Here is a 144,179-nt window from a genome sequence, read left to right as displayed (position 1 = left end):
AACATACAGAGCTGTTCTGGCATTGTCAAACTTGGCATCGCAAAGAAACAGTGTGCTTTGCTAGAACAAACAGTTCCCTATTAAGACACAGTGCAAACACAGGGATGTGCTCCTTGACATTCTTTTAATTCCATAGAGCTTTTACCATGGTGCTGAATTTAAATTGGAAATATAGTTCCCATTTATTTATTAGGAAAGGAGCAGTTATGTTTTTCTACCTAATTTTTCCTTGCTAATGACCCTCTCTGTCTGCTGGACTACTCGGTATTTTCTCTCTGAGTCATAACACTTGTCTGGCAGATGAATAAGATGTACTGTGTATGTTAAAAACTTAAAAAAGAGTATATCTAGAGTGAAATAAAGGTGCTGTGTGGGGAGTAGGAGTTAGTTATTTCCCCTCAAGATTCTCCTAAGCTTCAGTAAGCATGTCGGGAATAATGGGTTCACTTTGGCAAACAGTGTTTTCTGACAAGAAAAGCAAGGACTGTTAACCTGGTTTTATAAACTGTGCTGAGCTTTAACTGTAACAATTGTGAGCTTCAAATTCTTGCGTGGTGCTTAGAAACAGTTAAACATCATGATGTTTTTACACTGAAGAATAAAAATTTCAAAAGAAAAAAAGTGTAGGGCAAAAGGGTCTAGATCCAAGATGTATTTGTAGGACTTTAAAAGTGAATCAAACTTTCAAAACTTCAGCGGTTGTTTGGTAACTTGGGTTAAAAATGCTACTTTAGACCCAGGAATAGCAATCTGCCCCTCCAAATTCTAACGTTCCTTCTTAAGGGAGTTTCAAAAATCTAGTGGCCAAAGAGATGACAGCATATTATAAAACAAAGTTTAAGTAAAACATTGTAAAAAGAAATAAAAATGGAATCCTGCCATCTCAAATGCAAAACTACTTGAAATTTCCAGTAGGCTGATAATGGGTCCATGAATAGTAAATCAAAGATGATCAACAATAATGGTTTACTTACAGAAGTAAATACGCAGTCAGTTGTTATTAGTAAATTAGTTGATTAAGTGAATACTAATTAAATTTTGGACATTGGGAAAAAGAAAATGTAATGATTAAACTGCTTTGATGAGGATTATGATTATTTTTAAACTGAGAAACAGATTGCTAGTGGTGACTTGAGAAGACGATATTGTATTCTTTTGAATATATGGTAATTCAGAAAAGGGCCATAAACTTGAACGACACTACATTTTGTTTTTCTGCTGCTGGTGGTTTTAAGCTTCAAATGGATGAACTGTTACAGAGGTGTGTATATGGAGAACCCTGAAATGACAGTAAATGGCAGGAATTTGTCAAGACAGGAAGGCATACAAGTAAACATGTAATAATGAATAGCTGAAGAAATCAGGATAAAAAAACACAAATTGAAATTCAGGATGGATACTGCAAGAATTTTCAACCAAAAGAAAATAATCTGAAAAGGATAGGGAGTAAAAGAGAGAAATAGGGGAAGAATTATGCCATTGAAATTCTGGTATAACAATTCCCAGCAAGTTTGTCACAAATCCTCAAAACAACCCAGTATGATTTTGAGGATGGTCCCATCACATACCAGAGTGGGACATAGCAATTTTTAGTGCATTTAGACCTAGATCATGGCATTCCCTTCTGAGCAGAAGACAGCTGGAAGAAGTTCAGAGCAGACCCAGCGATAAAAAAGGTAATTGGCTGGAAGGTTTTGGTTATGAGAGGGTATTAAAGTAGGTAAATATACCACATAACTTGGCTAAATGACAACTCACTGGAGAGCTAACTATCTATGGACATTGGAAGGGTATATACAGGAGGATGAAAGAAGAGTTACAGGTGTCTTTAAAAATAGCAGACAAAGTAATGGAGGAAACATTCATCCGGATAAAAGGGAGGGGATCCTTTAACAATGATGTCTTGCAGGCCATCACATTCTCTCTCTGGGAAGTGGTGGAAACATGAAGGTGCTGAACAGCACATGAGGAATGGGGAGGAGGTGGCCTGGTAGTGAGAGTCAAAGTAGGCACAAACAAGAGGCAGGAAAGGGGGAAGAAATGTCCTATTCTCTCCTCTTCCCAGCCATGCTTGGCTGGTCCTCCCATTATTGCGCTGAAACTGACTTCTGGAGGACAACCGTTCTGCTGAGCAGTGGTGGTTTCATCTACTTGAGCCTTTCCAGGTCCAGCTTATTTCAACATTTTATCTCAGCTCCTGAGAATTCATTCAGTCCTGCTTAGAATATACATTCCATAGGAATGACAGAGTTTTTTTAGTTAGCAGCACACACATTAATTGCCTTTTTTTCAAGTGATTGGTAGCAAGGAGCTCTGATGTTAAGAGAGCCTGAATTCAAGGTTGGCCTGGGAGCAGAGGGGATGCATGCCCATCCAGAGTAGTGAGAGCAAGAAATGCCTACAGTGACACCAACTAGTTGGCTAATCATTTCAGAAATGATAATATTCTGTGTCTATTCTTTAGTGATGTGTTATATTCCTAATGGGCCAACAGAAAAGCAATCAGAAGGCTTGAGAACTTAATTGGAAATATGGAATATGAGTGGAAAAGCCTTATGGCAGAAGGATTTGTTTGGTGACCTTTACCCATTAGTAGTGTTATAATAAATTCTAAGGAAATACACCTAGGAAATTAGTTGTTTGAAACAAATAATGGCCTGAAAGAGCAGTCTGCAGCCTTAGGCAAAGCTTAAAACTAAAGACGTAGCAAATTAATCATTAACCACAGTAATGATTTGTTTTCAACAGTTTATTATAGGAAAAGCAGTGTTTTAATGTCATGTCTGAGAATTATTACTCAAGCTTTAGAAATTTCTCCTGGTTAGGCTTAGGATGGCTTACACATACAGAACGGAGAAATGGTTTTGTCTTGAAAAAATGAATGTGCGAACACAAGAATTAATACCCCCTGAGGGAAATGCAAGATCCCATAGGATTTTGAATGAATGTAGAAGGTGGCCATCTATGACCCATTTCAGACCAGCCTTTAAGCATACAATTAAAAAAAGCATATGCTTAATTTTCTTTGACGTCAATGGAACTTCAACAGGGCTTAAGTGATGTCGTGATTAGAGAAGCTTCCATCACCTCATACTTCTGCTGATTTAAAACTGGACTGAAACAGAAGTCCTTAAAGCCTATGTGCCCTTTTATGTGGTATTAAAGTTCCACTGGTAAATATGTGCACAATAGAATAAAAATGCAGTGACAAGTCATATTCGGAACTAGAGCTAGCTGGATTACTTATTGCAAAATTTTTGTATGGCTTTTGCACAATTTTCTACACAGAAAGCTTCATTTGGGGGCATACAAAAAGATGTTTCATTAGGGGAGAGGAAACAGGAGAGATTTTTACATTCGTTGAATTAGATGCTGTCCTGCCACATGAGAAGGAAGGGAAAAGGTAGCCAGCAAGGAAACAAGAGTTTTATTCTGATAAGCATAATGCTGGAACAATCTTTGTGTTCTTGGCATCAAATTAGAGGGAATACTAATGTAAACGGTGCTGAACTTGCTGTCAAGTCCGGTTTGCTGTTTATCAAGAAAAGTTCTGCTTGCTGAGATTTGGGTATTGACAGTGCTTGCTTAAGGCTGGTAATGATTTATGTTACTCCTGTAGTTTTTTTTAAAAAAGACAAGCAGACTAAAAGAAGAAAGCTCAGGGTCTGTAAACCCAGAAGTGAAGAATGCAACTGCAGTTGAGGTGCCTGGTCTATATTCAATGCTGTTTTCACAAGTGCAGCTATATAGAACTCAACCAAATAAAAGGTGGAAGAAACAAAATTCTGGAAACACCTCAAACATAAGAACTACTTTGTTCTCTTTTATTTTCTGCATGTTTACTATTTCTAATAACTTGTATGCTTGAGTTCCTTGTTACCATAATAATTCTTCGCTGGGGTCTTTATGAAAGTACCAGTATAGTCTTTCTGCTGTTTTTCTTATGTGTTTCATTCACTTGACTGCTCCTCCAAGTATCCTGACACAAGACTATGTCCTTCTGCCAGTAATGGGCAGGTTTGCCTTGCTGAAACATTCCACTGTCACATATTAAAAAAAAAATAGTTTATACTTCAATCTGTAATTTTTTTTTCAGCTGTTTTATTTGGCAGCTTCACAGGAGTAAGCCCTGTTGTACTGATGGTAAATATGGAGTTGTGTCCCCTAAAAGAATTTAATTGGGGCATAGCCAGGAATGTAAAGAAGCATAATCATTGAGAACTAAGCTGTTGCACCCATTTAGTCATTAATAAAAGGGTTATGCTCTATCAAATAATAATAACATCTTCTACTAATTCATGTATAAGGTTTGTTTTATTTGGCAAATTACTGTACATTCTTTTCCAGGAGATAGTGATACTTGTAAGGGGCAAGTAGATAAGCATGAAGCTAAAGGGTGTTTCTAAAATTGCAACACTATCCTCTGATACATTTATGCTGTATTTACTGAAATGGGGGTTTGCAGCCTGTTCTTTTCCAGGCAAGAAAGCTGTTCTTCTGGTCTTCTGCAATCTGATTTTTGGTTCTCCCCTGAGGCAGTGGGTGAGACTTGCAGTTTAAAGGAAGGATTATGGAGGGAGGCCTTCCCAGAAGAGTGAGAGACACTGCCTGGTGGGGAGGAAGCCGCCAAATCCAATGAGATGGTTGCACCTTTGTTCACTGCTGCCTTATTGGTGTTGGTCAGTAGTGTACATGGGAGAAAAGAAAATAAGAAAAGGTCAAATATCCTGTCCAACATTCAGCAAGCAAGGCTTTAAGAACTTACTGAGGCTCAGGTAATGTCCATAACATTGCATTTAACGACTGCACGTGGACATATCCTTCATGTATTTCTCTAATCTCTGAGTTCACTTAGTATTTGAATCTTTACAGTATCTTGTGGTAGGGATCTCCACAATTTTCTTTTGTGACGAAAACATACCTGATTCTAGGAGGGTACAGTTCATTACTGTCAGATGTAATGAGTGAAAAGCCTACGGCACAACCCATGTTTATTTAAGAATCATCCATCACAGATATTTTCATTCTTTATTGATTTAGCTACAATAGATCCCCCCAGATCCCTGTGTCCCAGTGCAGAGCATGCATCTTTGGGACTGCAGGACAGGGTTCATAGGGCTGAAAACCTTTTCTTGCCTCGTACAGACTTGTGCAGCAGCACCAAGGATGCAAGAATGGGGCGAGGTGACCTGCTTTGTGCTGTTACTGATGTACTGTCACAGTCTTAGACTAGTCAGTGTGGCACTCCACACTGCTCAACACTCCTCCCACTTCTTGTCTCTATAGACTAAATTATTTGGGGAAACACATTTGCTAGCTATGCTTTTGGAGGTCAGTTACATTGGAGCCTTAGGCTTGGTGGAAGTCTAACAACTCAACTAACAAGAGGAGAGCTAATAATAGAAATGACAACCATTTGGAGGAAAAAAAAAACCAAATTGATCTGACCCCAGAAATTTTCAGTCTGCTCTAGTATTGATTTGAAGGAACACAGCACATTGTGTGTCAGTCTGCCTGCAGGTAGAAATAGCCTCTGCTGTGTAGGTTCCTGATTTAGAGATTTTCTCTAGGATCAAAAAAATAAACGAAAGTTTAAGAGAATGAGGGAAGGTATAGGAAAATTACCCAGAGTATATTTGTAACTCAAAGTTGTGCAAAAAGGCAAATCAAGATATTTCCAAGCCCCAGGTTCTGAAACATGAAATGCATGGTTTTTTCTGCTATATTGAGCTGCCCAGGTTTGACTGTGGCATTGTAAAAAAATATTTCTGAATGAACCACTTGTTTATCAGCTCTTCCATGTTGTTCTCTGCATTTGTTACTTTGCATATTTCCAGGTTTTGTTTATATTTCTTAACTTCTACTTGCAAACTTGACTGTGAGTTTGTTACTTTGAGGAGAGTGACAGATTGCTGCCGAGTGGGGTGATGTTGGTGATGTTTGTTGGTCTTAATGTTTTCCAGCCATTTCTTGGAGCAGTTGTCTTTAATCATTAGAATACTTTACTTCAGAAATAAATAACAGAAGTGTCCTACAAGGTTCAATTTGATAAGTAACAGCAACTCAAAAATTCAGCTTTCAAATAGTGAGAAGTCTTCAGGTTTGCTCTTATTCTGGAGTGCCTTTGGCCATTTATAAGATAAAGAAAGAATTTCATAGTTTCTCAGTGAGAGATGCGTAAGTCTGTATAATCTCTGAGAAACAGCTGGCTCCTGATTTTCTTGTTTTTATTTGTATATTAAGGCAAACATTTGAGATGTTTAACTTCCAGATGATGTATTCCTTAGAGTGGAAAGCAAAAACAAAGGCAGAAAAGATACAATTTTCTCATTCTGCACATGTAAGAATTGTTCACTTCTGTGTGTATTCTGCAAATTTGGACTCAAATCTCCCAAGATTTAAAAATTGCAGATTAAGAGATTGTTCTATACAAGACTTAGTTTTGATTATTAGATGCTTGGTACCAGATAACATTTGTACGCTGAAGTTCAGCTGTTCTAGAAGTATTTTGAAAATTCAAATTCAGCCTCAGTACACCAAAATGCCTTAGTTTCCTTGTAATGGAAAAGGACTGTGGGTCCATAACTCTTATTGGTAGAACAATTTCCTATTTGAGTTTAACTTGCTTTACAGAGTGTTTCTTTGTGTTGGTTAGGGAATACTTTTATGTGCTTTGCTTTCTGTCATAATAATATAGTAGGTTTAGGGCGTTAGGGAAAAAGGTTTCCTGATAGTTGAAGACTCTTGGGGGAAAAAAAAAATCCCTTTAGTGTTCAGGATAAATTGGAAATCTGGGCTTAAGGAAAAAAGACAGAAGAGAAGACTGGACTTGAAATGTTCATTGAAGGGCATGCAGCTGAAAAAATACCCAACCTTCTTATTGTGACACATTTTCACTTTCTTAACTGCCTGAGCAAATAGTTCCGCTCCAAACAGAATTGTACTAATCTGAATAAGCAACACATTTCTGGAGTATTTTAAACGTTTAATTGAAACAGACTTTTTTACTGGAAAAGAAGAAAGACTTAAAAAAAAACCTTCAAAACAAAAATTAATGCCAAAATGAGACATTGGAGATTTCCTTACAGTGGTGTGTTACAGTAGCGGACATTTTGTCATAAACAATACAATTAGAATCTTTACCATCACACACACACACACAAAAAGGACATTATAACAGAAATGCACTCATTTAAGAGAGGAAATTTGCAAGTTACCCTTTACCTGGAGTGTTACCTTTGAAGAACCTAAATAAAGTATGCAGAAAACCAGTGACCCATGATGTTAATAATAGTGTGTCAAGAGAATATTTATTATGCAAAGGGCAAACAAGGTTGTCCAAACACTACCTTCAGCTTTATAACAGAAATATTTTATCTGCTTAAAAGTGTCTCTCCAATACGATTTCCTTTCAGTTTTCTTGTGTTATTTGTGTGAGTTCTTTGCAGAAAATATCATTTGCTTGATTGAAGCATTAGCCATCTCCAGGACTATACACTCAGGCACAGCAAGTGTTCGAGCTGATCCATAACGTCAATGTTAGGAACTTATTTCTAAAAATTCCATATTTTTTTTGAATCATGCAGTTTTCTGTAACTCTCTTTGCTCATAAAACATCTGTGAAAAATAGAATAAGCAGCGAGTCCTGCAAATATTTATTCCTAAGAGTAGTAGCATTTTCTTTATTTGGACAAATTCCATGAAAAAAAGGTTTGTCACAAGGTACGTGACTGTAAAGGATGGGACATGATGAAGTCCATGAATGCCCTATATTCATATTCTCGTTATTGCTGTGGTGAACAGAGTATAGTCCCGATGTGTACTTCCCTGCTTTTCACTGACATGGCCTTCCAAGCTCCTGAATATTTTGCTTTGTATATTTTGAACTACTCTAGTGCTTAGTAGTGGGGTCAACTTAACTTCTTTTGATTTCTGTGTTGATGCAGTTTTTTCAGATCGTGAGATCTTCATTAGTTATTGATTTTTAGTTTGAATTTCAATAGTTTTCCGTTTACACTGTCCTTTTCTATTCCTTTAGATGCATGCAAGGTGTAACAGGAGCTCTCAAGGATGATAGCAAATTGTAGGAAATCTAAATAAATTTAATGCATCCATCCCCCGTAGAGCAGAAGTCAATGAGATTCCTACAGTGGAGCCATTCTTCACGGGATGGAGTTAGAGGGAAGGTCTTAGTAAAAGAATTTTGGGACAGATTGATAACACAAATGTAAACATAACTCATGTAGCAAAATTTTGAACTGCTAATCACGATGTGTGCAGCCTATCACTTGATTCAGTTTCACTGTGTATCTGGTGTACCACTGATTTTTTTAAAGATGGTTTTTAATGATGGGGTCTGGAAAACAAGTCTTACAAGGAGTGGCTGAAGGAACTGAGGTTGTTTAACCTGGAGAAGAGGAGACTCAGGGGACACCTTATTGTTCTCTACAGTTACCTGAAAGGAGATTGTAGAGAGGTGGGAGTCAATCTCTTCTCGCTAGTAACAAGTAGTAGGACAAGAGGAAATGGCCTCAAGTTACGCCAGGGTAGGTTTAGGATGGATATTAGGAAACAGTTCTTCACAGAAAGGGTTGTTAAGCATTGGAACAAGCTGCCCGGGGAAGTGGTGGAGTCACCATCCCTGCAGGTATTTGAAAGACAGGTAGATGTGGTGCTTAGGGACATGGTTTAGTGGCGGGTTTAGCAGTGTTAGGTTGATGGTTGGACTTGATGATCTTCAAGGTCCCTTCCAACCTAGACAATTATATGATTCTATTCTATGAAGGGCAGAGCTGAGACTTCTACATCAGTGAGTTTTTACTCCTTCCCAGACAATATTAAATTCTATTTATAAATACATGATAACAACATAATTTTTTCAAGGGGAAATCATGCCTCACAAATCCACTTTGAAGATGTCAACCACCCTTTAGATGAAGGTGATCCAATCTGATAAACTGGGATTTTTGAAAAAGAAGGTAAAATATCTAAAGTCCTGTCATGGATTAATAACTCGTTAAGAGAGGGGGAAAGGATAGGAAGGAGTGTTCAGTTTTCGTAACTGAGAGTGATAACCAGTGGAATCTCTTGCTGGAGCCCATGCTATTTAATATGTTCATTCAAGGGATAAAAAAAAAAGGTTTAATAGTGAAGGAACCAGCTTTGCAGCTAGCAGAATTATTCTGTGTAGCTAGAACTGTAGTATATATACATTGATGTAGATCCAAATTCCGTATCACTGTTTAGGAAGGAGAGCTGGGCATCGCTGTGGCTAGCTTAGCAGTCAGCAGAAGGCAAGTAGGAAGTTAAAAAAAGTTAGGAAGGAAATAGAAAACAAGCAAAACCATTGTTACCACATGAACTCATAGTTAGCCTGTGTTTTGAATGATGCATATCATTTTACTCAGCTGTCTTATGAAGAATATAGAAGACAGAAAATGTAAATGAAAGACCAGTGACTCATGCACCTCAAGAAAAAACTAAATAAACATTAATTCTTCAGCTTGGAAAAGAGGTGACAGACAAAAGTCTAAGCGATTGGTGATTTGGAAAATGTATGCAGGAAATTATTTGCTGTTACTTTCAACACAAAAACTCAGCTTCAGACAATAAATCGGCAACTTGTAGACAAACAAACAAAGGAAAGTAAGTTTTCTATAGACTCAAATTGTGGAATTTCTAGACATAGAAAGGTACAGAGACTGAAGGTATTCCATCAAAAAGATTATATACATATCATAAAAGTGATGTCCACAGACAGCTTTTTAAAAATCATGGTTCTGGTGCAACCCCAGGGGGAGGAAATCCCTAGTCTGCACATTACTGGTGGGGAAAGGGGCATGTTACACCCTTTCTGGTTCCTACATTTTTTCCTTCAGTCACGCTACTGGTCATAGTTGAAGACAAGATACTGGGCAAGAAGGAAGGTGGGAAATTACACTGAGGACAGCAGATCTTCAGAGTAATGAACTCCATACCATTCATGTTGTTAAAATGATTTTTTTTTTGACTATTGCTTCTTTTTGTGACTGATTTTTTTTTTAGACTAAGACAACTTTATTTACTTCTATAATGTAAATGGTACTCCAGAGTATAATTTAATAAAATATTTGGTCCCGTACTCATCTTTAAAATAAATGATTTTAAGTGGTCCTAGTATAAATAAGATCAGCCTTAGTGTATAATTATTCTAATTTGTTGAAAAGTCACGATTTTCCTGTCAAGCATGTGGCAAACAAGCTGGCAGTACCATGTATGAGTTTTAAATAACGTATAACTACCTTGAAACATTAACTGCTGCGAGATTACTTAAACTGACGGGGTAGTTCACAAACGGGCTATGCAGAGCTTTCAGCTGGCCCTTTGGGTTGCGCTGATTCGAGGGGAATCCAAGTGATGTATCGCTTTGTGATAGACATGGCTGTTCACATCTCTGCCTTCAGGGAGCAAGCCAGGTCCTTCACAGTGGTGCATGACAGGAAGACCTTAGAAGGTGGGCATGAGTTGAAAGAAGAGGGATACAGAATGGATCTAAAGAGAAACCTTTCCTCTATAATGACAGTCCAGCCATGGCACAGGCTGCCCAGAGAGGTTGTGCCATCTCTGTCCTCTGAGGTTTTCAAGTTTCCTCTGGATCAAGCCCTGGGCAACCTGGTCTAACCCCAGAGCTGCCCCTGCTTTGAGCAGGAGGTTGGACCATAAACCTCTTGAGGTCCCTTCCAGCCTGAGTTATCCTCATTTTATGAGGTCAGACGTAATAGATATAATAGCAGACAATTACAGAGACTAACTTCTTCCTTAATATGAAGGTTTCACCCAACGTGCTGTACTTCAGGCTCTCAGAAGATATTTCAGGATCGCAGGATGGTGTCTGAAACCTACTGTTATTTTAGCCCTTCATGTCTGTTTCCATAACTGCCATGGGTGACTTGGCCACAACCCCAGAAAACCACCATGTAGGTGGAAGGATGGACAGAAAGAAGGGGTCTGCCAAGGAATCAGACACCTGAGCAGAATTCCCTTCGAGTGCAAATTTTCCTCATTCGCAGTGGAAAGTCCTCCAGAATGATTTGTTATTTTTTAAGTGATAAGGGAAATGTTTTCATGTGGATGTGGGGGAGTAAGTGCAGAGGCAAACTGGCTTAGAGGAAATTTCAGGTTTTTGCTGTGTTGAGATGTCTGATAAATTGTCTTAGAGGAGCAAACTGGAAGTTAAGAGTGCATTTATTCTGCCAAATGTCAATGATAGGAGGAACTTGGATAGCTGCTGCTAACTGAGAATCCAGCTTTAGGCAGGGACCCAGATAGACTACTTCAGGTTATGCAATTGATAAGCAAATGGCTATTTTTCACTAGAAGCAATCTTCAAAGCAAGATTTACAATTCCCCCCCCCCCCCCCCCCCCCCATGGTGTTATATACAGTGGATTAAATTTTCACCACAGAAAGAGAGATATTTTATCTTGACAAGAGCAAATGCCTCAGGCCTCATGGAGGCCTCAGGAACGTGGAGCAGGAGGTGGTCCTCTATGAAATAGCTGGGGCTTGTAAGCCTGACCAAAGAATGATTTTTTTCTGATACATACTGAAGTGTCTGTGCTTAAAGATGACTGGAAGAAAATACTGGGGTTGTGTTAAGTATCTGACAAAATATCCCTTTTGTTTACTTAGTTGCTTGTTTTTCCTGATATACCCAGTCTCACTTTTCCGTGGTTTGCCTAAAGTTGTGTCTGAGCTTTGACGCTCTCAAGCTGCACACTAAAACGGCCTCTGTAATTTGTCATAGCTTCCCTTACAAGTCTGTTTCAGAAAAGACCTTTGTCTGCTTTGTACTTCACAATGCCATTTTCCACACCCTCTAATTGCCTCACCACAGTTCATGGCTTGTTTCCATTATGGACCAGTCACTGTCAGAGAGAAAAGCTAAGGAGGCAGCCCATGATCTGGGGGCTTTGGCAGACCAAAACATATTTACAGCATGTGTTGATCAGTGGAGGTCAGAAGTGGCATCTCACACTGTGGGGTATTGCAGAATGAACAACAGCAGCAGGTTGTTGTTAGTGGGTTGAAATTGTCTGAAATAAAAAACAAACCTTCACATAAAAGAGAATGGAAGAAGGTTTCTTAACCCATATCATTCAGAGATTAGTTGTTGAGGCACTCCACAAAATCCTACATGGGTGAGGTCAGTAAGGAGCTGCAGTGCGTGTGGAAGAATGAGAGATGGGAGAAGGCATCTGCTAAACTTGTTTTGTCACAGGAAAAAAATATCATGAAACCCTACCCATTATTTTCTTGAAGAAATAGGATTAAGGCCAAAAATAACTTTCATAGTATTATATGAAATAACAGGAACAGTCATAATGTAAAAGAAAGCTTTTAATTTCTTCTTGCGTCAAAAGAAAGGAAGAGGAATTTTTGCTTCGCTAGTTAGTCAGCTCCTTATCAAGAGTCTGCGTTGTTTCCTTGGACAGGGAGAAATTGGAGTTTTGCTACTCAAAACTAAGCCAGGGAGTTTTGATGGAAATACTGGAGTTCCCCCATTTGTTGGGTTTTGTGTTTATTTCTGCATTTTCTATCTGTAAAACCACAAAGAATATAACCAGAGCCATACCCTGGGCATCGTGTTTTGCATAAATTTAAAATACCAAGGAAGAGAGTTGGAGATAAAGCCTTGGTTTGCAGATAACCCTTCCTTGGCACAGTTCAGGGACAGATAATCAAGCCTGTCAGCAACATGCGGCTCCACAGAAGTTTGTATGTGGCTGGAGCAGGACTGTGCCAGGGTGGAGATTCCCTAGGAACACAGCTCATGCCAGCGCTGGAGTGGTGGGTGCTTACGATCACTTCTGAGACACATGCAGCTTCTGAAGACTCTGCCTCTTCAGTGCTCAGCAGTGTGTGGTACATGACTTGGGCACTTCAAAATAAGAAAATTTGGGGGATTTAGAGCACAGGAAAGATGGTCATACTCTCAGCCTTGCCAATCAATCATCATTCAAAGGGAAGAAAAGTAACTAATTTGCTAAGAGCAATCATGCCTTTTGTCATTTCTACATGTCTCAAGACCATTACTGAGCTCTTCTGACACATTTTAGAAAGTCCTTTCCTGCCAAAAGACAAGTTGATGGTGATCCTCAGACAGTAGTTGACGTGGAAGTCAAAAGGACCTGAATAATTACACCATCATGGTTTTGCTGCATTTTTCTGGTTAGTGTTCCCTCGAATAGGCACGATGAGGAAGCGGGTGAAGAGGTTGTCCACATCAAATAAGTGCTTTCTGAGCTGGCAGTTTGCTTTCTAAACATAAACTTGCCCTTCTTTGTCACAGCATTTACAGGACAGCACTTTCCTACCATGCCTTTTTTCCTTACAAGATGAGACAGAAAACTAGGTTAAAAGTAATGGCCAGAGTTGCTCAGCTCTTGCAGTGCATCATAGCAGAAGACCAGTAAGACGATGGAGCAAATGAGGTTTCTGGCTTGCATTGCTTTGCACCGAGGAGTGGCTTGCTGTCCTCTAATTGTGGCTACCAGTTTACTACACATTAAGGAACCTTGTTAACAGAATGTGAATGCCACTTATTTACCTCTCGCTTGTGGAAGCATACCCTTTGGTTTTCTTGTGCTTTGAGGAGGTCTTATTTGAGTCACTTAAGCCATTTTTTTCTTTTATCTTTGCTTTTTTATGGCCACATTTTTCAAAGAAGTGAGTTCCTATTTAGACACTAAGTATGTGCAAAGCCCCAGCAAATTCCAACATAAAACTTAAAACTGGGTATTAGGAAAGAGTTTGACGTCAACATCAAAGTGAAACTCAGTCTCGTCTTTTGGTGTGTCTAGAGAAGAACTGGCTTCTTTGAGATCTGTTATGTTGAGAGCACTAGTTATGGGTAAGCAGCAGCTGAGGTTCAAGCCTGTCAGGTTTTCCCACTGACTCACTGTGAAGTCCACAAACCCAAGTGGGAAATATTTTTTTGGGTGTTAATGATGCAGCAAATAATACAATACTTCAGTTTATAACTATACTTAAGTATATTTCAAAATACTTCAATTTTAAATCCTTTAAAGCAAAACAGAATAAAATGTGGAAGGGAAATTTAAGGTCATCTTAAATCTTCACAAAGGGCAAAAGTGAATTATTAAATTAGAATTAATACAGAATTAATAAAAATGAACATATTGCCATAAAAAATGACCAAAACCAGCCAGCTGCTTCCCTTCATCCCCTCCTTCCCACTTCTCCTTCCTCCAGGAAAGACCATTGCACACAGCCAAAACATGCAACTTTTGACTTTGTATGTGCCAGATGAGGAACCAGTGGCATCATTTGAATAAGGTGTGATGGGAGTGTGGTTCAGACTAAAATTTTTAATAATGCCGAAGTGTGAGGGGAAGCAGTAGTCTGACAGTGAAGATTTACAGTGACAAGGAATGACTTCCGTGTGTGTATAAGCTCAGCAGCTTTGCAATTGTAAGCCTTAGGGTGGTAAAATACTAACTTGAAAGTCAGATTCTGCACTGCGGAGGCTTTCTTCTCACTGAGCTGAAGGATTTCTGTGTGGACCAAGACACAGAGACCTTGCAGGCAGGCAGCAAGCCCATGTGTGTGGCTCAGCGTAGAGCCTTGCACATACGTTAGGCTGAGCCCAGGCTCATGAGTATGGGGCACTGACCCCAAACTAACACCCTGTGTCCCTGGTTGTTAGCATACACTGTTGGTATGGAGCTTCGACACCCAAACTTTCTGATTTACTGTGCTACCAATTTAGGTATCTCTGCATCAAAGTGGGCATAATTTCATTCTATTGGTCTCCTACTTTCATGCCCTTTCTGGTAATTCAGACCCACAGAAGGGAGGGGAAACATCACCCGACAGTTTTAAAAGGAGATTGTGGTAAATGTTGTATTTAATGGACATAATTGCCATTCCCGTCCACAGCTCTGAAGATTTTGGATGCTTTTTGAGTCCTGATAGACCCCCGGTGCGAGGCCCTAAGCGTGCTGCTGGGTCACGAGCCAGAGGGTTGGCGCTCTCCCACCTGCATTGGGAAGCGGTCACAGCCCACGGCAGCTCTGTCAGCTCAGGAGGTTCACACCCGTGACAAGCAGGACTCGGGCACTTCAGCCTGCCAGGAACTGCTGAGGGCCGTACCGGTGCCCTAACACACCGGGGACCGGCTGCTGAACAGGGGCTCGGCCACCATGAGTGAGTGGCCTCTCCCCTGTTCCCACAGCACCCAACACACTGCTGCTGCAGGTACTCGGGGAGCAAATAGACACAGTATTGAATAACATACATTTATTCCCGCATGAATATCCACAGATTGCCACTGCAGCAATGAAACATACAGATATTTTTTTTTTAAAGTTATTTTAATGTAAACTTCGATTTACCCGCCCCTGTTATATAATTCAATTTTTTTTTTTTTTTTTTTTTTTTTGGGTGTGTGTGTGTGTGTGTGTCACAGTCTAGCTGGCTTCTACGGCTTCAACTTAACGCTGCTCTTGAAAGGCCCCGCGGAGAGCCGGTAACCGCCCGAGGAAGGCCAGCACCGCCCGCGCTGCCCTCCCGGCTGCCACCGCCGCCCCTCTCCTTAGGGGAGCGCGGGCCGCGACCCGCGGGCGGGCAGGGCGCCCTTAAGGCTTCCCGCCACTCCTCGACGCTGCCTGCCCTCCGCGAAGCCTCAGCGCCGCAGCCCCGCTGTCACCGTGCGTGGCCCCGTGAGCGGCCCAAGGCAGAAAACCGCCCCAAGCCCCGGCGCTTTTCCCCCCACGGCCGGCCGGTCGGCTGGTGCCTTACGCCTCCTTAAGAGGAGCGGTCAGCTGACGGCTGGCACCTCCCCCGCCGCGCGGGTGTAAAGTGCCGTATGCCTGCAATGGGGAACGGGACCGTGCCCCAGCCGAGAGGGATGGCCGAGCCCGCGAGACCCCAGGCAACCGTAAGCGCGGTGCCGCTTTCTTACGCGCTCCACAGCGGCTCCTCCGCGGGGTGGGAGGGGAGGGCTGGCAGGGCGAGGGGTGCGCGGCTGCCGCGCCCGGGCCCGCGGGCAGGCAGGGCGCCGGGGGCCGGGGCCGAGGCGCTTGAAGCACCCGTAGGGGCGGGCTAGAGCGCGGTGGTGAGAAGGGTGGCCGGCTGCCCTCCACTGCGGCAGGACAGGCGGCTGCCCTTTCTGTGAGGGGCGCCAGGGAGGGTGGCCAGGGCCGGGGTAGAGCGAAGCGGCGTCTTCTCGGGGGCGCCACTTCAGGCACCTGTTGCCGCCCTACCCGCGGGGGCAGCGCGGCCGCGGCTGCCGAGGAAGGCCCGCTGTTGGCTCGCCTCTCTGTCAGAAACACAGTCGCCGTCCGGTGTCCACCCTCCCCAAGCACACCCGCGCCTAAACCCAGGTTTTCGTGAGGTAAATGAAAGGCAGCGAGGGGTAAAAAAAGCGTTTGCGACGCTCGCTATGCGTGCTGGAGCAGGACGATGTATGAAGCGAGAGGTACGAGGGCATGCCCCTGGCGATGGTGCAGCAAACGGAAAGAGGGACTGCAAAAGTTACCTGAACTGTGTTACTCGTTATCAGTCCCTCAGTCTTGGGGTGGTAGGTTTGTGCTTGCCTTCATCCAGTGTCACTGGAAGTGGTTTTTGGCAACAATTACTGTAAAGTCTGCCATCTCATTTACTTATCCCCACATAGTATGTGTGATGAGGCAATCCATTTTGAGATTTATAGGGAAGTAAAACAATATATCTGTTGAGGAAAAATTTCACAAAATGTCTGCGATGGCAGCTTTTCTTTTGGGTCTGATATGAAAAAAATGCCTGTAAGTGTTCCTGTTTGTGACTTATTGCAGGCATCTGTTAGCATATGTTAGAAGTATGATCGCAGACCATAATCACTTCTTTTCATGGGGTTACCTGTTCCTCTTTGGGAACAAACTTGCACACTTTGATTGATAGAGGTTAATTTGTCGTCCTGGTTGACCTCTGGTCAGTACTGCTGCATCATTTGGAGAAGCTGCCGCCTCAGTGGTATGACCAGTTCCTGTGTCCGTGGTTGTGCTTCCCCCCCCACGTCTCCCTACCTCCAGTAGCTCAGTGACTTGCATTGGTACAAAGTCAGTCATCTTCTCTCGAGCAGCCACTGAAAGTGGCACTGAAATACTGTGCTGGGCTGTGAACTGGAGCTGCTGAGGCTCCAGCATCTATTGGCTCTGTGATCCCTGCAGAGCTGGTCAGAGCTTGTCTGTCAGACCCCTTCTGTCATACCTTTGGGGAAAATCTCTTCAGCCACCTGGAGTGTGCAACTTTCAGTTTGGACGCTCCTTGGAGATGAAAGCACACAGACTCTGATACCAGATAAAGATCTAATCCCAAGTGAGGAGCAGTGGTGTCGGCAGGACTCCTAATGCAGTGGATGTTGCTAGCTGGAAGATGGTCTTCCACATCTCAGTAGGCTCAGATACTTACTGTATGAAACAGTTGATCCATAGGATCACCTTCTTTGTGGTTACCAAGAGTTGTTCAGTATACTAAGACTTTCAGAGACAAAACGTGAACTTAAAACTGATGTGCTTATTTTATTTTCTTTGTGTTAGGGGGAAGGTTTTAAATGTACAGCGTAGCGTTAAGTGCTCCTGTGTCATTGCTGTTTCTCAAAATCTCCACCTTGTCCCTTTATGACTACCTTTCTACACTTTCTTTTTCTGCTGTTGCAGGGATACATAACAAAAGAGAAATGGAAATTCTTATTTATGCTTGAATCACGTAATTTAATATCCTCCTGCATGGCCAGTTAATTTGCACTGGAAAAATACCAGTTTGACTCTTGGCACCAAGTGCTGTTTATGAGTTGTTTTTCTTAGAAGAATTAGACAAAAACAAACAAACAAAAATAATTCAGTGAGGTTCCTTCACTAAGATTGCATACTTGATTTCATCTTAACTTGAATGTATTTCATTGAACATAGTTATCATAAGGTGCCCTTCCTGAATTTTCATGATACTTTGAATAGATTACTTTTGTCAGCTGGCCTAAAATAGCTGGAATAGGAAATGTTTCAGCCAATCTGTTTTTGCCTTCGTGTACTTCAGTGCATAGCTTTTAGTCATACATGGGGGGAAAAATAATTAATATGGAGTAAGCCCTGACTATTTCCTTCAGAGATATTCCTACAAAGCCATTGAGCAAGCTTCACTGACATTTTGGGTAACCTCTGCTCTCTTCCCTGGCATGTTTTCATGATGATACCAAGGGACTGAATCCAGTGCAATGTAGCAATGGCTTTCCAGGTGCACATTGATTCAGGAGTAATAGAAAATGGCTCTGTTTGAGTCTATTTTAATTTACATGCGATATTCAGGTATGTGGCAACTTCTGTGACTTGCATATAGATTGGAAGAGGACAGCATTGGCAGTAGAACTGAAGCTGTTCTAGATACTTGGGAACTGTGAATTCAAATTGAATTAAGTTAATTGACCAGCTTGGGCTGGAAGATATTGGGAGTAGACTTGCGTAGCAGCTAGAGAAGGAGATGTCTCCTGTGTGTACCCAGAAGTTCAAGCATATGAAAACTAACTATAAAATATGAGAAAATACTTAGTTTCCCTTTTCCCTTGGAAACTTTCTAGCACAACATGTAGAAGCTCAAAGTGCGGTATGGCTTGTGGTTAGTGTGTGGAGTTGAGAGGTGGGAGATTACGTTCAAATTTATTCTTTACCTGATACAAAATACTGATGTGGAGCAAAGTCTCCTTATCCTTCAGGGCAGTATCCTGAGAAGGGGAGTGACTTTGAGGGAGCAAAATAGAATTTTTGACTAATTGTTTACTTGACATTGATGGGGAAGGCCACGTTTCAGTGGTTGCTCTAAAGGCAAGTACATGTCAAAAATATCTGTGACTTGTAGTCTGGAGGTGGTTTAACCAGTAAAATCAAGTACTTTCCTACAGCTCTGGTTTAGCTGGTGTTTCAGCTCCCAGCTAAAGCCTGGGGGACCAGTCATGATACCCATTTTTAAATTGAGTTTACAACTGGTCTGGTTTTGTTTCATTTGCCTCTTTCTAAACAGAAGCTCCATGTGTTCTGTGGAAGGATTTATCTTTGACTTCACAGGCAGTGGCAGCAGAATTGGCTATCATCTTCCTGAGAGGTGATGAACTCTCTTGTGTGTGTTTGCCATGCCTCGGTGATACAACTGTGTCTTTCTCACTAGTCTGAAAAACAAATCCCAGAACTTGTCTTAGTAATGGAAATGATCTCATCACTGCCCTAGGTTATAATAACGTGATGTAGTAACGGAATACTTTCAAAAGAACTCTCGCTCTTTTTTTTTTTTTAATTAAAAAAACCCAACTCTGGTATTCAGACTTTCCTGAGGGCTTTCATTTACTGTTTACCTCAGAGAAATGATACAAATTTCCTGACTGTACCAACTTCCAGCAGCCTGTGTGTCAATGTCTGGAGCAGCATTACTCAGCCCATGGTACAGCGACAGGAGGTGGTCTCTAGGACATGTGAAAGTGGTCCACAAAGCAGTAGCAAACAAAGCTCCAAAGAATTTTTTTTTAAAACAAATTGTGTGGAAGTTAAAAGTGACTAATGAACATTTAAACTTTAGACTAATTTTTTTAAAATGGAAAATGTTGGGGCAATATTGCAAGAGGGAATTGGTGGACTTTCCTTAGAAAGGTCAATTAGTCCTTCAGCTTAAAAGTATTGTATAGAATGAGAAGATTTCTGTAAAAAATGAGATCACAGTGTTGGTGAGGGGAAAAATATCAGACATATGTTGATAGATGATGGGACGATCATTGTACAGATTTTATTCATTTTCTCTAACATTCATAACAGAATCTACCCGTCGCCAGTGGTAACTCTGAAACCTGTGTTGGTCCTGTATCAGTTGGCAGGGGCATGGACCCTCCAGTTCTTATAATACGTTTTCCTTTCCCAGAAAGATAGTTTCTGAGATGTCATTTTCCATCTCAGCTCATGCTTTTGCTGCATGCTGGGGCTTCCAAGACTGTCAGCATCTGTAGTGACGGAAGCTTTTGGAATCTGGACTGCAAATACAGATATTGTAGGAGTTGATGTGTGAGTGAGTTGCCCAGGCTCTACAAGCAATCCCTGGGGGAAAAACAGGTGTTTCCAGGATAAAATTAATGTGATCCTGAAGCAGATATCCAATAGACCACATAAATTATATGCTAGGAGTGCCTCTTTCCTCTAGCTAAGCACAGATAAAGATTTTTATATGGTAGACGTTTAAAGTTAAGTGAGGTGACTCCTACCTCTGGGTCCTGTGTCTCTGCACAGTTCTGTTTGCAAGCACTCTTTTTAAGTTTTGAGATGCAATCTTCTTTCACGTGAGTGGTAGCATTGGCAATAGTGCATCCTAGGGCTGAGTGCAAAGAATATAGTGCTTCTTTTTGTCTGCTGATATCAAAATTACTTTGGCAGGCACTTATAGGCTTAATTACTAAATTAAACGTTGCTCATTGTTATACTTTCAACATCCTAAGTTGGTGAAAATTATTTTTTGAAATACGGAGTAGGCTGTTTGCAAACAAGAATCCTTGTCTCTCCATTGTTCCATCCCTAAATATGCATATTTAGGAAGGAAACAGAAAATACAGGGTAAAAAGCTTCCCCATACACAAGTTCAGAACTATATGTGACTTGAATCAGTCACTTCTGTGGTTTTCTGATAGTAAAGGCATTGAACTGACTCGTCTTTGATATTTATCTGATATTGTCCTTAAAATGATCTCAGCATAAATCAGTAAAACTTTTAATTCTTTTCCTATTGGCATTATCAGTCAGTTATAACAGTACTTATATCCTTAGCCAAGATCTGTAGGAATGTGCACTTTTAAAATAAATTATCCTTTTATATTTACAGTCACTATAAAGATAGATATTTATTTGCACATGCACATACACAGATTATAATAAGATCTGTACAAATGTGTATTTATTGTAATAAGTGGTAGTCACAACCCCCAAGGGACTGCATTTTAGAAGATACAAATGATGAAGAAGACTGATAAGTGGAATTTGGGGTAGATGGAGATGAGTGACTAAGAAGTGCAGTGAATGCATTTGTATGGGCTGTCTCATCCTGTCTCGTCCAGTGCATAGGCCAGACTATTATATAGAAAGATTTGGCTTTTGGAAAACCTTCTAGGTTAAATGTGGAGGGGTTTTTTATTATTATTTGTTTGTTTTGTTTTTCCCTTCCTATTACGATGTCTGTGTCTCCAGGATATAGTTTGTAAATGGGGCTTAACTACTCAAACTGTATCTCTCATGCATTTAACTTACTGTGTTGTCAATTGGATGCTAAAAATAAATACCCCCAAGTAGAATATTCATTTTGTCCTGTTCCAAAGCCCATTAATGTCAGTGGGAAAACAAACAACACTCTTGGGCAATTGTTGTACCAAACATGGAGAAGCTCTCGCTGTGGCCTGAACCATTACTTTGCATGCTCTGTCAGAAAAATTGTACCTTTGTATTCAACATGCAAAAGTGTAACTCTATGCAAAATTAGCAGCTGCTGCCTAACACTTCAGTCCTGTTAGAGGAAAAAACCCACAGAACTACAAATCATTTTGGGAAGAAGATGACGGTGTAGACCCTTGGAAGGTAACTAATTAAAATTTTTCTGGTTGTTACTCTTGTGTACTATCTTTTAAAAATAACTGATAATGAAGAACTGTAAAAGATAACACATTCTTGAGGCACTTCTATTCTTAAAAGTTTTGTAAATATAGATGCCTGCTTAAATGAACATCTGGAATAATGATGGTATCTTAACCTAGGCAATTTCTATAAAGTATGATCCTAAACGTTCTTATGTTGCTGTTTTGTTTGAATCCTTTTTCCTCCTCATCCAAAGAGAATTGATACATGAGTTTCTAACCATAGCACTAAGTGTAACACCCCATTATCTTTTAATAAAGGCATGAATCTTCTAAGTTTTCACAACCATGGTGGTTTTGGACTGTAGTCTTATGTGGAAAAATACTTTTCATTCATGTAACAAGAACCTTGCAACTATGAATCAAGGACAACGCTAGTGAAAAACCTCAAGACAGATGAGAATAGTAGCTTGTACAACATCTAACAGAAAAATGCTAGGAAGCAAGTCCTAGCTTTTCTTATATTCATTTTGTTTGTATGGGTTTGGGTGTGTTCAGCAATGATACTTGCAGACTTTTTTTTTTTTTTTAACCAAGCAGTTTAAGGTTCCTGTAGGAAGTTTGTGTGATGTCTGTGCTGACAGTTATGAAAACCAGCTTTTTTTCTAGTTGCAAAATCTGCCAACATCTTGCATTTTTCTGGCATTTTCCACTTTGAATAGCACATGCTCACACAAATCTTCCTGGTAAGTCACTGATTATGTTTAACTATGACATAGTTCCAAGGATTATTTTGCTTTTTACACTTAAATTCCTTTTTCCAAGAATCCCAAATTTATTAATTTAATGAGCTCTTCAACTCTGCTGTGGCCTAGTGAATAGAGGTTTAATTTTTATATGGGTGGTTTTGGTAAAGAGAAATTAAATAGTTTCTTCCTAGTCATTAAGTCAAATCAGAATCAAAATTAGGTATAAAAACCTGAAACCATGTCTCATAGTCTCGCCTTAGACATTCTCCCCTCCCAAATCCACAGTGTTTTAAAAAAATAACCACTATAATTATAGTGAATTTTATTAGGCGTTGTCACCTTAAAAAAAAATCCTAAGGTGAGAGGTTTTGTTTTTTGGTGTTTTTTTTTTTTTTTTTTTTTTTTGGCTTATCTTCTGTGTGCTTCTGATGATTATCTCTTGTAATTAGGAACTGAAATAATGCAAGCGTGAAAAAGATGTTTGATATCGCTAAAGCAGAAGGTCTGTCTATGATCAGCTGTAATTCCTTATAAATGTTTCTGAAAGAAGCTCAAAAAAATGACAGTTCTGAGCAGAGCAGAACAGTGCTGGCTAATACACTGCTGTGCACAGGAGGAGAGCCATGTTTTCTACATAGTTCAGATGAAGAATTTGATCCTGAATTTTTTGGATCCTAGAGCAGAATATATGTTGTGGGGCAGTCCTGCTTCTTGGTATGCATAAATGAAGGGCCAGAGAAAGAACAAGCATTGGGGATGAGGGAGACCAAAATTCGTATGCCTGCACTGAAATGAATAATGTGGAAAGGTGAGCATTAGTCTCCCCCAGCTGAAAGTGACCTGGCCACATACAGACTAGCTATTTTCAGTTAACTTCAGTTTTGAGTGTAGATGTGATAAACTCTGCCAAAAAGAGTTAAATTAAAACTGATGTAGTTCTATTTTCTCTGATGACAGCTTTTGCTTTGGCAAATTGACATTTTCTGAATAAAAACTCTTGTTGAAAAGTGCTTGAACATCTCCACTGGGCATTTATCCGTACTGTAATATGTGTCAGTCATTTCCCTTTCAGCGGGTGTGTTAACTGGTGTTTTAATACACTGAGAGAGAATTTGAGTTGGCAAGGGAGGTAGTAAGCCCTCAGTGTCTTAAGAAATAGTTAAATTAAAAGCTTAGGCAGTTTGGTAAGAGAGTAGTCATAGCTCATCTAAGCTTTGCTGAACTTTCTCTGGCTGACCAATCCTCTATGCCTCAGAGAAGAGCATGAAAGTCCCCCTTATGTCCCTAATTTTGCAAAGCTGTTTTAACAAGGAAATATGCAAATTTGGGGTTTCTTCCTGACTTTGACTGCTGTCCATTTATTTCTTGAGTCATCATTTGTGGCTCTTTAGGGAATTAGATTGTTTGTATCGTGTTCCTGAAGGCCACATTTAAGGTCTGTGTAGCTAGCAGTTACTCCTTTTTTGTTAGTTTTGTGGTTGTTTGCTTTATGTAACCATTGGTGTAGTTAACCTTTTGGTACTGGTGGAATCGGATTACAGTAAGGTTTGACATATGTTCTTGCTTATGATAAAGAGAAAAATTTCCAATAATTGTATTAAATAAAAATGTTATTTCAGTTTTAACTCATCTCCAGAATCTTAGTTGGTAATGTTGTTCATTCATTACTAGTGGCTTAGATCCTTCCCCTCCTCCTCTTGGGACGTGGCTATGTTGTTAACAGTAGCACTTGAGACAGTTGTCTGAAAATGAAGCAAGCATCACCCAATTCAAAACTTTCTTCCCAAATCAGCAGAGAGATTGCACTAGAGCTCTTGCAGCAGCTTGGTGTTTGTACTGTTGTTACTCTGAACTCAGTGGAAATGGTGGAGCAGAAAATTCAAGTCCTTTTGACTGTAGCCCCAGGAAAAGACCAGATGAAGGCACGTGTTGGCTGGACTGTGGATGGTAGAGATGATTGGGGAACAGAGAGCTTCAGAAAAGTCCCGAGAGGCATGGTAAAAAAAGAGGAAGCCCAGGAAGGGGCAGAATAACGTGCCACTCCCTTGTGCAGTTGCTGAGCAGGAAGACAGCTTTCTGCTTACCCTTTCCAGCTGGGAGAGGAGGGCTGTGGAGAAGCCCCAACAAAGTCTTAAATTTGTAGAGAAAATCAAACCCCCCGAGTAAACGCTTTGGTGATATAAAATTGACTTCAAGCACAAGCTGTTAACTCAGGAGCTTTTTTTGTAACTGCTCAAACCCTGCACTGAAGGTCTCTTTGGTTAGAGGCTTGGCTGTGTGGGTCAGGCAGGCTCTGTGCAGGCTGTTTGGCTTTGTGTAAAAGCTGTCTGTTAGATACAAGATTAAGACCACTGGTATTGATGCACTTTCTATTGCAAAAGTGTCCAACTACAGACTTCTCAAGAAAATGGATAAGGCAGTTGGGCTATCCTCCTAGGTCTAGTATTTATTTATTAAATCGGTTGATTCTAAAATGATTTATATATGAAAAATGCAAAGAAATCTTTCATAGTGTAGGTTTACCACTTAGTCTCTCCCCTCAGGAATATAATATATGCGGTAGGGATGTCTATATTTGCCTTTGTGTCTCTGTGTTTATATGTAAAACATATGTTTACATTACTTAAGCTCCAGCTTGGCAGTAGCCATAAAATATTTCCGTATACATTTTGCTCACATCATTTAAAAGAGGCTGAAAAATCTCAGCGTCAGAAGTTTGTTCATGACTACTTTTACTAGAAAGTTTCCTTGAGTCACTCTAAGTACTTTGTCATACTTTTAGTGTTATGACCATATAGACCAAAGGAAGTGCAGCATAATTGTCCCCTTTATTGCAGGCAGTGACCAGACCTCATATTTTGAGTAAATAGTCCAAAACCAGAACATGAAAGCTGTAGTGTCTGTATAATATGAGTTAACATTATGAGTGTAAGATGACAAAACACAGCTTTGTGTGTGCAGTCCTTTCTCCATCCCTGCAGTGCCAGCATGACAGTAGCCTGTGTGTGCTGGCTGGTGTTATGGTTTGCACTGAAATGCCAGGAAATTCAGAAAAAAAAGAGCAGTTTGGATAACTTGCTCTGGATACTAATTGAATTGAAAAAGAATTAAAAAAGATATTTAAAGGAAATGTTTGCTTAACTTTCAGCTAAATTTGTTTTATTGCTGACATGTGTTACCTAAATCGAAGCCAGCTGTTAATTTTACCAGCTCCTTGCATTTTAGCTATTATTATGGTGGTTCTTTTTTGTGTAACCACTGCATTGCTAATACAAAAGGATTGTCATCTGCAATTGAATCCTGAGAGCATTGGATAGCTTTGCATATGTTGCAGCAGCTTGTCTCTTTCCCTGAAAGTCAAACATAAATACTTAGGGAAAATATCAGGATAAATTTTTGTTTACAGTTTTTTATTTTAAACCATCCTTATTTTACAGCAGGGGGGTCAAAAGAAGGAATGAAGGTGTAGATAAGTTAAAGATATGTAAGAACCCAACTCCCATTATTTTAGTAAAATTTTTAAAAGGCATTGGCCCATAATTATTTAGGACTTGGATGACATCCCTGTTGTCACTAAGGGAGAGTGAGGGATTTGGATTGAGGTCTTTGAAGTCTAAATCTAGTGCCCTTAAACATTCAGCAACCATTCTTTCCACGATACCAATGATGTTTCTTAAAGAAGGTTTTGACAGGCAACAGCTCTCAACCAGCACAATGCAGCACAGTAGAGGAAATGGAAAGTTTTGCCAAAGATCCTGGTAAGAATGATACATGGGAGGTTTTTTTATTTTCTTCCCTTCACCTAAGTTTTAAAGGGATTTATTCAACAAACAACTCTGTCCAGTCAGGTGTTGGACTCCAGGTGTATATAATTAAATTTTAGAAGTTATTATTTAAATGTTTTCATTTTTGATGATGTTTTTAAAGCTGCCACTGGTATTGAGTTTTTACATTTCAGGCAGCCTGGCTTGACATCTCAAACATTTTAGCTACTGGCGGTACCCGTTATCTTGAAGTTGAAGTGTGAGTTTTTGTTCTCTGCTGCCTTAAGTTGGGCTTCCAAAAGTAAGAATACCCTTAAATAATTGTCATCCATAGAAAGTTTATTTGTGGAATAACTAAATTCCAAAATACTAATGTACGGAAATGCTGGGCATTTTTAATCTTGCTTTTTCTTAATTGCAGCATGCATGTAGCCTACATAGACCATCTTCTTGAAATGGTTTAAATAATAGGGTGACTTGACTAGTGTACTGTAATTGTTTTTACAGGGAATATATCCTAGTATTTCTTCTTTTTCATGTAATTTCCATCAGATTTTTCACATTCTTCTTTGTTTTTTGGCCTTCTTGATGAAAAAACAAGTTAGCTGTTTCCCACAGAAACTACAGGGAGTTTGACCTGTACACAGTGGGGTTACTGATCTTCTGCTTGAGGTTTTTCGACAAACTTTGGGACTCTACCATCTAAACTATCTGTCTTGTGGCTTGGATTTCTGTAGAAAAAGACAAGTGATCTTTGTGATTTTTAAAGAATATTCTTGGAGTCCCTCAGTTGAAATTTTCTTGTTACTTTCAAGGCTGTTTTTTATTTCTAGTGCATTTTCAATTGATGTAAAATATAAGACATTAAAGAAAACTAACACAGAAATATTAATGCAAGGAACTCTTTCATTCTCAGAATAAATTAACTCCTTAGTTTGAATTTACTCAGCTCCACTTTCTAATGTTTCTGTGAGTTTACCATACAGTAAAATCATGTATGATGACATGGCTTTTTCTCATAACCTCTTGCAAACTGTTGCAGTGAGTGTTTCTTGTTAACTCTCCTTACTGCGTAAGCAGTATAACTGTAAGATAAACCATTGTGCTGTGAATCAGTTGCCTTTTTCTTCAGGCCTGTAGTTATTGTTCATGGAGAAAATACAATACTTGGCTGGATGGGAACTGTACTAGGAGCTTCCATGACTGATGTGAAATAGATGCAGGTGGAAGTACTTCCAGCCTCTTGAATATTTCTGTTGGTAAGGTCATTCCTTGCAGAATGGGATTATTTTTATTCTACTTGAAATAAGTCCAGCTTAATTAAGTTTATTACGAGAGAATGTCTGGTTTCCCCTAACTCACCAAGTCTTTCCTCCTGTTCCAGGAGGTTACTATAACATGGAGTTAGTTCTCCAGGAGGTACTGGGCAGCTGTATATAGAGAACTGGCCTGATTATACTGCCACTTCTGTCTTCCTTGCTTTTGGCCTCTAAAGTAGCCTTGAGCACTAGATAAGGTGTAAATTTACCTTGCTCAAGATTTCTGTGACATTTTCAGAGTTTTAGCCCTGTTAGTATATTTTATACCTCTCTCCTTCCATTGAAAGGAAATCTTAGTTACTCTGTGCCACCTGTAGTTTCAGTAATTGCTTGCAGGCTGACAGGTAATTGTTCAGAAAGAGATTCATGATCTTTTCATCTGTTACATTGTCTTTAGTAGGAAGTAAAATGTGATTTCCCAATCATAAAATTCTCCTATATCTAGCTATTTATGCTGTGTCAGCTTCCTTGACAAACTTCACCCCAGAACATCCTCCAAAAATGTGGCACAAAGGTTGAGGTCTTCGCTTTTCTGCTCAGAATCCTTCCTTCTATTCATGCTCTTTTAGCAAGGCATGGGAAGACCAGCCATTGCACGTCAGCTAAGCATATACTTTTTCTTTTGTGACGAAAATTGCGTGATGGGTGCTCTACACAGAGTAATAGGTAAACCTTGTTTATTGTGTGGGAAGACCTAAATTAAGAAATAACATTACAGCGATTTTCCAGGATGCTAGGCAAAATCATGTAGAAACAGATTATTTGTTTTTTTCTGTTATACAATCACAGGATCAATCTGTAACCAAATAAAATTCTGTAATCTGATTTGATAAAACTTGATGGTGACATTCATACCAAAAGCCTGAGTCAGTATTTAGCTTATTCTGTACCCCTTACTCTTATCATTTTAGATAGAGCATTAATGACTGTACCAGTGAGCCGTGCTTATTCACTTATTTTGTCATTGTGTATGTCTTTAATTTTTAAGAAGAACCAGCTAGCTTTATGTAAACAATCCCCCTTCTATGATTTTTATTACGATCTTGAGGATGTATTCTAGTGGTGATATTTACACTATGATGTGGTTTACTCATTTTCAGAGCTTTTCTGCTCGGGGAGACTAACTGTGGAATAAGCTCATACTCAGCATGAAATGGGAAAATCTCATTATTATTTTTGTCCTTTGTCCTCAGCATATCTTGTGAAACTGAATTATCTGTAGGAGTTTACTGGACGAACACTGAGAATGAAAGTGTTCCAGTATTAATGTCTGTCCATGTGTGTGTATAACTTTTTGTGTAATTGCTCTGTTATTGTTGGTCTGTAGAGGCAATAATACCTTATCTGTTTCAGTCTGTCACCTCAAGTGAAAATGAGCTAAGATCACAGAACAGCCTTGATTTAAACAGTGATCCACCTATCCACTAACAGCTTGTTACTTTTGATATCTGAAACTGTGCCTAACAATTAAATGTTCTTGGGCTGACAAAAGTAGAGTTTACTTTTGGGTGGACGTGAGATTTAGGAACTTAGCAGAAAGCTGTCTCTGTATTACATGACCAAGCTAATTTGTGGCCTGTTCAAGCGGCTATGTTTGCTATGGTATTCTGTAAACTTGGACTATTTGTAAAATTGGATATTTGTCTGTAAAGCATTAAGAAATAGATTGTTAATCAGTCTGGCCAGCTTAGTTAATTTTAGTGATACTGTATGAATTGACAGAATTTATGCTTGTGTTGTTGTAGAGACACTGTCTGTGAGGTGCTTTGCTTGTCCTTTATGGAGGAATGCTATCAGCCCTGGAAACAGCACAGTTCACAGATAATGTGATACCACCAGATATCGGGGAAACAAAACAATACATGTTAATAGTATTAGTGTCCTTGAAGATGTGCTTAGAGGCACTACTTCCCCTGCAGTCTGTCAAGGGTTGGCTTGCCACCAGCTTCATTTTGAGTTCAGTTCTTTGTATGCCCTTGTGATACAGTCCTTAATTAGTTGATGATATTTCTATGAGGCTTTGTGGGATGGATAGTGTATAGTGGCAGTATTAAGTGAGTTAATTTGGGGATCACAGCTTTATTTACTGCAGAAGTTTGAAGTAAACATTCTTTAAGACTTTCTTTGTGGCTCTAGATGAGTGTAATAAGCAGCTTCTGTTAGTGCTGTATTTTGGCTCCTCTGTCACACTAGAATTTTAGATATAGAAATATATTATTGTGCTTAACCCAAATTCTATTGATGATGTAGTGCAAGCCTGCAAAGGGTGTGGTGTAATTATATTAGGGTCGAGTAACTCTGAACTGTAAAGGACATAAGTATTCAAGTCACTTAAACATAGATGTCTGTTACCATTTCAGATGGCCTGCTGGCTTCTGGCAGGACACGGATACCTGTCCATCTGCTAGCCCCAGGGTGCCTCAGGTACACTCACATGTCTGAAATGCACTGAATTGCCTGTCTTTGGGTACCCGCCTCTGTTTATTACATCCTGAACTGGCTGTCATTAAGGCAGCAAACCAAGAGGTCCAATTTTGAGTAATACCAACATGACTAGGGCTGGGATCTATCGTGCTGTTGATTGGAACTGTATGGAAAACCTGGATATTAGGCTTTGCATATCACATCAGAGTCTGCTTGCTCCCTGGCCCTTTTCTCCTTATTCAGAGACTCTGCCTGGTGTATCTTTAGCTTGCAGTTTGTGCATGTGTATTTGTGATACAGTTATTAATTATGTGATTGTGTATTTGTCTGTATGATCCTTGCCTCATTCAACATGGAGGACAGATGGTGCTCGGGGATTCATTACGGCTTTTTAGTCAAAGATCCTGTTTGTAGGATCACAAATGTGTTTCCTGCAGATGTTGAAATAAATGAGGCAGGGGGTTACAAGAGGGGATGATCTCATGTCTGAGCGAGTTTACCAGTTGAGTGATGATCGGGAGAACTGGAACACAGCCTCTAGCATGCTGGACAAATAACTTGAACCAGGTTTCTTGTCCTAGGCCTAACCCATTTTCTTATTTGCACAGATAGAGCAGTATCCTCAGCTTGGTTTCGTGTATCCTCTCAAAACGAGCGTGGTAACTTGCTGGTAGTCGACTGTGCGGTTAAGGGAAATGATGTATTTTCTGTTTTATGACTTAACAAATTTCCTCTTTATTAGAGTGATTGAATAGATCTCACTGTTCCCTTTTCTTGATTGCCTTTGAAGTTTGCAACAGCTCCTTAAAAACTGATAACGGCAGGGCTTATTTACCAAGGTTCTTCAATGTCCTCCTATAAGTAGGACTCAAGGTAAAATAAACTTGAATATGACAAACCAGCTATACAATATGCATATTAACACAGTGCTGCTTCCCTCCCATCTGCCTGTTTATGCCACTACTGAATTTAGCTGATAGAATTTATAAAAAAAAAAAAAAAAAGTCTTTGCAATTATTACAGGAGGAAATTAATGGTGGATTTGTGTGTTTTCCTTGAAGTCTGAAAAGCTACTTGCTTTCTGTGATAAAGCTCTGGGATTGAGCTGCCTTGAATGAAAACTATGAACTGAATGTATGTTAAAGTATTTCTTACTAAGACTTCCTTAGATTAAAAAAAAATAAATAAACCCAGGGTAATTTCTAGCCTCAAGCTATTGAGGCTGGCAGGATCAAAGAAGGGATATATGTTGTAGCGATCATAGTGAAACAAAGTGTTTATGGTACTGCCTGCATATGATTGCTGAAGAGCAAGGGTTTGGGAGTGACATAAATCATCATTCTTTAAGGCTTATTTTGCGCTTTCAAAATTGAGTATTAGGAATCATTTCCTTGAGACCAAGCCCCACGTGGTGCTTTTTTTTTTTTTTTTTTTTTTTTTTTTTTTTTTTTTTTTTTTCTCAAATCTGCAGTGTCTGCTGATGGTTCGGGTCTGACCATGGTCTGGCTGAATCTGAGAACTGATCCTGTCCAGCAGTTTCCATGTCTTTTTAGAGATGCAGAAAGGAATAACCTCTCCTAATATATTTTACTTTGACTGAAAGCAGTTCTGAAGTTTAAGGCTTCTAGTGGCCCCTGATTTCAGTAGAAATCTTCACAAAGTGTTCAGAAAATGTTGGCCTATGAAGAACCTGTATAAATCCTGACAGCTGGTTTGCAGTTTGTCCATTAAAGCCTCTTGCAGATCTCTGTAGACAACCGTGGTGGCCAGGGAGGTCATACACAGCTTCAATTGGAATTCCCTTCCCAAGTTTACAGAGGGCACTGTTGCTGCTTGTTTATAGTTAAATAAGCAGCTGCCAAATGAACTCTCCTGTACTGTTGCTGCAAATTAGATGCTGGAATTTGTTTTCCGTTATTTTCTTACGTGCAGTTAGGTGCAACTTGGGGAATTTACTGTTTGTGGAAAAAGCTTTCAAAGTGAAGTTGGTATAAAAAGATGTGTTAAAATGACTAAACAGACCGTTACTACAAATTGTTGCAGTTGTCTGGTACAAGTTGCTGACTGTCGTGCTTGTGTACTTCAGCTGTCTTTTTAGTTCTAAAATTCACGTCCCTTGGTGTGACTGCAAGACATTTCCTTGTACCTCACCTTGTACATGGAGGAAGATACAAAGACAAACTTCATCTCTATCCTGTCCTGATGATGTGAGCATCTTAATATTGAAGGAAAGCATGGGAACCAAGAATTTGTCACTACAGTAAAAAGGCTATTAACTAAACACAGATTTTTTAATTTTGTTTTTTTAGACTAGGATTGTAGTGCCTGGAAGCATATACATTTTAACATATGTAATGGATTAATACAATTGCTCTATTCTTTTGTTTATCTGTAGAGCTGCTAGAAACACTTGGATGACTGGAATTCAAGACATTTGGCTCATGCTCTGAGGTACAGGAAATAAGCACAAGAAATTTCTCTAGATCAGGCAAGTAAATGTCTATACCTTCATAGCTTATATGAAATTAGGTTCTTGGTAAACAAAGGAATTGTGGGAACCTTCCTAAAGTGGAGGAACTAATTTGCTCTTTTACACAATATAGTTTAAAAAGAACATAAAAATCTTAATATTTTTTTTTTCTTTATCTAATAGTTAAAAGATCTGTCATACTGAACTCTGCTTTGAAAAACTGGGAAGCGTCTTCTGAGAAGAACTGAAATATACATTTGACAGTTGTCTTGAATGAAAATTAATGCAAAAATGTCTGTCATAGATCCTTATCAACATATTGTGGTAAGTAGCTTTGAATCTTCTATGTATACTGAATAATATATACTATATAATATATACTGTCTTGTATAATAGATCCTATTAGAAGTTACTCTAAATAAGCTCAGAGCATTAGAGTTATAATTAATTCCTTACAGAAATGGCAAGAGTGTTTAGAGAAAATTTCTTCAGAAATTTTTTTTGAATGAAATTTGAAAGATTCAAGTTAGCTTTTCAAAATCATATAATGGCTTTGAGTGTAGTTGCTCATGTGTAAGTCAAAATGGAATGTGGGCCCTGAACAGCCTCATGGGTATGATGTCATAGGGTATCGTTCTAAAGGACTTGCCTGTTCAAAGTGTTTCACCAAAGTGCCTGTAGTTGACTATTTAATACAAGTTTTTCTACACACTGATGGTCAAACTGAACTGTAGTCTACAAAATTAGCATCATGTGTCTAACTTTCTCCCTTACAATACAATTTTTTTTTTTTTTTTTACAATTCTAGTTACCAAATAAATTTTTCCCTCTTCATCAGTATGGATAGAGGGATAAGTTGGCAATTTTGGGTATTTAGATCTTAAACTAGTGTATATCTGTGATGTTGATTCGAAGAGAATCTTCAAAATATAGCCTACAAACTCTAGCTAAAGGTCAGTGAAACGATCTGTGCCATTCAACAACACACTGCTGCCAAAAGCTCTTACTCCCTCCTTTCTGCTTTATTCCAATGCTTATACTGCATCCCTTGTACCAGCTCTCTAACGTTTCTGATTGAGTGAGCCAATTGACCTTGCCAAATTGGCAGAAGAACAGGTCAAAGCAAAAGATTATTTCTCTGCTGTCAGAGCTGGCCCAATGGAAGGGTACAACCATGTGACCACAACTTGTATCGGTAGAGAAGTAGGGACAAGGGAAGGAGGAGAAGAGAAATATGAGCAGAACTGCCCCTTGTATGGCAAGACAGTGGAGTGGGTCAGCAACTTGTTGAATGCTGACTTTTGGCTGTAATGTTCACTTCCGTATCTGTGCTTGAGTGACTTTCCAAAGTAATCACTGAAATTGCAATTCTTACTCAAACTGAAGTCTTGAAACAAGCTGGGTGTGTTCTTATCAAGCACTTTTCGTAACAGTCCCAGAATCTCATGCAGGAAAAGTGATACGTACTCAAAGATAGTTACTATAAGCTTGTCATAATGTTGAACTTTTACATTGCTAAAAATATAGCGTATGCTTCCTTGAAATGATTTCTTATCAATTATGTGGTTTCTACCCCACGCAGTCACATCCTTTACATGAGTATCCAGCCAGTAGATGTCAAACTTGTGTTTTACTAACTCCCTAGTTCTGTGAACGCTGCTGTAAAGACAAGTTTCAGGCTGATGTCTGTGTTTAACAGTGTTAAAACAATACACTACCTTCCTCCTTTCCACGTCAGTGCCCTCTCCTGGATGGAATGCTTGATCTGATCTGTGTACGTTTATGGAAGAGGTCTCTGAGGCACTCAGTTATGTTTCATTGAATCATTCATACAAAAGATCTTTTTTGATACCTATATGTATACCATAAAGAGAAAAATGCAGCCTTAGAATTATATGTAGTTGCAGTCCTCTGGCAATGCTGAACTGCTGGTGTAGGAATATTGCTAACTCAGGAAGGATCACTGTTAATGCAAGAGCTGCTCCTATAATTGCTTGAAAAGTCAGTGGGAATCTTTGAGATTTCTTAATTTGAAAATTGAAATTGCATGGAAAGTTTTACTAAAACATACAACAGTCAAGGGCAGCAGGTTCATATCAATGCAAAAATCTTGAAATTTAGTGATATTTGGCATTAAAAGACTCAAAACAAATCTGCATTTTCCAAAAGTCCTGTTGTTAACTATTATGTGTTTTCTGGTCTCTTTTTCTTTTCTTTTTTTTTTTTTTTTTTTTTTTTTTTTCTTCCTCATTTTATGAAAGACTTGGAGGAATAATATAAGGAACTTACAAAGTTACTGCCGGTACAGACAGAACCGACTGTACCAAAAAATGCTTTTAGATTCAGAGAATAAAGAATTAAAATGTGTAATACATCTTCAGTTATATTGATATGGGGGATAAAGATTATGACAACGGGGAAGATCACTTCAAGATAAAATTTGTGTGTATGTATGCACAAATGTTTGTCTTAATTGTAATATCCTGTGAAAGAAAAGCACGGGCTTTATGAAAATCTGTTACTTAAGAAAAGAGGCAAACATTTTCATGCTCAAGTGTCCTTAATCTTGAGGAAGTAAAAGTATTAAATACTTATTACACAGTCTATCTATACCAGAGCTTCCTGATTGCTATTTTGTGTGCAAGTATGTCTCCTGATTGAGTTATGTTCTCTGACTCAGCATTCTGGAATATGAAAAATACTATATTCAATGCATGCAAATCCCTTGCTTTCTCAGTAAATGCGGAAAGTTAGTAGGTAAAACCCGATGTTGTTACAGGAGTTCTTAGCATATTCTTCTATTTCCCAGTCCCACAGTGGGAAGGTAATGGTGTTTATGTACGTACAAATACAGTGATATGTAAAATAGAGGAAACCAGATAACTAGGGAAACTTTACTGGGAGGAAAAAAAGCAGTCAAAGGTGGGAGAAGAACAAATGAGTCAGGAGGAGGAGTTAGAAGAGGTGGAGAGCTGTGGTGTGAGAAAAGAAGATATTGAACCATGACTGTGCAGGATACCTGGAAAACCTTGTGGATTGAACCAGTAGAGAGTGGATACTGTCCACAGGAGTTTTGATGATTCAGAAAACCCATGTTCAAAGAGGGCAGATTGAAAACTTTTTTTTTCTCCTTTGTTCTCTAAATTTATGGAGAAAGAGGAAATGAAATGCAACGTATATATAAAGCTGGGTCACTTTGGATGACAGGATTTGGATTTTTGAGTTAATTGTGAGCTTCTGAAATTTTTAACCTGGCTTAGGTTTTTAAAGGTATGCAGATGTTGCTCCACTCAGTGTTGCAACGTTTAAGTGATTTATATAGCATCGTCTACTTTTCAGAAGTAATTGAGGAGTTGGCAATGTACAGATTTTTATCAAGACTTAAGAAGAACGTAAGTTACTTTAGACAATACAGCTTAGTTGTCTAAACTAGCAAGGGCTGGATTTACAAAGGTAGTCAGAGTCAATACATCCCTTGTGGTATTTTCAGGGGGCATCTCACTACTTTGTAGCTCAGTATTTCCAAAAACTAACAAAAAATGCTTCTGAAAGTTGTGCTAGCTGTTAATAGGGACATTTAAGCCTTTTTAATGCCCTTAGAAACTGGATCCTAAGTAGAAAATTGCCTTAATTTCCGGTTGCACTTAAGTTGCATGAAAAAAGTTTATTTTGGGTTATGAAAAGATGTAGACTTTTGAGCTTCCTGTCTATCTCTGTGTATTTTTTTTTTTTTAACTAAGGGGGAGATCGTTTATTTTAGTAGTTGCAATTTCTTCCAAGCATGTGATTATGGGCAAATATTAATAACTCTGTAATTATAAGCTTCAGTTTGTTATTTTGGATGAGGCGTGGGGAAAGAAGACAATGTTTTTCTGGTTTGCCATACCTCTGTACACTTGGATTCATTTCAGAGGATACCAGATCTTAAACCAGACAACTTTCTTGGCAGAACAACAGTTGGAATGATGGAGTTTGTCACTTAAGTCAATAAAAAGCGGTTCTCATGATAGTATTAGCAAAATAGTTATCGACTTGTAATAGTAGTGATGATCTCTGTACTGCTGTAATGAGAATACACTAGTAAGTGGTGGTTTGGCCTTGTTTTGATGGTAGGCATTTTATTTATGCATATAAGTTTCATGAGTGGGACTAGGAGATGCAAGAAAACTACTTTACGGAAGTGCTTTTTGTCAGTGAGCATCTTGTAGTATCCTCATTTTACAGCCAGGACTCTGGTGCACCAGAATTGCACATGAGTTCCACATAGCAGCTGAGAATTAAATCCAGCACACCCATGTCCCATACTTGTAACTTAATTATAACTCCATCGTCCTCTTTGTTGCTAAATGTTCGGTGATTTCCAATTTGTGGTCTGTAGTGAGGACAGGCTCTTTCTTAACAGTTAAGAATAAGGAGAAGGGTGGTGTGTTTGTACTTTGGGCTGTTTCTCTTAATTATAAGGTTGTATGTGACAAAGGAACTACATCAGTCTGTGTGAACAAACTCTGAGGCCAGTGCCACATTGTGAAACCAACACTTCAGCAATCTGACATGCATGTGAAGGTGGCACACACTGATAAAACAGCTTCAAGCACTTTCAAGTAGCAAACTGAAAACAAGGGACCGTGAAAGTTGTTTTCTGGAGATTCACAGCTTGTAAAAATTCTTGAAGCTGGGTAAATGGCAGAGCTGGGGTAACCTTGTGTAGCTGTGTTCACAGTAGTACCAGCTCTTCCCAGATGCCCACTAAAATACTCATTTACCCTGCTGTGATGGAAAACGCTGGCGGGTTTTTTTTGCCATGTGGTAGAAGCAGAAGTTTCTTCAGGGAGAAGTCCCAACCTCCTTCCCATTCATCCATCCACTCTTAGAAGCTGCGATGTAAAAGGTGATCAGTGTCACGAAATCATTGGTATATCTTCATGTCAGCACAAAGCAGGCTGTTAAATAGGTGTTGCTCTTAACAACTTTGAATTCCCATGTCTAAACCCTTTCTGTTGGGTTTGATACTTTTGAGGCGAGTTAACATTCCTGGTTGGGAGAATCGGTTAGACTATGGATTCCTTTTTTGCTGTGGTTGATGAACTACTTGCTGTGTAATGATGATTTCAGTATACCACTTTTAAGGTAATAGTTTATATTGCCTTAGTTTTCCCCTGCCTGCTTACTTTTGCTTTGAACCAGACAACTCCTACAGCTTACAGGGGAAAAATTAGAGAGTTGAAATTTACTGCTGGGCAGACTATCATGAAATGAGCCTCCAGCAGTCATCACAACATGTGGGTGATTACAGCCTTAATAAAGATGCAACAATTCAGTGTCTGGGTCAGTCAGTCTTTGCAGTGAAGTCATACCCCCAGTATCGCAGTAGGCATTTTCTCCTGGATATTTTGCCATGGTGATATGGCTCTGCCTTTGCAGACCTCTAGATACAGACTTGTGAAGGAGTTTGTGTTGGTATCATTTGCATTGTTTTTTAATGTGTTCTGACTCAACTGTTACTTCATCATTCACAAGCAACTTTTGCTGTCTTTAGAAGATTGGTTTTGGCTTTTTTCTTTTTTTCAGAAAGTGATGTATAGCCTATCTTTTTTTTCTTTATTTGTATTACAGATGCAATTTGGTTCTCGTCTCTGGGTGTAAGTGTGTTGTAGGTGTGAAAGTGAGGCTTGGTTGAAACAACCAGTTCTGAAATAGTAATGAGAACCACCTGAAGGCACTTAAAGTCTAGTAGTTGAAGCAGCAGTAGCTTAAATGGAGGCATGTGCCACTGTTGAAGACTAAGCCACATATTGTTTGCTTATCTGTTTGTTCCTTTTAAAAAAAAAAAAAAAAAAAAAAAAAAAAAAAAAGGAAGTATCCAGATGGAAATGGAAAACACAGCAAGAAAGCACAAGGCACAGCCTGAATAAGCATGTCCCATGTCCCCTATCAGTGGTATTGTTTATCATTTTAAATAAACCTCAATGAATTTCCCGATTCTGGTACTTCCCCTTTTTCCTTCTGATTAGAATACGTTGTAGCACGTTTAATATTTGGTTAGGGTTTTTTTGGTCCTAATGACTCATATACAATGTTTATTTTAATGTATTTCACAAAGTTAATGGATGTTTAGGTGAAGATAGAAGATACCACTGTTTCACTTATAGAAATGGAAACCTGAAGTAAGGGTGTATCAATGTATATATTAGGTGACTACTTGAGGTAGGAGGTATGCCTGATACAGTGGCTTGAGCTGTAGGAGGCAGACAGCTTAGACTTGATGCTCTCTGTAGAGGTAGAGCTCAGGTCTGAGATGGTTCCCTTCCAGTGCCCAAGTTTCTCTTTCAGGAGAGCGAGCTCGCTCCTTCCAGGTTGTACCAGCATGTGAGTCAATGTCTAGGCACTGTGAACTTTCAGACAGCTTGGGTGTCTTAAGGCTGGCTTTAAGATAGCAGTGTAGGTGTAAGCCTTCCTGAGAGGAAGTTGTGTGACACCCGATCCTGGCCCTAATACATAAAACTTTAAACTTGCCCACAAGCTCTGTGCTGTATCCCTGTAATGGCCAATGTTGTCTGCCTTGCAATATGCAGTGATGTTCAATAGGTTGGTCAAACTTACAGCTGTGTAGGTAGAATAAAAAGAGATGTTATTGACCTCTTTTCATTAAGGTTTTTACTTCTGTTTCTTAATTTCACACCTTTTTCTACTTTCCTGTTTCATTCAGGATATATCTGCTCTTAGAGAGGCAGCTCCTGCTGTGTGCTTGGGCTTTGCAGGAAACAGGAAGCTCCTGAACCTGCATGAAATTTGCTTGTGAATGTTTTAACAGCTTGCTTTTCACCTTCCCTCCATTGTCTTAAGGATACTTGCACATTGAATATTGATGCATACTAAAAGAGTATATTCCATGCATTACTAACTACATCCCTTGCATGTGCAGTATTCATATATCTGTTCCAGAACGTATACTTTGAAATAATTGCACCCATTCTTTTTACTGGTGGAAGGTAATTACAAAGACAAGAACACTGTAAAATAGCCCCCTTCCCCCCTGCCCCCCCCTTACCTTACCAAGTTGTCCCTGACTGACTAAATGCCTTAAAGCAGGTTCTGTAGAGAAGGAGGAGTGTTATTCATTGAGATTAGTAGGTGTGGCTGCCGGAAAATCAAGCAACCCTAGTATAAGGTCTGACCTTTCAGTAAAGCTACAGGGTGCAGTTCAGCTTTAAGATGCTCTATCCAGTATGAGTTTCACTTACATTTTGACTGGGTGATTTCTCTCTCTCAGTTTTTAGACAAAAAGAAACCTATTTTGATAGGTGGGTTTTGGTTCTGGAGCTTAATTGCCTCTAACTCTCTGACTTTCAGGTGGAACACCAGTATTCACACATTTTCACTGTGACAGTAAGGAAAGCCACAAATGTCACAAAAGGAGCAATTGGTGACATGCGTGAGTATTTCTCTTTTGTCTCTTTCTTTTAGGAGACTATTGCTGTAGGCAGGGGGAGATGACGCATAAAGCGTGTCATGCATTAAATGTTTGCTAGTGGGTTGGTGTTTTTTGGTGTCTTGCTTGTTAAAGCTAACGCATTTCATTGCTCACTCTAACTCAGAAAGCAGATTTGCCGCTCCTTCTTTCCATTGATACAAGAAAGCTGAGTGAGTTGTAAACAATTTGCCTACAAGCAAGAAACACCTACACTTAGTTTTTTGGCTCAGTCGGAAGTGCTGTTCTGAGTATAGTGAAACTGGCAATTGCTCTATCTTCAAAAGCCTGTGGTTTGGTGGTGGGAACACTTAAAAAGAAAGAAGCACAGAGCTCTGCTGAGTCAATGCAGCAAGAAGAAAAAAAGAAAAAGTAATGCAAAACAGATAAGCAGATCTCATGGAGGAGAGCTATATAAGACACCAGCACTTCTTCCCCTTTCTGTTAGAGTTCTGAGCCTCTGGACTTAGTAGCTGAACAGGAAACCACTAGGGAGAATGACCCATGAAAACTCTTGTCTGCTCTTAAGGGGGAGGAAGAGGGAGAGAATACTAGGTTGGCTGAATCTGTAAAAGGAATATTCCTGCTTCCTTGATTATGACTGTGTTGCTGTCAGATCGCCTCTCCCTTTCTCTGGTGCTTTGTGCAGTGTTGCATAGCCCAAGACTTGCAGACTGGGGCTGGGAGGATGTGTGGTGCCTCGCTCTTGGTCTTTCATCTGGCTTGTTTGACATGCAATTGTTTCTCTTCCAGCATGTTCCTGGAAACTGCTTTCGTGTCAAACTACAGCAGCTGCTCTGTCACATAGCTTTGCTTCAGTGGGTTAACAGTTTGTTTTTTTTTCATAATTAATGTCTACTGTTGATATTAAACTTGGGAGGTGAGTGGGAGGGACAGTTGGAAGGGGAATGTTCAAGAGCCCCAAGTATGAGGGGAGAGAGGGGAGCCCCAAAAGAAGGAATTGGGAATCTAGCATCTACTGTGGGGTGAAGGAAAGGAGCACACAGAGAATATGCAGTGGGATATTATCCTGGTGGCCTCTGAGAGGGTCTATATAGAGTAGAACAAGGGGCCCACAGGTTTGCATGTGTAAGAACATGGGTTAAATGGAAAGGCACAGGTTCTCAGGCACAGTGATCTCTGGCATAAGAAGGTGTAGGGAACGTAGGAAGGGAAGAAAGGGGGTTGAAATGGGGTCACCATGACTTGATATTAAAGGGAGTATGGAAAGGGTGAAGAAAGCCAGAGGAACATGATGTTATTTCCCCCTTACCTCAGGACATGTATGGTCATGTAGTATAAATTCCAAATGTTATCCATCAATATAATTGGATTTTTTTTTTCCAGACAAAACTCTTATATTACCAAATCATCAAAACCAAAAAGTTACTTGCGAAGAACTTTTATTTTGGTAAAACCTGACAGATCTATGCTCAAGGGCCACTAAACCTGCTTGGTTTCCTGTGAGGCAGCTCTGTGCTCTGTAGCCTGAGGCCCCTGCAGTCTGGGGCATCTCTGAATGAGCTTCCAAGTTCCTGGGGCTTGTTTTTGGAGTCCTGGCAAATCCCCTGAAGTGAAAAAGAAACCCAGATCATTGCTTCTGTTTTTATTTTCAGAAAATGAAAGATTATTTTATTTCCCATGTATGTACAAAGCTTGATGTGTTGGAGCCTGGAAGATATTTGATCAAATCGGGAATCGTGTTAATTACTTAAGAAAGATGCATGAAACTGTGAGCAGTGGAGGTTCTTTACAGTTGACTGTGCCAGCTGATACATATATATATATAAAATATATATAAAATTTGATTTGCCAAAACTGTAACTTGTTGAAGGAATTTTTGAACTTTTGTGTTGGGTTTATGATTGCAAGGATAGGATTTGCTATCAGGGAGGGTGGCTGTGATACATAATATGAGATACCCTGGTTGGGATGTGTACCATGCTCTCCCATGACGGACACTACCAAGCTGTTGACTCTTCTGCTGGCCTTCTCCTAATTTATTCTGTTGATTTTACTCCAGTATGTGTAGAAAGTGACTGCTCTGTGGGCAAGAGAGATAATTTACATTGTGGTTGTGATGGAGGTTCTGGGCAACATGAGAGGTTTTGTATCATGTTTTGCTTTTAATTTTACCAAGTCTTTCTAAGACTTTCTGGAATAGCTGTGAAAGATCTGAGTAAATCTAAGTTTATTAAATATGTGGAAGTGCTTATAATTTTGCTATTTGTGTGATATTTTTCATCTTAAGGATTTGAAGTCTACCTCTGCTCAAGGAGTTTTAGCTGAGAGGTCTGGTGTGCATGGTGCCCCAGCTCTGTGTGTGGGCATGGAGGGCCTGACTTCTCTGGCACAGTTATCCACACCTCTGTCTCCTCAGGCCTAGGCTGGAGAGATATGCAGTAATTTAAGCAAGTTTTTTAAGATTTCCTGAGCTCTTCATTCATGGAGAGCTTAAATGGTTGTGTCATCCTTAAAACTAGGTAATAGATGCCCACTAAACCGTAACTTCCACAGGCAGTGTGTTTCCTTGAGTGAACAGCTCATACGCACTGCTGATTCAAGACGTATTTTTAGTATCCTGGCTGATCCAGGTGGCTGGAACAGCAGAGAAAGCTGGAGCTAGGATAGCTTCCAGTCGTCTATTTTTATTTTACTTGGCTGAGATTTCCCATTGTCTCTCTAAGCTTTAAAATTTTTGTAGAGTGATCTGACAAAGACAAGTAATCAAATCTGAATCTGGATCATACCAGGATCTGAGTAGCTAAGCTACAGTAGCTGCTTTTGTTTCTCACTGATAAAGCACATCAAAATAAATGAAAATGGCAGTAATTGCATCATAGAAATTTTCCATGCAAACGAGTTTCATATATGAAGGAAGCCGGTCTGCTTATACCAGTTTGTCATTCTGTGAATGTGTGTGTGGGGATGACAAGTGAAAATTACTGTAAGAACGCGTGAGCCAGGATGTTTGGGAAGGAGAAAAAAAAAAAGGTTTTGAGAACAGATTCCCTCTTTCCCAGGAATTCATTCAAGTCCCTTCTTATTTCAGGTATCTGCCCATTTACTGTTGCTTTCATATAGGAGTACTTCCTTTACTGATTTCAGTTCTTTTAATCTTGTAGTATCCTTTTCAAGATGACTCTCACACTCTAGATACTGTCCTATCAATATCCAATCAATGCAGCGCTATCTTTAACAAATATTTAAATTCTATTTCAGTGACTGCTGCTATAATAGCTGTGCTCAACTCTTCTGGCTAAGTATTTTTACAAGGTGGAAGATTTATGAGATGTGCAACTGCAGCAGATATGTGGTGGATTGACTTTGGCTGGCCACCAGGTGCCCATCAAGTCACTCCTGCTCCCCCTCCATCAACAGGATGGAGGGAGGAAATACAATGAAAAGCTCTCATGGATCAAGATTAGGACAGGAAGACCACTTACCTATTACTGTCACAGGCAAACCAGACTCAATTTGAGAAAATAATTTATTGCCAATTAATTGTAAGAGTAGACTAGTTAGAAATAAAATTAAAAACACCTTCCCCCCTGCAGTTCCCTTCTTCCCAAGCTCAACTTTACTCCTGACTTTTCTGCATCATCACCCCAAGCAATGCAGGGGGATGGGGAATGGGTGTTGTGGTCAGTTTGTAACATATTGTCTCTGCAGCTCCTTCTTCCTCATGTTTTTCCCCTGCTCCAGCACGGGGTCCTTCCCACAGTATAAAGTCCTTCAGGACTTATCCAATATGGGTTCTTCCCATGGGCTACAGTCCTTCAAGAACTGCTCCAGCGTGGGTCTTTTTCATGGGGTACAGTCCTTCAGGAACATACTGCTTCAGTGTGGGTCCCCCATGGGCCACAGTTCCTGCCAGAAAATCTGTTCCTCTGTGGGCTCCTCTCCTTGGGCTGCAAGTCCTGTCAGGAGTATGCTCCTGTAATGGGCTTTACACGGGTTGCCTGTAGGGCACATCTGCCTGCTCCAGTGTAGAATCCACCATGGGCTTCACTGTGAATCTCTACTCCACTGTGGTCCTCCATGGGCTGCAGGGGGACAACCTGCATCACTATGGGGGAATCTCTGCTCTGGCACCTGGAGCATCTCCTCCCCCTCCTTCTTCACTGACTTGATATCTGCTTAGTTGCTTCTCTCGCACTTTCTCCTTCCTCTCTCACAGCTGCTGCACCATGTTTTTTACCCTTTCTTAAATATGTTATCACAGAAGTACCACCAGTGCTCCTGATGAGCTCAGCTTTGGCTAGCAGCTAGTCCATTTTGGAGACAGCTAAAACTGGCTGTCTGGCATGGGGCAGATTCTGGTGTCTTCTCACAGAACCCTTCCCCCCCCCCCCCCCCCCTTCATACCACCCTGCTGCCCCAAACCTGCCACAGAAACCCAATACAAGGTGGAATATATCGAAATCTTCATGTTGTCAGCGAGGATTTAATTATCTTAATTTCTTAGCATTATGCTTATCGCAGGGCTCAATAGACCTTGTGAAATCACTTCTTTGACTCAAGCTTTTGGAAAAGACCTTGCTCTAGTCCAGTGGGTTCTTATATAGTGGATATTTAGTTTTGAATCTTCTTCAGATACCACACCATACTGTAGGCTTCCATGACAGTACAAAAAGAAAGTAGAAAAAGAGCAGAAACTGCAGCGTTCTGGAAGATAAATGCTTGTAAACTGTGGTTCTTCTTTCCACACGATTTGTCCCATTCTGGATTTTCAAGGGACTTGGTGGAAACTGGGCCAAAGGAAGCATCATAAAATTTCTCTTACATCTTTAAAGATCTACGTTTCTTTAATTATACTGGCTTTCAAAACAATTGGTAGCATCTATAAAGGAAACCAGTTGTATGACTCTGCTCTTAATGATCGCTAATCTTGCTTAATCTTGTTTTGAATTTGCAGCTTTTATTTGCTTCATGTACTTTTGATGTTACAATAATGAACGGTATAATTCTGGACATTTTAAGGAAGAAGTCTTTTCTTAAAAATGAAAAGTTTGGATACCTTGTGGCACTAGTACTAAGCTTCTATCCCAGTTTCTGTCCGCTCAGTTGGAATTAAGGATGCATTTCCACTGTAGTTTGACTGCTCAGATAAACAAGTTAAAGTATTGGGAGCACTCCTTTCAACAGAGCTAAAGCCTGGTTGCAAAACTTGCTAACATGGAGGTGGAAAGCAGCTTCTCTAAGTGGCTCTTGGCACAGTTAGCCTATGCTGCTGCAACCAGCTATAGACGTCCCCTGCAAGTCAAGGAGACGTTCTGCTGAGGCAGTGTCACTGACCTGCTTCCTGGTTGCCTTCTGCTTCTCCAAAGGAAATGAGGAGCTTTGGCATTGTGTGAGACGAGCGTGCACCTTTCCCTGCCTGCAGCACCAGCTTGGCCCTGGCTGTAGGATCTGCTGCAGCAACGTGGAGGGAAGGAGGAGGTGATGTTTAATACAGTTTCAGTCACTGTTACTCCATGTGCCTTTGCCCTGGGATTTTGTTTACTTTCAGCCATAGCTCTTGGTGTTGGAGCTGGCTCATTTAAAGCCAGAGTCACAGTAGTCTAGTGCAGTTTAGGCATACATATGCAGGGTTTTAAACCTGAGCTAGCTGAAAGCAAAGGAATTGGAGATTTGTCTGCTTGTGTTGGAGCAGGGACAGAACAGTTTGTGTTACAGCAGCTCATTCAGGACTAATCCAGCTGTTCTCTGTATTACAGCTGGTTGGTCTTGCACCCTGACTTAGATACTGTATAATTGATTTAGCTGTTGAAGCATCATCAGATAACGCTCTTCCTGCAAGGGTGTGAGGCAGGACCTGATTTTGCAGGAGAGCTTCAAGAGGAAAACAAGCCAAACTCCTCCCCTTTACCAGCCTAACAACCTGGAAAAAGTAGGTCAGAGTTGGCCAATCTTCCATGTCCTACAGGCTGCACATGCAGATCTTTATGTGTCCAGGAGCCCTAAGATGTACTATATGCCTAACATAGCAAAGCAGAGGAGGAATGCTGGAAATATGTTGCAGGAAGGAGATAAAAATGTTCCCATTTGGACCCATGCTGCTCCAGTCTGTGCTAGGGTGCCCTGGATGGGCAACTGAGACCCAGGATGACCAAGCTCTATGGGCTTCAGCAGCTCTGTTTGATTTGACTCTTCCTGACAGCCTTTGTACCAGCCCTGCTGTTGCTCATGTTCTGTAGTGGTCCATACTCCATCACCAACCACAGCAGCTGACTCTGGTTCTAGAGCCATAGGCTGAGATTGATATGTATCCTTAAATGATGTGTATCTTCACAAATGAACAATACTCGTAAGAACTGCTCATGAAATGTCTACCACAGATCTTAGTCTAACATTGAGGCAACTGTAGACTAGATTTTGCTTTCCTTGGCACATGCAATATTTTTCTTCTATTGTAGGGTTAGCCAGAAGCAGTGCTGGGAGGTGAAAGTCCTGTTGGAAACAGGCTTGTCTGTTCCACAGTGAAACTGATCCAGAAAATGCTGTTCTTTCCAGTGCAAAAATATCTTTTTGATGAGAACTAAATTCTGTCTCTGAACACTTGCCATGTAGTTACTAAGGCTGGAAATGTTTCTGTAAAACGTTAGTGAAAACTTGTTTTCATCCTAGAAGAAGGCTCTCCTGTTACTCCGTTATACTGTAACAATAACATCAAAGCAGTCATGCTGGCTTAAACCTAGGATACATCTTGCCTGATACTCTGGTTGAAGGACCTCCTTGCCGGCCTGCACTTGCCACACTGTGACCAACCGCAGCTCCAGGAGAAGGCAGCTTGATGATGACTGGGAACTCTTTCTGTTTCATGTGTTGTCATGTCTTCAGGCTGAACTTTGGGGTGGGGCTCTCCTTCAGTGAGTTGTGGCACCACTGTTTTTCCAGTTTGAGCCTTTCATTCCCTCCACTTAGGAGGGGTCTTCTCTTTTTATTCCATTTGTTCTCTGTAATAATTTTATTTCTTCCTGCTTTCTTTTATTTTCTCTCATTCCACTTCCCAGGGAGGGCTTTGAAGTTGTGTTAGGGTTGGGCTAATGTCTGATCCTAAGGGAAAGCCAGGAAGAAAATCAGTCATAGTCAGACACAAAGGAAAAATACAAACAGGGTAAGCACATGATACTTTCTTCTGGTCTTCTCCAAGCACTCAGCTGACTTCTGTAAGTGACTCCCTGAGCTGGATGTACTTCTGGTGTAATTATGCAAGAGAAACTCAGTGATGGCTACTAAACTTCACTGGTTTTCTTTGAATCCACATAAATCATCTCATCCACAGCTCCTCTGATAAGGAGTTCTTCAGGTTGCTATCTATTGCATGAAGGTGGCTTTTAATTTGTTTTGAAAACGGGTCTTTAAAAGTGTGATTTGAAGCATCGTCTGGTTACTTGCATTTTGTGGGATGCTAACTGTCTTGCATATGGGTCTGTACCAAAGAAAAGTTCTTACACATAAATAAATACGCTAATTTATATCACAGAATCATAGAAGGTTTAGGTTGGAAGGGACCTTGAAGATCATCTAGTTCCAATCTCCCTGCCTTAGGCAGGGACACTTCCCATTAGACCAGGTTGCTCAAAGCCCCATCCAGCCTGGCCTTAAACAGCTCCAGGGATGGAGCTTCCACAACTTCTCTGGGCAACCTATTCCAGTGCCTCACCACCTTCAAAGTGAAAAATCTCTTCCTAATATCTTTTCTAAATCTACCCTCTTCCAGTTTGAAGCCATTCTCCCTTGTCCTATCACTACATGCCCTTGTAAAAAGTCCTTCCCCAGCTCTCCTGTAGGCCCCCTTTAGGTACTGAAAGGCCATTATAAGGTCTCCCTGGAGCCTTCTCTTTTCCAGGCTGAACAACCCCAGCTCTCTCATCTTGTCTTCATAAGAGAGGTGCTCCAGCCCTCTTGTCATCTTTGTGGCCCTTCTCTGGACCTGGTCCAACAGGTCCATGTTTTTCCTATGTTGGGGGCTCCAGAGCTGGATGCAGTACTCCAGGTGGGGTCTCACCAGAGCAGAATACAGGGGAAGAATCACCTCGCTTGTGCTGCTGGCCATGCTGCTTCTGATGCATTCCAGGATACAGTTGGTTTTCTAGGCTGCGATCGTGCATTGTCAGCTCATGTTGAGCTTCTCATGAATCAGCACACCCAGGTTCTTCTCCTCAGGGCTGCTCTCCAGCCATTCTCCGCCAGTCTGTATTTGTGCTTGGGATTGCCCCGACCCACATGTAGGACCTTGCACATGGCCTTGTTGAACTTCATGAGGTTGGCTTGGGCTCACCTCTCCAGCCTGTCCAGGTCCCTCTGGATGGCATCCCTCTTTCCCTGTGTGTCTACCTTGCCACACAGCTTTGTATCATCGGCAAACTTGCTGAGGGTGCACTTTATCCCACTGTCCATGTCACCAACAAAGATGTTGAACAGCACTGGTCCCAGTACCAACTCCTGAGGAACACCATTTGTCACTGGTCTCCACTTGGACTTTGAGCCGTTGACCACAACTCTTTGTGTGCAACTGTCCAGCCAGTTCCTTATCCACCAAGTGGTCCATCTATCAAGTCTACATCTCTCCAATTTAGAGACCAGGATATCGTGTGGGACAGTGTCAAATGCTTTGCACAAGTCCAAGTAGATGACATCAGTTGGTCTTCCCTTGTCTGCTGCCACTGTAACCCCCTCGTAGAAGGCCACCAAATTTGTCAGGCATGACTTGCCATGTTGGCTGCTACCAATCACCTCCTCTTTTTCCACGTGCCTTAGCAGAATTTCCAGAAGGATCTGCTCCATGATCTTGCTGGGCACAGAGGTGAGACTGACTGGCCTTTAGTTCCCTGGGTCTTTCTTTTTTCCCCTTTTTGAAAACAGGGACTATGTTTCCCTTTTTCCAGTCAGCAGGAACCTCACCAGACTGCCATGACTTCTCAAATACGATGGATAGTGGCTTAGCAACTTCATCTGCTAGTTCCCTCAGGACCCGTGGATGTATCTCATCAGGTCCCATGGACTTGTGCACCAATATTTATGATAAATATGTTCTGAAAGGGAGAAAAAAAAAATATCATTTAACTTTCATCATTGCAGAAGGGAACACTTTTGTAAGGCCTGTCACTAAAACTGTGCTCTGTCAAAGTATCTGGCCAACAGTGTTGTAGGACCGATGAAATACAGGGAATATCTGCCTAAAACTAAGTTTTGCCATGCTTTGTTGGACAGATTAACTCACATATGCAATCATCCCTTTCTCTTTGTGGACCTGTTAATGTCAGTGTGCACATGCTGTTCTAAGTGCTTTGCAATCCATTCATTCAATAAACGAAATGCCTGTAATAACCTGACCGAGCAGCAAGGTTGGGGCATACACAATTCACAGGTGTCACTTTATTTTTGAGTTTGCTACTGCAAACAATTATGGGAATGATGATGGTTTTAGTAAAATGTGGTGTTTATATAGCCAAGCTGAGCCTATACTTAGCTACTGTTCTGCCCAATTAGGACAGCTCCAGGTTTTTAAAACATTCTTGACGGTTCTCTGAAAAAAAAGTGAAAGGAAGAGCCTCTTCTCACTCAAAGGCCTGGAGGCTGCATCTCAGCAACACAGTAAATCAAGCTCTAGAGCTGCTGGTGGAGGACTAAAACCTCTAAAGCCTCATGGTACCAAACACAGATCCAGTGTAAACTTGTTCTGTGGATTCAGCAAATGTTGCTAGTTAAATTTGTATTACCAGACTTTATGCCAGACTAGGAGTAATCTATAGTCCATCAGCTAACATAAATCTGGAATAAAAGTCATACTGTGGCTTTTAAGTAATTTACCGGGAATGTGATAATATGCCTAAACCTACTCTAGACCAAATTATCACTGCCCAGGTCTGGCATTACTGTGGACTCACAGTCATAGCTGAACTAGACAGCCCTGCTGCCTCTTCCTTCTCTCCTGCTTTTCTCTTTGTTGGCAGAGTGGAATGTTTCACAAGTTTAATAATGAAAAAGCTCTTTAGAACTGGGGTTTCAATTAATTAAAAAAACTCCAAACTTCAACCCCTTAGAATCTGGCACACCACTAGAAAATCAGATTTTTCTCTGGGCCATTGCAAGGTAATGTTTTAGTCCCTTTTCACTGCTGTCTGTTTGCAAAGGGAACTGTACAGATAACCTAGAGAAGTAGTCCAAGGGCGATCAAAAAAGACTTCAGGGCCCCTTCAGGGCCTTATCAGGACTGATAAGGGACTCTGGAAAACAGGTTATTTTTTCCTTTCTCCTCCCAGTTGCGGGCAGTGACATTGTAAGAAACAGATGGGCCCAGTCTGTTAATATATGGCTCCGTGGCTGGTGTCACTGGCACAATTTTGAGTTTTTCGATAATGGGATGGCCCACATGGCACAAGGCTTGCTGGATTCAGCTGGGATTCACCTTTCTAAAAGGCGGAAGAGGGTCTTTGCTCACAGGCTAGTGGGGCTTATTGACAGAGTTTTAAACTACACTTGAAGGGGGAGGGGGATAATATCAGGCTTGCCTGTGACAAGCGGTGGCTGACACGGCAAGGATTGAGGGATGAGGTGCTAGTGAGGGCCTGCAGCCTGTTACTCTGAGATGTGCTGGCTACACTGCAGCACACTTGAAGTCTTACAGAGATGAGTCAAGGGCAAACACCAGTGAAATACCCCAAAGGAATTAACGGGTGTTCCTCTAAGAAAGTGACATGGCTGATAGCCCAGCTGAAGTGCCTCTACACCAATGCATGCAGGATAGGCAACAAACAGGAGGAGCTGGAAGCCGCTGTGCTGCTAGAAAGCTGTGACCTAATCGCCATTACTGAAACTTGGTAGGATGAATCCTGTGACTGAAGTGCAGCTACAGGCTGTTTGGAAGGGTCAGGCAAGGAAGGAGGGGCAGAGGTGGCGCCCTCTACATGAAGAAATGGATAGAGTGTGAAGAGCTGTCTCTGAAGAATAGCCACAAGCAGGTTGAAAGCCTATGGGTAAGAATTAGAGAGCAAAGCAACAAAAGGAGCCTTGTGGTTGGTGTTTACTACAGGCCGCCTGATCAATGGGAGCCTAGTGATGAAGCCCTCTTACTCCAACTACAGGAGGTATTGTGCTTGCAGGCTGGGCAGGCAAGACTGGCAAACTGGTAACAACAAATGAGGAGAAGGCTGAGGTACTCAATGACTATTTTGCCTCAGTCGTCACTGGCAATTTCTCTTCCCACACCTCTTGAGTGGATGGACTGCAAAACAAGGAGTGGGGGAGCAAAGTCCCTCCCATTGTAAGAGAAGATCAGGTTTGTGACCACCTGAGGAACCTGAACATACAGAAGTCTATGGGACTTGACGAGTTGCATCTGAGAGTTCTGAGGGAATTGGCTGATGTAGTTGCCAAGCCACTTTCCATAATATTTGAAAAGTCATGGCAGTCGGGTGAAGTCCCCGGTGGTTGGAATAAGGGAAACATTGCCCCCCTTTTTAAAGAGGGTAGAAAAGAGGACCCTGGGAACTACTGACCAGTTAGCCTCCCCTCTGTGCCTGGGAAGACCATGGAACAGATCCTCCTTGAAGCTATGCTAAGACACATGGAGTGCAGGGACGTGATTTGCGACAGCCAGCATGGCTTCACCAAGGACAAGTCTTGCCTGACCAACCTAGTGGTCTTCTGTGATGGAGTGACTATGCCAGTGGACAAGGGAAGAGCTACGGATGTTATCTATCTGGACTTCTGTAAGGCGATTGACATGGTCCCCCACAACATCCTTCTCTCCAAATTGGCGGGATATGGATTTGTTGGGTGGCCTGTTCGGTGGATGAGGTTGGATGATCACATCCAAAGGGTAGTGGTCAACAGCTCAGTGTCTCGATGGAGATGGGTGACAAGCGGTGTCCCTTAGGGTTCTGTATTGGGACCAGTACTGTTTAATATCTTCATCAATGACACAGACAGTGGAATTGAGTCCACCCTCAGCAAGTTTGCGGAGGACACCAAGCTGAGTGGTGCGGTTGACACTCCTGAGGGATGGGATGCCATCCAGAGGGACCTGGACAAGCTTGAGAAGTGGGACCGTGTGAACCTCATGAGGTTCAGCAAGGCCAAATGCAAGGTTCTGATCCTGGGTCAGGACACTACAGGCTGGGGGATGAAGGGATTGAGAGCAGCCCTGCCGAGAAGGACTTGGGGGTGTTGGTGGATGAAAAGCTGGACATGAGCCGACGATATGTGCTTGCAGCCCAGAAGGCCAACCGTATCCTGGGCTGCATCAAAAGCATCGTGGCCAGCAGGTGGAGGGGGGTGATTCTGCCCCTCTGCTCTGGTGAGACCCCACCTGGAATACTGTGTTGAGCTCTGGAGTCCTCAGCAGAGGAAAGACAGGGACCTGTTGGAGCAAGTCCAGAGGAGAGCCACTTCTATGAAGACAGGCTGAGGGAGTTGGGGTTGTTTATCCCGGAGAAGAGAAGACTCTGGGGGAATCTTGTGGCAGCCTTTCGGTACTTAAAGGGGCCTTTTAAGAAAGATGGGGACAAACTTTTTAGCAGGGCTTGTTGCGGTAGGACAAGGAGTAATGTTTTTAAACTAAAAGAGGGTAGATTTAGACTAAATATAAGGAAGACATTTTTTACTGTGAGGGTGGTGAAACACTGGAACAGGTTGCCCAGAGAGGTAGTAGATGCGCCTTACCTGGAAACATTCAAGGTCAGGTTGGACAGGGCTCTGAGCAACCTGGTATAGTTGAAGATGTCCCTGCTCATTGCAGTGGGGTTGAACTAGGTGACCTTTAAATGTCTTTTCCAGTCCAAACTATTTGATAATTCTGTGATTCTAACTGAGTATTTTTTTGGATTTGGCACTTCTACAGATTTTGTTTGAACCTACTGAAGGGTTCAGCTGACTTGTTTGGGTTTTCTTTCAAGGCTGGATTAGTGAAACTGCTAGTGGTGTCCTACCCCAGTAAACTGGGTGGTAGTTCACAGCCTGTGCTCGGAGTTCAGTTCTTTCCTTCACTTAAGTAACACCGGAGATCAAAAGCACTAATACAAGGCACTAATAATCTCTAATAAACATATTACCTAATCACAGGATTTCTCATAGCATAGCTGTTGCTTTGGGAACTGCCTTACTTCACTTGTTGTCACCTTCCGCTCATGAAATCTCACACTGCATCATCCCCTTTGCAAAATCCCACTTGAAGATGAAGGCCAAAAGTCGTAGTATTCCTTATAGTACCTTAAACGCAGGCAGCACCTGTCACCTCCTCCTTGGGACCCCTTACTGGTAATTTCTCTGTGTACTCCTGGATATTTTACGGTCCCTGTGGCTTTCTGGCATGCCTCCACACTCAGTCTAGCATGTGTGTTACTACTAGACGATGAATTTGTTTGAAGACTGTTAAAGGTATTGACTCCAAATGAATGGGAGGCCTGAATTTATAGTGGTCTCAGCTACAGTCCTCTTTGAAAATGGCAATTCAGAACAGACAGATCAAAAGTTTGGCCTTTTTGCTGTTAGTTTGATGCAGTGTTTTATGGTATTGAATGGAGGGCTTGTGATTGTGCAGCTGTGGTAGTCTTTAATGCAAAGATTACCTAAGGGAATGGCGAGATAGATGCGTTTGTATGTGGCAGCCTGACACAGCCAGTTCTCCTTCTGGCATTCCTGGGCTCCACTTCTTCAGGTGAGAGAACAACTTCTTGGTTTCCAAAATCGCACTGCCAGCCTCCTCATCAAAGACTCTACATACTTATTTGTTGCCTGTGAATTTCCAGGGAGGGTACACTAGGCTGATGTCTTACCCTGAGCACCCAGCATCCTAAACAGACTGTTTACCATCCCCTCCATTCTGTCACACAGCCAGGTAGCATTGCTGGTTGCTGTATGGGAAACCTTGTGGCTCTGCCTTTTTTCCATTCCTCTTTGCCCGTCTGATACTGAATTAATTGATCAGTTACTGGTGCCTGTATTCTCCTGAACACAGGAGTCATCTTTTTTTAGGCACACCAACACAGCCATCTTTGTGTTGGTCTGTCCTCTCACTAGTGTGCAGCAGAGAAAGGGTAAGCCAAATTTAATAATTCATGTATTTGTTAATATGTTGTTTGGGAAACATGAATTATTTGGGTATTATTGATATTTGACAATTATTGATAAGTACTGTTTTTAAGAATTCCCTTTTTTAAAACTGGAAAATCACATTAAACTGGGAAAAAATGTGGTTTTAAAATTTATTACCTTTTCACCTAACTGGCAAGAGATCAAATTGTATTTCCATGTCACTGTGAAGCATATTGTCCAGTGAACCCCATCAAATTCACTATTTGAATAAAAATTCAATCATTATTTTAAAACACACATCAAAACTATGTTTCTGGCTTAAGAAGAAATTCATATAGCTCATACTGTGCTGGTTTACTGTGATTGAGACTAGTTAATGTTCAAGCCATTGAAAATGCCTTCATGCCCCCTGCTTTGGGCTTCTCTAGGGACACTGTAGGTTTGCTATCTTCCATAAAATTCAGAGAAGCCCTGCAGGCAGACAGCAGTGAGTATGTGCTGCACAGCCTGCTGAAGCTCCCTTCCCCAGCCAGAACCACTTGTGCATAAGGCACAGCTGGCATTTTTTTAGCCTCTTACCACTCGGAGGAGAGGGAGGTAGTCCAGCAATTCCTGTTACTAGCTTGGCCTCAGTCGAGCCATTCAGCTGCATGGAACTTCATTCTAATCAAGTTGTACTGTAGTGCAGTAAGCCAAAAAAAATGGTGGGAAGTCGACAAAGATGGTCATTCAGGACCTAGGAAGATTTTATGAATGGAGTTGCACTTAATGGTGGAGTATGTTAGTTAACCAGAAGGCAAAAAACTCCAATGAACCAAACTAATGTAGTTCTTTAAGGAAGTTCTGCCATGTACTTGCTGGAGTATTCCTGTAATTTCATAAACATGGTATCTGGAGATCACGAGTCCAAAAAATCTGGATCTAGATTTACCTTCTATAGTGGTGATGCATATAGTAACTGAAATTAAAGTTAAGATAGCTTTATTTAATATCCATTATGATCACAAGTGTTTATGACATGCTTATGTGGGAAAAAAAAAAAAAGACAAATTCCTGTGGTGCAGATTTTTTTTGTAGGAAACCAGATTTTGGAACATTTCAGGAACTTTGAATTTGTTTCAACTTTTGATGGACAAATGAGATAAATTTTAAGGTATGATGGCAGTGGCTTCATCCTTGGTAGTTTATATTTGAACAGGCTTTCTATAGTTTCTTTATGTCTATTATGCTATTAAAATAATTGAAATTGGAATGACTGAAATGTAAATTATGTCTGAAATATTAATTATATTAATATGAGGGCCTGATGACAGTCATCTCACCAAATTAGTAACATAAGATCAAATGGTTTCCAGTCGTAGAAAATTTTACAGGTTTCTTTCAAAGGCAGATTGCTTAAAGCATTACTCATTTTTAATGTGAAAATGATTGATCCTAATTACTGTCCATTGTGTGTTTCACTTCATGATTCATAATGTAATTTAGAGATAGGATTCAATAGCAATTACTTAACCAGGAGATAAATCAAATGAGGAAAAGTTATTGAATCCTTACTTCCTACCTCTCAGCCATTTCTTAAGCCAGTGCGTTTAAAACCAACAGTCTGTCTTCAACTCGTGGAGATTTGGGTGGATGCTGTAAATCTTACAAAAGGTTTATTATAAACATTTTGTTAATTACCTTTATAACTCGTCTAACTACAATTTGCTAATTGCAGGATACTCTTAGTTCTGTTGACATCAGTGCTGAAACTCTTAATTGTATTTTTTAGTTTGATGGTGGGGTTTTAGATACACTTGTCCTTAATTGTCAGTTTGTATTTGTTTTTTTCCTGAGAAATACTAATGGAGTCTGGCCCCTCTATTCCAGAGTGTTTTCTATGCCATTATGCATGAAGCTTTTTGACACTGGGAGAAGTATGAAGTTTTAGTTGCATGCACATGTTGAGGCACTTACTGTAAACAGTCAGAGTGCCAGGAAGAGATGAATATAGAATCGTACCCTACAGTCACTGTCTTATGGTAGTCCATGCATCCATTTGCAAACCTTCCAAGTTTTCCATTTGCAAACCTTCCAAACTTTACCTATGTTAAAAAGTTGAGATGCATTGCAGATAGTTAGCCCACAAATTATGGAGGAGTCATGAAGAAAGCTTGCGCAAAGAATAGCCTGGAGTCTTGCTGAACTGTATAGAAACTTCGTTTTCTTCAGAAGTGTCCTGAGGAAGAAGTACAAATTCTTACACATTGCTTCTTTTGAAAAGTCTGTGGTTGGTATTTCAAGTAGGCTGCTAAAATAAAAGCAATTCCCCAACAGGATTGTCTCTACATAGATAATTCTCTTTATTGATAACACTCACAAAACATTGGCTTTTGACCCATAAACCATTTCATAAAGATGCTTCCTTTTAAAATCAAAATATGAGTAACAGCAGTGATCAAGCTACTTTTCACTTAAATTTTCAGATTTTTTTAAAAAAACATACCTGGCAAATCAACTAGCAAAATCACAAACCGGAATAAATACATCCAAGCAAAAGGGTACACACTGTCAGTTTTATCTGTGTTTGATAACTTTAATGTTTTGAAATACATTAAATGAATGCTTTTGTGTTGCTTGCCAGATTGCTGGTAACTCGTTTTTGCTCCCCAACCAATAGTAAGGAGTAAGATTTTGATTACTATAGTGTAGCTTATAGCAATATCTTAATCAGAGCACACAGTCTTCCAGTATTTTTTCTCGTCTTCTGAAGAAGCAAGTTATAAAAGAATAGATTTTTATTTTCTTAATTGAAAATACCATAAAATAAACTTTCAAACACGAAAGGGCAGTTGATTAACACTCTGCCTCGGGTTAAAAAAGATAATAAAGGCAGGGAGTGAGGGGGTGGCTTGGCAATACTGAGTTATGAAGACTGATTTTTCTAAGTTTAGTTGTTCTGTGCCTTGGGTTTAGTTTCTGTTTCAACACTTATTTGCAGTCTGTCTGATGGGAAGTTAGTAAAAGCATCTGTATGCCAGCTTTGCGGTGGTATTGGGTTACCACATGCTTCGGGATTTTGAATACAGATAGGAAACCATTTGCTGTTTGCGTTAAAAATGAAAAATTAGTTTTGTGACTTGTAGTCAGGGCTGATCACATAATCACATAAAAAATTGAATGGAAAGTGAAGCATTGATGTTTTGCCCAGAACACTGTTTAGCACCAGTATTTTGGTTAAAAAACAAGCTTTTGTAGGCAAGTTCAGTCTCTTGGCAGAGCAAGTCTGTAGTGCTTATTACCAAAGTAGTGCTCAATACCCAGACTTACAAGATGAGATCTTGTCACTTCTGATTTCAGTAGATATTTTGCTGTTTAGTTTCAGGGGGCCTTGATTCCCTTCTTTCTGGCACAATTTTGTGTAGTAATTCAAGGGAGCTAATATATTCAGTAAAGGCTGGCAATTAGTTACCTCTGCCAGTGAGAAAACAGATTTAAAAAGCACTTGAGGGTTGATCCCCCCGTTCCCCTGACTTTAAATAAGAGACGAGATCAGACATAAAGTCTTAGGAACTAATAAAGATTGCTATTTAAAGGCTTCCCACACTGATCCCCAACTTTAAATAGCTGCTTGTTAATTATACAGGTAGCAGCGTGACCTGCCAAAACGTAGCAATTAGCTAAGCCTCACAGATATGGAGCATAGGGTAAAACTCCCTGAGGAGTTCTGGGGAGTGTTGTGAGAATTTCCTTGGACTGCTACAAAGTGAAATCTTTGAATCACAAAGTCTATTTACATACAAAATTTTAATTGAGGGAGCCTGAGTCTAGGAAAAGGTTTGTTTACTGCCCCTAAAGTTTCTCTAGCTAGAGGGGAATACTTAATTCAAAGCATTACACTTGGATGTTATTCTGCATCTCCAGAGAAATTTGAAGTACTTTGAGGGTAAGTTCAGTATCTTTTATGTATGGCAATGACATCAGAAGGTGCGTTAGGTCGGGCTGATGTTCCCAATACAATTGCTGGCAGGCCAAATGTTTTGAGTTTTGATTCTGTTCTGCCCTGGTACACATACAGAACCTCCTGAATGGTTTCAAAAAGACGTTGTTGTTTTTGTTTGGTTTTTATCCAAAAGATGACTGATTCCCATTTGAAAGTATCAAACTTCTTTGTTTTGTGCTTTTCGTCCTTCTCCCAGCTGAAATGACCAGGTGGTTCTGGGCCTCAGCATTCTCACTGGTAATGTTATATTGAAATCCAAGAGTCTCTAAAAAAATTTGGCTCTGTTGAAAAAAAAAAAAAAAAAAATCTTTAGACTTAAAGTGTGTACAGGGAGGAATGTTCAGACCCAGTAATGGGTTTTAATCTCTTTCAAAAAGAAACCTTTAAGGAAATGTTTCTTGTTTGTGGTGGGTATTGTATTTGCTTAAAAATTTTTCACTAAAGCAGAGGACAAACTTTGACAAGAGATGCTGGAAACATGCGCATGTTTTTCCACAGCAGAGCAGGTGGCTTTTCATGATCATCAAAACCACAGAATTAACTTCCCTTGCTCTCCTGTGAAGCACCTGAGCAATGTTTTAGAGAAATCTGTAAAGAAGTACATCAACCTTGGCCCAATTTGATAGAAAAAAACCCCAACTCATTGGACAGAAAAAAACTCATTGGACAGAAAAAAATTATATACTTTAACTGGTTGGAAAGGTAGGATTTTTGGGGCTGCCAGCAATACACTCTTTGCTCTCAGGAATGGCTATTATTAGATACATCAGGTGAGTTTTGTCCATGTGTATTTTTCTCCCACTGATAATTCTGATTAGCTATAGTTGGCATATGTTCCTATATTTTCAGTTAGTGTTCTGCACCGTTGTTATTCAAATACATGGTGTAAGATCTTGATTCTGTGGTAACTTCCACACAGCTCTGGTGACTACAATGGCTTCAGATTTCAACAGCTGTCCTTATGCTGTGTTTAGCAGTACATAAGTGGCCTGACTGATTTCCTTTATGATTGCCAAACCAGCAAAGGTGAAAGAGGATCCAAAACTATATACCAAGCTGCTTGTTTTCATTAACTGAATACTGTTTTTGTGGAAAATTTCTGTGACACAAGCTGAAGTAATTAAAGGCTAGAAAGAGAGAAAGGGGTAAAAGATTTTAACAATAATTACGACTGCCTGGTGGAAGTATACATGTCCCTGTGCCATTCTGTTTGTTCAAGGGTGTTCTCCTCCCCTCTTAAAAGCATAATGTCTTTCTTTTTGGGAGGTTGTTCATATCATTGTATCATTCATGTCATTATATTTATGTCATTTATATAGTTTAATATTTTTCTGTCATAGCCTGTGAGGTGCTGTGTGGTTTCACCTAATTGTATGGATTATTACAACCCAAACTTGAGTTTTATGTAACTTAAACATCTGTTTTGCTCTGTAGTTGACACTCCAGATCCCTATGTGGAGCTGTTCATCCCATCTGCCCCTGATTGCAGGAAGAGAACGAAACATTTCAATAATGATGTGAATCCTGTGTGGAACGAGACCTTTGAGTTCATTTTGGATCCCAATCAAGAGAATGTTCTTGAGGTAAATCACAGAATCATAGAATAGTTAGAGTTGGAAAGGACCTTAAAGATCATCTAGTTCCAAACCCCCTGCCATGGGCAGGGACACCTCCCACTAGACCAGGTTGCTCAAAGTCCCATCCAACTTGGCCTTGAACACTTCCAGGGATGGCGCATCCACAACTTCTCTGGGCAACCTGTTCCAGTGTCTCATCACCCTGACAGTAAAGAATTCCTTCCTAATATCTAATTGAAATCTACCCCCTTTCAGTTTAAAACCATTACCGCTTGTCCTATCACTATACTCCCTGATAAACAATCCCTCCCCATCTTTCCTGTAGGCCCCCCTTTATGTACTAAAAGGTCGCTTTAAGGTCTCCCTGGAATCTTCTCTTCTCCAGAGGATCACATGTCTGAGCTGCATCTGTGAAAATGGAAGTTGTACAATGCCTGGAAGGTTAAAATAACAGTAGCTTGTATGTGTATGACATCCGTTGTCTCAAGATTACCACTTTTTTAAAACTTTAAAGGCTGTTTTTTGCCTTTCGGTGTGCTGCTAAGCAAGAGTTGTATAAATTGTATTACTCAAGGAGTAGCCTTGAGACTCATTACGAGATCTCGGACTGCTCCTGAGGGCTAGGAGCTTACTATTCTTCGCATCAGCCATAAATTATTATCTCCCTCCTTCCTACACTGGTTCAGCTATTATGGGCTGTGAATAGGTGGGGGTAAAGTCAAGTCTGTGCCCATTTATTGCTTCTCCCTGAGGGGACACAAAGCAGAAGCATGGTTCTGTCTCCTCTACGCCTGGACCCAAGGGCTGAGTAGCCAACCCAGTGATGTTTTGGGTACTCTTATTCCATGTGCAGGCTTGTTAACTAAGCCACCATTAAGTCACTATGATAAGCCTTTCTGGGTTGTGTACAAAAGGTGAGTATTAAGTGTAACTATTTTATAAGTGGGTGTCGTGGTTTAGGCCAAAGTGGCTACTGGGGACATGGGGGACCCCAGATGGGACCAACACGTGCTCCCCTCTACCCTTCTTCAAAGAGAGAGGCAGAGAAGGAAAAAGAGACTTATGAGTTCAGAAGGAACTAAACTACTTTAATGAAATATTAATAATAAAATAAAAGGAAATAATGAAATATATACAAAATCGTATCAAGCTCCCAAAATGACAATCACGACACCAGCTGGCACTGGGGAAGTCCCAGGCTGGACTCAGTGACGGACAGCAACTGGATTCCGGATCTGCATTTAGGATCAGGACCACAGGCAGACGAATGGAGTCCTCCTCAGATGTCAGCCATTGAAGGAAGAGAGCAGACCCTTTGATCCCTCAGCTTTTATACTGATCATGAGGCAGATGGGATGGAATACCTGTTGGTCAGTTTTGGGTCACCTGTCCTGTCTGCTCCTCCCCACAGATGGGACCCCACTGAGCTTTTCCACTTCCATCCCTCCAACAGGGCGAGTAACGAAGTTGGTTGGCCTTGGTTCTTACAGCGATAAGTATAAGCAAGAGCCTCTCTGCATACCATGCCTGGGCATCAGCTATGAACTTTGGTCTTATCACTCTGAGAGAGTGAACACTGTCTGCACAATATGCTGTTAATTTCAGTAGTTAGAAGAGGCCCAGCTAAGAAGCGAAGTTACTGAACAAAATTGGTCCTGTTTTACCTCAAACCAGGACAGTGGGCATGGCAAGCATTTAAGGTTATCTATAGTCCTTTGTTAGCTTGGTTCTTCATAGGGGATGGCCCTAGCACGTGAAGTCTTCTGACCCAAGCTTACACAGTTTCAGTCTAAATTTGCCAACAGGGACAGTGGCTAAAGCTCATGAAGCTTTTTATTGAGCTAGTAACCATAATCTCTTGAGGCTAAACTGTTCAAGATCTGAAAATTAAATAGTACTTCCTGCAAGGCTCCCTGTGTTCCTCGGGAGAGGGGTAGGTTCTACAGTTCAGGGAGGAAGAATCCCATGATCAGCTCAATGGAGCATGAAGAACTTACCGTATGCATCCTGCACAAGAGACAGCAGTACTAGGGAATTCACAATGACTTCACTACAGCTTTGCAGAAAGCAGATGACCCAAAATAGCTTCCACCAGCTGGTCAGGTGCAACAGTCACCTGCGTTGATTCTTACTAAATGTTTTGGTTGTAGACATGCAGATTGGCTACATGAAACTTGAGAAAAGTTTGAAATCTCTAACTTAGTTCTTGCTTTCTAATAGCAAGTCAGGCAAATAGGTGTCAGGAATTAGAAAGAGGAATGGAGTTATTGTGGCTTTGTGAGAGGGCATTTGTGGAGAAAGGAAGTAGTAAAGAACTTGGGTTCATCAACCTGCCTTTGTTGCGGTATGGGAAATAATTGTTTCAATTTCGCCTGATGCAATCTTTGTGGATTCTAATGGAAGTCCTGGGGCACAGTTTTACCTGTCTCTTTGCAGATCCTGTGCTTTTTGGAAGATTTTCAGGAGCTATAGCTGGCTAAATAATTGATGTGATCTATAGTAGCTCTCATGATCTTCAAAAGATGAGCGGAATGGTAAACTGAGGAATAGCAAATAATAGTTAAAATATAGTCCCTTGGTTTTACTGGTATTGTATAAAGACTGGGTCAGATTCTGCTTGTAGTTACACTTAGGCATTACCTAGTAATGTATGAATTTGTGGAGTACAAAATTTGGTTCAAGGTTTGTCAAAGGATAAATTATTAAAGTCACAAACAGCAGCAGCGAATGGCTCGAATGGCTTACCTGCTCCCTTTCTGGGAACAGTACCACTTCTTATACTCTGTCTTTATATGCGTTCTGATGTGAAAAAGTTGAGATGCTGGCAAGCCATTGATTTCTTACCGTTACATGATCTCAGATGTTTTTGACCATGTGGAGGCCTGGGTCATTCGCTTCCTTCTGTGGTAACAATGCAACTAGCTCATTTCCCACCAGGGTGAGAACACCCAGTTACTGAAATATATTTTGTAGCTTGGCTAACATTTTGTAAGGTGTTTCTCAGTTTTATGCAGTCATTATAAAGTACAGGATTTTATGAGCTGGCATGCTGGTGATTTGCAGCACAGTATGGCCACAGCATACTGCCGGGTTCTGCCAGTCTCTATCTCCTGTAACAGAACACAAGATTGATTATAAGTAGAATTTGGAAATGTGTCTTTACAATAAGCAAAGGCTGTTGCTGGTTTCTGAGACACATGGTATAAAATTTCATGAAAATTGCCTGCAAAGAACCTGTGATAGCATGTAATAATGGTTAATTGTGGACCTGGTTCACATATATGTGTATTTGCATACACATATAAGTGGTGTTCACAGTAAACATTCTCTTCTCCATGAAAGGTATAGTCTTTAGGTAAAAACTAATGTTTGTATTCTGACATTGTTGTACACACACACACACACAGTGCCCGGCAGAGCCTTTGGATTCTGCATGGAGTGCAGTGTCAGAATTCAAATCTATGAAACTACCTCCCCACCCAAAACCTCTCTGTGGATTCCCAAGATTACACAGACTCCACAGTCCTCTGGACTCCTCAGATTATTTTAATTTAAATCTTTATCTCCAGTGCAGTTTTCCTTCTGAAGTGTAAGAAGCTCTCCAAAATCCCATTAAGAAGTTTTTACTATTGCTGTTGGTTTTAAAAAACAGCCCTCAGAGATTACAGCAATGGGCATAAAGTCCTTCAAGGAAACAGAAGAACATAGATGCCATTAAAATAATGAGTTACGTCCTAAAATACAGTTCATCATTTCAAAGGGTTGCTTGTGGCACAGGATGAAGAAGATTCTTTATAGCTGAGAAGACGCTGAACCCAGATGTAGCAACTATTTATTCAAGTGATTGTATCTTGATGCTGTTTGTTTTATGCAAAAGATATAGTCCTAGCCACAAGCATACGATATTTTAAAAGATATAGTTCCACAAAGTGGAAAAATATCCTAAGCCAAATGAGTTTGGAGAAATCATTTAATAGAAACCATACAAGTGGTAATTTGAAATTCTTTCTTAATATCTTACTTGAGAACTTGGAAGGCTGCCACTGAGAAAAAAAAGACTGCTTGATGTAGATACACATGGATTGTAGCAAAAGCGTTGAACAGTGTTCTGCGGTATCCACATACATCTTTGGATAGTATCACATTTTGAAAAAGTGTATGCTCTGACATGGAGAATATGAGAAGAGACTTGAAGATCTGGCTGGATACAGAGAAAAGCTATGTGTAATTTGGACTGCTGCACGTTTTGCCAAATCATTGCTATAAAAATCTTGGTCTGTAAATACAAGACTAGGATGTATGCATTCTATCTTGATGGAAAAGTTGCTGCATGTTTTTTGGCATATCACATTTAAAACTATGTAAGTGTGGACACCAGGTGCCCACTAAGCTTCTCTGTCACTCCCCCTCCTCAGCTGGACAGGGGGAGAGAATATATAACGAAAGGCTCATGGGTCAAGATAAAGACAGGCAGATCAGTCTGCAATTACCGTCATGGGTAAAACGGACTCGACTCGGGGAAATTAATTTAATGTAATGCCAATTAGAAGTCAGAATAGGGTAATGAGAAATAAAATGCAAATCTTAAACCACCTTTCTGCAACCCCTCCCTTCTTACTGGGCTCAACTTTTCTCCCAATTTCTTTACCTCCACCCTTGCAGTGGTGCAGGGGGATGGGGAATGGGGGTTGCGATAAGTTCATCACACATTGTTTCTGCCACTCCTTCCTCCTCAGGAGGAGGACTCCTCACATTCTTCCCCTGCTCCAGCATGGGGTCCTTCCCACAGGAGACAGTTCTCCACAAACTTCTCCAGCATGCATCCCTTCCATGGGGTGCAGTCCTTCAGGAACAGACTGCTCCAGTGTGGGTCTCCTGTGGGGTCACAAGTCCTGCCAGCAAACTAGCTCCAGTGTGGGCTCCTCTGTCCACAAGGCCACAGGTCCTGCCAGAAGCCTGCTCCAGCATGGGGTTCCCACGGGGTCACAGCCTCCTTCAGGTCATCCACCTGCTCTGGCATGGAGTCCTCTGTGGGCTGCAGGTGGAGATCTGCTCCACCATGGACCTCCATGGGCTGTAGGGGGACAGCCTGCCTCACCATGGTCTCCACCACAGGCTGCAGGGGAATCTCTGCTCTGATGCCGGGAGCTCTTCCTCCCCCTCCTTCTTCACTGACCTTGGTTTCTACATAGTTGTTTCACTCACTCCTCTCTTCTGATTGCTGTTGCGCAGTGGTGTTTTTCCCCTTTCTTGAATATGCTATCACAGAGGTGTCACCACCGTCACCGAAGGGCTCGGCCTTGGCCAGTGGCGAGTCCATCTTGGAGCCAGCTGACATTGGCTGTATCGGACATAGGGGAGGCTTTTAGCAGCTTCTCACAGAAGCCAACCATCTAGTCCCCCCACTACTAAAACCTTGCCACACAAAACCAATACAATAAGTTTCTGCATAGAGAAGTTTTACTAACTGGAAATTGGAAGTAATTGTGTATTTTATATGTATAATTTGAAGTTATTATATCTGCTTAGAAAGATGGTGAGAATTGCTGACAGAAAGGTGCTTGGATAAAAAACCTTTTGTAAATGATACTGTTGTACTCGTGCAATTGAATGCCTTGAAGATGCCACCTACACTATACATGAGCTTATCCTCTTTTAAAAGAACATGTCTATTGGCATTGGGTGTTTACTGGGTTGGGTTAGGCCTATTCCTTTTCCATATACGTATTTTTTTTTAACTTTAGGCATAGGCTGTATGGAATTAAAAAGGGATTTATCAAAGTAGAATTGAATACCTGTGTATCTTTTCTAGGTTACTTTGATGGATGCCAACTACGTTATGGATGAGACTCTTGGCACATCCACATTTCCTATATCTTCTCTGAAATTGGGAGAGAAGAAGGAAGTCCAGTTAACTTTCAATGATGTAAGTTGCAACCTTCATAGCTTTGCCTTTGTTGGTGCAGGTTTGAACATGATGAAAAGTTCTTAAAAGAGTACCTGAACTGAGAGACCTAAACTATTGTGTGGACTAGGGCATACCACGTTTCAGTCCTTTATCAGGTGTCTGAATTTCATCTGTGCCACATTCTGGTTAGATAAAGCTTCTTCACAAATCAATAGAGGATGGTGCTTATAAAGGCTAAGTGATGTGTCCTAAGGACTCTCACTGAGTCTGATGTTACCCAAGTATTCCCTCAGTCATTTGTTGAAGCATAAGAAAAGCATTTGGCCTGCTCTTGATACTCCTCGGAAGTATGTATTGCTAGATGAAATGAAATCCAAGACTATGTCTGATCCCATCACTCTACCGCAGTACTATGTGTTTTTTTAACATAGAACTAAGTTTTGAGTTCAAGAAGGGATTAAAATATATCACGGAGAGGGTAAGGGTGGCAGCCTTTCAGTCAGGAAACAGCTGAATATTTGGGGGCATGGGGAGGGGTATCTCAGGTGAGGATTGTTCTCTGCATACGCTGTTCTGAAGCTCATTTTCTAAGTATTCACTGTTGTCCATGGTTAAACACAGAGCGCTGGCCTAAAGGCACTGTATTTGTCTTCTGACAGTCCTGCTGAGAGGAGAATTAAGAAAAACACTCAGTGCCACTGAATGCCTTACTGTCCCTTCTGAGAGAATCCTCTTTAAAAATCTAGTTTCAAACTTTCGCTTGCTAAACTAGTTTCTGCACCACTTGATTCAATTTAGTTTAATGGTCTTTGTTAGCATGAGAGGATATGTAGGATATGAGAGGATATGCTGGTCAGTGTATTACCTCTACTACTGATGCCTGTGGCAGAAATTCTTTTATTATTATGTTTCACTTTCAGTCAGTGGCTTGTAACACAGCCCTAGTAAATGTGCAATAATGCATTAATTCTTTGTTCTCTTTAAACATGTATTCAAAACAGATGGAGTCAGTTTAAAAGGGATTGTCTGCCTACATGGTAACTCCTGGAAATTGTTGTTAAATCTGTGTGTAACTGAGCTCATTCTGCATATATTAAAATATCATTTATTACAGTAACATATCACAGGCTATTCTGAACATAATTCAGTACTTGTAGTAACTATATTCATCACATGTGGTTATCCTTATATGTATATCTATTGTATGCATATACTTTATGTGTTCCTGTTTTGGGCTATGGTTTATTATATGATGAGAGGTCTTGATTTGTGACTGCTGTGCTATTTTGTATGTGATATAACTTTAAAAGTGTGGTTACAGCAAATAACTGGTTAAGGTCTATTTATTGGAAATCAGAGAGTTTCATATGTAAGATTTAGTGTTTAATTAGGCATAGCCTTAGGGCAGTTGGAATTTTGATACCATCCTTTTTTTTTTTTTTTAAAATTACTGCATTTTTTGGAGTTTCTGCATATTTATTTCACTACGTGCTTCAGTAATTCTTGGACTTCCAGAGTCTGGGCTGACTGCAGATGCCTGATTCTTCCAGGCACGAGGTGAGGTAGTGAGAAGGAGCTGATGAATAATTTTTGAAAACACGGTTTACATAGCTCATGCCGATAATGTAAAGAAAGCCTTGCCATATAACATATATGCTTTATCTTCTCCTCAGCACTCAGCAAAGCTTGGTAGAGAACATAGGGGAAAAAATCAGTGAAAAAAGCCACATACACTCTGAAATCTATAAGCAAATGGTAAGAGAACATTAAGTCAGGTTGAGCCCAATGTAGACAATTTGTATACATAACATGTATTCCTGAGATTTCTGTGGCAGTCTATATAAGGTATAGAAAAAGGCATGCTATTTTCCTATTGGAACATTTCACTTGAAGGGTTTATTTAATACTGTGTGCATACGTTTTTTTTCAACCATTGGATCACTGCGTGGTTTCTGAAGTGCTTTCTAAATTAGTAATATCAGGTGCTGGAATAATGTAATTACTACCTTGTCTTTGAAGTATTTCCGTAAATGACTCTTCACTCTGTTTCTTCATGTTCTCCCCTTGTTATTTCTTTGCCTTTTCTTTCTCCCACCACCCTGTTAATACACTACATAATTTACAATTCCAATTTCAGAGAACAGGAGTGCAGTTCCAGGTACTACCTCGCCCGTCGGCAGGTATGCGTGATGTGGGAGGCCAGAGGCGTCTTTGCACTTCCATATCCTTAACTACTCTGTATAGTGTCAAGAAAACATTCAGTCTGAGGTGTTCTAGCTCCGTTCCTGGTAATCACATACCACAAATGAGGAGGATAATCCATTTATAGCTAGAGGCAGAATAAACAATACACTGTGTGTGTCTGTTATACTTCTATAAGGCTGTACCAACGTGTTGGTGGCCATTACATATAAGAGAGCTTGGGGAGATGAAAACGCCTGTCCATTCTGTCTTAGTTCTAGTAACCTCTTACTCTTGGATTTTGCCCAAAATGCAATTGGTGCTTTAACCATTGCTTTTTAACCTTTTGCCTGCAGGCAACTGATTTAAGGGCTCTATGAAAAGCAGAGGAGACCAACCCATAGCGTATGGGTCAGGTAGTTGTACGTAGTCTGCAAGTGAAATCATTATGTAGTGACATTTATTAGTTTACTTGCATCTTTCAGAAACTTGTAAGCAGTCACTCTTCCTGATTCATAATTTGAGCATATTTAGCTGTGGAAAGACACTTGGTGTGGCTCTTGTGGAACACAGAGCAGTCATTCCCTTACAAGCCTTTGTTTCAGATACGAGTTGAGTATGATGTTTTCCCAGTGAACTGGGAAGCAAGTGGCAGATAGACCGTGGCTGGCAGTAGAAACAAAGGATCATAAGTGTGTGAGGACAATTAGATCTCTTCAGGCCAAAGATGAAGAGCACTGTCAAAAAGTGATTGTCAGTGGAAGCAAGCCAAGACAATGGGATCTGATGAATGAAAGTCAGGACCTAGCAGCCTTTTCTAGTGTATTCAGTGCTGGTGGTGTATTTTGGAATCACATTGTGTGCTTTAAAAGAAAAAGTTTCATAGAAAAGAAACTCATTCGTCTATTTCAGAAATGTCCTCTTTTTTAAAAAAAGTGATTTAAAGAAAAACTCTGACAGTAAGAGTTTATGTCCCAGGTGCGTTTGTGTTTTTTCTCTCTGTAAGTGGTGTAACCATATTTAAATATCTCTTATTTAGGTCACAGAAATGACTTTGGAATTGTCTCTTGAAGTATGGTAAGTATCTCGTATTTAAAAAGAAAAAGTGGAAAATGTATTAGCAATAAAGGTATTTTTTATTTTACTCTGTTTGTTAGAATTTTCTTAAAAACGTGTCAGGTAGAGTGCAAAAAAATCCTTATTTTAACATAGAAATACCAAGTACTGTAAAGTCAGGAGACTTTAAAATTGAGGATTATTTTCACATTGTAATTCTATCATTGACTGAAACACCATTACTTGTACTAATAGGTATGTGCTTTCCAAATGTTTGCAGGAACAAAGCCATCATATATGAATTTCTCATCCTGGTTTATGTTAAGTGTTTTCTCTTTCAAGGGCTTTTTCTCTAATAAATTCATAGACATCAGCTTCAGCTGTTATCCTCATTATTTTACCTTCTCTGGTAACTTTCCATCTCATGTTAACTTTCAGCATATATGGATAGTCATTACAAAGCTGCCCCTGAAATGTATTTGAATGTTAATACCATGCAGTACTGAAGTCAAAGGTGAAGATTGCAGTAGGGCTAGTATTTCACCATGTGTAAAGCTAAGCGTATGCCTACCCTTTTTTTTCCTTTTTTTTTTTCCTTCTCTCTAGATTTCCTCCTTCTTCTTTCTTAGCCTGCCTAGGTGAAAGACCAAAAATCACCTTGAAGCATAATCAGAAAAATATCTTTTAAGTCTAAAAATGAATTACTGAGAACAATGCATTTAAAGAGTCTTTTTTTTTTTGTTTTTTTTGTCTGTAGTGTGCTGAGCAGTGCAAGTGTAAATGCAGTGCTCTTTCATAATGACTCTGGAGACTGAAAAACATCCTCCAGGAATAATTTCTGCTCATTTTGTACCTGGTAGGGATGCATATGTGGGTGGACTTTGAGACCACCCCTAAACATTCTAGGGGTTGGACATTACAAGTATTCCGTATCTCTGGCAGTAAATGAACAGAAGATGCTTGGCTCTGTCTTGCTGCTCTTAGGCAGTAGGCATTGAAATATGTTAGACAAAAGGATCTGATCTGGTTCTGCTCTGTTATTCTTGGGTGGCTGCGCAGATTTTGGTTTCTGCATGGACCTGTTGTTCATGGTATCATATATATCTTCATGGAACATTGCTTCTAGGCAGTCTTTTTACCCCTTTTTCTTAATCCCATTATTTTATTACATAATAGGTTTTTTAAAAATCTGAAGAATTATTATCTATGCCTATGTAGATCCATTTCACAATTGTAAGTTTTTCATAAAGGACTCGTAAAAATGCTGCCTTGTAACCAACACGTCAAAGTATCCACAAACATTTTTAGCTCATCCTTGTAAATACAGGAATTCAATGAGGCAGATACCAGAACAAATGTGTACACTCCTCGCTGCTGTCTGCTAGAGGCAGTGCTACTGGGAGGTATTGTAGTTCAAACACTTGGAATGACATACAGGCTCAGTGAGTTAACTACTACAAATGAGGTGACAGTTCAAATTGTTTATCCTGCCTTGATACCTGAAAGCTGAAGTTGGAGCTTTTATTTAAGTCAGTATTGAGCTCGTTATGCAGACCTATGTACATTTTTTATTTCACACAATATGGGGAAAAAAACTAGAGAAAAAGGCTTTTTCTTGTAGCCAGGCAGTACAGTTTATTATGAGATCCATATAGTTTTTGTTTATGACAGTGAATGGATGCAGAGTCAAAGTTATCCTCCTCCCTTAACATGAACCTCTAAATAAGAGTATACATTAGTAGGAATGCATGAAAATTTTTCATTGCAGGTCTCTGTTTAGTGGATAAGCAGAGAATTCAAATTTCTAGACTGTAAATTTATACCTGTATGTGTGGTGAACTCACTTGCTATATTTTAATTATTTGTTTTTTCAAGACCACATAATACACCACTAGAAGCTGCATATTTTGTGTTTGGTTTTCATTAGTATGTGAACAATGAGGTTTCTGTATCAAATGTGCATCTTAAAAGATGCAACATGCCATTGTTCTCTGTGTCCGTCACCCCATGAAATCAGCTGATGCAATTGTGTCACATGACTTATTTTATTTTATTTTGTTTTATTTCATTTCATTTCTAAATAAAAAAAATATTTTATTCATCCTATGTAAGTTAATGAGAAATTTACTCTTACCTTAATTTCCCTAGGTGATATTTTTAATTCTGTTTTGAATTATGCGTTTTATTAAAGCCTGTCTGTTTTGCAAAATAGCTCTTCAACTGATCTCCGGTTCAGCATGGCTCTGTGTGATGAGGAGAAGAAATTTCGGCAGCAGCGAAAAGATAATATTATGCACAGTATGAAATCATTTCTAGGAGAGGAAAACAGCAAGAACTTGACCACTTCCCGTGATGTAAGTTTGAAGAGTTCACATCAAGATTAGTATCACTTTTGGATTCCTGCATTTATCTCTCAAAGTAATGAATGAGATATGAAGTAGAAGGGTTCCATGTAAAGACAGATGGCAGAAGCAAAAAAAATACTTTTTTCTCTATGCACATACTATATTTAGGCTGGAGAATAATTTTTCTTGTGCTCTAAATTTATAGATTAAAGTTTAAGGAGACAAAATCCTGTGCCAAAATGAGGGTGCGCTTAAGTAAGATATGCCAATTATGTGTAAAAGGACAATACTGTGTAAATGCCATTGTAGGATAGAAATCACAGTGTTTCATTTGCACTGGTACCTTAAACAAACTGCTGTAAATTTTATCTGGTTCTTTATTGTTTTAATCTTTTGCAGGATGTACCTAGGTTAAAACTGGGCAAAGGAGATAAATCCATGCTTTTCATTTTGCTCGGATTCTGAATTCCATCCTTTGTTAAGGTGTTGGTTCTGAGCTGAGATCATCTGAAAAATGCCTAAAGGGCATGTGAAATATCTGCTGCACAAGAAGTGTGCAGTGGCTCTGGGCACGTGCCCAACTGCAGAATCTGCCCTTGCATGCTTGATATCCAGCCTGTGCTCTTAAAATGGCCTTGGCTGTATGGCCTTCATGTCTAAAAGATTAGGCAGGAAATGAGCTGTTTTAACGTTACAGTCAGCTTAGAAATTATTTTCTTTCTTTCCTTTCTTCTTTTCCTTTAGCCCATTTTATAGGATTAGGTTTATGAAGTTTATTTCTTAGAGAATGTGAGAAACTGCAGCTTTCGTTGACTCGCTAATGCTCTGTACCAAGCCAACAGAAAATGAAGCCAACAGATCTAGATGGGTTGATGGTGGTTTGGGTGACATCAAAGTGAGGAAGGTGCCAAACAATATTGTTTTTTTCAATGAATTCATAAAACACTGCATTATTTTGAGTTAATTAAGAATACACTTGGTAGAGATCCACTTGTTTTGTCATAGCTTTTCAATCTTCCTTTCCTCCTTGCTTGTTCCCTCTTCTGTTCTGCTCTCAGAATTGTGACAGGATGTGTGTATGTGGGGTGTGTCAAGCAATGAACAGAGTTGATGGGTTGATTAATTCATTGATATTGATTCCTTTTGTGCATTTTTAGTATAAGCAGAATGTGACAATCTTTTGCAGAAAATGGAACCAACACTGAAGAATTCCTTTTAAATTTCTATGAAGTTTTGAGCAGGTTGTAAATGTGTTATTGTTGTATGCTTTTGAACTCTGTCTTGCATAATAAAATGTGCTTGTGTAGCTTTCTGAGGAAGATAAAAGAATTTGACAATTATCGTACATGTTTTATTTGTAGTGATATAATTGTGCATATTGTGAAGGAACATTTTCAAGGTTTCTTAATTTTCAGTTCAGTTATTTTAATCTTAGCACATGCAAATCTTATCAGAGTAGATATTTGTCCATGTAGCATTGGCCTGATCTTCTACAGCAGAATAATATCTCTCTCGGAAAGGATGCAACTATTCTGCCAGGATCCAGTTAGAACTGGAGTGATAGATACTCAGTGCCTGAAGTATCAGTTCTATGCAGGTGGCGTGTGTGCATGAATTATTGTAAACACTAGGTAAGATTTCATATTCTTTTTGTCATCATCTTCCTTTGGTATGCCTCACTGTCTCAAATACTGAAATTTTATCAGATAAATTGCATCTTCCAAGACCAGACAGTAATCTAGTTGTAGGCTTATCAGCCCTAGTAAGGACTGAGGTAATGTGATCCTCCCATTTTTCATATGCCAGGTGTCTATTTCCAAGCTGACTTGTCAGAAGTTTTAGCTGCTTCTAGCAATTTGGTTCAAATTAAAATATAGTTTTGTCCTTCTAGCCTGTCATTTTTAATTTTATTGGTACAGATGGAAGATAGCAGGAGGATTTATGGGATGTTTGTAATCTTAATGTGGTATCAGAAGTTGGGAGACACAATAAGTATTGTTAGCTGTCTAATTTTAAACAAGTCATTTACTTAAAGGTCACCTAAGTTTCTTCATCTGTGAATAACAACACAGTTTTACTGATTATGTACAAAGAACTTGAGGTTCAGAGTGCCTTAAAGTGGGGAGTGTGTCAGCCCCAGCCTGTGTACATGGAGGAGCATGCATGCCTTGGTATCCTGTCTTTTCTCCATTCTTTCTCAATCGTGAGATGGCTTCTTGGTTCTTTTCCCTTTGTACTCTGCAGCTACTGCCACCCTGCCTCTGCCCTACTCATCCTAGAGGGCAACTTGTAAGATGGATGTATGTAATTTCAAATTTTACCGTTTCTTGCCCTTAAACGTATTGGAAACTGAATTGCAGCTAAAAAGCTGCTTTAACAAACCTACCTGATTGGAAATGTGCTTTACTTTCCTCTGCGAAGCAGGAAAGGACTCTTAATCTTCATCATCTGGCTTATGCCTATAAGTCAACTTGTATTCAGTTGGCTGTAGTAAATTAATGTAAATGTGCAGTATATTCTTCTCTTCAGTTATTTTTTTCATCATTTTCTGTGGGAAGCTTACTTAAGCTGCTGCCCTCTGCTCTAGAGCTCTTAGTTGACTTTCATTTCTGGAAATAAAGTAGTGGTTGCAGCTCATCATACTTTGCTTTGGGATCAAGTGAAAATGAAGATACACTATACATCCACCTACCTCTGGGTATACCCACCCTCCCCCAGTAGAGGATTCTATGATTCCCAGAGTGCCTGTGGATTAAGTATACAGGAAGCGTTTGCAGTCAGGATGCTAGTGATTCTTCTCCACATTCTTTGTTGATCCTCCTCATGGATTTCTCTGCATCCTGAAGAAAACTCAAATTTTCCCTTGTGCTCATTCCACTTCACTGATGAATAGATTTGTTGAATAGTGGTGCTTTGGAAGTGTTCTCACATACTTTTTCCAGGCTTGCACCTGCAAACCACTGTCTTCATCCTGTTGGGATTTGCCTGTGTAGGTTAATTAGGTAGTGTTTGTAAAGAGCTTTCAAAGCCTAACTTACATTATTAAATTTGTGATTAGTAATATGGCTCTTCTCTTCAAAGCAACTGCTCCGTTATTGGGGTGTTGGCTTAACAAAACAGGAATGTGCTAAATCTTTACCTTTGTTTTGTCATTTTTTGATAGATAGCTATCTCTGGAGGTGCATGACGAATGCTGATGCCAGTAAATACCTGTGGTTTCTATTACTAAAGCTTAATGCTCATGAAGAAGACAATCAAATAATCTTACTGCATCAAGAATAAGCAGTTTTTGTGGAATGGAAGCCTTGAGAAATGTCTCAACTTACTTGGTCATTGTGCATGGTCGTTTCTGTGTGACGGTGCGTTATCAGTCCACGGGAGTTTCGAGCACTTGGAGTGTGGAGTCTGCAGAAAGAAACTGAACTCAGTAGTAACATGGTTCCTTTTCTTATAACTAATCCCATCTATTGGCACCTGAAATTGCATTTCAGTGAAATTTTTGACTGATTACCAATTTGATCAGATACAGGCTTTCTGCACAACTGTGTAATTCTTTTTATACTTAGTAACAACCAAGAGGTTGTTACCTTATCACCATGGAACAGTGGAAAATTATTCCAGGTTTCAGAAACTGGAAACCAGATGGGACCTTTTTTTAGTCTAAAACATTTGATGATGGTAACAAGTGATTTTTTATTTTATTTTATTTTATTTTATTTTGTCTTCTTTCTAGATACTTAGGGAACCTATGCAGTGGAAGGAAACAGCTTTGAAGTCAGGGCTGGGAAGGCTGGGAATTAAGAAGCACAGAAGTATAAAATAAATCCCCTGTAGATACATTTTCGATATAGTGTCACTTGTAACTAGGTCTGCTTTTGCTCACTTTGCTATCTCTTGGTAGCTGAGTAGGTGTACAGATACACATAAATTCTCCGTACGTCTCCTGTAGTTTTTGCAAGGTAGTTGTAAATTTGAGACTGTCTTCATGCTATGTAGTAATATTAGATGTTTTTATCATAAAATGTGTAAACTCCCAGCCAAAATATTATTTGTGTCTCTCCTGTTTCTGATTAGTAACTTTGACTGCTTTTGGCTCTGTCACAAAGATATAATTTGGATTAAAGCTGGTGTTTAGATCACTTTAAAAATTCCTGTGGCCTTGTAACTAAATAGTTTATTTAATAACTAAATTTAATATCATCTCTATTTTGGATTATGGATAAGAAGGAAGAATTTCTAAAGAAATTCTGAGTATATTTTCATATAGAAATCTTGCTACAAGTGGTGACTTCTTCAAATAAATTCTAATTCTTCTGATACCAGACAGTTAGAATTCGAAGTATCAGGGCATTGTGGTTGCAACATCTTACTAATGCTGAGACCTGACATGGTTTATTCACCCAATTTGTAGACTTATTGGTTGTATTTTAAGGTCTGAAGCAGTGCCACAAATCTGTGAGAGTGAACTGAACTTGGAATTAATTCATGAGTTTCATTATTTCATCATTTCATTAGACAGGACGCTAAAGAGGATCATAATGATAGGATTTGATTTTCACTATATATATATTTTACTATTTGACATCAAGGATCAGAAAAATCAGGCGTTGCCTTTCTGTGCCTGTAAGGAACCTAAAATGGAGGATTCTGCATAGTGATAATATTGTGTCCTATTAGCACAGTTATAGTGAATAAAAAATATAACAGTCATAGAAATACTGTTTGGAAGGGACCTCTGGAGGTCAGCTTGTTCCAGTTGTCTCTGGAGGGAGTGCTGTTGCCAACACTCAATTTACAGGCAACAGCGAAAATTGGGAGGATTCTGCCTATCAAGTCCCAGAACAATCCAGATTTTAGTGAATTCCAGAGTCCTAACTCTGGTGCTTACTTCCCAACCTTGGTCTGATCCTGAACTCAATCACTTTGTGAGGACTGCAACCCGACCAGATCCTGGTGGCTGCATTTGCCTGTGGTTCTTTAGTATTTGTGAGCAGCAGGTGAGGTACAGCATTAGTCAGCCCCTCCAGCATTTGCATTAGGAAGTCGTCACCAAGGCCATCCACAAACTTCCTGAGTGGCTTGCACAATGCTGACCTTTCAGCAGGGGATTAAAATCCCCTGTAAGGACCACAGCCAGATCAGGAGACTTCTGGTTTTTAGAAAAAGCCTTGTACACTTCATCCCATGGTCAGCAGTCTGAATCTGACTCCCACAACATCCCTAGCATTACTTTCTTTCTGATCATGACCCAGAAATTTCCAAAAGACATGTCCCTGGTTGCATTCTGAAGTTCTGTGCAATCGAGGAGCTGCTTTTTTGTAGAGCACAGCCCCCTTGCACCTTTTTTCCCTGCTTGTCTTCCCAGCCTCCACCCATCCATGGTTGTGTGCTAGGCATGTGTGCTGTCCCACCAAGTCTGTGGTATTCTGATTGAGTCATAGAACTGTGACTGCACTTGAACTTCCAATTTTTCTTGTTTAGTGTCCAATCTCTGTGCATCAATATAGAGACATTTGAGGTGAGCCTCTGAACACCCTTCCTTCTGACCAAGAACATGGAGGTCTCACTACTAGCTTTCTTCCATGCATTCCTCCTGCATTTGCTACATTTGCACTCTTTGCTCAGTTAGGTCCCCATCATTGAAGTTAGTCTGAAGTTTTCCTCATTAAATTAGCAATTCTGTTCATGAAGGTGTACCTCACTCTGTTAGTCAGGTGGTTTATTTTCCTGTGGACCATGTTCATCAGCAAGGCTTCCTGGTCAAGAAGCCAAGAGTCTCACTAGCGACAGCTGCACCTGATAGCATCTGCTTGGGCCATTCCTCTTCCAGATTGGAAAGATCAAGTCCACAGGCCACAGCCCTAGGTGCCTGTGTCCCTCGTTCTTGCTCCAGGGCGGGGCAAAGCACCTCTCATCTGCTCAGAGTCTCCCCTGCTTGTATCACTGTTGGCCACATGGATGAGCAATGAGGAGTAGTATCTGGAGGACCAGGTGAGACTCAACCATTTCTCCATGCCATCATGGATCTGGAGTCTAGGCAAGCAGCAGACCTCCCTAAACAATCAGTCTGGCTGGCAGGGTGGCCTGTGTCCAATAGAAAAGCAGTCATCAACTACTGTCACTTGTCACTTTCTTATCCGGTAACCTATGATGTCTGGTCCAAAGTCCTCCCTGACAGCATTTGTTCCTTCTCTGTCACCAAGGCTCTGAACTGAGGTAAAGAGCTGCAGGTAGAAGGGGAGATTTCTCTCACTGCCAGAAGTAGCAAGCTTGCAGCTGCCCCTCCTGGGAATTCATGCTTTCTTCCTGCCCTTGTGTTGCCTCAGTCATACCTACGTTCTTGCCTGCATGGAAGCTAGGCATGTTTAGCTTCCCTTTCACTTATATCCCTGCATGTCAGGTGCTTTGTTACATGCCATCTGTTTGCACCTCCTGGTTGCTAGTGGTCCCTAGCTACAAGATAAATAGGAAGCTGGAAGGAAGTCTGCTCTGCCCCTCTGTGAAATTTCCGCCTTGGTGGACAGAACCTCTCATGCTGCTGGCTGGTTCCTGGCTTCCCTTGCTCGTGATTGGCAGTGCTGTCCTCCCATGTTGCAGTCCAAAAGTACTTCTGCCATCTAACTCTTTGTGAAGCAGAAGGGACTGAGTAACATATTTTACATCAATCTTGGGCCCAGAGGAACCTAAGATGGTCAGGTAACTTCATGGGTGGGATTTGGTACTGCCCCATTCTACATATAGTGTTTAATAGTCATATCTCAAAGTGCTTTATTAAAGTATTTTGCCATTCTCTTGACACACGTACCACTAAGAGACTGCAGAATACCTTCTTTTTGGTTTGTTAGAACTTTTGTGCAGTTTTAGAAAAGCACTGGTTTCTTCTCTGCTGTGAGGATCTCTGGATGGTAACCTATTAATTGCACAAGACTGGTATGTTTGGCCAGTGATTGATGAATAACGTTTATTTAGTACTTTTCAGACTTTATCAGAATTAATGTGATGATATGCCATTCTTCTCATCTATGCAGGTACCGGTGATAGCGATATTGGGTTCAGGAGGTGGATTTCGTGCCATGGTAGGATTTGCTGGCGTCATGAAAGCACTATATGAATCAGGAATTTTAGACTGTGCAACTTACATTGCTGGTCTCTCAGGATCCACGTGGTAAGGATTTTTTCTTTTGTTTTTCTTCAGTTTTTCTTTAGGAAGTTCAAGAATTTTCTTGAGAGTTGACTTATTTCTAATGCTACAATTCACAGCAAATTTTATGCATATAGTATCAGTACGGGAAAGACATACAGATCCAGCTGTCTTGCAGCATAGCAGGTCAGTGAAGCAAATCTGTGGGTGGAGGTGTTTCAGAATGCTTCAAAGGGTGAGGACAGCTCACTCTCCAGGTGATCTTCCTAGGAGTTTTAATAGCAGGCATGGATGAAAAGAGGTGCTACACATATGCAGCGATGTTTCTGTAATAACAGCCAATACTGTACATACTCGGACCCTGTAACTGATTTATTCATCTTGATAACCAAAAAGTTAAGAATTCAAGCTGTTGGTATAAATCCGAAATATTTTTTGTGTTTTATTTTTCTGATGAAATGGAAAAAAAATTTCTTGCAATTTGAAGATGATGATTCATTCAACCCAAAATGGATTGTATATGTTTGGGGCACTTCTCAGATATTCTCAAAATCACTGAAAGATCTTTTGCTCCATTTTAGACTCAGTAGTCCCCTTCATAGTGGGTTGCTGGGGACGTCTGTTCACTGATTGCTTCTTAGCATAAGCCAATTTGAGTAGAGGTATTTCACCTTGTAGGAAAGAATACCGACTCACTGCCATGCTGCAGGGCACCCTGCTATGGATTGCCACTGTCTAATTTAGAAATTACATTGTTTTTTAAAATAGTTTGTTAGTCAGATGGAAGAAAAGATCTTCCAAGATGTCTCAATTAGGATGTCCTAATCAGGTAGTTACGGTGTCTTCCTGTCTGACTCAATGAATTCTTCAGCCAGGACAACAGGAACAACATCACCAGGAGAAAATCAGTGATGTCACTGTGTGAAAGGGCGTTATAAGCTTTGGTCTTTGTAGGCAGCAGAATGCTTTGAACCCTAGTATTGTGTCTTCCTCAACCACTCTTCTGAATGAGAGGGTTTCTCTTCTTCCTGCCCAGTGCTATGAACCTGCAGACTTTTGTCTTCTTGGCTTTTATAAAAATTGTCCCAAATTACACTTATTACAAATGTTGAAACTATTTGTTTTGATATTTCTGAAATGAAATGATGTAACATATTTAAAAGCTGTGTAATTTTCATCAGCCAAAGACAGCTGACAAATTCAATCCAAATTTCCTAACTGTTTGGACTCCTTAACACTACATTTTTTTCATTAAGTGAAAAATTGCAGACTTTTCTTACTTTAAAACTTGGTTTTAATGTCAATGGATCAGGTTGCAGTAGAGGATGTTACATCTTAAAAAATTTTTTAACTTTTTCAAGGGAGTAAACCAAATGTCACAAAATACAATTTTATCATAACCAGTATTTTTTTATGTATCAGTTTGAATACCAGCACTGCATCTGAATCCAGTTTAGGGCCACCTCGTATGAGAAAGGTGCTGTCAAACTGGATTAATTCCATTGAAGTACCACCTAGGCAATTAGGGGACTGGAGCACATAAAGTGAGGCAGCTGGATTTGTTTAGCTTTGAGGAGCAGGCAAAGGTAGTGGTGGCGAGAAATCTTACTGTTATCTTCAGCTACCTAATGGGTAGCTGTAAAGAAAACAGATTCTTTTTGGAGACACACAGAGAAAGGACAAGGGGTAATGGCCATAAGTTACAGCAAGAGAAATTTGATAAACTATTAGGAAAATTATTTTGCACTGAGAGTGGTCAAGCACTGGAATGCGTTGCTGTGTCTTTACTTGATTGGGCTGGGTAGAATCATAGAATCGTTTTATTTGAAAAAGACCTTTAAGATCATCAAGTCTAACCGTTAATCTGGCACTGCTGCTAAACCAAGTCCCTAAGTACCACATCTACATGTCTTTTAAATACCTGCAGGGATGGTGACTCAACCACTTACCTGGGCAGTCTGTTCCAATTCTTGACAACCCTTTCAGTGAAGAAATTTTTCTTAATATCCAATCTAAACGTCCCCTGGTGCAATTTGAGGCTATTTCCTCTTACCCTATCGCTTGTTACTTAGGAGAGACCTACACCCACCTCACTATAACCTTCTTTCAGGTAGTTGTAGAGAGCGATAAGGTCTCCCTTCAGCCTCCTTTTGTCCAGACTAAAGAACCCCAGTTCTTCAGCTGCTCCTCATAAGACTTGAGCTCTAGACCCTTCACCAGGTTCATTGCCCTTCTTGGGACACACTTCAGCACCTCAATGCCTTTCTTGTAGGGAGGAGCCCAAAACTGAACACAGTATTCAAGGTGTGGCCTCACCAGTGCTGAGTACAGGGGGATGATCACTCCTCTAGTCCTGCTGGCCACACTATTTCTGATACAACCCAAGATGCTGTTGGGTAAGGTGTCATCCTCTCTCTATCTGACTCAGTGAATACTTTGTGTGAAAGTAGAACTTGACTGAACGAAGCCCTGAGCAACCTGATCTGACTTTTGAGTTGGCTCTGCATTGAGCAGGAGGTGGAAATAGAGACCTCAATGTTCCTTCCAGTCTAAATTACAAGTTTATATTAGTGTTTCATTTCTTCAAGAGTAAGGGAAAAAGAATTTTGTTGGAATAGCTAAATATAAATGAGCATGGAATCTGCCCAGGATGAGCTTTATTCCCTGGCTTAACTCTAAGGAAGCACATGAATTTTGATTCCACACATTCTAAGGAAATACTCTAGCCCCAAAGTTGTTAACTCTTATGAAATAGACAATGATCTGTTCTATTCCTTGTGTGGTTTTTTTCCAATTATTTTTCACTAGAGTGAAGCTTGCTTCCCCTCTCTCAGACTAGATAGAAAGCTTTCAGAATGCCAGAAGGTTTTGAAATGCCAGAAGTGTCTATGAACTAGACTAAGTTTCTCATTCCGATTGAACTATAAAAGGTTGGCATCCCTGGAACCTGGTTTTTCTGTCACTATTGGTTTGGGGGTCACTGTCAATTGAGAGACCCAGATGTACTTTTGTTAAATTTGTAAAAAGTGGAAGATATCATTTGACTGGATGATGAGCAATTGAACAGTGCAACGCAGTGTGAAAAATTTTCACTGTGTTTCTAGGGAATGGTATGTAGTCTCCATTCTGAAAAGATGTCAGTCAGCTGGCCATGAGGTCCTTTTGTGGGAAAACCCAGGTGTGAATACATAGTTGATCTAATGTAAACCTATAAAATCTATATTAAAAGCAAGATTATTTGAACTGATTCACTCAGAAACATATGTTGGAAAGAGTTGTATTTAAACAACTTTTCTTTTGCTGTCTTGGTGATGTCACATATTCAGACTTTCCTTGCTTGGATGAATAAATAAGTTGACACTTTGGCATTCCTTTTCTTTTCTTTATTTTCTATGCAGTCTATTACTTGGGAATAGTGCTGTTTTCTTTTTTTCTTTTTTCTTTTTTTTTTTTTTTTTCCTGAAGGGTGGAGAGTTCCTTTCCTGGAGGGAGAGGCAGGTTTTTGCTTGTTCACTCAGATGCATGCCTAACCTTGGAGCAATGCATTTACTTCCCTAATTGTTTCTGTCATCTTGCTTCAACCTTGTACTGAATTCTTCATCCTTCATTTTCCTTTCTCTGCTCACATGGAAGCTTGCTGCTGCACGGGTTCCACCCACAACCTGACGTGCGTGCTAAGTTTTAGAGACTGCGCAAGGACTAATGAATCAAGTTCTTACATCATGCATGTGACAGAGTTCATCATGCTGTCAGGTAAATTGCTGGGCAGTGATCTCAGGGCCAAGCTTGCACAGTGTATATGTGCAGAATTATGCCTGCAGTATGGTATGTATACCTGAGCCAGCTAATTGAATAAATAATAAGGAAATGAGCGTCTTGTAGATTAGGGCAGCCTATCTTGAGTCTTCACCGATAGCATTACTTAAGCCAACCAAGTGCAAACCACACTTGTCTGCATGTGTGTCTAAACTTTGTTTTGAGTAAACAAACCTTCAGTTTCCAGAGTTACTTGGTGACAAAATCAATATTTGCCTGATAAGCCTCTTCTGAATCCTCGGAGTCAATTAAATCTCTGCACAGGTTGCAGTTATTGTGCTTCATCTTACTATGAAAACATCTAGATCCTGGAAAGCAAGTTATATACTAATATAATTTAGGAATTTTTGAATAGTGATAATGAAATGGAGAGTGACAGAGAGAGGTACATCTTAGAATGAAAGAACTGCATATGTGTACTTTTAGGACCTCTAGTCTGACAAATTTATGTATGCTGTGACAATATGAGAAGCTGTATTTTCAGCTTATGATGATTCTGTCCATTTTTCCTTAAACAGATAAATAAGGAATGCTATAATCTTTGACATCATACACATTATGGAAATGTGTGTTGAGTGTTTGATTGTATGCTTACATTTAGAACAAATTGTTTAGCTTTCTGTGCCTTGAGAAAAAAAAAGTTTACTGTATAAATGGTGAGTAAATTAATCTGATTTAATCAGTAATTGTATCAAATTATTTATGAGCTTATTGTATGTTTCGGGCAGCTGACATTGAAACAGGCTTTCATACTTACAGAGCCTGTTTTCTGTTGCAGGTACATGTCAACTTTGTATTCACACCCAGATTTTCCAGAAAAAGGACCAAAGGAGATCAATCAAGAATTGATGAACTCTGTGAGTCACAACCCACTTCTGCTGCTCACTCCTCAGAAAGTCAAACGCTACATTGAATCACTGTGGAATAAGAAAAGCTCAGGGCAGCCTGTCACCTTCACAGATATCTTTGGAATGCTAATAGGTGAAACACTTATCCATAATGTGAGTTCATTTTTTTATGATTATTAGAGTTGTGAAACTATTGCGTAATAACCACTGTTACTGTTTTTTTGAGATGACCTTGGTAAGCACGTTTAGTGATAGGAATATTTAAAATTACAGCTGAACAGATACTGGATAAGAAACTTGTAAAATGCTTTGAATGGTACTTATTTCTCTGAATGGTACTTATTTCTTTAAAAGCTGGAAAAACATCATGCATTGATGTGCAATGGAAATGAGCTCAACCACTGGGTATTTGCAACAAGCTCTTAGCATTGTGTATCATCTATTACTGCTCAAGCAATTTCAACAAAAAATTACAAAATGGTGTAACCTCTTTATCTGCAGTTTGCTATAAGAAAAGCAGCATTTACTTAACGAAATACTAATTTCAAGGTGAAAGATCCACATCTCTATTTATTATGACTAGTTTTTCTGAGAAATGAGACAATAGGAGGGCTTCAGACTGTTGTATTTTATTATTGACGAATCCTGATTGACTGAATCAGGCACACAGGCTTCAAGTCCAAATGAGTCAGGTGAGCAGAATTTAGATTTGATCTTATCATAAGATTGAAATGTGTTAATAGATTCACAGATGTGTTTTATACACTTATATCTTTCATGACTATACATTGCAATTAGATTTTAAACACTCTAAATAAAATACTGAAAAATTCTAAAATACTGAAAAACGGGCAACACAGCTTTTAGTAACTGTGATATATTAGATAAATTTCTCACAATGAAGGGATATTAATGATCCTGTGAGGTTGGTTAGAAGTCCGTGTTTACTAAAGAGTTAAACAAATGCAAATGTTTAGCTTAAATCTGAACATGACAAAATTAGTGAAAAATGTGAATAAGGCTTTTGGTTATTCACAGATAACACATCATAGTACTATTATGTCATAATGACTTTCGTCTTTCTTGATTGTAGACTTCAGAATATTTTATGGGGGACATGCAGATCCATGGTTAGTAAATGTAGGCCTCTTAATAGTCCATTTGGTTTTCTTAGTTATCTTTGCTGATTTTCAGAAACAGAATGGATTGAAAAACATTACATGATCATTAATGGCGGTTGTGCCTTAGAGGTTTTTCCTTGTTTTTGTCTTTTACAGAAGCAGAGAGAAAGTACTTGCTTTGTCCAGCAGCACTGTTTTCTTTTTGGCCACATTATTTTGGATTCTATAACACGTGCTTATTTCATCTTCCTATCATGTCTTCTCTCACTCCTTCCTTCCTGAGTTATGCAGTTAAAAGGCATTCAAGCAGATTACTTACTTTTACAAATTCTTCTGTTCTGTTTTTCTTGGAAGTAACTGAGTCTGTCCATTCTGTGGTTTGGGCCAGACTGGCTGCTGAAACGAATGACAGATGCCCTCTGACCTCTCTCCCTTCAAAGAAGGGGGAGAGCATCTCCCTTCTGGGAGAGGAGGAAGAGAAAGAGACTCAACTTTAGAACAGAAACTAAACTACTTTAATGAAAATATTAATAAAATAATCAAAGGGAAATAATTAAACATATACAATATATACAAAACTGTATCAAGCTCCCAGGATGACAGTCACGTCACCGGCAGGCACTGGGAAAGTCCCAGACTGGACTCAGCAATGGATGGGAACTGGATTCCGGATCTGGATTCTTCCTCAGACACCGGCCGTTGAAGAACGAGTTGACCCTTTGATCCCTCAGCTTTTATAATGAGCATAAAGCAGATGAGATGGAATACCCTGTTGGTCAGTTTTGGGTCACCTGTTCTGTCCACTGCTTCCTGCCAGTGTAACCCCTCTGTGCTTTGCGCTTCCGACCCTCCAACAGGGCAAATAACAAAATTGGCTGACCTTGGTTGTTACAGCAATAAGTATAAGCAAGAGCCTCTCTGCATACCGTTCCTTGGCATAAATTACAAACCATCAGGTCTTATCAGTCTGAGAGTGGACACTGTCAAAAAAAAGACACCGTTAATTTCTAAGAATTCAGTTAGTTAGAAGAGGCCTAGCTGCAACGCAAAATTACTGAACAGAAAATGGGTTCTGTTTTACCTCAAACCAGGACATTCCACACCTTATTCCATACCATTTGCATTGTGCTCAGATCACTTTTTATCTATCAAATACATACACAGTCCATTTTCCTTCTTTGAGGATTTCAGAGAAATGAGTAGTCTCCTGAATAGCAGCAGGCCTTTATAGGATCCGTTTGGACATAATGTCTTTCTTTTCATGCAGAGAATGGACACCACTTTGAGCAACATGAAAGAGAAAATCAATAATGCACAGTGTGCTCTCCCACTCTTTACATGTCTTCATGTCAAACCAGATGTCTCAGAGCTTATGTTTGCAGGTATGTTTTCAATCTGTGTATTGAGTCACTTGTGAAAAGAAGAGAGAAGTGCGTGGCTGACAAAAAAGCCTCTTTCTTTAATACTTCTGAGAATAATTTTATCCTGCTATTTGAAAGTATTAATCTTATGGCAAGGATTGGGAAGGAATTTGCCATGATATGAAACATTCTTTGGGGCTTAATAAAATTTGCATTGTTATGAACTGAGTACAGGGAGATTTTAATTTAAAAAAAGAAAAGGAAGTGGTGATGTTGAAGGGTACAGCAAACAGGCACATCATAAGGACTGTTCTGGTGAGTTTTAAAAGCTGTTTGGGAACTGGACACATTTGTGTTCAGTGGCCTCTGGGAATCTAACAGTAGAGTCTGATAACAAGAAATTACTCAGGGGTAGAGATCATATTATTAGGTAGGTGGGTACTTACTCGATTGGTGCAGTATTTGCACCAAGGTTACAGGAGAACAGGCGTCAAACGGGCATATTCCTCATGGCATATGATGGAACTGAGCCTTTTCTTGGCTTTTAAGATGCATCTTTTCCTGTCCATGGAAAGACAAACACATGGTATTTTAGGTCAATGGCCTTATATTTCTCTATCATTTGGGTTTGGAGACTTATTCTTAGACCATTTTGTAAGCCTTAATTATTTTTTTAACCCGAAAATAAGTCTGACACCATAACAGCCTCTTCAGGTTTCTGTGAAATGTTAAGTGGTTGCCAAGTTTTGTTCTCTATGTATTACAAAAAAATTACTTTGTACCACTGAAAAGAATATTGCTTATCCACAAAGCAGTTAAGTGCATTGCAGGAGTCAAGACAAAAAGAAAGCTGGTGTTTCACAAACAGCAGAAGGCTGCTTAACAGTACTGTATCAAACCGGGAAAGGGAATTATCTTCAGTCATACAGAATTATTTCTTTTTCTAAGAAGAATGAAATTAGAATTCAACAAAAATATACTGCCTCTTTTTACTTCTTTCACGGTGTAAAGTACTGTTGGTAACACAAAAGAGGCTTTTGCTTTTATTTATTTCACAGGTTTTAATCCCATCTAGTGGCCTCAATTGAGAGTGGGTCCAATTGCACTAGGTGCTGTACAAAGGAAAGGATATATGTCTATATAGTTATACATAAGACTGAGGAGGGAAATACCAAGTGACTTGCCCAAGGTTTATACGTCAGACTTTGTATCCACATTTCCTAAAAAGATTATTTGGAAAAGTTACTGTCAAAACTTTGTCCGTAATGGAAAATGAGGGTGCAAATTAGGTTAAATTTTCACGGGAGAACTGTCTACTTTTCTCCTTAGGAAACTGAAACCTTTTTGTTTGAAAATAGAAGTATTTTTTATGTTTTTATTATGTTTTTTTATGAGCTTCTGTTTTCTGAGACATTTTATTTGGGTTACTTATTTACCGTTTTAAAAACAAAATTATCTTTAGTTAATAATGGCCTTCTCTAAGCAAGACCCAAAGCACCGGAAGGCTGGTCTAATTTCTCTAGCCTTACCTGTTGGTCTAAAACAGATCCGCCCATGGATCTTGTTTTTGTTTTTTTGAGGTAATCATCTATATCATTATATAGGATGCTAGATCTTGATTGTTTCTATTGTAAGCTTTTTTTTCTCTTTTTGGAACTGAACAGCTATTCTTGATGTGAAATATATAGTAAGTTTTGAACAGAAATATTTACACTTTCTTATTTACTAGATTATAGATGTAGGTGAGATCTTTCATGTTGTTTCAACTTGAAATGCAGTAATTATATCAGATAAAATTCCTTCCGGGAGCGATGGTGCAAGATTTCATGCAGCTGCTAATAGCTTTCATGCCCCAGGCTCCACATGTTTTCCCTACCACTAGCATTTCTGACCCAGGTGGCGCCAGCCATACCCAAACTGGGTAAATCATTTTAACTAAACATAATTACAGGGATTCAGGTAAAGACAGCTTTTCTTTTTTTTTTTTTAATTTTTTTTTCTTTTTTTTTTTTTAATTAAGATAGATTCTTTAGTGCTAAGAAATTACCTGAAGATCCAGTGTTAAAGAAGGGAGTGGAATTTAACGTTTGGCTTTAGTTTTGCGTGTTGCCTTCCCCTAATAGCCTTGTTCATCAACTTTGCTGCTGCTGCAATGCCAGACCAGTCAAAATTTAGATTTTGGGGTTGTGCTCTTGAATGTCATTACAGTAAACTTATGTCTGTCAGAGAGTTAGTGTGTGTGTTGCTCCACACTAGAAAGTGCTACAGAATTCATTTGGGAAGCAGGGCTGCCTTGAGGTATGGATTCATAGCACTCAAATCCCAGGCTCCAGGTTTCAGAAGGATCTTTCAATCGGTGCTCAGTTAGCCATGTTCATCACACGTACTGGATTGGGTACTTGGTTTTGATCTGCCCGCATGCAGCAAGGCTGGACTGTAAAGTAAATCTGGTCTCAGTGTGTGACCACAGTCCGTGCATTTGTGTGCCCAGTCCTGCCTGCCAAATGCTTAATGTTGGCAGAATATTACCTCTCTGTTTTCCCTCCTGAGAGCAGGAAAAATCTGTTGCATCTTCAGCACATATGAAGCAGTGTAGAGGTTTGATCCAACCTACATCAGGGCCACATCCAAAGTGCAGAGAATACAGTTGAGAGGTTTGACTTTAGTACATTTTGGATTAAGCCAAAGCCAAGGAAGTAACCCAGTTTACTGGGACATAACCACTAAACATTTCTCTTGGTATAGAGTTCTTGTCTCTTGGGGCATTTGAGTCCTACTCATTTAATTGGCCACTGTCTCAAGGATTTTCTGGAATGGCAGAAGCTAATGGTGAAATTCTTTAATTTTAAGGCAGAAATCTTATTTCCCTGGCAGGATATGTAGTTTGAGAAATCATCTTCAGTGCAAATACAAAAATGAAAGTGGATTATCACAGATTAAATTAATTCTAATTCTAAATTTTGTTTTGCTGTCAGCATGGTTCTGAAATACATGGTTCTGCCAATTCCTGTTTAGATATCTAAAGGAAAATGCCAGTAAATTCCTTGATTGGATCTTCAAAGGAATTTCATTCTTCTCCAATAAATGTGAAGATTTGTGGGTGGTTTATTTGGAAAATAGGATGTTGTATTTGACTTAGCATAGATAAGCATTGCCCCATGAAACAAAACTCTCGGCAGTCATGATTAAATCTTTTCTTTTCAGGACAAGTGGTTAATCTTATGCTTAACACTTCAACAGAAACACTGAATATCTTGAGGAGTGTATGGCATCCTGTGACTTGTGGGGATTTTTCAAAGCTGTTCCTTTTGCTTTTCTGTTTCTGAATTATTTCTAATTTGTTTACGGAATTGGTCAAATCAATCACTACTAAAAATAAGGAAGACAAAATAGATGAATGGGTGAAATACTAAAAATGTAGGGTATTTTTTGTTCACCATTGCTCCCTTTCTGAAATGAATTCTCTGCTGTAAACAACTCCACTGATATCAAAGAAAATATTTCAAAATAATCTAAAATCTATTTTCAAAAAAGGCATACATCATAGAATGTAAATCTCTTCTGAAATTTTCTGATAAGATCAGAAAATGCATTTGAACATTTGATTCTATATTTTTATTGAGCTCTCTATGCACTAAAATGGCATGTACTTTTAAAATATGTTCTGCATCGTTTCATATTAGTAAATTTCTCAGCTGCCTCTCAGCCGTGTCTTTTCATATTGGATGTCAGTAGAAACTTTTGTCTTTTGTGAAGTCCAAATGCGTCTCCTAGAATCTTTCAAAACTTCTACTAAATAAATTTTCTGGCACCTTTGTCACTGCCCTCTACATTTTTGGTAGGATCACAGTGAAAGAAAAGAAACTTGGAACTTAGACCCATGTTGCATTTCACATGACAGGGAATCATATTGAAGCATGAGATGAAAACCAGATGTCATTTTGTTTTTCTTGTTCATGATCACTACTTTTATACCTCTGTCTTTGCAACATCATATTTTTTCACCAAAGTTTGTTGTGATAAGAGAGAGAGAAGGAGAATGAATATTCCTTCTCTGCTGTGACATTAGACTGCACTTCATTTGAAATTAAAATTTTGACTTCTGCGCAACCTAAGAGATATCCCTGTTAGTTGTTTAGCTTCCCATTTAACTCAAATTTCTTTACTTGGGCAGAGGTTTCATTCATTTGTGTATACTCATCTTCTGTTTTGCTTCAGGTTGAGATTGGTAGCTAAGCACAATTTTGTTTCTTATTTTGCAGACTGGGTGGAATTCAGTCCGTATGAGATCGGTATGGCAAAGTATGGTACTTTTATGTCTCCTGATTTGTTTGGCAGCAAATTTTTTATGGGGACAGTGGTGAAGAAGTATAGTGAAAATCCCTTGCATTTCTTGATGGGTGAGTATGTGACAGAAAGAGACTTTAAAATAAAACTAATTTCAGTAGTTCATGGACAAGGGCTTTTAAATGCAATCACACAAAGTGTGAGACAAGAAGTAGAGCTCTCAATTTGTTGGGAAACATCCATTTGAAAGATTTTACAGGCATGGATTGGCATTCCCTTTTTTTGTTGTTGTTGTTTCTGATATGTACATCTGAGCTTATTACTGAGCATGTTCAAAATCAGACTTGTGTTCAGAGAGCAAGCAACTGCGTAAATAGTGCAGTATATTTTTCTTCTACCAGCTTCCATTCATTGTTTACTTTTTCCCTTTCAGGTGTCTGGGGCAGTGCATTTTCTATATTGTTTAACAGAGTGCTTGGTGTCTCCAATTCTCAAAATAAAGGTCCCACCATGGAAGAAGAATTAGGTAATAGTAAATAATTCTTCTACTATGCAAAACAATTACTAGGAAGATTCAGTGCACTCTCATTCTGTGGAAGGATGGCACTCTGCTGGTAGTCATTTAAGAATGTGGAATTCAAGTAACTTTAATTGCCTACATTGCTAGAAGCTGATGAGGTCAGGGAAAGAGGGTTAGTAATTTTCTTTTCTTTCATTTTTGTTTCTGATTAGTATCCGAAGTACTGAAAGTCATGTGCATATATCCAACTATTTTCATGAAGTTAAAAGAATCCAACTCCCTTTTTTATGTTGTTATGCTAGTTTTTGGAGATCAGAAGCTGACAAATACTTGATAGTTACTTGTGTAGTCTCTTGACACTGGACTGTACTATTTAAGGGTTTAGGAAAGTGAACCAAATTTTATCATCTCTGGATTCTTAGATTGTTGCATTCTAACCACAACTCACCTGTCGGTATCTGATCCTTTGCTTACTAATTTAATGATTTCAGTTTCATTCCTAATGAAGAAATGGTAAATTAGTTTGGATAGGCTTTATTGCATTTTATTTGAGAATGCAGTTGATAATGAAAGGAGTTTTTACACTTTTTTTCCTATTCAGAAGACAGCATTACAGGGAAATATACAATAAATAAATTGTACTAGACAGCCATATTTTTCTGAAGAGTGTGGAGAAAAAATGCAGATTGAGTTGATTTTAAAAAAATAACAAAAAAAACCCCAAGCCTCTGTCTCCTAATAGCTGTTTGATAGTGTACTTACTTATGGATGAAAATAAGACCTGTGCCTCCAGGTTCATAATTCTGATATACCTCATGAGTGTTAACACCTACTAATGGAGAATCTTTGTCAATAAATTTGATAGTGGAAAAGTCTGTGTTACTGATTTTTAAGATGTTGAGAGACAGAATATTATCTCTCATCTGTGGCTCATTTCACATATAATTAAAGAAATATGCTTTGAAGTGCAATAAGATGTGAAAATACTAATGTGACTTGAATGACAGTCTATTAAATAGGGCTGAAGATGTCCCAATGAAACTTCGGTACGACCAAAATAAATGGCAAAATGCCAGTGGGCATCAGAAAAGCCAGTGTTGCACCTAGCATGTATAAATCACACCTAGAAGCAGTAAATAATAAATTATGCATGGGGGTTGGTTTAAAGAGATGATTTGATGTCCAAAAATTGCATTTCTTGTTTTTGTTAGCTTACTTTTTTGGTGATTGATTTTTATTTTGACCTGTCTCCTATGTCATCTCTCAAGAATTTGTACATGTTTGTCTTTGGTGCATGTTTGTCCATTGACTGTATTTGAGTAGTGATTGAGAACCCACTAAGTATTAAAAAAAATACATATTTGAGGGAAAATACATGGTGACTAAGCTCTTATGTTTTTGTGGGGATTTTTACAGTGTTGTATGTAAGTTTAAGAGGGCATAAACCTCTTCAGAAAAAAAGCAACTGTGGTGGTCATCTGTATCCAGTATCCATTACCAAGGGTAATAAATCTGTAGGTTTTTTGCACTTGATATTATGGTGACTCTCTCTTCAATCTTCTCTTTCAGCCAGGTGTGCTTATAGGAATTAGATTAAGACTTAAGCAAAAAGTGCAAAGTGAAATTGCCATTGTTTTGATACTGCTTTTGGTAGAAATTGCAGCATTTGTTGGAAATTACAGCGCAAAGCAGGTATATGTCACCAGAGACCAACATCTACATTATCCTTCTTTGAGAAAAAGTAGATGTTATTTTATTTTCATTTTCATTTTTTTAATGGAAAAAAAATGATTGTTAATATGTTCAAGTTCATTAGGAAACAACCCTCTTTCAGTTTATTTTAACTGGCTTCAAATTTTGATTAGAGATGATTCCTAGCGTACATTATACTAGGGAATAAAGGGGTTTAGTTTTCAAAAGTCTTCTTTTGGATAAAGTTACATCACTGGACTTCAGCCTCTGTCTCCAGTCTCCGCAGGTTGCAAGCTTCCAAGATGAGGCTGCTGATAAAACATTGCAAACCTATTGTATTTCAAAAAAGGCTTGCCTCCATAGTTAGCGAAAACAATGTTGTCAGCCTATAATCCATTTTCACATGAATTCACCTCCACTACAAACCTTACCTGAGGAGTGTTGCTTTTTCAGTACTCATTTTGACTTCAAAATAATACCATGAGATATAAATGAACAGTTAACCATGACTTTGTGGTTGTTTTGGAAAGAAAGATGTTAACCCTAACAAAAAGCAGATTTTTTCCAGAGAAATTCACTCATTTCTGTTTTTATTTCTCTCACTTAATGTTATGAGACGAAAACCATTGTCTTTTCTACCCGTGTAACTGCATTGGCCTTTATTTTTCATACGTGATCAAGTGACACTTCATAACTATCTTGGCTTTTGTTTTCCCCCCATTTTTAAGGGTACCCATTCATATATGTATGAATGAGGTTAAGCGTTCCTCATTTTTTTGTTTTTAATTAGCTGGTAATTAACAGAAATTGTCTTCCTAGATCATTAGGAGTTGTTGAGAGGACAGAAGCTGTACAACTAAATTTTAATCAAGGTGAATGAAATGTGTCAGGTGGTGCAGAGGTGAGTGGTAAATACTGCTTTAGGATTACATTTTGTTTTCTCAGCCCTGTGGCTAATCTGCTTAGTGCACGAGCTTTTCAAAAATTGCAGGCTAAAGACAATACGTTCTCATCAGATTCGAAACATAGAGATGTCCACAGCATATTGAATCTCTTCAGCTGTATTTTCTATTATGAAGACAAATTGTTTTGAAATTCTTAGCTGTTCTGATAATGAAATCCTAGCAGCTTAAGGTAATTTTATATTTCTTTCAACAGAAAATATTAGACTAAAGCACCTTGTAAGCAATGACAGTTCAGACAGTGAAGATGAATCACAGCATCCAAAAGGTAAGGAAATCTTCACATTATATTTCATAGTTTACGTTTTTCATCACCTTTCATGTAGTATGGTCAAGTTTGTGAATGTTGGTAATTAGCCATAGCTGGTTTTCCTTAGTCTTACCAATAGTCTCATATCGAGATCTCTGCTCACGTTTATACCAATGATAAAACTTAATTGCCTAGCCCAAGGCTCTTAAAGGAACCAGTGGCTCAGCAAAATAGAGAAATGTTGAACAAGAGACGTCAGGAGAGCCTTTGGCTTGAGTTCATGCCTCCTGCTCAAGTGGATTATCAAATGATTCTCTCACATATCTTCGGTCTTGGCATCAGCCCAACAGGACTTCACAGAGGCCTACAATTTCACATACATCGAAAAATTAGGCTTGCTGAGCCAGTAATTTCCAGAAGTCTGTTGCCAGCAAGCTACTGAGCTCAGAGGCATGTTCGAATTGTTATCAGCCCAGTAAACTAACACTACCCATTGTTCTTAAGGGTTCCTTGATCAACTACTAGTTTGTGTTTGCAGCATTCATAGATGTCTTCTAGCACCTTTACAAATGACATCTGATACAGGAAATTCCTACTGCTTGGCACAGTGTTTTAAACAATGCCCAAATCGGGTTTCCCAGAAGAGACACAACCCCAAGGGGAACACTGGACAGTGGGAAGAAAAGATCCTGTTGAAAATTATCCTTACATATCTAAACCACCTGGGGATTTCTGTGATTTTAGTCAGGGTCTCTGTCTCACCCTAATAATGCTTTCTGTATTTGATGATACTTTTGGGGACAATAGTGATTTTCACCTGAAGAAATTGGTTATGTTTTTAACAACTAAAGCAAAGATGGGCATGCAGCTTTTTGTAATTTTATGATCTACAGGAAGAAAATAAAATCTTGTGTGATAAGACAGTGAATTATGTCATTAGCTCAGTTAAATGATTACTTCTTCAGTTCCCCTTATGTGTTAAATAATAGGGAGAGGGTGATACCGCATTTTGTATTTATATGCGGATTTCCTGTTTAAGCAATTTAGCCAGCACAAAACAGTACATTTCACTCATAGTTTGTAGACATAGTGGACAACCTACAAATCTGTGATTTGTAAACACTTGGTAATCCCTCCACTTCTATAGAATATTGTTGTACAGATGTTGGGCCTCTAAACTTTGTGGTGTTTGATACTTGTTTTTCTTTCTACTTATATAAAAATCAGCTCTTTTAAAGCCTGGATTGAAGAGGCATGTTTCAGTGCTGGTTTTGAAGTATCTAACCTAAGCCTGAAATATGTCCTTATACAAAACACCTCAAAAAGTCAAAGTTTTGACAGTATGAATGCAAGGTAATTTTTTTTCTGTGACAGCTAGCTGTAGACATCTAAGTCTGGATGTTTCATTCTGCTCTTTAATTAATTAAAACCAGATATTGATTCTAGTCTGCAGTTTACTGAAAGGATATTTTCAGGTATTTTAGAATTCCTGCGCTATAACATTCTCTTTTATGCAGACTAACTTTGCCTTCATAAGGAAAGCTGGGTTTCTAGCAGTCAGCAAAGGATGGAGAAGGGTAGGCATCCAGATGAATTCAGGTCTACGTAGAGCATGGATCTTGGTGTCTCAAGTCTGACCCCTGAGCCCCAGAGAGTTTGCATATTGGGTGCTTGCACAGATAAAATCATATTGTCATTTCCCTTGCCATCCAAACTAATTAAGTCTGGTTCAGGTCATCTAACACATTCTCAAATCTATTTTCCTGATGGACATATCCACGCTACTATACTGCAGATGAAAAGTTTCTCTGGCCTGTGAACTTAAGAGCATGGTTTCTCTCCATTCCTCTGAAATTCTTGCAGCAAAGCTCCATCATTCAGTCCACATCTCCTTTAAAGAAAGCTGTGACCCAGTTCCTTTTATTTTAGTAGGGACTTTATTTTAGTAAACACAGAAATCTTGATTTTGTACTTTATACATCAACTGTTTCACCATTGGTTATTTTCATTTTCCTCTACAGGCACAGAAAATGTTGAGGCAAATCAAGAATATCAGAACAGCAGCCAAGAAAGCTGGGTGCAGAGAATGCTGATGGCTTTGGTGGGTGATAGTGCCCTTTTCAACACCAGGGAAGGGCGTGCTGGGAAAGTGCACAACTTCATGCTGGGATTGAACCTCAACAGCTGTTACCCGCTCTCTCCTCTGGCAGACCTTCTAACTCAGGAGTCTGTGGAAGAAGATGAACTAGATGCAGCTGTAGCAGGTTAGTTCACAGAAAGCCTGTGTTGCTGCATATTCATTAGTAAAACCAGAAACAGCAAGTTCTCAGTGTGTTAACATCAAACTATGAGGCTTACAACAGCACATACTTGAAGACAGAAGAATGTTTCTGTAGCGGTGGTCATAGGTGTTGGTCAGCAGCAGAGGTTATGAGGTGACTTGGGTGTAACAGAGGGCACTGCACAGTGACTTCTGTCTGCTGTCTACCTCCCATGTCCCCTGGCAGAGTGTGCAGAACAGTCAGTACCTTTTGGAGGGGAAGTGGCTCTTTGTTTTGAGGGAATTGCTGGCAGAGGTGACCAAGCTGCTTTTGTGTATGGTGCCCTTCACTAAGGCCACTTTCTCACTCTCTTGGACTTCTCCAAAGGATATCCTGTGTTGTTCCTTTTCTCTTATTGGTGCTAAGCCTTCTGGTGGAAATAAAAGTTTTCCTTGTCCTCCTACAGGGCTTCCCTGTTCCAAAAATTTTGTAGCTTTTCTGCTGTCTTTGTCTTCCTCTGAAAAACCTGTGGAGGCAACACACTTTACTTGTAGATCCTTGCTTTGCTCTTCTCAGTGTGACTGATCTGTCAGGTACATTTACATTTCTGGTGTGACTGATGTGTAGATGCATCCATGTGTCACGTTGGCATAAGCAGGAAGCAGGAATGTGCATGGAAGATTAGAATTTCAGAAAAATGTTAATTTGCAAAAGAATTTCATTGTGTTCCCCCACTCCATGAAATATATGGTGTCTGGGACAGTAGCTGCAGAGAATTATGAATCACATTTGATTAGTATTTTGAAGATTTGCTATAGATAGTGTTCATTACAATCTTTTCAATTAGAGCCAATGAATTTCTTAGTATTATTCTGGCACTGGTGCTTTTTGTTTTTCTTCCTCAGTAGGCAACAGAGCAATGGGCTGTCTTTCCCTATAGAAAGGTTACGTCACAGTGAAGATGCATACTTGGTGGAGTCTCTACATACAGTTTCTGTGATACAATCTGTAATACTTTTAGATTATTGTGGATTATTACTGACATCCATCAAGACAAGGAACTACAAATCTCTGAAAGTGGTGTTCTTCCATGTTCTTGTGTAGTGGCACAGCACTGCTAACCGTCCCTTGTAATAACAGTAGTCACTTCATCCCTTATTTTCTCCTCAGAGGAAAGAGATAGTCCTAGCTGGTCATTATGCAATAGCAAATACCAGATGTCGTTTAAAAGCTTAAGTTGCAGACGCGCTCTAATGTGTATTTGTTAATGTAACAAATCCCTTTGAGTGGTTGTATAGTAATTTCCATCTGCGCTCCACTTTCTAAATATTTTTATCATCTCAGAGGTGTTTACAACTGGGTAATCTTAATATTTATAGTAGTTGTAAAAGAGGCAGGAAAGCGGGTAGTAAATGTATGGTTGGAAAAAATGACAGTTGATGAGAATTTTGCATAATTAAGATGTGGATAATCTTCAGAATCAACCAGCAACTTCCTCAGTTTTAATTTCAATTGAAATAAAATGCTGGTTTGACAGAACGAGCCTGCACTTCTGAGGCTATTACTCTTAAGTGCTTGAAATTTCTTTGGGTAAAATGTCTGGCAAAAGTTTGACATAACTGTGATTTTTTTTCGTGTTAGCTGCAGCCCACACTCATAAACCTGAATTAACAAATCTAACATCTATGAGTTGTTGCAATATTATGGTCAAGGGTAGTTAAAAAAACCTTGAAATTTCTGTAGTTAATACAAAATGTAGTCATTCAGTAGTGTGGTTAAGTGTATCCAGATTTTAATGCTGTGAATTTTGCTAATATATGTTAGAGCCTAGAAGTCCAGAGGAGTAGACAGAAAGGAAACTTTGATGTAAATTCTAGATATTGTATATTACCAAGGCACTGGATGCAGTTAAGCTTTGCATAGTTATTCCTACCACTAGCATTTTACCTATCAGCTTGAGTACAGAGAGAAGTCTGAATTGCTTTAGGACTTACTTTCTCTTTATTAACAGACACTCCAAAGGAGAAATAAATGTATCAAAAACATAAATATAAATAATACTTCACATCTCCACTGGTCTCAGACCTTCTGTAGAACCACTGAGTTGTACCACAGAAGATGAACTGTGGCAGACCTAAGTCGATGTTACAGTCATTACTGAGGACTGAATTTAGGGTCTGCAGTGTGTACAGCAGAGATCCCAGCTGCTGATCTGAAAGTAAAATGCTTGCCTTCGCTTTGCTACAGACTCTATTTATGCTGAGCATTTTCTTAATTGATCGGAAGTACACTTTAAAACTTTACACCCTGTGAATGATTTCATTGTGAACTCAGAGTTGTTCTGTTTCTGTGCCTTGATATTACAACACACCAAAATCACTTGAGAAAATGCCAAGTGAATAACAATAGGGAAAAAATAACTCATAATCTCCACTTCCTTATTTAAGTATTTATGGAAACTCTGTTATAGTAGACGTACGTCAGTGGCAAATGCCCTTTTCATCTCCCATGCATCCATTGAAGCTGCCATCTGTGACAAAGTTTGATCTCTAGAACATGCTCTCTTTTTATTTCCAAACAATTCTTAATATCCGTTTGTGTATCCGATTACTGCAAATCAGATAGGCATGCTGGGCTGGTTTCACACAAAGCTGTACTCATAAACATCTTGTGCTTCTCCCAGTTTGCTGTTTGATGGACTGAAAGCTTCTCGTAATATGGATGCATCTTTCATAAAAGCAGTCTGCATGGGCTGAAAATTAATGTCCCAGGCTCTCAGAGCATAAATATTCCATTCAGTCTTCATACTGTTTGAATAATGATGGGTTGACTTACCAGGGCTCCTAGAGTGTATAAAATGATTGTCCTGGATTCATGTGTTGTAAAGTATAAAAAGAGCAAAGGTTTCTTATCCGGTGTAGGCTATAGAGTAGGTGATGCTTCTTTTAGCATCAGGGATGCTTATTGTACATTACACCTCTCCCAGGAGCAATTGCAGGCTCACCTGCAGTGCCCTGACCCACAGTTGAGTCTGCCTGCTTGCATTGTCTCATTGGGGCACTGTGTGCTGCTTCTGGCCTCTGGCTCCACACCCTGTGTAAATCAAATCAAATTACAGTCTAAGTCTGCTTTTAAAGTCGTGTTTTAAAAATAACACTGGATTATTTCCATTGCTTTTTTGAATTCTCACCCCATAACATGGATACAAGTTACACTTTGGAACTTTTCTTCTTGGTTCAAATATTAGAAATGTATTTCTAAAATGAATTATAATAAAAAGAAAAACCTTTCATTGAATTTCTCCTGTAATCACAGAAGACCATGACTAATAAAAACAATCTATGTGGTCATTATAAATTTATTGATGCCATTATGTTTTGTCATTTAAAATCTCATAAAATTATGATGATAAATTTGATCGTAGAGTCATGAAGGCTGGAAGCAATAGGAACAATCTTGTTCTTCAATGCCTTTTTGGTAGGAAGTTTGTGTATGCAGTAACACTCCCATCACAAACATTATTATAGGTGGTACAAGTTTTGTTTAAAGGATCACTGTTGACTTTCAAATTAAAATTTTGTAAAATAAGATAATGCAAAACTTGAACAAAAACGTTTTTGCAATTTTCAGAAATTGTATTGTCAACAAGGGTTAAATTATGTTTGAAATGTCTTTAAAAGGAAGGAGAAAACATAGCTGGTTTACTTGTGCTAAAAGGATCTGCAGTAAGTGTATTTTTTTACCAGTGTTTTTTTAGTTATGATGAATTTGATAAACACTAATATATTTTCATTGGTGTATGCTAATTCATTTTTATGAAATATATCTGGTGGTAAAATAGGTTTATAAACACACTTAGCCCTTTAGCAATAGGCAATAATTTGAAAATTTTTTCTCCCTTAGAAATCAAGGTGAATATTAGGAAACTGGTGCCTCATTACTTAGCTAAGTGCCCTCAAATAAATAATAATAATAACAGAAATAAAAAGTCAAAATATCTGTTCTGAGATTTTTTTGCTGCTCATAACAACATTTTTTTCTGATGAATCCTGATAGGATCCTGGTAGGAACTACAGTTTGAACTATTTTGATGGATTATCTCCACATTAAAATATCTTTTTTCAGATTACTTCCATCACCAATATGTAGGTGCTAGGAAATTTAATTATACAAGAAATAATTATATTATTCTATTCAACATTCCTTAGATTACACTGCCCTCTACAGATGTGAGCATTAGTTTTTAGTCTGAAGGCAAACCCAAGGATTTTTAAGACCTAGAGCAAGAAAAGACTGTCAGAACAGTCTTAAGTACTGCAGAGATCATGTAGTAATATCCAGAGACTTGGATAAGTGCAAAGACACTTATGAAAAATTGCTTGGTTTTTCCTGAGCTGCACCCAGGGAATATTGGAGTTAAAGGGGAAACATCATCTTCTTCAGCCCTGAGTTTGGGCATTAAATATAGGAAAATATTTTATATTATACCATGACAGTAATAGCAGTAAGTGGCTTACATGTAATTCTGCCCAATGCTTAAATTTCATGTATACACCATCCAGCTCTGTTTTTTTCCCTGTATTCTCCAGTTGTTAAGGCAAGAGTTCAGGTCACACATGATTTCACAGTACGCTTAGCTGGGATACTGTAAAATTTGAATTCGGTGGAACCTTGAGTAGTTGGGGAAACACTTGAAAGCCCATCACAGTTTCGATTCCTAACTGGTGTGTTCCTGTTTTGTTTTGTTTTGTTTTCATTTCTTCTGCTCAGATCCTGATGAGTTTGAGAGGATATATGAGCCACTAGATGTGAAGAGCAAAAAGATTCACATAGTGGACAGTGGGCTTACATTCAACCTGCCGTACCCACTTATCTTAAGACCTCAAAGAGGCGTTGATCTCATCATCTCTTTTGATTTTTCAGCAAGGCCAAGTGATTCTAGTCCTCCTTTCAAAGTAAGTAAGATAGGCCATTCCTTTCTTTGTGTTAATAAGTTTGACTCGGTTGTATTCTTCCAGTTGGGCTGGTCGCACATTTCATGGCCTTAGTGCTATTGTATCGACAGCATTGGAGCAGTTTGTTTCCACGTCAAGGCAGAATATTGCACTCTGCCTCAGTTCCTGTTTACATGACTCACATGAGACAACTGACACCAAGAAGGCTAATTAATATAATTTGTTTGAAGTAGGAGCTCTGTTGTTTTCATGGAAGTCTTGCCTTCACGCTGAATTGCAGAATTTTATGTCAGTATTAAACAATTAAGTCATTTACCATTGTGCTAGTGCTCTGGCTCTGTACAGCTATTCTCCTTTGTGATGCTGTGATGTAAATCAATAGTTTTCTGTCATTATCTTGCAGAAATGTGTCTCAGTCGCTCTGGTATTGCTAAATATATAACATTTTGGAAGTGGGGCTAACTGTTCATTTATATCTCACTAGGTTAACCCCAGCACTGGTTTAAGTAAGATTCCTAAATACATTCAGGCCAGAGCAAAGCAACAACAGAAAAATAGAAATTAAATTACATGGCTTTTTTCTGTAGCAGGTGTGGAAAGCACATCTTTCAGTCTGTACAACCTGTACGACCTACACAGCGAGACAGCTCCAACTGGTCAGAAAGGCTTAATGTTGGATCATTTTAGTAGCTGACACAGAAAAAGCAGCACTTACGAAACTACTGTGAGGTACTCAAAAAAGAAGCAATAAATATTTGAAACCCAAGTGGAATTTTTAGATTCTTTTTAGGGAAACCAAGAGAACATACCTGTTTGAGAAACAACTGGCATTCTTTTTTGCTTTACAGACAAATTTCAATTAGAGCAAAGAGAGCATTTTTTTTCTTCCTCTTGCTATCGAGGGACAAAACCCCAAAACAACATTAGAAAATAACAGCAGTAGCAAAATGAAGTCTAAATCAGTGTTGTTAAATGCAAAGAAAAACAAGCTTCAGGAGAATAAAAAAGAGTAACTTCTGTAATCTCTAAGTGTCTTGGAGACTACTTGTAAGAATCGAACACTGTGAAGAGTCTTACTACTGCTGAGATTCTTCATTTTTCCTTGACTGAATCCCACAGTCTGTTTCTTCCTTTAATTTTCTATTTGTTTAAGAATTTGTCTCCTTTTTTGTCATGACTATTTTCCCTATCAGCTAAATTTAATGACACAGCACTGTCATCTCCTCTGAATGTCTTCTTTTTCCTCCCTTTGTTAATGTTCTGCATGTGGAGTCTCTGCAAAAGGCTGTGTATAGTCATCTCTGTTACTCTTAGCCTATGCATTGAGCTTTCTGCTTCCATCAGCTGCAATTTTTGGTTCCATTTTGGGGAACATAACATGGAGAGATTGGTTGGAAGTCAAGTAGTGTCCTGAAGGTTTTTCTGTAAAATCTAATTTCAAAAAGGCAAAATCCTTTTACGCAAGAAAAAACAGTGGGAAAATAAAACTGTACCTTAGGTTTTTATGAAGCCACCACTGAAGGGAATGGTTCATTATTTCTGAAGTGCAAATATGTGTATAAGAAGAGTGACGTACCTCCAGCTAATACACAGGTATAATCTACAGGAGAGGCTGTATGCTAATGGCCTAAAGGACAGAAACCAGTTTTGTTTACTGGCTGTTTACTGGTAATGCGTGCATTACAAAGAGTAAATGCCAATTCAATAGTTGGCCTGTATGTATGGTAGTGCTCTAACGTACTTTTATTACTCCAACACGTAGGGAAATGAGCCAGATGAAGTCAATGACTCTACTCTTGTTATATCATTTTACACCCACTATCTTTTAATCCCTTGCGTATCCAAACAGTTGCCCAAAGAAGGGTCCTATTTAATTCAAAACCAAGATTAAAGTTGTTGACCTTCCCTCTCCTCCCTCTCACACACCCTCATTACACACTTTTGAGTCATTATTTACAAATTATTTTGTTTACTGAGTTGTCACAAGGAAAAAAAGCCTGTTTTCCAGACTTACTTCTTCACTTAGCATGCTTTCAAGTTCTATTCTGTGCTATGATGTGACTCTGAACATAACAACGCGTGGATTGGTGTTTATTAACTCTCATTGGTTTCCATAGCACCAATACTCAGTTTGCAATTAGAATTACGGATGGTTTTTTCTAGCTGTCAGCTCTGCAAATTCACCCAAAGATTTATGTGACAGAACAGTTCTTTCATTTGTGTGAATCATCACAGGTGGTGAAGGTAGACAGGCTGAATTAGGTGCTCAGTTTGCCCTACTGGGTGTTCTATACAAGGATTGATTTGATCAGTACTGCCGTAAAGAATCATGAGTTAATAAAACTGCTTCTAGTAACCGGTGTAAATTGCGTCTCTCTACATAAAATCTCACTTTGCAGTGGGTGCTTATATGCACCTGAGTCTTTGTTATCTTTTCAGGAAATTTTACTTGCCGAAAAATGGGCCAAAATGAACAAGCTTCCTTTCCCGAAAATAGACCCAAATGTATTTGATCGAGAGGGCATGAAGGAGTGCTATGTTTTCAAACCAAAGGATACCTCTTCAGATAAAGACTGTCCAACTATAATCCATTTTGTTTTGGCTAACATCAACTTCCGGAAATACAAAGCTCCAGGTGAGCACACAGTTCCTGATGCTAAATCTAGCTATTCCTTTGAAGCTTTATAATGACATGGTGATTATACATTAGAAATGTTTTGTCTCTGATATAACTCTTAAGTCTATCTGTGGTAGTTAAGGATTTCATCAGACCTAACATTTAGATTGTATTTTTGTATTTGTTGTGCATTCAGGCATTCCAAGAGAAACACAGGAGGAGAAGGATTTTGCAGACTTTGACATTTTTGATGATCCAAATACACCATTCTCTACCTTCAACTTCCAGTATCCCAATGAGGCTTTCAAGAGGCTTCATGATCTAATGGAGTTCAACACCCTCAATAACATAGATGTACGTATGTTAGTGTGAACGGGGCTTAAAGGGTCTAGGTTATTAAATGGGAAAGTGGGTGATGGGAGTAAAGCTCTAAATCTGCCATACAGAAGGTACAGGGGTTTACTTCAGTTACACCTGATTGTTGTGACATACAAAGTGCTTCCTGCTTTTCATTGCTCCCCCATTTTATTCTCCGAATGGAGGCTGGATCAAAGCCTATTATAGTCAGTGAAAAAAACCTGCTTTATTTTAATGAGGGCTGGAGTATACCCTAGGTAAGTTCTTCATGAAGAAGCTTCTTGTGTAGAAGCATGCACGTGCTGTGGCATTGTCAACTTAGAATCATAGCATCATCATAGAATCATTTAGTTTGCAAGGGACCTTAAAGATCATCTAGTTCCAACACCCCTGCTATGGGCAAGGACACTTCCCATTAGACCAGGTTGCTCAAAGCCCCATCCAAAATGGCCTTGAACACTTCCAGGGATGGGGCGTCCACAACTTCCCTGGGCAATGTGTTCCAGTGCCTCACCAACCTCATAGTGAAAAATTTCTTCTTAATATCTATTCTAAATCTCCTCTCTTCTGGTTTGAAGCCATTCCTCCTCGTCCTATCACTACATGCCCTTGTAAAAAGTCTCCAGCTTTCTTGTAGGTGACCTTCAGATATTGGAAAGCTGCTATAAGGTCTCCCTGGAGCTTCTCTTCTCCAGGCTGAACAACCCCAACTCTCTCAGCTTGTCTTCATAGGAGAGGTTCTCCAGCCCTCTGGTCATCTTTGTGGCCCTCCTCTGGACCCGATCCAACAGGTCCATGTCTTTCCTATGTTGAGGGCTTCAGAGCTGGACGCAGTACTCCAGGTTGGGGCGGAGACTTCTTTGGCATTGGTGGTATCCTGTCATATCTTTATTAACTACATTGAAATCAGTGTTTTATACAATCAAGAAATAATATTCATAATAATACCCAGCAATCACTTTTTTCAATGATGGAGCAGTGTTAAAAGTAGGAATAACAGTTTTTAACATATGAATGGATCTTTTCTATCAGTGAATAAATCATTAAAATGTTAGTAATTTCCCTGAATGACATGTTCACTGTTTTCCAGGTGATCAAGCAAGCTATGATGGAAAGCATTGAATACAGAAAAGAGAATCCATCTCGCTGCTCCGTGTCTCTTAGCAGTGTTGAAGCAAGGAGATTCTTTAATAAGAACAATCTTAACAACAACCATACGTAGAGGATGTGTTGTAAGTCCCAGTTCTTCAAGAAGCTGGTTCTGTCTTTATAACTGGAGTCAAAAAGACATTATCAGAGCATCACTGCTCCTGCATAGGGCTGTGCAAAACTCCTGAAAACATTGTCTTGTGAAGTTTCAATATAATTTTGTACTTCTTTTTTTAAAACTAAAAACATTGAAAACATTTCAGTATGCTGATATCCTTATTTTTAAAACTATGGAATTAGTTTATTTTGACTATGGTCATTGGGTCCAGTGTCTTTTTTGTTTCCTTACAAAATTGTAAACACTGATTTCTCATAGTGGGGCAATTGTCTGATTTTTTAATTGATGTAAACTGGCCATATCTCAAAACGTAAGATGGAATTAGAAACACAATAGAATGAAACTTTAGTAACAGAGACAACATATATACCTGGTCTTGGGCCCAGATTCCACTCTGCTTTGTATCAATGAGAAGATTTCCTCTGGCTTTGGTTGGAAAAGTCAATAATTGCTAACTACTGCTAAGCAACAGCAGCTCCCTAGTATATTAAGTTGCTTGACTGCTTACTAGCTCTGTTAAGATTTATACTGGAAGGGGTTTTGCTCACTAATAACCATTGACTACATTGGCCTTACCAAAACTCACTCATCAAGCTGTGTTTCAAATTTTGCTTTTCTTGCATGAGTGGGGTCTCTTAAAACAAACAACAAATGGGTATCAAAGAAATGGAGTTTATATGTCTTTGATATAATAAGTAGGATCCTCAACTGGTTATTAATGCTAGTAGAGCTTTTGTAACTGATGCTAAGAAGGATCTGCTCTGGAATCTCTTAATCTCAAATATTTTCACAAAAACTGAAGTCCGCTTTACTACTGTTTAAGAATGTATTTATCCAGTCAGCAAAAAATCCAACCAAAAGAAAAATCTATTTTCTTTTTCTCATTTGTTCCACAAAATTACATTGCTTGAATTCTTGAGCTAGTAGCATCTGTGTTAAATTGTTAGTTCATGTATTTCTGACCAGGATGTTTGTAGATAAATTAAAAGTGATTTTGCATTTGATCATGATTAAAGCCATCACATTTCTGCAAAGGGACAGTGGCAATGTTTACTGGGGATACTTAAAATGTTCCTGGTAAGAATGTGAAGTAGTACATATGTTAAGTGCTATTTTTAAAAATGTATTTTTAGTACATTAAATAATGAAAGACCGTGCATGGACATACCATCTCAACAAGTGTTGAGATAACTCTCCAAATGCATAGAAAAATGCAGGCACACCTCTGAAAACTTCCAGCCTCCTTTGAAATAATGTAATCTGCAAGTGTGTAACATGGGAAAGAGCAAAAGGAACTGACGAGGTCACTGATGGCCTTGCACTGTGCAAGATCTAGAAGTCAAACATTTTTGGGACGCTTGGCTGACGTTTCATTTTTTTAAAGTTCGTGGGATTAACTCTCAGCAAATGCACCTGGCAGTCTCAACAGTTGTTCCTTAGCTGCTTTCTTCTGCGAGTTTGAAGAATGCGGCAGGAGCTGAATAGTTTAGTTCAAGGCAAGCTTGCTGTCTCTGAGAGTTAATGCAAAAGAACATACAAAGGTGTTCGCGGAGGTGAGGGGGGAAAAACACATCCCCAGCTGCCCTGTGGGTTGCTTGTCCGATGTGCCACAGCAGGTGGAGAAGAAAAGCACTCCTTTCACTAGGAATATCATCATAGTGAAAACAAAGCACATTTTAAGTAGGATTATTTGCAGTATCATGGTCAGAAAGCACGCGTGTTTCTCTTCAAGAGCTGTAAGTGGAATTTCGGTCTCAAGATTTCTGTTGTCGTTAATAAGGTTCAGGTTTAACAATCTGTGTTTCTGATAGGGCTGGCAGGATCCTAGTGAATGCAAAGATCAGGGTGGCAGTGAATGCCATCACTTTGTGCACAGATTACTCGAAGCATAGCTAGCTTTCATTTGATAGTTTTCTGACAAACATTTTTTTCAATAACTGCTCGTTTATCAGAGTTTATTGCTAATTCAGTGGCTGTTTCTTTTATTGTGAATTATTAAGCTATTTTTGATCGCTAAAATCTGTAAGCCCATGGGAAGGGAAGTAATTATAATGCATTTCTTTTAACAGCCACTGCATCGTCCCTCCTTAAATCTGCATGCAGTGTTACGTGATTAATAACATTTTCTCTATTGATTAATAGGTTTTATTTCTGTTTGAGTTAGTGCATGTTTAAAATCAAGAGAGAAAATAAAAGTAACTTATCTTAGTGCTGCATAATTTAAACATTTTCAATAAATTTTGGAATACAGGAAGAAACTGGTACAGTTATTTCATTGTAATATTTTCTTTTTAATGTGTTTTTCCTTTTGTTAGCAATATTTTTATTTTTTATTTTATAATATGTACCTACTCTGTTTTATGGAAGTGTTTTATCATGCTTTATACAGTTTATATTATCACAGTGTTATCGGATAATAAAAAATAAAACTTAACTATATTTGGCACCTACTGTTTTCAGCCAGTTTATTTTGATAATTTACATGACATTTTCACTTATATTGTGAAAAGATGTGGGACAGCTCGATGGTGTGTGGAACGTGGTGGGACAGCTCACAAGCAGGAAATTCAAGTTTTTGCTTGTTTGTCTTTTTAGTTTAGATGTTAAAACTGCAACTTGAGCAGTTCAACGTGTGGGGACAGCACATCAATCCATGTTTATTCCTACTGATGTATTTTGGTATTTTGTGCTGTTCTGTTAAGAGCTACTACAGCGACTGACTGTATGGGTGTTGGGCGCTGCCTCTAATCATGGATTTCTTAAAAAGCAGGTCAAGAAGGGAAGTTCCTCCAAACCTATTCAGATCGAATAGCTGCGGGCCTCTTGCTTCTGTTTGATGAAAGTCAGGAGCAGGCTGTCATTTGCAGATGAGACTTCAAAATGCAGGGGCATCATTCTGATGTAAATATTTTTCTGCCACTACGGTATGGTGAATAAGGCTAAAAGTCAGCTATGACCAATAGGTCAAAGATTAAAATATTAGAGGCATGAAAAGCTTGCGGTCTAAAATGTCTCTGGAGGGAGTAACAAGTGTCTCAATACGCACCAAGCTCTCTTGAGCCAACACTGCTGGGACCTTGCAGTGCTGTAGGTACTGGTAAGGGTTTTCTCACTTTGGACCAGGGTGTCTCAGGAGTGCCCCTTCCTTTGCTGAAATCAAATCTGTCATAAAAACCCCTAGCTCTAACTTTTTCAAACATTTGAAGTGTCAGGCTCCCCAGAAGCTCACTGCTAAATTCATACCTGGCATTTCACTGCAGTCTCAAAAAAATCTCTCTTAATTCTGTGTCCATAAGCGTCTAGTGGAAAACCCTTCTTGGTATGATCAGAAACTTAGAAATTGAAACCTTATTTCAGTTCAGCTGCAGAGCAGAAGACTAAGACTATAAAAGTCCTAGTCACACGCTATATTAACAATTATGCCAAAGGCAAATAATAATGCAAAAATCCCCTCTTCCACTTCTGGCAACTGATGGAAAACCAAGAAAATTTGTTGCTTAGCCAAAAAAAGTTATTCCTTTGTTTCTCATTTTCTCTTCCTTCAATCCTCTCTTTTATGCCTGCACTATTTTTTTCAAACTGAACATATGTATACCTAGAAGACATTAAAAGGTAGGTTTAGAGAATTCATTATTTCAGATGTCAGAAATTTTTTTAGGTGATACTTGCAGGATATGGAAATGCCATCATGCTAGCCCGGAATGTCTCCTAAGAGCTCAGGCCTCACAGGGGAGCACGGCTCCTGAAAAGCGGATGTGGACTATGTGTCTGTCCCACTCTGGGGAAGCCTGGCACCAAACCTGGCCCTGAGGTTGTGTTTCTTTTCTGTAGGACCTTCAGGCAGTCTCCAGCTGCCGGGACAGGTATCTGAAATCTCTGCTTCCTTTTGTTCTTTAGCAGCGGAAGTGAATGCTCAGAATAAAACCCTATTGACCTGGAAAGCATGAGAGTGCGAGAGCATTGACCTCAAGAGTGTTTGCATCAGTGAGAAGAAAATTCATTTTGGCAGGGAAACAGGGCTGCAACAAACGCTCTTTCTGGTTTGACCCAGCATATTTTGTCTGTGGGATGAAACCTGAGAAGTCAGTGTAAACGGGCTATGGTGCTGTCTTTAACGCAGCCCACATCACCCACAGATCTCTGCTTTTAGAGCAGCAATTGGCTTGTTTTTGAGGAGAGCTGTTCAGCCACTCCGTATGCACAAATAGATGTGAGATCAGTAACACTGAGGAGTGAGTTGTGCAACCACATGCATTTACATAACACGTTTACTCTGATGCTCACTCAAAGCAGAAGCATGTAGACGTTTCCTGAAGCTGTAAATTCACCCATCACTCTTACTGCTTTTGCACTTCACATACGGGCTAGATTTGTTTACTGATGTGACTCATCCAATTAAGTTGTATACACTGGCCCTTCTCACGCTAGGTAAAAAGTAAAGACCGTCATAGTTCACAGGCAAGGAATTCCCCATGACAGCAAAAACATGAGACTATTTTGCATGCGAAGAACAGGCAGTGAGGCAATGAAGTTGGCAGAGCAACTTGTTAACCTTTAGACAAAGCAAAAAATACAGTTTTGGGTCCAATGGGAACAGGAATTCCTTATGTGGCCATTTAACCAGTGAGTGCCAAGCCACGCAGACTTGGCTAAAGCAGAAATTTGGGATCAAAGCCCAAGCCCAAAGGCTTCTGTTCTCTTTAGGTTTTGTCTGGAGATGTACGAGAATAGAAGACCCAAAGCAGGCAGCCATGAGCTAGGGGAGACTTCAGCATGTGGGAGGGGAGACCTGGACCCCAGGGTGGCCGCAAATACCGCTGGGTCCAAGAGATAAGTGGGGGCAAACAGGGCACTGACAGGGAAACCCCAGCCATAATAGGACCGCCCGGAGCTTGTGCAAGGGTTGGGACAAGAGACATGTCTGATGCCTGCATAAGGGACCATCCTGCCAGCACTTTGGGCTTCCCTGTGGCTCCCTATGTTCCTGGAGTCACCAGCCCCATTCATGAGGTCTTCCCAGGCCCTCCAGAAAAACCTCAGGGAACTGAATGTTGACCCAATGTTATGCTCAAAAAATGTTTTGCCTTTAATTAGAGCAATGCTCTTCCAGTGCTTCCTCCTTGGAGCCTGTGGCCCAGCAGAAACCTGAGTATTTGGGATGGTTTTGGTCTTTGTGTTCCCTTCTAATTCTCAGCCAAGTGTATTTTTTATAGGCAAGTCAAAAGTGAGTGGGGAAAAATAGGTGGCTCCGTTCTTATTCATAAATAAATTCTGCCATTGCAGAGCAAGCTATGTAGGTAAAGTCATACAATTTCTTTGTTACCATTTTCTAATTTATCCTCAGATCTCCTCCTCACCCAACTTTTTGGACAGGGTTGCAGGGATGGAGGGATGGGGCGAGCGCTTGCTCTGCACAGCAGATGGAAACTCGCCTCTCCTGTAAGGCAGGTCATTAAGTGCTTAACATGAGGAGGTTATTGTAGGAGGTACGTTCTGCATCCAACTTGTGCTAAGCACACCATATAGACATTTTTTTGCCAACATGTTGTTTAGGGTGTGTTCTGGAAAACATGAAATGGAATTAACATGATGACATTAAAAGAAATTGAGGCAAGTATTTTGCCAGTGTGTTTGGGAACTAGAAATACTGATACTTTGCAGCTGTGGATTTAATACAATTCCTTCCTTCTGGTCCCGTTTTGCTAAACCCCGGGGATTTGCTACAGGAGGTTTTTGTATTACAGTCAAACACTGTTTATGTCCCTAACTAATCCATGCTAGCTGTCAGCAGAAATAGACACAGCCTGAACGGCTGAGACAGATAGTGTCTGTGCACGGGCAGACATGGATGTGAAAGTCCGTCTGCCTGTCTTTAGTCCCAGGGCTCCTGCTTTCGGCCAGGACACCACAGGCAATGGCTGTGAAGGAGCCACGACCTCATTTGCCCATGGATCCTGGGGAGGGATGAGCGAACGTGGTGGGAGCAAAGGCTGAAATGAGGTCTGAATCAGTGGGCAAAAAACACTGTCGGTGCCAAAGTGGGACGCGTGCTGTGGGCCGTCTCCCAAGTTTGTGTTTGCCGTCCTGTTTCAGCACTCACATCCGACCATCAAGGCTGTGAGGAGCCGATGGCCCAACAGCCTGCGCAGTGTTTATCTTGTTTCCATTTGCCTAATAAAGCTGATGGAAAACACCAATTAAGTATTGCCTCCAGTAACCTTTCCCATTTTGAACTGGGGCTTATTTGACCTTGGGGAGATCCAAAAAGTTACTAACGCTAATTAACTCGTTTACTGTTCCTCTCTGAACTTCAAGTCTCTTTTAATATCTTGTTGAAAGCCATATTTTCCCCACAATTTTTGGCGGAGAAGTTTCTGTCAAGCGGGTTTACAGCACGTTTCAATAACCTACCAGACCAAAGACCTTTTTCTGTTACTGCATGCCTGTGTGTCTTTTCTTTCTCCTTTTTCAGGCAGCATGGGACAATAGCTTGCCAGAAAATAAATGAGATAATAATTCAGCACCTGAAATCCTCACTGTGTCTTTATTGGCCGCTTCCTTTTCTTCTTTTACTTTTCTTTTTGAGCCCAAACTCTTTCGTCCCTAGTCTGAAGTGCTATGCCAAGCAGTTGCTGTTTGCCAGCAAGTAGGTGGTGACCGTAGGAGCGATGATGTGCCGACAGCACGTGGGTCATGGGAGGCTTTGGCAGCGAGATGCAGAAGCTGTTCACCAGTGTTGTATGTTCTTAATTCCCCAAAAGGAACATCTGTGCTCTCTTCTCCTTGTCACTCTTCCGGAGCACTTCTGAAACAAGATACAGAAATGACACCTAGGTTAGCGAGATGCCTGCAATTAGTAGGCTTCATTAAGTCACTAACCGATAACAGTTGCATCCAAGGAGATCATGGAAACTGTAGGTCGCATTATCAAATAGGCTTAACAGAAATAGCAAAAGGTCACAGCTAATTATTTTTTTTTTTTATTCCACAGAAAAACAGCTTTAACTCAGCTGGCTTCCCTGCCCACCCCAGCGTGTTTGTCTTCCCGCTGCAGCCGCCTGCTTGGATGTACTGCCTGAGAGCAGGCAGGCAGTTAGTGTCTGCCAAGATGCTGTACTCCAGACCAGCGCAAGGGCCAGGTGTGTTTCGTCTCTTTCTGATTTAGTTACCTGAAGCATTATAACACAGCTGTGACCTGGGATAGCCAGAAGATCCAAGTCGGGTGGTGTGATGGAGCATCAGGCAGCTGCCTGGTAGCTAAGTGGCTCAGGATGTGGCTGTGGCAAAAAAAAATGAACAACCCCCAAAAAAGTTTCTGGTTCACTGGAAGTTTTGATGTTTTGCAACTCGCTTCTGGTATGGAAAATACCAAAGGAAAGGAAAAGCATCTGGCCGGCACGCTGGCGCTGCGGCCGCCCTGGAAGCAGCCCCTCTCCACAGTTTCATTGCTGTTTCCACCTCCCTTAAAGAGCTGCTGAAGCTGTGGCATCCCCTCCCTTGATCTGGACCCTTTGGATGACGCTTCTGCACTGCAGTCCTGGCCCAGCTGGGGCCTGGATGTGGCACTGGTCCTTTTCTGTGCTAAAACATCAAAACCAAGGTGTTTCAGTGGAATATGTATGGACATCTGTGTCCCAAAAGTCTCCAGGCTGCAAGGAGCTGAAGGCAGGGGCAGTGCATGAAAAGGCTCCCCTCCTTCACTCTACCCATACTAGATAAAAACCTGCCATTTTCAGGGCACTTTGGAATATTTATTTTCACCCATATTCCACAAAAATATAGGAAAACATAATACACCATTACTCACCTTAGACTTTATCTTTTCCAAGTGGACATAAATGGGGGAAGTAAGACAATTGTCTTTTTTGCCAGTCCTGCCTCTTCCCCATGCACTTCTGGTTTTTGAGCCACCTCAGAAAAATAGAAATCTTCCCTTTACATTCAGCTGCCACAAAACAAGAAGACGTTTGGCTATTTGAAACTATTTTAAAGGTCTCCACCAACTGGTTGAAATACAAGAAATACAGTTTTCTAAATTAAGAACACAGATATTTATACAGTTAAATATATATATATTTAAAATTTATGTTCAATTTATTAACTGTCATTGCTCAGAAGCAAACACTTTTCTCCTCATGCCTGTGGGCCAATGCATGTTTCCAGCGAAAGGAAATATTAGAAGTGAAAAGAAGTAAAAAAATCATTGCTCTGATGTTTAGTTCGTGTGTCAGTAAAGCCAGCAGTGACAGGGTCAGAGTTTGTCTTTTTGTTTGTAAATGATTTGGTACCAGTAGTGAGAAGGGCGAGTTGTGCATGCAGCAAAATGTGATGAAAGTGACCTTCTAGGTTTAATAAAATGGCTAAAAACTGGGAGGACATGAAAAATAGGTAAACACTGAGGGTTTGCCTGATATGGGCTTTACACACTAGTGGAGAAAGAAAGTCTCCCTCTGTCTTGAAGGCTGTAGCCTCAGGAGTTTCATATAGCGTACAATTTAACATAGATATTTTTCTTGTAAGCGATGATAACTAGCTGCCCACAATATCAGCCATGTTTCAATCAATTTGAATGAAAATTCAATGGTACAGACTTTAGTCTACAGTTGTGTTTTACACTAAAACCTGTCATTCTTTCTTCTGCTGAGAGTTCCCCTTCTGTCAAACCAAGGCAGTTCTGACCAGACCCTGACATGGCATAACCCAGGTGGTGAATGGTCTTTAATCAGTGTCTTTTTTTTTTTTTCTTTTTCTTAATGCTTTTTTTTTTTTTAAAGCACATTTTGGTGCAGTAACTTCAAAGGATTTACTGGGAGAGATTTGGACTGGACCAATGACATGGCTGATATACAGAGGAGAAAACAGGTCATCTAATGTTGGTGGAGTTGATTGAAAGCAATGTACACTGGTGGCCAAGAAGGCCAATGGCATTCTGGGGTGCATCAAGAAGTGTGTGGCCAGCAGGTCGAGGGAGGTCATCCTCCCCCTCTACTCTGCCCTGGTGAGGCCGCATCTGGAGTATTGTGTCCAGTTCTGGGCTCCCTGGTTCAAGAAGGACAGGGAACTGCTGGAGAGGGCCCAGCAAAGGGCTACTAAGATGATTAGGGGATTGGAGCATTTTTGTTACAAGGAAAGGCTGAGGGACTTAGGCCTTTTTAGTCTAGAGAAAAGACGACTGAGGGGGGATCTTATCAATGCTTATAAATACCTAAAGGGAGGGTGCCAGGGGGATGGGAACAGTCTTTTTTTCAGTGGTGCCCAGATAGGACAAGAGGTAACAGGGCACGAACTTGAACATAGGAAGTTCCATCTCAATATGAGGAGGATCTTCTTTACTTGGAGGGTGCCAGAGCACTGGAACAGGCTGCCCAGAGAGGTTGTGGAGTCTCCTACTCTGGAGACATTCAAAACCTGCCTGGACACTGTCCTGTGCAACCTGTTTTAGGTGACCCTTCTCTGGCAGGGGGGTTGGACTAGACAATCTCCAGAGGTCCCTTCCAACCCTGACCATTCTGTGAAATAAAACAAGCCCAGGAGCAAAGTGCTTTGTATTGCAGCCTGAATTGTAATGTGGATGGGGGTATTGTGAAGGCTGCCAGAGAGCTTGTAACAGGTGGTGTGTTGCCTTCATTGGCTAACCACCGTAATCTGGTCAACAGGGAACACATGTGTCATCTAAACAACACCCACCAGACTTTGTTTTATTTCTTAAACAGAAGTTAACAGGAAGGAGAGAATGCAAAAAATGCAAGCTGGAAACCCAGCAGCTCTTTCTGTGTGTGTGGCTGGAAGGGTGAGGCCAAAGCTCTTCCTGCAAAGATACATAGCGGTGGCTAAGCTGGAAAAATGTGCACAGAGAACTATGCACAGAAAAATTGCTAACTTGGACCTTGCAGATAGATCTGAAGAGAATTTCCTATTTCAAATTTGGTTTCCTTTCAAATCAGAACAAACAGTTGGAGTCCTGTGGCTGAACCACTTCTAAACAGCTCCCTTTGGTAAAGTTTTAACATTTCAATCCACGTACAATTTCAACATTTATGTTCTACAGTATGATGAAAGCCAACTTTTCTGCTATGATGTGTAATGTAATAACTGTCAGATTGAAAAAGTCAACTTCATTGAAATGTCTTTTTATAATTGCTCGTGATGTTGTAAGATGCACTGAGCGAAAACATGTTGACTTAATGGATGCAAGTGAATCACGGTTTTCTGATGGCAAACCACCATGGTGGAAAACATGTGTGGCAGGACACTAAGGAAAGCTCTTTCAAAACACAAAGTTTTGTCTTATGACAGGTAATACCCAAGTGACGGTCTTTTGCCTTCTGAGTAAACACAGGTTGTTTAGGAAAAATAAAAATAATTTAAAAATCAGGCCTTCAGCTGCTGGTAGAAAGAGGAAATAGTGCTCAAGTTCCTCCCTAACTCCAGCTTTGGCTCCTTCAGTGATTGCATCACCACCAACCCCCTTCCTCACTGCTGTGGGCTTATGATTTTTAGCAGAGCAATGTAATCCAGTGTGGTAAGAACAGTTCAGGGAGTGATGGGCTGCTCCCCAGAAAGCCTGGGCTAGTTCAAGCCTTGCTCATCCCACAGAGGTGATAAAGCCCTTCTCCAACATAGAACAAGGTGCTAAATGTTGTGATATATTAGCTCAGTAAATGGGGGGTTAATGATTCATGAGATTTCTCCTCAATGCACAAACACATTTTGCAGGACATCATTAACACTAAGTGCCTCTGAGCAATCTGCTTGCCGGTCAGGTGAAGAGGATGTAACCTGCTGTACCTGAACAAGTCCTTCTCATGACTAGAGAACAGACCACCACAGAAACTGTCCATCAAGCTGCAAAAAAGCTAATTAACCTTGGAGTAGAAATAATTTCAGTGTAAAACTGAAGAGATTTCATTCTTCCTTCATTTGCACTGGAACAGGTTGCCCAGAGAAGGTGTTGAGGTGTTCCCTGGAGGTGTTCAGGGCCAGGCTGGATGTGGCCTTGAGCAACCTGGTCTAGTGGGAGGTGTCCCTGCCTATGGCAGGGGGGTTGGAACTCGATGACCTTCAAGGTCCCTTCCAACCTAAACCATTCTATGATTCTACGATTTCTTTATGGTAGGGCATGTCTGCCAATTTCTCATGAGCTTTTTTTCATCCATCTTCTCGCAAAATGTTTTTTTTTTTTTTTACTTCTCAGTTGTATTGCAATAAAAATAATTGCAAGTCTACTTGTTTTTTTTTTTTCAGTAGAATTATGTATATAGATATGAGACATTCATGAATGAAGTGTTGAACAGCTTTGCTTTTTGTGGAGTATCTAGCTGAGTTTAAGGAAAACTTGGAGAAGACACCGTCAGTGCCTCCATGCACTGAGCCTCTGAGCTTACCCCAGTTCACTCCACCTGTAAATGCTGTCCAAGACTCAGTTTAGTTAGTTAAAATATGGTTATTTGCCAGGTGACTTACTTATCAGTCCACTCACTTCATAGTGGTCTGTGGCTATAAAAACCTCTTGCCATCCTGTAACTCGTGTTACGAACAAGGATAACTGTGCGTAAAAATAAAAAGAAAATAAACTTCTGCTTCTAAAAGTAGGAAAGTTCAGATTTCCAATGGTTTTGTGGTGGTACCAGATCAACAAAGAGCTGCTGGACCTTTCTCTTATCTAGTAGGAATTCCAGTGAGTCAGTGTCCGCACAGGAGAGCAGCCTTGGCTTTGCTGTTGATAATTGCAGTATGTGATCCTCAATGCATCTCCTCTGCTGGGGCCATCGGTGTACTTGTGTCTTAGGTTCCTGCCATATCTGCGTGTCAGTCACTGAAGGACAGTTGTGTCTTCTGCTTGTGTTCTACATCTAATAAACTCCTATGCCACTGTCATGTTACAAATGGGTGGGTAGTAGTTTAGGGTGAATTTCATCCATAAAGAAAAAAAAAAAAAAAACAAAACCAAAAAAAACCCAAACCATAGGACGTCTATGCACCAAGTGAGTCAACTGTCAACTACTGTGATGAATTCCTGCTGAGGATTCAGTCTTAGAAATCAGGACTGGAAGGCAAATCCACAGGGAATAGGGTTTCCTTCACAGGCGCACTAATATTTTACTCTGTGCCTTATTGTTTTTCTTGCCTTTAGGTATTTTCAGCTGTACAGTTAACAGATAGATTGCTACTATATTACTATGTATCACTCTGGTCTGAGTAGGCAGGAAAGAAAACGATCCTCTCTAGTTGGACTTAACTTTTACACATAAAAATTTTATATGTACACACATACATTCATACATATATTTATAGCAGATGTTCTTTAGAAGCAACAGATCCGACAAAACATTCAAAATGTGTTGTATTTAATGCTACATGGTGGAGAAACCCCCATCTTTTTGCGGGCTTTGGATTGTGTCTTGGGCAATGCCTTCTGGGTATGCCCTACTGCAGGTTGTCACAACTTTAGCTGTACACCATCCTTTCATACATAAAATCTGTTGGTTAACTGCTTAAATGAAAAAGAACTTGATTCAGATGTAGCGTAGATTATTTGCATGTGCTGATAACATGATGGGAGGTTTGATCTCAAACTCTTTTTCACTAGTAGCAAAAACTTCTGCCACTGTTTCCTAAACTTGCTTGGTCTTCTCTCCCACCTTTATTTTCACCTGCTTCTGGTCCTATGAAGGCTATGAGTGTTGAATATACTACCTACTGGCCTATGAGACTTTTTTGTATTTTTTAAGCACTAGGGGAAGATCTCTGATTAAACATATACTTTATCAGAATTTCATAGTGAGCAGAGTCACACAGATGCAGCGATGTGGGAAGAGGAAGAGGGATGGAGGTCGATCAGGTGAAAGAGAATAAATTTCAGCATGTCTTCCGCACACATATCTGTAGGTATATCTAACAGCTGGACATCCATCAAAAGACTAATGAAAGTCTTCCTGAACTCTTTTAATAGTAATGCTTTCTAACTCCCTGATTCTTCAGCCAAACAGGAATGATAATTAGCCACCATGTTTTTCCCAGGTGCGTAAAGCATTGTTTTAAGTCTCCAACCCAGAACTAAACAAACTTTTAGTTCCTTCTTAGTTAATAATTACCCATTCAAATAAGGCTGTGATTATTTCACAGGTTGTCTTGTAATAGTTACCTGTTGTATTTTCTCTTCCTGAGAACAAATTACAAAATCCTGAGACCGGAAGAAAACTAAAATATTGTATCAAACTGTAGCACATATTCATCTAGATTTCTGCTTAAGGACAGTTGCACTAGGATCTGTATTTTTATCCAAAACAATCTCTATCCAGTTAATAGCTAAATTTGTTTTGGAATTCACCAAATAAGTCCATAATAAGAGTTTTTTCAGAATTTAAGAAAACTTCCAGAATTGTGTAAAAACTACTAGAAATATCTTCAAAGGTCGTGAATCCTGTAGGGCTGAGAAATTTTGACAATTACTTTAACAGTTCCTTGGTTTAGAATTAATATAGGATAATTTTATTTGATGTACAAAGAAAAGAAGAGTCCAGAGAAAGTTTTGTCAGTGCAAATAGGTTAATTTTAAATTCTATCTATGGAAATCTTAATTCCATGTAATGTTCCTTGGTAAGAGTTTGAACTCATTAGGCAGTTGAGGGTAAGGCTTGGTGCTGAAATCCTGTGTGATTATGGTTTTGCGAACACTTAACCACAGTGAAGATCATGGAAGGAATAACAACACATCAACTTTTTTCTTGAGTTACCTTTACAGACCCTTGACTCAAAAATGAAGCCAGTTCACCCGCATGGACTGCTGTTGTTATTGCAGTGACGGTGTTAAAGTCAGTTTTAGCTCATGGATGTGAATGCAAATTTTCAAGTTAAGTCTGGTCCTGCTCCCATGCTATAGAGGAGAAACCAAGGAGCATTTCTGCAAGTGTTAGTTGCTTGCAGGGCCCTGTCTGGGTATGTGGCTCTCCAGGGAAGACTACTTCCCAACTGAGAACAGGTCCTCTCATCGCTAAGCCAACATTAGTTGTTGGCTGTTTGGCATCTGGCTGTAGAAATGGGGTTGTTTCAGAGGGAGCTGGAAATGATCTTGATTGGCAAAGAAGTCACTGTACTCCTTTGTGTGGTGGTACATTTTTTGCCATTGCTGTTGAGGATGGACCCACATCAGGGTTGGGGCTGTGCCTGGTGTCCCATGAGCTGAGACCTGCTGCTTTAGTGCTGAGCTGAGCCCCAAACCCTTCCCTCTGTTGGGCTGCATGGGGTCACTGATGTTAATGCAAAGGCTACCCATGCCATATATAAAACCCTACTTGGGTTAGTCCATCCATGTGTCTATCTAGTGGCCAAAGTCTATCTGCGGCCCAGAAGTCCAACATTTTTTCACTGTTTCTCCTTTACAAGTTCTGTTAGATCCTGTGTTTCCTACAATGCTCAAATGTTGCTTCTCATCCTCTTAAACAAAATGATTCAGTCATAGTACGTTAGCTGATTGAAGGTCTGTCCAGTTGAGACTTCCAAAAGCGTTCAACTGTCCTCTGTATGTTGTCATCTAAGTCAAAATGATAGGAAAGATAAGGCAGACCCAGTAATACAGGGGGAGTGGTAAATATGTCATTCTAGGCACGGTAAAGACTTTTCATTCTGGTAGGTGAAATGTTTAAATTCAAATGTCATTTTTTTGAGTACTTTGAAGAAATTTGTTTATCTGTTACACTGCTTGGCACTCACGATAAATGGTGTAAATAAATACAGAGCACGCACTATGTTGGATAAGAGGTTAATTTTCCCATGCTTGAAAAATCTCATAGTGAAGATGGAAAGTGCTCTTCTAAAGTAATTTATGCTTAGGAGAAAAACATAGAAGGCATGAAAAGAGCTAGAGTTTTCCACTGATTGCTTGCTAGTAAGAAGATAAAGCAAATTACAAAGGCAGCTGGAGGTGACTTTAGACGTAAGTAAAAAAACCCATGCAATAAGGAATTGAAGAATATAATAGGCTTTTGCCGCATTTATATATGTGTGAAAGACTCCCTTTTTAAGTGAAATAATTCAACCATATTGTTAAGCTTCATGGGGAGAACAAATATATTCTCCACTTTGCAGAATTTTCAGTTAAATCAGCACCTTGCTGGCAAACTAGCTACTTATATCTGTGTTGGTTTTAACTGTCGTTGCATGAAGATTGCCCATTGTGCTAATGGCTTTTGAGTCTGTTGTCATCCTGCTGCTAGGTGGAGAGCAGTTGAAGGGGAAAAAGAAGAAAAAAATTGTATGCCAGGCAGGCAGAGAAAAAGCCTGAGCCACAGGATAAAAAGCAACCCATAGACTTTACAGGAATTATGTGTAAAGGAAAGAAGACTGCGTGGCTGTTTACTGCTCTGTTGTCTTGCTATTATGTCATCAAAATAGTTTAATTAAAACACTTACAACTCCAGATGGAACATGGCTTTAAAGCAGGTGTATACAGCGTGAAGCATACAGCGTGAAACCTCCAGAGCTCCATTTCCCTCTTCAAGAGACAGAAAGGTGTCCACTGGGTTCAGTGCAGAATGAAATCTCAGAGTTTTCTCAAAAGCACGTTTAAATATTGGCAGCCCCCCCTCCGTTTTTTTCTTTTTTTGGCAAGCAACAGCTATAAGGAAGACTGCTACGAATCTAGACAAATAATGTTTAATAAAGTTGTTAAAAGATTGCTTCAGTTTCAGCTCCTTTCCCTTGGTAAAATCATGGGGTGAATTTGCAGGATGTTTTCCTTGCTGCTAATTGGGGTTAAGTTTGGTATGCCCTTCATTCATGTTCAGAAAAGCTTTAATACAAGCAGCTGTAGAAAAATCAGCCCATAATAGTTATAGCCTGCAAATATTTTGTTTATTTGTATAGAAGTCTATTTCTTAATTCTTATAATGCCTTGGCCTTGGTGAATTTCATAGACAAATTTTAACCAGACCCTCACCCCATTCTCTTCTGGGATCTGGGAGTTCTGGTGGACAAGTTGATCGTGAGTTAGCAATGTGCCCTTGTGGCCCAGAGGGCCAATGGTATCCTGGGGTGCATTAAAGAGATTGTGGCCAGCAGGTCGAGGGAGGTCATCCTCCCCCTCTACTCTGCCCTGGTGAGGCCGTATCAGGAGTACTGTGTCCAGTTCTGGGCTCCCCAGTTCAAGGACAGGGAACTGCTGGAGAGGGTCCAGCAAAGGGCTACAAAGATAACCAAGGGAATGAAGCACCTCTCTTATAAGGAAAGGCTGAGACACCTGGGTCTGTTTAGCCTTGAAAAGAGAAGACTGAGAGAGGATCTCATCAATGCTTATAAATACCTAAAGGGTGAGTGTGAAGAGGATGGGGCCAGATTCTTTTTGGCGTAGCCAAGCCACAGAACAAGGGGCAATGGGCACAAACTGGAACACAGGAAGTTCCATGTGAACATGAAGAAAAACTTTATTTTGAGGGTGGCAGAGCACTCAAACAGGCTGCCCAGAGAGGTTGTGGAGTGCCCTTCTCTGGAGATATTCAAAACCTGCCTGGATGCGTTCCTGTCCAACCTAATCTAGGTGAACCTGCTTTGGCAGGAAGGTTGGACTAAGATGATCTCTGAAGGTCCCTTCCAACCCCTACCACTCTGTGATTCTGTGAATCTGCAGTAGTTTGTGCTTAAAATGTGAAAACCTGAGAAATTTCAGCTTACTGAAACTGGAAAAGGGACTGAAAAAGCCTGTAGGACTTTTTACTATGGTATTTTGCATTTACTGTGTTAAAATGTCCTTCTAAAAGGTGTATAAAACTGAAGTTGGGGCCATTAGAAGAAGCCAAGGGCCTGTGGAATAAATCAATCAGCCAAGATGTGGGAAAGGAACAAATTGCTTATTTTGGCTATGTAAGGCTGCAGTAGCCAGAGATGTAGGTGCTTGGAGGCTAAGGAGATGGGAAAGCTGCCGAATTGAAGCTGGAAAGGGCTGTTCCTCTTTTTATACAGATTACCAAAAATCTGCCAGGTTCTGGTATTTGTTTGACACCTGCCTTGATAACACTGATCTAAGCAGCATTCTGCTGGGCAGTTCCCCCACCTCAAACCAGTCCCTCAGGCAACATCTACTGGTTTCTGGGCGCCACCTCTTGGTCACTGGGGGTGGATCATTGCTTTTGCTGGGCTTGTGAAGCGCTTGCTGTTGGCACACTCCATTCATTTCACACTGGTCTTCCAAGAAAATAGTATTGAAATAAACTTAATGCAAATGAGAACCTTACTTTATTCACAATTTGGTTAAAAGCAGAGCAATATTACAACAGTGCTCTACAACGCAGTCTCCAAGTAGCTCATCTCGACTGAAGATTGTCAGCAAAACTTGGTGTTAGTGAAAGATGGATCATGGATGTATGATTTCAGTGCGTTTTCCATACCCTGCTCTTGAGGTCTCTTCCATTTGGTATTGAACATGGGGCTGATGGATGGGCCTTGCCCTGGAGTTCTTGCTTGTTGGTGAGGAAAGCCATGAATGGTTGTCCTAGTTTGAAGTAAAACAGGACCAATTTCGTTCAGTAACTTTGCTTCTTAGCTGGGCCTCTTCTAACTACTGAAATTAACAGCATATTGTGCAGACAGTGTTCACTCTCTCAGAGTGGTAAGACCAATGTTTATAGCTGATGCCCAGGCATGGTATGCAGAGAGGCTTTTGCTTATACTTATTGCTGTAAGAAACAAGGCCAACCAACTTTGTTACTTGCCCTGTTGGAGGGTTGGAAGTGGAAAAGCGTAGTGGGGTCCCACCTGCAGGGAGGACCGGACAGGACAGGTGGCCCAAAACTGATCAACAGGGTATTCCATCCCATCTGCCTCGTGATCAGTATAAAAGCTGAGGGATCAAAGGGTCAGCTCGCTCTCTTTCTTCGATGGCCAATGTCTGAGGAGGACTCTGTTCGTCTGCCTGTGATCCCGATCCCAAATGCAGATCCGGAATCCAGTTCCCGTCTGTCACTGAGTCCAGTCTGGGACTGCCCCAGTGCCAGCTGGTGATGTGATTGTCATCTTGGGAGCTTGATATGGTTCTGTATATATTTCATTATTTCTTTTTATTTTATTATTAATAATTCATTAAAGTAGTTTAGTTCCTTCTAAACTCATAAGTCTTTTTTTCCTCCTCTGCCTTTCTCTTTGAAGAGGGGTAGAGGGGAGCATGTGTTGGTCCCATCTGGGTTCCCCCAGGTCCCCAGTAGCCAATTTGGCCTAAACCATGACAATGGTGAAAGGCAGTAGCTCATTTGAAACATCCCTGCAGCATCAGATGGAGCTTTAGTAACATCATACCAAGGAAGTGAGGAAAATCTGTATCTCTGAAGCCAATTCCAAAACTGCCTCTGTAAACCACACATTTGTAAGCAAAAATGGAATCTAATGTTTTGGATCAGATCAGGTTTGTCTGGTTTGGTTTTTGGTGGTTTTTCTTTTTTTTTGGTTGTTGTTTTTGTGGGAGTCTTTAGTCCATAAGACTACCGCATGCCAGATCTTTCAAAGAAACCCACTATACCCTATACGGAGAAAGTAGTCTGATGTGAAAACATCAAAGGATGAGACTCAGCATTCTTTTTATTAACTCACAGAAGCACAGGTGCAGTTCTCTGTTGCCTTTCTTTTCATTCATCCAAACGTTTACAGAACTGATTAAAGTTTCAATAATCGATTAAGACAATGCTTTTCAGTTCCTTTGTTATTGTTCTCAGGAAAGCATACTTTCCCAGCATGGTATGTGTTGGAGGGTTTTACATGATGGTCTGTGAGCCCCTGGTGGCATGCAGAGACAAGACTGAGCAGATGGTGCTGGCTTTCTCTTGGGATCCCATGTTAACATTTGGATGAAAATCTCATTCGTTAGTTCCTTAATGTTGAGCACTTGAGTGACTCTTGGGGCATCATCTGAGGAATTGCAAATGAAGGAGGTCTGCATAACCACGGGTGGGATGGAAGGTGAGCATTTTAGCTTAAAATCAACCTTCCTGAGGTATCTAAGCTATCACAGTATCTGAGCCCTCCAATGTCATCATCCTTTGAGTCTTCTCATCAAACAGGTTCACCTCCCTGCTCTAAAACTAATGTACTTTACTGACTAATTAAGGCACTTGTGCCTTCGGGCTGCTTTCTACCTTTAAAGGGCAGGATTGCAGCACTATTAGTGGTGTTAATTAGATAAATAACAGTTTTGTAGACTGCCTCAAGTCCTTGAAAGAGGAGCAGAAATGGAAGGAGTTAACTGCTGCTGCTTTTTACAACCAGGATTTGTGCTGCAAAGCTCTAGGAATGACTTGCTGACTTATGGTCTGCCTCTGTTTACAAGTTTTATGATGCCACCCAGGATTAACTGATTTTGCCATTAAAGGAAGATAAAATGATAAAACTAAAAAGCAGTCTGTAAATTCCAGCAACAAGGGGTGCCAAACTCTGCGTTTTGTAATGGATGGGACTTTGACATTTTTATGTTCCTCTTTATTTGCAGTTTGGCTGTAGCTGGGGAAGACAACATTAATTGCCAGGAGTTAGAGAGAGAACAGTGCAACTAATAACAACAGGAGTTTATAGGGCTGTAGGATGGTTTGGAAAAGTATGAGGATATTCCTTCATATTAGTCTATCTTAATCAGATATTGAGAAATCATTAAAATAAACAATAGAACTTTTTAAAGGCAAAGCAAAAAGTAATAGGATTAAGCTGCAGCAGTGAAAATCTAATGTAAATGTGTCCCGTCCCCCCCCAGTCTTCATTCCTTTCACAGGTATGACCTGAGCATCCATCACATCTGAGAACAGTCCCAGATTTTACAACCAGAAGTGGAATTGCTTTCAGCTCTACAAAACCTATGGCTGTCTTTCCTCTCAGGGTACCTACAACCTGTGAATGGAGAGGTCAAGCACTGCTCCCTGCATGCTCTGAAGGTGGGCACAAAACCGCAGGGTTTTGTTTGCTGAGGGGCTCAGATGAGCTGCGTTTGTCATGACAGTGTTATTCAGGTGCAGCAGACCACTGATGAAGACTCGGTAAGCTGATACTTTTCTCCTGGTACAGCTTGCAGTGACAGCATTGTTTTTTGTGGTTTGTTTCCCCTTTCAGAAGACGTTTTTCAGAACTCTTCTCAGTTATGCCCAGAGTCCGTACTATCATAAAGAAGGAAAGGAGTTGGAAATCGGTACATCTGTGATTGGTCGATCATTTACTGTCATTATAGCTTGAATTAACTGGGACAGCAACACCAGCGTGGCAGGAGCAAAACACTGGGGAATAAACTGCCAGGGTTTGATTATTTTTTTAATTATTTTTTTCCTAAAAAGAAAATGGGATGATTTCTGTACCCCCCATCCTCTCCCCAACCAAATAAAGGGCTATATTTCAAGTGCATATTGATGACTGTCAGCTCTACAAAATATTCTCTCATTCACTATTTTCCACTGCCCCAGTCATAATTCAAGGGATGAGCTTTGTTCCATAAAAGTAAAATTGATGTGAATGGATTACGCTTGGAGTTGAATTTTGAGGCTAGTTTTCATCAATGGAAAGGAGCTTGCGGGGGTCATTGCTCACCTCTGGTAATGTAATTTCTTTACTCTTGTAATCTGAGCTATGTACCAAAGATGGAAAGGAGTTCATATAGCTACAAAACATTCATGATGAACCAGTCTGTTCAGCCAGGTTATCCTATGGGACACCCCTTAGGATGGCCTTAGACATGTGGCATTGCCCATTTGCCATATGGTATCTCAGGCACCTGTATTCTCCTTGTCTGACTGGTACATGCAAAAGTTGGGAGGCTCAGAGGGATCTTTCTGTCTGTGCACCGAGATACTCAGGAGGCTTCTAACACTGCAGGATCTTGTTTCTGAGTATTTGATTTTCTTCTCATCTAGCTCCTGTGTGGTAAGCAGGAAAACTGATATTATTCCATCAAATCTCCTTGTTTTTTTTCCTTACCTAGAAAATCAAAGGTTTTCCTTGGTGGGCTTGGGGTGGGGGGTAGGGGAAGAAGAAAAAGACAAGGGAAAGAAAAGAAAAACAGGTAGAAACTGAGTTCACGAAAAATAAAAAAATGTGTTTTCTATTTTCCCTCCTATTTGGTAGGAGCCTAGAAACAAGCTGAAATAAAATCACTAATTTGAATTGTTTAATCTAGAGATTTAAAAGCTATATGAATGCAAAAATTTCATTTGAAATAGAAATTCCAGGTAAATTTAGCAAATACATTATATCCATGTCGAGCAACAGAAAGTCAAGGCACAGGCTGCAGAAATTAGTGAATATGGGATTTTGAAAGTCTGGGTGTATATTCTGGGCCTAATACAGACTGAAATTTTATTCCCATAAGGGGTAAGTCAGGGAAAACTGAAAGTGGCTCAATGGACTGTTTAACTGATTAGTGATTTGATCTGATCTTGCAAAGTTGAATTTTGAAGGAATACTATTATGAGTATCCCAAGAAGTCAATATGGATGTATTTGTATGTACAAAATGCTCTGAAAATGCTATGAATTTCCCATTCTAATTTTAACCTGTTTTGCCATGGGTCATTATTTTAATACAAACAATAATTGAGAAAAGATAGATTATCATTGAAAGAGGCAATTGGTAGTCCAAGAAAGCAGTAAGTAACAACCTGAATTAGTCTTAAGAAATTTCTCTTTTGTCAATAACATCAGCTCATAATGTTTTGTTCAAAATAATATTTTTATTTCTTTGAGGCGAGGCAGTCAGAGGGATCGAGACAGGAATCATACTGATGTGTCACTTTGGGGTCTAGCAAGCCTGGAGTGAGATATAGATGCTGTCAGATAAATTCTCATTTGCACATTTATGTTGCTAAATTGGTGTTATAGTAAAAGATAATTTAGCCTCTTATATATATCATATCTGTTTTTAAAGCTAAAGGAGTAAAGTGTGACACATTTTTGTCCGTCAGGGCTGCAAAGCATTTCAGCTGAAGAACCCTGAATATTAAGTCAGACAGCCCTAAAACGGAGCGTTTGGGAATTTTGCTTTCAAGGATGTATTATTAGTCAAGCCCCGGTTTGCACGAAGTACTTGAGGCTGCCTCCAAGGTGATATAAATCTTTATTGCTTTCCCAGTGGATGGAGTGGTGGAGAAACTCTCTGCAGGAATATATTTACTTGCAGTTTGCTTGGTTAGCATACCGTAGCATGCATTTTTTTTTTTCTTTTTTCAGAAGCTGAAAGATCATTCAGACTCTTCCCCGTGTCTCTTTTTCTAGGTAGTCTTTAACTTTAATGCTGTTATTGACCTCTTTCTTTCGGTAGCTCAGTCCTCAGGAGTTCCCCAGGCCCAGCCCATTTGAGCAGTGCATCCCCAGGTACACCTGCTTGAGCAGGTATATTTATCAAGATGAGAGCCAGACTGTCTCGTGGGACTTTGCTGGCTGGCATAGCTGATTTCTGTTTCGGAATGCCACTTCCCATTTATTCCCAGTGGTAAAATTTTTGTGGCAAACTTAATGAGGTTTTTCTTACCTCTGGGAAATTTAAAAAAAAAATAGTAATCACTTATTCAGAGCTAGTCTAATATTTAGGGATCACAGGAGGAGAGTAGAGGGAAGGGGAAGACATCTAATGTATTATGAGCTGGTGGGGGAAAACAGGCTGTGGCGATCTGACTTCTCTAACAATGAGAAATTACCCAGAAACAACAAATCCCGCTATTGCATTGATTCCTGGCAAAATCAGCTGACAATTGTAGATGTATTTAAGAGTTATCATAAGACCACCACAGGTGGGATCCAGTTTTCAGGAGAAGCCTCTAGCAGCTGGTAATCATGTTAAAACCTGTCCTTCTGGATGCTTCCTTTATCACAGAAACTTTGAAGAAGGAGCTAGAGCAAAACCTAAAGTGAGCAATAACAAATATTGATAAATAAATAATCTAAGTCTGATGGCCCTGCAAAATTTGCCCCAGAGAGGGTGAGCTGAGTTATTTAGATTTAGTTATTCAGATTTTTAAATAAAATTTCAAGTAAATGCTAATTACAGTTGGTTGGGAGGTTCATAAAGTGGTGGGGGGTGAGTAGAAAGGAAGTCTTAAATTTCCAAAAGATTGAAGGAAGCTAAATATCAAGATCTGCTGTCAGTAAGTAATTTAGAGATGCTTGGTTTCATGAATAAATAAGAGAAATGTAGTATTTCCTCTAGAGCTTGTGGCTTTCCTTCTAGTCCTTCACCAGGAGGTACCAGCAGGAAAGAAGCTTCCTGCTGTGAGCTCCCTAAGTAATATGGGAGTCCAATCTGTTGTAGAGCAGTCTTGATGGTATACCAGTGAAACTGATGTAGGTATTACTATATTGTCAGCAAATGGTTACCAGAGCAGTGTGTCTGCATGTGCCTACATGCATGTGTACCTTCAAATGATCTCTGTTTTTATGGAGTGCACCATTCAGTGACCCTGTAACAAGGATGTATGTGCAAGCAGCTTGTGCTGATAACTTATTAGCACACAAATAATAGAAGGTTATAGCGGAGGGCCCCAAAAATACAAGCATGAGATGCTACAGAGACCTTGAGAGTGTGGGGCACGGAATGGTAACTACTTGTAAACATGTACCATGAGTGGTCATTACTGGTCCTTAAAGGATGTAACCATGGACACTGGATAAAGGTGATTGTAGGTATAACAAAGAGAACAAAGAACAAGTATCCAATGTACAGTAACTCTGCCATATACATTGAAACTTGATGTAACATGTAATTTATGTACCAACGAGGAGAAAGCAAGCAAGCAAGCCATTAGGAAAGTCATAAAAAAGGAAGAGAGAAGGATTGCATCGTCCTCAAGGACCTCAAGGATCATCTGGTCCAACCTTTCTTGGCAAAAACACTATCTCGACAAGATGGCCCAGCACCCTGTCCAGCTGAATCTTAAAAGTGTCCAATGTTGGGGAATCCACCACTTCCCTTCCAACAGCTGATTTTTCTCATCATGAAAATTTTTCCTTTTTAGTCCAATCGTAATCTCCCCTGAAGTAACACATACCCATTACCCCTTGTCTCTTCCATGTGACTCCTTCTTCCATGTGCCTCCTTGTAAAAAGGGAGTCTCCATCTTCTCTGTAGCCACCCTTTAAATACTGGAACATGGTGATAAGGTATCCCCTAAGCCTTCTTTTCTCAAGGCTGAACAAACCCAGTTCTCTCAGCCTTTCCTCACATGGCAGGCTTCCCAGTCCTTTGATCATCTTTGTGGCCCTTCTCTGGACCCTCTCCAGCCTCTCCACATCTTTTTTGTATAGCAGAGACCAAAACTGAACACAGTAGGTGTGGCCTGACAAGCGCTGAGTGGGATAATGACTTCTTTACCCTCTGCTGGTGATGCCCTTGTTGATGCAACCCAGCATCCTGTTGGCTTTCTTTGCCACAGCAGCACACTGTTCGCTCACATTGAGCTTGTTGTCCCCAGGACCCCCAGGTCCCTTTCCACAGAGCTGCTCCCCAGCCAGGTAGATCCCAACCTGTGCTGCATGCCTGGATTATGTTTTCCCAGGTGCAAGACCTTACACTTGTCCTTGTTGAACTTCATAATGTTCATGTTAGCACAGTCTGCCAGCCTATCCAGGTCTTCCTGCAGGGTGGCTCTCCCTTCTGAAGTGTCCACTTCCCTACTCAGTTTGGTGTCATCAGCAAAATTCTTCAGGGTACACTTGATCCCATCATCCAGATCACTTATGAAGATATTAAACAATGTTGGGTCCAGTATTGATCCCTGGGGGACCCCACTTGTGACAGGCTATCCGTTTGAAAAAGAGCTATTTACCACCACCCTCTGGGTGCAGCCTGTCAGCCAGTACCCCACCCACCGCACAGACCACTTGTCTAGACCATAATGCATCAGTTTCTCTAGGAGGCAGCTGTGGTGAACCGTGTCAGAAGCCTTGGAGAAATCCAGGTAGATTGGTTGAATTCTGTCTGAGAAAAGGGTCCTGGGAGGATTTTTGCTGCTGAAGCACTTACGAATCTGAAACATTCCAATGCTGTTTCTCAAAAGGGAGATGCAGGACAAAAAGTGAGCTCCTAGTTTTAGGAAATGTGTAAGAAAAGAAAAAAAAAGAAAGTTAGGAAGGAGGAGAAGGTGACCTCCCAAAGCTTGTATTGGATGTCTTCTAGCACAGTGTCAGTCAAATAAGGCTGCCCATCCAGCCAAATCTATTTGTTTTGAGGAAGTAAGAAATAGTTCTTCCTATTCAGAAAGGCAGAGGTTGTATTGTACTGCTATTTGTGGTATTGTACCGCTCAGTTATGAGTTTTAGTGAAAACTGACTCCGATATAAAAGCCAACTCCAAAGGAAAAAATAAAAAACAACAAAGTGTCTTTTCAAGAAAAGAAAAACCATTCAGATAATATAAAAAAAAAATAACCAAAATATCCAAACTGAAGTGTTTCATATTTAGCTTTCTAAAATGTTAAATTTCCCAAATAACCATTTCTTAATTTAGTTTCCTGTTTAAAATGATAATTTTCAGATATTTTGTTACAAAATTTGATGATTTTCCATCTCTTCTCATCAGAGATGAGACCTCAACAGGTAGCTGAGACAGGTGAACAATGCCTTTCCCATTGCTAACTGTTGACTCTGAGAGAATGGAGAAATAGAATTTACATTGTTTCCCTTACGTGAGTTTCCAACGTTTCAGATTATGCTGTAAGACTGCAATTTAAAAAGTGGGCTTCATCTTAGGAAGGCAGTAGGTTTGCAGTTCAGTTGCTGTTCCCTGGGTAAAGCATTTTGCCAAAGAATGAGACCACCTCTACACAAAATACAGTTTCCCCTGCTTTGAAAGTATTTCCAGAATGGGTTTGTCTGCACTAGGGTATTGCCTATGTAAAATAATGTACTGGGACTCTGTAATTTAATCTGCATTTTGGTGCAGAAGCTGGGTGCATGTGGACTGATTTTAGCATCTCCTCCAAGCTCTCGCTTCCTGCAGCCCATCATCCTCTCCCCACCTGCTGTGGGGTTTGTGGTTTGTTTTCTTTTTGGTGTACGGGTAGTTAATTTTCCTCTCTTGCCAGCAGAAATGGGAAAGCATCCGATTTAAATTTGGCAAAGTGGCAGTGAGCTTTAACTGGGGCTATTTAAGTAGGTCTATGCGTATATATAAAAAAAGGGGAAAGGCGGAAGAGCATACCCTTATTTTCTCCTTAAATCTGTTTCCATTCCTAATGCTGAATGCAGAGCCGCAATGTCCTATTGTGGAAGTTTCCCCCACATCCACTAGATGTTACTATTGCTCTGTAAAAGTGGATTATAGCGGGTATACTGAATTCCTGACCAAACCTCTGTAACTGAGTGTGTGGAGCTCTTTCTGTGTCATATCCTTCCCCATCACCAACATACTCCCCCCTCCCCATAATTTACTTTTTAGATTGCTACTGTCACATCTAGAATTTACAAAATTGTCACTTAAGAGTTTAAAGTGACAATTTCCTTTTAAATCTCCTAGTTGCAGAGACCTCTCTTGCCCTTTTTCTAAGAACATTAAATGCAACCAGTACATGGCAACACTTTAAAGAGCGAAACAGCAAAAAGTAAGGTTATCCTTTTTAACTCCTCTGTGAGTTTATGACTTCAATCCTGCAAAGAATTTCTAATGAGCTTTATATTCTCTATTATTAGTATGGAATTAAAGGAATATGTTATGAAGTTTGTCATTAATTTTAATTTTGGGTTCTCATGTTTTCATCTTTTTGTTGTTGTTGTTTTGTTACATTAGCACTCAGGAAAAATTTATTTTAAAGAGAATTGTTGTGTCTTTGAATCTCTTCTGTCATGTTTGTCCTCCCTCTTCCACTCATTTAAGGATACAGCCAAATGAGGAGGGGCTAGCACAAGACTATCTGCTTACTTCAGTCCTGTCACACATGGTCGTGATTTCCAGACCATCTTCTGCACTTTACTTATGCTCTCATTAATCCAACAGAAAACCGAGCCAGAAAACCTGCAAATCTAGGAAAAAAAAAACAGCAAATCTTCCCGCTGAAGAAGTGAGATTTGTGGTGGACAAACACTAGGAGGCAGGGGACAGGATCCCATCCTCCATCTCCTTGGGGGTTTTGTTCTCCACTGGCATTTAAGGAGCTCCAGCTGTTGGATGGGGACAACAGGAAGCAGCTCCTGGAGTGGGGAGTGCGAAGTGGGAAGGAGTGAACCTATTGCTTTCAGCACTGTTGACCTGCTAGATACGCTCAGCCCTAATTTACTGCAAAGCTCCTGAGTTTTATCTCACAAGCTTGACTTCTGCCCTGTTTCCTTCCATCTGATTAGGAGACCTTCAGTAAAATATGCTAGTGCAGGAAGTCATGAGTAGGCTTTCAATCTGCTATCGCACTGGGCACTTTAGGGAGGCTAATCCATCCGTGTATCCTGCTGAATGGCCCAAAAAATTGTTTCAGGCTGTCTGCAGGTTCAGGAAGGTGATGTTGCATTGGGTTATCCTGATTGGCTGTCTCTGCCCCTAAAGCATTAGGGAAGAGCAGCAGCATCTCAGGTTGTTCAGGGACTCAGCGTGCAGAAAGATACTGGCTTTAGCAGGGTTAAACTGTTTAAAAGCCAGATTGCGTTCCTGTATCAGGGACTTGCTGGGTGGCCTCAGCCTTGCCTTGCCTCTCCAGTCTTACTTTTTAATCACCGCACCAGTCTTTCCTTTGTTATCAGTGTGCGCAGTAAATAGTGAAAAGGACTTGTAGGCTCAGCTGAGTGTGGCACAAGTGTTAATTAATAATAGACAACTTATGCTGTGGAAGAGCTGGTTGTGTGCAATTTTGAATGTTCTTTTCAAAGGCCAGAAAAGGCATGTACACCAAACCCTTCATTCAGCTCCTCGGAAGATGGTGGTTGTTTCAGAGCTGTTAAGGGACTTTGGACAAAAGCCAGAAAGCATCTCCCCCAGTAGCCATGACTATTTTACGCCATGTTGTGCTGGCTCTGCCTGAGACTTTCTGTGGCTGGCAGCGAAGGGTCAGAGCAGGATCATGATGTTGAACTGTCTTTTGAAATTAGATGCCTATGAGATCTCTTTCCCATGAAAGTCATCCAAGGGAAAAGAGGTAGGGCTTATGGTCATTCATGGTGCAGCAGACCTTGGTACAGCTTTCTCTTCTACCTGAAAGGTTTTCAACTTGTGCCTCCAAGAAGAGTGCCTTCACCAGTAGGTTGGTTGTCTCTTCTGGTGCCTGGAAGCTTAACTAGTTGATGGTCACCAGCACAGTGTTATCAAACGCATTCAATTTCTTAAATTCTTTTCAAAAGAACAGAAGAAGTGCACATGCCAAACAGTTCTGCTAGGTTACCAGCTCAAAATAAGTAATGTTTACTGAGGTGAGAGAAGTGCTGAGCATACTGGCTAGAGCTCTTCCTGGTTCCACGCTGTAGTAACAGGTTGCACAACAGCTCTGGCATGAGCTCAGGAGCGTGTTACAACACCTTTCCTTCCTCTATACCGCAACTCAGCTAATTGTGGTCTAGTGAACCAAGAATGTGGACAAGTTTCTCTGCTTACATGTTGTGTTTAGGCAACTCTTTGTGGTGTGCCAGGTCCCAGTTAAAATATGAAAAGTGTTGAAAACCCTTCAGTTTCTTCCCTTGTAAGATACTCATTCCTATTTTTGTTACCTGGCTGAGAATCCAATTCTCTTCTCAATGCTCCTGGGAAAAAATTATGCAAAACTGCTGGATCTCTTCCCATCACCAGTCATTTACTTCCTTCAGAAGATCACAAAACAAAAGAAAGAAAATAAAACAGAACAATTTGGAGATGCTCTTTTATATCAGAAAGAATTCCCTTTTTTCCTCCTAACTGCTTGCCTCACCTGTGTATGATTGCACAGCACATGTGGTCATCTGTATGCACTGAGAACAGCACACCTGCAGTTGCTGAACTGACCCATACAATCCCAATTGCCCCAAAAGAACAAATGGAGTGATTTTGGAGACAGTGCCTGGGGGCTGCAGACCCATGAGCCTTTTTCAGGTTGTTCTTTTGCTTTTACTAAGGCTTTTACTGGATGTGGCTGTTCCAAATCCTCCTAGAGGGCATTTTATACATGGTGTAAATATGATATGATAAACAAAAATTTTGATATTTTGAAGTCGTGTACTTTCATGTAACTGCTTTGCTGGTATAATTTTAATTTGGTTTGGTTTGGTTTGTGTCCGGAATTGGAATTGGATGGGAATTTCATTGCTACAGATGGTGCCTTGACAGAAAACTTTGGTCTAGTACAAATGGAACTGAAATTTCAAATTACCCCCACAGGCTTAAAAGAAGAGAATCCAAATCCGTAATACAGCAGGTGTTTGCCATTTGTAATTTCTGTTCCCTCATTCAACTGATAGCAAGCATCCTATCAGTTCTAGGACTTGTGCAGCTTTGTCTGTTGTATCTATGTCAGCAGTACCTTTAATTTTCTCTAAAAGGTAATATCTTTGCATATAATTTAACTAGGATTCAACCTGAATGTCAGTCAAGGCTTTATTAGCTTTTCTTTGTCCATCCTTTTATAACAACTCACTTTCCACCTGAAATAAACATATTGGGCTTTACTGGCACCTCTACTTAGGATCATCCTTATTTAAAAACCTTGACTGCAAACTTCAGCTACTCTTGGCTCTGTTAGTTAGAAGCCATGAAGTATCTTTATGGTCTTGGCTAGCTTGCTGTTCCCTCCTCATGAATTAAAGGGAAGGTTTGAGAATAATTATATTCCCTTCAATTTGCACAGGAAGCATATCTGCATATTGTCAGGATAAGGGAGAGCAACACAAAGCTTCCAGGAAATCATCACATTATTGACTTACGACTAAACCGGTTCAAGTAATTATGGAACCCTCTTAAAAAAAAAAAAAAATTGCACCATAGTAAAATGCGGAGTGCTTTCCACAGCAAGGGCAACATTAGTCTTGGTGCCTCACTGGAGTTTATTCTAGGTGGTGATGGTAGTAGAACTGCAAACTTCAGTTTAGCTGTGCTACATTTTTTGGTATGGAAGAAAAGGATTTCTTACAACAAGGTTCACCCCATGGCAGATAATATTTGCTCACAGTTGACCTCAGTGATAGTAATGGAAAGTTTCTGAACCCTGTGTTTTGTTTAGAAGTCCCCCTGTGCTGACAATTCTTCCTAACTCTGGTATAAAAAACCATGTTTCATTTAATAAATGAACAGACAAGTCCATGAGGAAATATTCTGATCGTTTACCTTAACTTTTAATAAAAAGAGGTGATAGAACATATCTGGTTGGTTTCTTTTTTTTAAAAAAAAAAAAAAAAGCTCTTTTGAAAATATTTAGGTATAAAAAATTCTGGCATCATTTGAAAGTGCCACCACCAGAACTGTTAAAATACCCAATTTTAATCTCCAGCCTTAATATCTTTGGGCCTTCTCGTAGATTTATTGGATAAAATTGAAGAGTCCAATGCCACAGATAAATTCCTCATATTGGTGTTTATAGATCATGATTAAATCTTATTTGACTTCTCTTTTGGTTAAACTGATGACTGAGATGACTGAATTCTCAAACACTTTCCATATGAAGTAAACTTGCAAAATCTCTGATTTATCCATAGCCTTTTTGAAACATATGCATCAAGACAAGAAGGGGTTTGCTGTATGTTAGTTCTGCCATATGATATCATAGATCATAGATATATGATTTTATGTTTCTCTGTAGTTAGAGGAGTTGTTTTACCTTGTCTCCTAAAGATTAATGTAAGTCAGTGACTGCTCCTCTTTCATGTTTTCCCCTGCCCCATTCTTAGTTTCCCCTGCAAGTTTTAGTAAGCATGTGATGGAAAGTTTTCCTTCCTCACATCACTAATAAAAACATTAAATTAAACAATTAATCCTTGTGGGATGCTGCTGAAAATATTCCTGTTCAATTTTATGTCCTTTCCGCTTTACAGTGGTATTTCAAGAGCTGCCAGGTAGCTTATGTAGCAGCTGCCATCATGATTTTTTGTAGTACTAGGTACTTTATCAAACCACCCATGATACTTAATCAAAACTTTCTATTAAGGGAAAGCATTGGATGCTTCAGTTTATTTACATTTTATTTTACATTTATATTTACATTTTCCAGCACTCCAATGGAGTGCATGGATATTGCTAGGTCAGTTACAGAGCAGAGGAAGCTGAGGTAAAGCTGTCTGAAGCACATGGGAAGTCTGTTGCTGTGAGAGAACAGAAACTCCCTCTTGTTTTCAGTCTCATTTTCCAGTCAAAACCAAGATCCTCCTACTTAATAACTGAACCTGTGTCCTGTGCAAAAGAGGCATACCACAGAGAGTCCAGACAAGGGATACAAAGATGATGAAGGGACTGGAGCACCTCTCCTATGAGGAAAGGCTGAGAGAGCTGGGACTGTTCAGCCTGGAGAAGAGAAGGCTTGGGGGGATCTCATCCATGTGCACAAATACCTGAAGGGAGGGTGTAAAGAGGGTGGAGCCAGGCTCTTTTTGGTAGCAAAGGGCACAATCAGAAACACAGGATGTTCCCTCTGAACATCAGGAAACACTTTTTTACTGTGAAGCTGACACAGGTTACCCAGAGAAGTTGCGGAGTCTCCATCCTTGGATATATTCAAAGGCCTGGATGTGGTCCTGGGCAACTGGCTCTAGGTCTCCCTGCTTGAGCAGGGAGGGTACACCGAATGATCTCCAGAGGTCCCTGCCAACCTCAACCATTCTGTGATTCCGTGAATCCCTGAAGTTTTGTCTATCCATTCTTTAATTCCCCACTTTTTCTTTTTAAGTATGTTCAGTTCTTATTTGTGCTCTCTCATACTCTCTGATAAGTAACTAGAGGAATGAAAGCTGATGACCTTGGGTTAAAGGCCACATGTTCCTTTGACCTGGCTGACATACACATAAGCAGTCTTTAGAAAATAAACAGCTCCCCACCCCATAAAACCTACAGACCAGCAACACTTCCTATAGTATTGAGGCACAACACAGATTTTAGTTTGCAATGTTTTTTTTTGACTCAAAGGTTCAGGATAATGTCCTAGCTTGCTCACATCTACGAACTGTGTGCTGTTGACTTTAAGACCAGATTTCAACCTTTTTGCAAAAATTTACTGGAGGGTGTGTGTGTATGTGTGTAACAGTTTTCTAAGAGGTTTTCATCTGCACTACTTCGTTAGCTGAAATTAGTACAATTAAATTGGTTCTGGGTTATGCTCTGTGGTCAACAGCTATGAGATCTTTCTTGTTCAGGCCCAAATCTGCATCTCATTTAAATATAATACTCTAAAATTTACCTGAAATAGGGTCATGAAACCTGGTTCTCCATAACGGAAGTTCCATCTTGCAAAATGTGTCCTCCAGCCATGTCCTCTGAGGAACCACCACCACTGTGCCCACACAGTAACCAGGCTACTCATGCGTGCAAGGCTAAACATATATACATGGTGCATGTCTAGAGTTTAGTTCCCAGAAGAAACTTCATGTAAAATCAAAGCTTTGCAAACTGCTTTGCTTGTGTGTTTGTTTTGTACTGCCTCATATGCAGTTAAATTGAAAGAGAGAGAAATATAGCTTTTTAATCATTCTAGAGATGATTGTTTACCCTCGACACCCCCCCCCCCAAATGAAGTTAGGTTTACTGTCTCCACCATGGCCATATCATTTCAACTTAGAAAATTTCTCTGATATCAAAATTAGGCACGAGGGAAACTTAGTTTTCTGTGTAGATTTGGTTTTTTATAATTGAGATGAAGAATTGAATACATTATTTACATGATATAGTAGCCATTCTCTCATAGAAAAAAACCCAAAACTTAAAAGCCAGATGACAAAGATGAGAGTTGGTTAAATAGCTATTGTGTCCCAACATGGGTTGGTTTGCCAATGTGCTCCCATTTGTCACCTACGCACAGATGCATTCCTGTGAGATGGAGGGCATTTCTTCCCAGTGCCTTTCAGTGATCACTTGTTACTATGGACAGAATTTCTTCTTTGGACAGTTATTGCTACTTGGAATATAGGATTTTATTGCAGATATGGAAAAGAACTGTCAAAACCAATGTGAAAACCAAACCACAGAGGGTGGAGAGAAGTTTTTCAAGGGGTGGAGAAGCACACACTGTGGGGATCAGTGCAATGATGGATAAGTCATACTGAATATAAATATTAAAATAAAAGCAAAATATCGCTTGAGGTTTTCCAAGAAAGTGAAACAAGAAAATATCCTGAAACTGTTAAAGGAGACTGTAAGGTCAGTGGTGTGTCTGTGTAGACACAGATTTCACTCTGTGATTCTTATTCAGTGACTCTCTGCTATTTATTATTCAGACGAGACTATGCAAATGGTTGGCATTAGCATTTTAACACATAGCCATGCTGAACTACTTGAAAAGAATACACTGAAGCCTATGAATGCAAAAAAGAGTTTTTCTCATCATTCACCCCTATCCTGTTGTACCTGGTATTTGCAAATTATTTTTCATAAATGTGGACAGGAGAGAACGTCAAATGTTGGAAGTTGTCACGACAGAGCTATTTTTCCCAAGCTGTGCTACCAAAGGTATTTGTTTACCAGGAGGATGTTTATCCTTAAATGCTTGATATGCAGCTGAAAGACGAATCAAAAGTCTCAGTGGATTTCTTAGTGGACAGATCCTCACCTCATAGACATGAAAAAAATCCTACAAGGGATGACATGAATTGGTCATCTTGCCAAAAGCCTTATCTGAGAATATCAAAGCTTCACCTGCAGACAAAAATATCCTCCTATCACTATAAATTATTTCTATAAATTTTGGTAGTTCATACAAATTCCAATCCTACAGAGAAATGGAGAATAATGATCTAATACAACCAATAGGCAACAATTCCTCAGCCCTTATATCAGTTTAACAATTCCTCACCTCTTACATCAGTTTAGTGGAAAGCCTACCTTAGGTACAGAAGTTGCACCTGGTTTGAGAAAACATAAAAATGCCGGCCTTGTTTTAACTGCACTACACAGATACTGCAGCATGCACGTAGAGGTGCTGGTTTAAAACAAAAACCTTCACGATCTATTCCAGTTTTTGGAAGAAGAATAAATAATGTATTGGCAGGCATAGGGCATCGGTATATGTATGTTGTTTTAACACATGTAGAGTTGGAAAGTAACTCCTGTATAGGCCTTATATCACGCCTTCAAACATTGTACAATGGATGCAGGAATTTTGCAGAGAGTGGATCACTAAAGGAATGGAGCTACATAGCTCTTAGGCGTGGTCTTGCAAGTCAGAATGAAATTGCTTTCCACAGTCGGAAAAAATTGTTTGTATAGATCTGATGCTCTGTGTTGATTAACTCCAAACATAAATTGTTGACCTGGCCTTTATTTGCATAAACAGTAAGCATTTTTCTTGAAATACCAAGACTTTAGAAATGCTACCTAGTACTCAACGTACTGCTGTCCTAAGAAAAAAATGCACTTTTAAAACACAAAGTAGGGCCCGTCTGAAACATCCCTAAATGTCTCGGATGATGTAAGTTATAATTTCTGAGACAAGGGGTGGGACTGGCGAGCAGACACTAAGAAGACACTATTCAAAGTGGTTACCCTGTCATGGTTTCAGCTATGACACAAGAAAGGACAGAACAGCTGAATTACATCTTTGAGTTTAAGTATGTTAGTGAATAGTTTAGATAAATGAGGAGGATAAAACTCCTTTAATCTGCCAGAACGTTATTTGATTTCTTGATGTTTTAAGAACAATTCCTTCTCTTTTGCTTTGACTGTTAAAACTAAGTTGCCTAGGTAACACAGAAAAGGAAAACTGTTACCGTGGTGCTCAGTGCGAATTGGTGATCTGACAAACAAATATGGTCCAAGGAAAAACAGCCTTTTATTGCATGGTTAGATTTATTTTGCTGGGTGCTAAAGTCTGCGGAGCTGCAAGGTGAAAAAAGGATGGAGAAATCAGCCTTCTTGACTGCGGTGTGGCTTTTATCTCACCCTAAGTATGAGGGTTTTAACTGTCCCATTTTCCTTTGTATTACAAGTTCTTTTCTGTGGTTAATCTCCTTCCAATTTCTTAGTAGTTGATTAACCTTCCTTTTTCATGACACAGAGGAAAATCAATATAAAACCTGGATAGCTCAAATTCAGTTTTGCCTTTGGAAAAGCCTTCAAAAACCTGATAAACGAGGCTATAGGTTGAGGCTGAACACCACTGCATCCTTGCCATGCTCTATTTTTAGAAACTCCTGTTCTGGGCTTTGCCACTTGTACCTCAGATGTGATCTAATTGTTGAAGACAAAGAACTGCTCTGGCTGTCTCTCAGAGGGATAATCTCTTATGCTGAGAAAATCTTTAGACTTAATTAAGACAGTTTTATCATTCCTGTGGACTTCCAGAGTGGCACAAAAAGGCTCTATTAATGCTCAGAAACTCTCGCTATTCTAATCCAGTGATATTAAGCAGGTATTATTTCAACGAAGGTAACAAACCTCTCCAAGTGGGACTTGTTTTGCACAGAGCTGTGGATTATTCCTTTATATCCACTAGAGATATAACTCCAAAACTTACTGTACAAATAATTATTTTTACACCTCGAAAGTGGTACTAAATTCAAGACCCTGACTGAGCTGTCATTTGGAAAGTATAAATATCCTCTGACTTTACCCCTTATAAGGCTTTTTTATTTTTATAACTGTTTAACAAGAAATGTAACGATATGCATCTGATCAAAGAAAGCCCCCTGATGTTTTATGCAATGTGTCTTCCTTTGACTAGAACAAAAAATAGATCTGAGAGTACTTTAATCTGTTGAAAGCAGAACTGTACTTACAGTATGCATCAGATCTCAATTGTTTGAAGTGACTTAGGTTTTTCTCATCTGACTTGACATTGTTTTACTTCATTGTTCGTATATTTAAGATAAAAGAAAATCATTACTATTTTAAATTTAACACAAAGGAAGTAGTCATGATCAACACTAAAGGTTTCCTATTCCTTGTCTGTAGGTTTTCTGGATGCTTTTTTGAGTGGCTCTGTGTATACTTTTTATGTACACTTATATTTACATTAAATTACTAGTATAATACATTATGGTGCTAAAGAGCTGGAGGATAATCCTGTATAAAAATCCAAAACTCTTTCAGATCTTCACTTTGACTTGCAAATTTGGGCTTGGATTCTTGCAGAAAGATACTCTGTGAAAATTGCTAGTGTTTTCTGCTCTTGACTAGATTTTATACACCAATTGGGCAAGAAGCTTGCAGTAAAAGGAAGAAAGTATGGATGTTAGAAGCTCAACAACGCTTGTCCAGTAATCAGTGTCTATTTTACTGCTTCTCAAGAAGAGGAGTTTGGAGGCCTTTGCCTTCCAGCTTGCCGTATGGAGCATCCAATCACTGATCTGCAGTTGTGAGATTTTCTTTGTGTTTTGTATGTTTGTACAGGTTTCCAGGTGTCCTGCTTTGTGAAAGATGGATTTAACATGTGAGCACTTTCTTTCCCGTCATTGGTCTAATACCTGTCCTATCTCTATTGCTTTTACCTCTCCCAGGGATCTAAAGCCAAACTTGCCATTTCTGTTTCCTTTCAATCTCTTCTTACTGGTTCTCCTGGTACAACACTCTCCTTGTCACACAAGCAGAAGGTCCTGTGCAGCTTCTGTGGTGGCCCTAGTGTTTGACTCCATGCTACAGTTTGAATAAGTGAAGTATTAGCTTCCGCCTTGATACCCAGCAGCTCAAGTGCCACTCCCATCCTGGACCGCGTCAGACTACTAGCAGAGGGGTTTTCTGAGAGGAGGTTAGTGGAAATGTCATGGAGGTTGCACCGCTGGGGGTTGCAAGAGAATGTGAGGGGAGTTTGAGGCCAGTCTGGCTATGTTTGCCTGGGACTTGGATACAACACCATTAATGTCATCCTGCCATGGACACTAGAGGAATTGTTGTGTGTTGCCTGTAAGACAGAGCTGCTTCTCATGGTATGTATTTCTTATGGGTTTGGGTCATGATAAGAGTTAGATATACTCTTCGTGATGTTGGCAAGGTCAGCTACTGCTTCTTGAAGCTCTCTCCTTCCTCCTCCCTCATTTTCTCAATTACACCTTTATTTGAAGCAGTCATTTGATCCTGAAGGAATATTTTCTGACAAATAGAATTGTAGAGTCCTTCCTCGAAACTTGTACCCTCCAATGCAAATTTCTGATCTCAAAAGATCTGCAGTAAAGGAAGACATTAAAAATCTTGATTTTCTTAGCTCTATATTTGCTCCTTGGTCTATATCTTAGTAACCTTTAATCACAGGCGGTTACCCCACAAAACAGTCTGCAGGGTCTGTGTCTGCCTGAAACAGGAACGCTGTCTCCTGTCCTGTTTCATGGCAGTGGTTTCCTTTGTGGACTATGACTCATTCGTGTTCAGTCCTTGAGCCATCCCAATCTGGTTGTTGCCGACATTAAAGGGAAAGCCCTATTGTTGTTGCTGTTTTGCCAGCTGGAACCCACTGTCTCCGCCAGTCCTAGCTGTTAAATATTATTCCTCCTCTACAACTGCCTGTGTAAGGACTTTCTGACCTGCCTCAATCAAAAACTGCTCTAACTTAAACTATTTAAGTAGTTTTGTTCCAGGTTAAATTATATGGAATGGAGAGGGAGAACAGAGAAGTATTGGGGGATGAAAGTCTCTTCAGCTGCAAAATTATAATAACAAAAGAACATATGAATATAAAGAGCAGTTAAGTTTCCCTCCTTGCACCTTGTCTAGGGAAGCAACCCTTGGCTGATCCAACGATGTTTACCATTTCTGTTTTGATCAACTTCAGCTATTATTACATAGGGTTTTTTACATGGGAATTCTTTCCAATCAGGAAGTAATTATAATCACAGACTGAAACATTTAATGGAACAACAATCACTTTTTTATTTATTTTTTATTCCAAGCATATGTTTCTCTCCTGAGTTTTGAAAGATGTTGCTACATCCTCTTCAATCACAGAAGGGAATGAGCCATGACATTTCTTTTTAATGAAAATGCTGATCTACTGTTTATCTTCATAGACCTAAATGAAAAGTTTCAAAGACCGACTTGGTTGAATACTTTTATGGTTTAGCCTGTGAAACGTAGTGCTTCTTAGAAGTTTGATTTCTTTTTTCATGTTTAGGTTGATTTTTAAAAGCAGGGAAGTGCTCAGCCTGCTTACTATTTAATCTCTTCCTGGGTCTTCACTGACTTGTGATAGATGGTTTTAAATGGTAAGAAAACCTGAGTGTTGAGCAGTGAAGCATGTCTGTTAGGGATGTTTAAAATGATCCTTTCCTGCCAAAAGGAAAGCAGTGTTCAAGTTTATAAAAGGGGAAGGATCATCCAAGATGACAATTCCTGTGTGGTTTGGTTTCGTGTTGTTTTTTTTTCCTTTTATGTAAGGTATTCCAGTTGTGTTTTTTTGTTGTTTTGTTTTGGTTTTGTTTGTTTTTGTTTGTTTCTTTGTTTGTTTGTTTTGATGTTGTGGTTGTTTGTTTTTTTTTTTTGAGAACAATGTAGTAGAGAGACTAAACTTGTTTTTTTCCGGTTCTCCCTCAATGCACAAGAAAAACTTGGTTATTCTCTCCCTCTTCTTCAGAAAGATCATATCCCTGACAGCTCCCTCTCCCATCTTTCTCCCCTGCTGATGCTTATTTGAAGGACGGTGGGGATCAGAAGGATGGCAAAGTTCGTCCTCTGTCCACATGCCCCTCTCAACTGAACCAGCTCTGGGCCCTTTGGGAACTGTGACATTGAGTCTCTCAAGCAACCCAATTTCTTTAAGATGTTCATAGTTGGTTTAAAAAAGAATATTTAAGTGTTTGGCAGCAGCTAATATTCTGCTGCTTGTAATAACGGAGTTGAATACATTAGTGCAACAGCATTTGCTCAGGGACCAACATGAAGAGTGCTATTTAATACCTAATGTTAGTTGGCTTAGTTGTTCACAGAGAGTGGGTTTTCAATAAACAAAACATTTACCATGATAATGATACAGCAGTCACACGCTGTGCCAAATGACTGTTAAAAATAATTTGTGGTTGGCATGGGAAAATTGCCATTTGTAAGTTGCATAACAATACTGCTTTTAACGGCAGGTACCCAAAGTACTTGAGATTGTCTGGATTCTCTTCAAATAAGTGCTTTCATAGACAATTATAAAATATTAACTGGGAAGGTGAAAAAAAAAAAAGGGTATGTTTTGTATTCTTCTGGCTTAAATTTCAAAGCTTCCACACTCAAAAAATGTAACAAGGATCAACTATAGATTTAGGAGCCTTACAGAAGTTTTAAAAAATAACCAGTAAAGTCAACACAACAGGGAGATAAAACCCTCCTGCAAGTTCACAATCCCTCCCTCCCTCTTATTTCAGTGTATTTCCATTTAGAAACTTTTTTTGGTGTAGTTTAAATTTTATTTAAAACAATTTAAACTAATTGCAAAAACTTGGGGTACTACCTTTGAAGGAACTTTAGTGTTTAGTGTTTATTTGTCCAAAATATCTCCTTGAACTTAAACCTTCTCATGCAAATAGGTATGTCATAAGACTTTTTAGACTTCCAAAATTCAAAGAAAACCTTATTTTTCTATTTTTTCAGTTCTAGCAATTTTAACTTGCTTTAGGTGATTTCAGTTTTTGCCTCTGTGTTACCCACATAATGATAAATTTTCCTTCCTTTATGTTCTTTCCTCTTCTTTTCTCTTATATGAAATTTTGCCATAGTAGATTTTATTATTTGTGTATTTTGTCAGGGTAGCTTTTTCACTAGATGTGGTTGGAAGCAACTAGAATGAGATTCAGCCAGGCTGGGTCTCTTTATAGCC

The 144,179-nt window shown here is 39.9% G+C and overlaps 1 protein-coding gene across 1 annotated transcript; it reads left to right on the top strand.

Moving 5' to 3' along the window:
• The first annotated feature begins 32,559 nt into the window (after window positions 1–32,559).
• PLA2G4A (phospholipase A2 group IVA) lies at window positions 32,560–106,814 on the top strand. Its single transcript, XM_082484375.1, has 17 exons — window positions 32,560–32,677; window positions 39,704–39,785; window positions 59,281–59,429; window positions 65,236–65,349; window positions 68,552–68,589; window positions 70,781–70,922; window positions 77,942–78,078; window positions 82,649–82,871; window positions 85,107–85,221; window positions 89,463–89,600; window positions 89,921–90,013; window positions 92,858–92,929; window positions 94,933–95,175; window positions 99,943–100,127; window positions 102,567–102,762; window positions 102,941–103,098; window positions 104,192–106,814. Exons 1-17 carry the CDS (start codon window positions 32,627–32,629, stop codon window positions 104,321–104,323), a joined length of 2,268 nt encoding a protein of 755 aa, XP_082340501.1. The 5' UTR covers window positions 32,560–32,626; the 3' UTR covers window positions 104,324–106,814.
• The last annotated feature ends 37,365 nt before the right edge of the window (window positions 106,815–144,179 follow it).

This window comes from Vanellus vanellus (genome assembly GCF_965231255.1).
Source record: "Vanellus vanellus genome assembly, chromosome: 5".
Classification (NCBI taxonomy): Eukaryota; Metazoa; Chordata; class Aves; order Charadriiformes; family Charadriidae; genus Vanellus; species Vanellus vanellus.
The sequence above is the reverse complement of the archived record's forward strand: the minus strand, read 5'-3'. Positions and strand labels throughout refer to the sequence as shown.

What these genes read in the sequence shown, in the direction of transcription:
- PLA2G4A (XM_082484375.1), top strand. Translation starts at nt 32,627, where the DNA reads ATGAAAATTAATGCAAAAATGTCTGTCATAGATCCTTATCAACATATT. An exon ending in ATCAAGAGAATGTTCTTGAG is followed by an intron (nt 59,430 to 65,235) that starts GTAAATCACAGA and finishes TATCTTTTCTAG; the next exon opens with GTTACTTTGATGGATGCCAA. An exon ending in ACTTGACCACTTCCCGTGAT is followed by an intron (nt 70,923 to 77,941) that starts GTAAGTTTGAAG and finishes TCATCTATGCAG; the next exon opens with GTACCGGTGATAGCGATATT.